Genomic DNA, 144,179 nt, shown 5'->3' with positions numbered 1-144,179 from the left:
TGCTTCACAAGTTGATGGATGTGCTGCCGAATGGTTTCTTCACACACTGAATTGTAGTCCCAGTTCCTCTTTGTACATGTGTTGGTATTCTGGCACGTGGTGTTTTCGGGTGTTTCGTCATCGTCCTTAAACTTGTTAAACCATCGCTGCAATGTCCGCGTCGTCACGACACCCTCACCAAAGGCCTGGCATATCTTCTGTCCCGCTACAGCGGCGTTTGACCTCCATTTGAACTCGTTCAGCATACATGCTCTTATGACGAACTGTGGCTGTCCCATGTTCCCTCTGTCTTTACGCAAGTTCACGGTGTGTCTGAATTGCCACAACCAGGTAGTATGTTGGATATACCCACACCAACAACTGACGTTCGCCTTATCTCCACGGTGTGAAGTCCAATTGAACACAGACCTCCACGAAAAGTAACAGAACTTTCTTGGTTACCTTTATAGTTATGCACAAAAGTATAGCGTTTGGTCCCGGGCAGTAGTTCTTGATTAAGCATAATAAAAACCATCTTGAATATAATTTAATAATAATAATAATAATAATAATAATAATAATAATAATAATAATAATAATAATAATAATAATAATAATAATAATAATAATAATAATAATAATAAGCTAAAATAATGTTTTTAGTTTTCCAGAAGGAAACCAAAATTTTCCTTTCTTTCAGGCCTCAAAAACAGTAGCAGCAACATATTTTTTTTTGGCTTTGTACATTGTAGCTGCCCCCCCCTCTAAAACGACGCCCCCCTACATAAACCTGCTGGCTACACCTACTGGCATGATTTTTGACAGGTATCTCTTTCATAAGGATTTATCACCTATTATCTTTCATAGGACGTGGGTGCATAGGTGGCCTCATTTCAAATTTCGTAAGAAGTATATCTATTCATCGTTAAAATTTGGAAATTGTCATTTAAAAAGAAAAATGGAAGGCAGTATAGGAACATATTATGTAAAGCTTATTTCATAAAATTTGAATTCATTTATTAGGGACGACCTGTCGGTCCTTGTTTCCGAGGCATGGCTGGAGGTAGGGAAAGGAGATGGATTTGTCGGCCATATAATAGAGTTCATACCCAGAGGAATGGAATGTATAATAAATGCATAGGGTCTATGGGTCTTCGACATAATATTAATGCCCCACCACAACTTCCAAAACAGCTCTTTTTAGGGCCACCAAAAAATTTTAAGGAATTGTTTCCGGTAGCAAAAACTCCTTGTATAACATTTTTGTGCAAATCTACTAATAAGGAAAAGTCACAATTGGATTTAATCTCAAAACCTGATGATTGGGAATCGCGCGTTTTATCAATAAACTAACACGAACGCTCTTTCAAACCCACTCTGAAGAAACGTGACTTTTCAAAATGTAACCTATTCAACCACCCCTAGTCCTTATAAAAGATATGTCACAAAATCTAAGGTTGTAAATGTTTAATGATATAGAATTACATATGTTTCAGTTTCTCGTGTAGTTTGAGAAATGCTAATAATTTCAAAAGATTAGATAAAAGCGCTTTACTCAAATTATAAAATAAATAGAGAATTTTACTCTGCATGGCTATGATTATGCATTAGACAAATAAAGTCCATATATAATAATATGCAACTTCAGCAACGAATTGAATAAACACCAGATGTAAATGTCTTATATTTACCGATTATAATACCATCTTTCCGTGCTGTAAATCCCGCGCTGTAATGATAATATTGAGAAATAACTTCCGCACAACAAAAATCTTCAGACAAATACATAGTACACACACTAAAATGTGTGTTGTAATTACACATTTTACTTAATTTGTGTTTAGGAGCCGCGGTGGCTCAGTGGTAGAGCGTTCACCTCTGGTGTTTGGGGTCGTGGGTTCGATCCCAGCCCCCGCCAAGTGAACTTTGTGGTGGTTTTTCTCGGGGTTCTCCCACTTTCTTCATTTCATTCATTTCTCATCTTCACTGTCTCCTTTAGCCTAACCGGCATAACCGTGGGACGTAAAACTCAAAGATTTCATTTCATTTTTTAATTTGTATTTAACATTCACACAATATACCGACGTTCTGTCAATACCTACCACATCTCGGATGTTACATTTTAAACATAGTTACTTCTATTCTCTGATTTATTTTATAGTAATTATTTTATATAATTATTGGTGCTTTGTGGAATATACCATTACAAACCAAAAAGTTTGTACTAAATGCGAATCAAACCCATGATTTTACAATTAGAAGTCTCGCTCTCTACCAGTGAGCTAACATGAACACCCTACCGAATTCTCTCTGAAAAACTATTACTGAGTTTCCAAGACAATGACATTCATATCCGTTGCAAATGCTATTTCTCTACTTTGTCTTGTTTATTCTACTATGGATGCGAGAATTTAAATCTACAAATTATTTATCACAAATCTACACACAAATCTTATCATAACTCTACAAGAAATATTAATCTATAAAAGGAATATAAATCTATAAATCTACAAAATCACTTTAAAAAATCAAGTTTTAGTCGGTTAAATTGAATACCTTTTATGAGCTGTATGTTTATGTTTAATGTTACTGACATGTGATGTTTCGCGAAATAGCAGAATTTGTTGTTACGAAGAATACAATGATGAGTTACGTCAGTTTATTAATTGAATCTTACTACAGTATATAAGCACTTTTTTTCATAACTGTCGACTAATACTGTTAAAGTGTGTATGTTTTCTTTTTTAAAGTTCAGCATATTTATGTTTTTAAAAACTGAATCTTGATGGAAATGATATTGTCATCGGTAAGAAATGAAATCAAAAGACATTTTCATAATACATACTGATAAGTAGAATATTTCTGAACGTAATGATGTAATAAAGATTGTCTACGTTTGAAAATAATAAAAAGATTCAATGTTTTATTATGAATCACTTTTGATATTTTGATTTTGAATGTCCCAATTAATCTATTAAGCATATTTTTAGAAAAGGTATTGACGTTTATGCTCGTATGAATGTGATCATAACCAATTAAACATATTTATGAAAATATCTTCAAAATTAGTATATATATTCAAAATTAGTAAATATATTCAAAATTAGTAAAAACAATTAGTAAAATGATGTCATTGGTCTACATAGAAACAACATGATAGGCCAGTAATTTTGAGAAAAGATTTATTACAATCAAATGAAACCAATTCATCATGAACGTATGGTCTTTTGATATTGTGTAATATTAATGAATGACGCCATGGCAGCTATTAAACAATCAAATGCCTTGATATAGATCATTTAAGTTAGTGTTCAATGAAGAAATTTTCACGATGTTATTTCACGTTGAATATTTCTCAATCTGGGCCAATATTGAGTAATATTTGTAAGCTTTGTTCTCATTGGCTGATCATATCATTTGATAGCTTATTTGATTTCCGATTGGTCTAAGTCTGATAATTGTTTGAAATCAATTTTTAAATTCTACACCAGTAATAGGCATTGTAATTACTGCTTGTATTTTATCAGCATTTTCCCTATCTTTTTTCAAATATACGACTTCTCGGAATTCAATTTCATGATTTCAAGGTGTCTATTTTTTTTTCAATAATGAAATTTTCCTTTAACCCTTTTAAATTTTGGGTTTTTTAGGTAATTTTTAGGCTTTCAGTCAAGCAGTTACAGTACAGGATTATGGTCCGTACCTCGTTTTTTTTTTTTTTTTTTAATGAAGGAGAGTTTCCAACTGCATCAGTCAAATTTCCCTATTACGTAGCGAATGCTAAAAATCCGCTCAAAGTGGGGAAAAGGAATTTTTTGAAAAAATCCTCTTTTATCGCGAATTTCTCCGCTCAGGTATATGACACGCACATGCGAACGATACCAAAAGAAACTTTGCTTCATTGTAAAAATAATGAGGAACGAAGAATGTACGGGGGAAAATATTCTTGACGCTATAGTCGATTTACAAATTTTCCCTCGATAACACATTTTCAGTCAATTTCTATCCAATCCGCTTCAGCATAAAGACTAATCATTGTAGGAACATGAATCGTACCTCGTCTTGTTCGGCATGAATCGGCCTTTCGAACGGTATAACTTGCATATCCGTATCGTGCACCTAAGGGGACAAAATTCCCACAAAAGTGAAATTTTTGTAAAAAAAAAAAAAAAATCCTTTTTCCAATTTTGGGCCTCTCTGTGCGCCCCGGGTGGTAACACTCAGCGCCCAAAATATTTCGAAATATACTACATAGTGTATGTAATAACTGTACGGAATACCAATCTCATACCTTGAAAACTAAGTGCGAGAAAAAATATTGACCCATGTTTAGCCACGTTCTCCTTACATGAATAAAACGTAAAAGCCTCCCTTTTTTTCAACAAAAAAGGCCTGTGGAAGCTTTTTTTTATGCATTCTACGTTACTATAGCGCGTCTCACTCTTAGATTGCAGTACAGAGTAAATGGAGCGCGCTGTTGCCACATTTCTTCCGCCGTATGTTTTCTTCTGAAGAAAGAACAAGAAAGACTGAAAGAGTGCCTGACTCTGTAAATAAAACCTTTCTCAAATTCATATATTTTCATCGCTTTTGCCATTACATTTGCGCAAATTCATTTGGAACGTTGAATTGGAGGGTACGAAACAACAGTCTAATAATTGTGTGTTAAGTAGGGGGTTTCCTTTTATGATGGTTTAAAAATCGTTGCAATAAAAGTTTAATGGGAGCAATACGAAATCGAGAGAATATATGAAACGAATAGAAAACACGATTGAAATAAATAGCAGGCTAAACTGTTTCACACAGAAATTTCCTGTAGCGATTGTGCGGCAAGCTAAGATATAGCAATGGGTAAGATACTGCTACTGAACCTGGATAAGAGTGTTGGAGTAGCGGTGATCGTAATATGTGACGAGAAAATATGACGTACGAAAACGCTCATTTGTCTGTGTACGCAAAATATCCGCAAACCTAATTTCGTTTGTTAAACAAAAGTTGCATTGTAAAGTATATTGTGAAGATGGCTGCTCCCCACTTCCGATGGTATAGATCTGATTTTCCCCGCGGAACAATAGTATGATATTTAACAAATACCAGGAGGTCTAAATGAAACATCGTACTATAATAGAAATTATAAATGCATTTGTGAATATTAACGAAAGATTTGTAAATTTAAAATTAAAAAAAAAGAAGAAAAGAACGCAAGGTAAATACCTTTTAATCACTTCCGCTGCTTCCGCTTATAGGTGAAATCCCTTCCATATATTCAGTCTGTAGGAGAAAACCCGAACAGCATATGTGGAATAAACCCGAAATGTAAACGTGAAATAAGAGCAAGGATTGGAATAGCGAAAGAAGCCTTTAGAAGGAAAGAAAGTCTGTTTTGTGCGACTTTGAATAAAGAGTTGAGAAAAAGACTCATAAAATGTTTCGTGTGGAGTATTGTACTGTAAGTGTCAGAAACATGGTCATTATTCAAAAAATGATTTAAAACGACTGGAAGCTTTCTCAATGTGAGTGTGGAGAAGAATGGAGAAAATTAGCTGGGTCAAACGAAAAACGAATAAAAGAGTATTAGAAATGGTGGGGGTCAAAAGAACAATTTTAGATATAATTAAGAAAAGGAAGAGAAACTGATTGGGACATTGGCTAAGAAGAAACTGTATCATGAGGATCATGCTAGAGGGTATGATGACAGGTAAAAGAGGGAGGGGACAAAGGAAACTACAATTACTGGACGATATCAAAATAGAAAAATCACACGTGATGACGAAGAGGTTAACGTAAGATGCTTCTCAGTGGCAGCAAGTGACCTGCCACCTATGATGATGATCATGATGATGATGACAAAATGTAATGGTGAATAGACACTGAACCTCCCTGGTTTCTATACTCATTTCTGACACCTCAGATACACAATGTCAGTCTGGAAACAGAAGAAGAATGAAAAGAAACCCTGTTATATCTGTTCTTAACAAGCGCACAAGTTGTGACTTTAAATCACGTAGAGTGACAGCCAACAAGGTACAGATCGTTGGACGAGGAAACAAAACCAAACAGAATTATCAAACCATCCGAAATTCATTTTGTTTCTTTCATGCTTCCTAAAGAAACATCGGGAAAAGAACAAAGAGCCTTTTCATTCTGCTTTGTGAGCTCATGAAGTTATTTGTTGTTAATGTTTTTCTCATCTTTATCTGCGTATTCAAAGTAAATAAAGAAGTGGATTTACAAACGAAACCAACTTTTATTATCAAAATTGTCAGCATTCGAAACAACATTACGGACCATGTGCGAACTGTAAATGAATCAATTACAAAAACAAATAACTTTTTATCACCAGGAGTGAGGAGTTTTATTATTAACAGATATTGGTCTGCTTTTTCCCTTCCATAGATACTGATCTCCTGAAGAAACAGTTTGTTTTGTTTGAGTACCAACTGCATTTTTGTGATTTATGTTATTGCTAACTGAATTACTATCCTGATTCAAGTCTTTATTGTACTTACTATTCATCCGCGGTTGAAATTTGTCTTTCTTGGAAGAGAGAAAATACGCACTATACGGTCCCGATGTCTGAATGTCAGTCTTTCTTATATATATTCCGTGTGTAACTCAAGGGAAAGGAACGAAGTAAGTGGAATGTAAGATTGAGTGGAGTTGACGCCATGTTTCTCGTATGTGTGGTCCAGGATTCGATTTTGCGATCATGCTTCCGTTAAGCAATAGATTCGTTCTCGCATAGCATCAAGTGTGAATACTCATCGGTATAGTACAACACTTTACATCAGTAACTTTAAAACAAACATTAAAAGGAAAATAGTATTGGCAAGATTTGTCACTGCCTTTCTTCTGGTCAGATGCGCGCGCTTTGGAAAGTTGACTCTTAACACTAAAAGTCATAAAACCTAAATAAAGAAAGATATCGACCTGCAATTTATTTTAAAAATAACTTCAATCCTTTCTCAATATTTTTCTAGCTTTGCACCCCCATTTAAGCTGAAAAATAAAAAAAAATTCACACTAGTCAACTTTTTAGATATTGCATTGCAATAGTATATTAACTTTCTCTTATATTTTATTTTTTATTTTGAAATTCAAGAAACTTCTTTGAATGCCAACTTTTACAACATTGGCACCAAATATGGTGTTCATAGCTGTATAAGTTTCAACGTTGTATCTCTTATGGTTCCGAACTTATGACGTGATATGTTTAACGCGACGTTAGAATTTGCCATTAGCAATATTTCACTATTTCAATTTATTTCAATACTTGAAAATTCTTCTTGATATAAAAAAAAAAATTGATAGAGAATACAATGTTCTACAAAAATCTATCCATATCTAGTAAATAAAACAATTTCTAAAATTCCGGCTAAGTTTGGCAACAATGGGCATAAGGAAAGCATTGCCATTTACTCCTGTACTGCAATCTAAGGGTGAGACGCTCTATAGCAGAGAGAAAAAGTATTTGTGTTTTTAGTCACGCTTCTATCCCCTCCCCATCCACTTTCTTATCATTGTTTACAAGAAGTTAAAATACGAACGATATGGCAACTGCGCATCCAATATCAATGACATCTATTTTTAGACTTGTCTGAGCCTATACGAGTTTCATTGCTGTCCAGTGTCCTTTGATGATACAGCGTAGTTGACTGGGTGAAGTTGTTAGGAGTGTAGTGTCTAGAATTTTTTTCCGTGTCGTTCGCGAAATAACAGTGTTTGCACTTTTGTATAATAAGCAGGAAATGTGTGTTTATTGGTTCGAGTTATAGGTAGTATTTTTCGAAACTTAGCACGGCTCTTTCCAGCTCTCAGATAGTGAACTTCTTGAGGAATATGACACCGATGACGAGGAAATGGAAAGTGAGTTTGATCTGGAGAATGAGGAGGATTTTGAAGAGAGAATTGAGGGGGAATGGGGTGATGATTTTTTGAATGAGAATGAGGCAGACGGAGAGGATTTAGATGCTGGAAATACTGCTTTGCATGTCTCTGAAAGAGAGAACGATGATTCTTCTGACGACGATGTTGCTCAACCTTGCACCAGCAGCGCCCTTCCGCGTAAAAGGCAAAAGGACTGGTTGAAAGTTGATGAACATAGTGGACAGAATGTTGTTACTCCTCAGGTTCCCTCGTTTACTGAAAACCCGGGGATGACGAATCGGTCTCTCTCTCATGGAGATGTACGGCCGCTTGGTTTGTTTTTCCTGTTTTTTACTACGGAAGTTCTCAGACTGGTAGTGCAACAAAGTAATTTGTATATGGACCAGTTCTTCCAAAAGGCTGGAAACCGTGCAAGGTCGTCACATGAACAACCTTTCTCGATGGAGGAGTTCTGTGTTTTTCTCTGTGTATGTCTAACAATGGGCTTGAATCGTCGTAATAAATTGATAAACTATCTTGGAAGACAAAGGGATTTGATTACACTCCATGGTATGGCAATACCATGTTTGTAAACAGATTCCTTTATATTCTGAGAAGCCTACAGTTTGAGGATAACACGCAGAGTCTGGATCGTAATTCTCCAACATACGACCGCTTGTGGAAATTCAGACGCTTCTTTGACGAGATAAATGGCAATTTCTCGAAAGAATACAACCGAACACAGCCCAGATAGCACGAATACTTGCGGCAAATTTTTGCTTCGTTTAGTGGAGCAAACAATCTGAAAGTTTGCGAAGGCAACATTTCTTAATATTTATTAAAAACTTTCATTATGATCTGCAAATTTTCGCTGATTTATAAAAATAAATTCACCACTGCAATTAATTTGCATCTTTTTTGAAAATATAGCGTCGAAAGTTTGCCGTCGCAAACAGTTTGCAACTCTGTAAAAAAATTGTTTCGAAAAACTTGCTGAAAGCAAATATGTGATGATATTACCGAGTGCGCGCGCATGGTACCCAGAATTCACTGCGCTACATCAACTGTGACAAAACAAGCGGGAAGCGAGAATCGAGAAAAACCAATACATCAGAGGACTCCAGAATAAACTCACTGGTCTCTTATCAAATGTTTTTATTGACCCAGGCAGCCTGACGTTATTTTGTGAATGTGTGTGAGAGTAAGTACAGGGACATGATCGTTGAGTAAGTAGATAAATTGCTATATCCTTTGTCTGTGCGTTTATCGTTCGCAAGTTTCTTATCTTTGGCAAGTAGCTAAAGATGTTTAATGCTTGCCACTAAGAAAAGACGGATCCACATTATAAAAATGTTGATGTTTCATAAAGTTAGGTTTCACTTTATAAATTTGCAGCAAACATGATCTTGTGATCATGAAAACACTTTCTGTAATGTTGCTGCAAACCTTTTAATATTTTCACCAAATTCATCAGCTCATTTTCGGAAATTTTGTCAAAGAAAATTTGCACAAAATATTTGCAGCAAAGTCCTGGTAAACTTTCTTGCTGTGCAGTCGCAAACATTTCGTTTGTATTGGCAGATGTTTTCATTTTCTGAGGCAACTTTGCTGCAAACTCAGCCAGCGTCAACTTCGTTATTTGCATTGAACTTTCGGCAAATTTTCTCATTTGAAAAGGCAAGTTTATTGGTTTCTCATTTTGCAAACATTTTAATTTGCCTTTGCAAATTTTTAAACATTTTGAAAAAGTTTTCTGTGCTATCTGGGAGTGTGTATCTATCGATGAGGTTATTGTTTTGTTCAAAGGAAGAGTCTCTTTCGAACAGTATATACCTACCAAGCATAAGCGTTTTGGAATAAAAATAATTCAAATCACTGATGCTGTAGGTTATACCTACAAAATGGAGGTTTATCTTGGTAAATTACGAGATGTGACTCTGAAAGAACACTATGTCACCCACGACCTAGTTGTGAGGATGGCAGAAGAGCTGAAATATGTTGGCTATAATATGTATATGGACAACTTTTTTCAGTTCTCCTGTCTTGTATGAAGAACTTGAGTCAGTGGGAATTCGAGCATGCGGCACCGTTAACCCTAGAAGGAAAGGGATGCCACCTTTTTTGGTCCAAAGCAATTAAAACTCAAGAAAGGTGACATTGTCTCTTTCCAGATAGGCGAACTGGCTGCTGTATGTTGGAGGGACAAGAGAGAGGGTACATGTAGTCGAACATACATGTTCCTCCTATCACTGGGAATTACCGTAATCAGAGTGGCAACTGCCCCAAACCTGACATAGTCGCAGACTATAATCTGTGTATGGGGTCCGTTGACAAATCTGATCAGATGTCAACGACATTTGGTATGAAGAGGAGAACGGCAAAATAGACGACCAAGCTCTTCTTCCATTTGGTCGACATAGCAGTTGTCAATTCTTACGTCATGAACGACGCGTTGAAAGAAAAGGTCAAGTTCCATGATGAGTTTCGAAGAATTCTGCTGTATCAGTTGGTGGAATTCGGAAAGGCTGGTATGGTTGGTCCATCGTGGGCTCATGGCGCTCCTACATCTGGGAGTAATTTCCCAGAGGCTGCAGAGCATGCGCCTGTGAAAACTAAAGAGCAAAGAAGGTGCAAACCCTGATATAAGACAAAGCAGAAAGACATACCATATTTGCTTGGAGTGCAAAGTCTACTGTTGCGTGTCAGAAGATGGAGCATGCTGGAAGGACTTGCATCGATCTCCATAAGTACGTACAATTTGCTGTTTCATCTAATGTTATAATTCTGATATGCATGATTTTTTTTAAAAAAAAAAAGATTTTTTTTTCACAGAGAATTTCTACCTAGATTTCGGCGGGTTTTTTTCATGCTATAGGGGAACATGCGTATTGTTGAGACATGGGTCAATATTTTCTCTCGCCCTTAGTTTTCAAGGTATGAGATTGGTATTCCGTACAGTTATTACATACACTATGTAGTATATTTCGAAATATTTTGGGCGCTGAGTGTTACCACCCGGGGCGCACAGAGGGGCCCAAAATTGAAAAAAAAGTATTTTTTTTTTCAAAAAGATCGCTTTTGGGAAGATTTTGTCCCCTCAGGTGCACGATACGGATATGCAAGCTATACTGTTCGGAAGGCCGATTCATGCCAAAGAAAACAAGATATGATTCGTGTTGCTACGACAATTAGGAATGTGTTAGGAAATTTTTATCTAGAATTCGGCGTTTTTTTCATGCTATAGGGGAACATGCGTATTATTGAGACATGGGTCAATATTTTCTCTCGCCCTTAGTTTTCAAGATATGAGATTGGTATTTCGTATAGTTATTGCATACACTATGTAGTATATTTCGAAATATTTTGGGCGCTGAGCGTTACCACCCGGGGTGCACAGAGGGGCCCAAAATTTGAAAAAAGGATTTTTTTTTTTTTACAAAAATTTCCCTTTTGGGGGAATTTTGTCCCCTTAGGTGCACGATAGGGATATGCAAGTTATACCGTTCAAAAGGCCGATTCATGCCGAAGAGAACGAGGTACGATTCATGATTTTAGGATAAATAGTGATAATATAGTGATAATACTGTAGATACTTTACTAAACTAATTGACTAAAAATGTGTAAATAAAGTAAGAATTCAAACATTGGAAAATTTCCTGGCACGTTTCTATTTACTCTAGGATCATGATTTGTATCTCGCTTTGTTCCAAATAAGAGTAGGTTTCCAACGGTACCACTTCTAATATGTCTATATGTCCCTGAGGGGAGAAATTTTCTCCTGAAAAATCCTTTTTTTCGATTTTGGCGGGATTTTTCCACTTCTGGTACATAATAGGGAATTTGAGTGCTACATTTGGAAACTCTGCTTTATAACGAAAAAAACGAGGTACAAACTATGATTCTAAGATTAATGCGTGACGATTTTTTTTAAAGCTCTAAAATTTACCCTTTTTAAAAAGCCGCCTTCGTTGTTTGTGACGTCACTGCCCCCAGGCATCGCACAGTGACTGCAAAATGCCCATAAAACATGTTCTTTGATGCTTCCATACTTGAATAAATGCAAAAAACCCAGTGTGAAAAGCTTAGCTAGAGATTTATAAAGCAAATTCCGAAGGTCGACGCCCCGCGCCATGGCCTGTATACATGCCAGAAAATTTAAAAGGGTTAAAACTACGTCTAAAGCCTGTCTCACACGGATCTGAACTAAGGCCTCAACCTAGGCTACAACTTAACAGTGTTGCTTAACTCAAACTTCCATGCAATTTCTTTTATCCTGAGGTGATGTAGGGGTCTCAGACGATCCTTAAAACTATAGGTAGGTTTTACCAGCAGAGTCTCTCGTGGTCGCTGTATTAAAACAGACGAAAAACGTGTCACGCACAGGGCAATCAACTGTCGTAATCGTAAATATTATTGTTTTTCTAATTCTCAATATACGTTCATCCGAAGAGGATGAAATAGCCATAGCAGCGATATCTGCTCTGTTACTGACACAAAATCCGTCCTCCCCATAAAAAACGAGAGAGAAAGAGAGAGAGAGAGAAAGAGTAAAGAGGAGCTGATGCACCAGGGAGTAAATTCTTCACCGCAATAATGCACAGGAAAGCACCGTATTTTCAATGGTGAACAATGAACTACTTACAGAAGATCCTCGTTCCTACAAAAAAAAAAAAAAAAAAAAAAAATCTACAGAATGGATTATTCAGAATTCCATACGCTATTGAAATTAGTAACTCCGAAAATTCAGCAGCGAGATACGAACACCGGGGGGTCTGTATCAGGTGAAAAATGGTCTGTAGATCCTTGGATCCACCAGATTGTAGAACTGAAAATCTAATGACTTGTCCAAATATGTAAATGAGGGCAGTTATCGGGAGCGGAAAGCTAAAATAAAGAAGAAAGAACAATTTTCTAGTATAGGTACTTAGTGCATCCGCTCAGCCCAGTACCCACAAAAATGTCCACATAGCCCATAAAGTAAACTTATACCCGCCGGACGTTCTTTAGGGGCCGTGACTTCTTCTTCTAATTACTTCCTTCTTTCTTTCCCCTGTTCCTTTCCCGGGTTTTATGTTCGCCAAGGAACGTCATCTCTCAGTCACGTGAAGAGCTGATATAGCCAAACCTTCAGAAGGGCCTATAAAAATTCAAATCCTATCCCATCCACAAAGTCGATGGTCTAATTACTAGTTGGCGAGCCTTAGCAACGATTTTTCAGTGCACAATTATTATTAATCGAGTTGAAATTTTGGTCCACGTGATATTTGTGTTTGGGCTCTTTTATCGTTCCTTTACCAACACAACAAAAACACTGATTAAATTCTCGAAAGGAGCATTCAGTTTAGGGCTATGCATTAACAATCGCCTGGACTCCTTAACCACCCAGATCACATAACGTTCACTTAGCCCTTGTAGGAAAGAATGCCGACCTCTATGACATTGAAATAAAAGAATTAACTTTGCGTTACTAAATCGTTTGCTGTTTATGTAGGGAATCAAGGAAGTACATATGTTACACATATGTTCCTTACTTTATATCTGACCGAAAAAGAACTCTTTTTGACACATCATCAACAAAGAAGGTTTCGAAAAATACAAGTCTTCCGTGGCCATTTCCAACACAGTTAAAAATATGTATATAAAATGGTAAAAATTGTAGTTACAAACAACCATTTTTATGTAAGTAGTGAAATTTTTATTATTTTATTTGTCCTTATCTGTGATTTAAGTACGGTAGTGGAAAATTTCTGCGCCATACCAAAATCCAGCACAAAACTGGCACTGGATTAATTAATCTGAAAGATGTAAACCAAGATGTTTCTCGTAGATGGAAATTTTACCCTCACAAAACTGTTTACAGCTGTTTATTATTATTATTATTATTATTATTATTATTATTATTATTATTATTATTATTATTATTTTGAAGAGGGGGAATGGGGTGATGATTTTTTGAATGAGAATGAGGCAGACGGAGAGGATTTAGATGCTGGAAATACTGCTTTGCATGTCTCTGAAAGAGAGAACGATGATTCTTCTGACGACGATGTTGCTCAACCTTGCACTAGCAGCGCCCTTCCGCGTAAAAGGCAAAAGGACTGGTTGAAAGTTGATGAACATAGTCGACAGAATGTTGTTACTCCTCAGGTTCCCTCGTTTACTGAAAACCCGGGGATGACGAATCGGTCTCTCTCTCATGGAGATGTACGGCCGCTTGGTTTGTTTTTCCTGTTTTTTTACTACGGAAGTTCTCAGACTGGTAGTGCAACAAAGTAATTTGTATATGGACCAGTTCTTCCAAAAGGCTGGAAACCGTGCAAGGTCGTCACATGAACAACCTTTCTCGATGGAGGAGTTCTGTGTTTTTCTCTGTGTATGTCTAACAATGGGCTTGAATCGTCGTAATAAATTGATAGACTATCTTGGAAGACAAAGGGATTTGATTACACTCCATGGTATGGCAATACCATGTTTGTAAACAGATTCCTTTATATTCTGAGAAGCCTACAGTTTGAGGATAACACGCAGAGCCTGGATCGTAATTCTCCAACATACGACCGCTTGTGAAAATTCAGACGCTTCTTTGACGAGATAAATGACAATTTCTCGAAAGAATACAACCCAACACAGTGTGTATCTATCGATGAGGTTATTATTTTGTTCAAAGGAAGAGTCTCTTTCGAACAGTATATACCTACCAAGCATAAGCGTTTTGGAATAAAAATAATTCAAATCACTGATGCTGTAGGTTATACCTACAAAATGGAGGTTTATCTTGGTAAATTACGAGATGTGACTCTGAAAGAACACTATGTCACTCACGACCTAGTTGTGAGGATGGCAGAAGAGCTGAAATATGTTGGCTATAATATGTATATGGACAACTTTTTTCAGTTCTCCTGCCTTGTATGAAGAACTTGAGTCAGTGGGAATTCGAGCATGCGGCACCGTTAACCCTAGAAGGAAAGGGATGCCACCTTTTTTGGTCCAAAGCAATTAAAACTCAAGAAAGGTGACATTGTCTCTTTCCAGATAGGCGAACTGGCTGCTGTATGTTGGAGGGACAAGAGAGAGGGTACATGTAGTCGAACATACATGTTCCTCCTATCACTGGGAATTACCGTAATCAGAGTGGCAACTGCCCCAAACCTGACATAGTCGCAGACTATAATCTGTGTATGGGGTCCGTTGACAAATCTGATCAGATGTCAACGACATTTGGTATGAAGAGGAGAACGGCAAAATAGACGACCAAGCTCTTCTTCCATTTGGTCGACATAGCAGTTGTCAATTCTTACGTCATGAACGACGCGTTGAAAGAAAAGGTCAAGTTCCATGATGAGTTTCGAAGAATTCTGCTGTATCAGTTGGTGGAATTCGGAAAGGCTGGTATGGTTGGTCCATCGTGGGCTCATGGCGCTCCTACATCTGGGAGTAATTTCCCAGAGGCTGCAGAGCATGCGCCTGTGAAAACTAAAGAGCAAAGAAGGTGCAAACCCTGATATAAGACAAAGCAGAAAGACATACCATATTTGCTTGGAGTGCAAAGTCTACTGTTGCGTGTCAGAAGATGGAGCATGCTGGAAGGACTTGCATCGATCTCCATAAGTACGTACAATTTGCTGTTTCATCTAATGTTATAATTCTGATATGCATGATTTTTTTTTAAAAAAAAGATTTTTTTTTCACAGAGAATTTCTACCTAGATTTCGGCGGGTTTTTTTCATGCTATAGGGGAACATGCGTATTGTTGAGACATGGGTCAATATTTTCTCTCGCCCTTAGTTTTCAAGGTATGAGATTGGTATTCCGTACAGTTATTACATACACTATGTAGTATATTTCGAAATATTTTGGGCGCTGAGTGTTACCACCCGGGGCGCACAGAGGGGCCCAAAATTGAAAAAAAAAGTATTTTTTTTCAAAAAGATCGCTTTTGGGAAGATTTTGTCCCCTCAGGTGCACGATACGGATATGCAAGCTATACTGTTCGGAAGGCCGATTCATGCCAAAGAAAACAAGATATGATTCGTGTTGCTACGACAATTAGGAATGTGTTAGGAAATTTTTATCTAGAATTCGGCGTTTTTTTCATGCTATAGGGGAACATGCGTATTATTGAGACATGGGTCAATATTTTCTCTCGCCCTTAGTTTTCAAGATATGAGATTGGTATTTCGTATAGTTATTGCATACACTATGTAGTATATTTCGAAATATTTTGGGCGCTGAGCGTTACCACCCGGGGTGCACAGAGGGGCCCAAAATTTGAAAAAAGGATTTTTTTTTTTACAAAAATTTCCCTTTTGGGGGAATTTTGTCCCCTTAGGTGCACGATAGGGATATGCAAGTTATACCGTTCAAAAGGCCGATTCATGCCGAAGAGAACGAGGTACGATTCATGATTTTAGGATAAATAGTGATAATATAGTGATAATACTGTAGATACTTTACTAAACTAATTGACTAAAAATGTGTAAATAAAGTAAGAATTCAAACATTGGAAAATTTCCTGGCACGTTTCTATTTACTCTAGGATCATGATTTGTATCTCGCTTTGTTCCAAATAAGAGTAGGTTTCCAACGGTACCACTTCTAATATGTCTATATGTCCCTGAGGGGAGAAATTTTCTCCTGAAAAATCCTTTTTTTCGATTTTGGCGGGATTTTTCCACTTCTGGTACATAATAGGGAATTTGAGTGCTACATTTGGAAACTCTGCTTTATAACGAAAAAAACGAGGTACAAACTATGATTCTAAGATTAATGCGTGACGATTTTTTTTAAAGCTCTAAAATTTACCCTTTTTAAAAAGCCGCCTTCGTTGTTTGTGACGTCACTGCCCCCAGGCATCGCACAGTGACTGCAAAATGCCCATAAAACATGTTCTTTGATGCTTCCATACTTGAATAAATGCAAAAAACCCAGTGTGAAAAGCTTAGCTAGAGATTTATAAAGCAAATTCCGAAGGTCGACGCCCCGCGCCATGGCCTGTATACATGCCAGAAAATTTAAAAGGGTTAAAACTACGTCTAAAGCCTGTCTCACACGGATCTGAACTAAGGCCTCAACCTAGGCTACAACTTAACAGTGTTGCTTAACTCAAACTTCCATGCAATTTCTTTTATCCTGAGGTGATGTAGGGGTCTCAGACGATCCTTAAAACTATAGGTAGGTTTTACCAGCAGAGTCTCTCGTGGTCGCTGTATTAAAACAGACGAAAAACGTGTCACGCACAGGGCAATCAACTGTCGTAATCGTAATATTATTGTTTTTCTAATTCTCAATATACGTTCATCCGAAGAGGATGAAATAGCCATAGCAGCGATATCTGCTCTGTTACTGACACAAAATCCGCCCTCCCCATAAAAAACGAGAGAGAAAGAGAGAGAGAGAGAAAGAGTAAAGAGGAGCTGATGCACCAGGGAGTAAATTCTTCACCGCAATAATGCACAGGAAAGCACCGTATTTTCAATGGTGAACAATGAACTACTTACAGAAGATCCACGTTCCTACAAAAAAAAAAAAAAAAAAAAAAAAAAAAAAATCTACAGAATGGATTATTCAGAATTCCATACGCTATTGAAATTAGTAACTCCGAAAATTCAGCAGCGAGATACGAACACCGGGAATCTGTATCAGGTGAAAAATGGTCTGTAGATCCTTGGATCCACCAGATTGTAGAACTGAAAATCTAATGACTTGTCCAAATATGTAAATGAGGGCAGTTATCGGGAGCGGAAAGCTAAAATAAAGAAGAAAGAACAATTTTCTAGTATAGGTACTTAGTGCATCCGCTCAGCCCAGTACCCACAAAAATGTCCACATAGCCCATAAAGTAAACTTATACCCGCCGGACGTTCTTTAGGGGCCGTGACTTCTTCTTCTAATTACTTCCTTCTTTCTTTCCCCTGTTCCTTTCCCGGGTTTTATGTTCGCCAAGGAACGTCATCTCTCAGTCACGTGAAGAGCTGATATAGCCAAACCTTCAGAAGGGCCTATAAAAATTCAAATCCTATCCCATCCACAAAGTCGATGGTCTAATTACTAGTTGGCGAGCCTTAGCAACGATTTTTCAGTGCACAATTATTATTAATCGAGTTGAAATTTTGGTCCACGTGATATTTGTGTTTGGGCTCTTTTATCGTTCCTTTACCAACACAACAAAAACACTGATTAAATTCTCGAAAGGAGCATTCAGTTTAGGGCTATGCATTAACAATCGCCTGGACTCCTTAACCACCCAGATCACATAACGTTCACTTAGCCCTTGTAGGAAAGAATGCCGACCTCTCTGACATTGAAATAAAAGAATTAACTTTGCGTTACTAAATCGTTTGCTGTTTATGTAGGGAATCAAGGAAGTACATATGTTACACATATGTTCCTTACTTTATTCCTTACTTTATATCTGACCGAAAAAGAACTCTTTTTGACACATCATCAACAAAGAAGGTTTCGAAAAATACAAGTCTTCCGTGGCCATTTCCAACACAGTTAAAAATATGTATATAAAATGGTAAAAATTGTAGTTACAAACAACCATTTTTATGTAAGTAGTGAAATTTTTATTATTTTATTTGTCCTTATCTGTGATTTAAGTACGGTAGTGGAAAATTTCTGCGCCATACCAAAATCCAGCACAAAACTGGCACTGGATTAATTAATCTGAAAGATGTAAACCAAGATGTTTCTCGTAGATGGAAATTTTACCCTCACAAAACTGTTTACAGCTGTTTATTATTATTATTATTATTATTATTATTATTATTATTATTATTATTATTATTATTATTATTAATAATAATAATAATAATGTAGAACCAAATCCAATTGTAGTTACATTACGAACATATATTCGTATTATCTTACCTATGTTACATTCCCGCGTCTATTTTCACGACTAGTTGAAAATCATTTTGCTCCCCCCAGCTGAAAAATTCTTCCGACGCCACTGACCCTGTCTTACACCATTAATTAAAGTGCTACTATAGATACACAGAAAAAAGCCTTGACAGTGAGTAGTAGCAACGTCACTGCGAACTGTCAAAGATCTTCTCTTGCTAGCTCCCCTAGAGAACATTCAACGTAGCTGTCAAACACATGATCGACCCTTGCAGCTTGTGATGAAATAGATAATGTGTATGTAGCATAATGAAATCTTTGTTTTAAGTCCCACAGTCATACCGACTAGGCTAAAGGAGACGGTGATGATGAGAAATGATAAAATTGTAGAATTAAGAAAGTGGGAGGAAACGGGAGAACCTCGAGGAAACCCATGCACACGGTGTTTGTCAACCAAAAAGTTCACTTGACGGGATGAATATAGCATAAGCAATAGGTACATCTCCAATTATTTTCTTTTGTTCCCACCTTCCTCAAACAGTTCATTGTATCAATGAAAAAGAAGTGCTGTCATCGGGTTGGCAAATAACACTTTCGCATCTTCATTTAGCATGGAATCCAATTCCTGAATCAATGAACTTTGCTTTTACAAGAAGTCCGTGTTCATCAAATAGTGTACAAGAATCGGAAAGTTCATAGTGGAATAGCTGTTCAAGTACATCCTCTCGAAATTGAGCTATTTCAATGATCTTTTTATTGCAGCTTTTGATTTGATGTTGGTACATTTTTGTTTTTGTTGACTTGGTTAGTAATCATTTCTTTTCTGGAAGGAATGTTGAAATTTTTTTGTGGTGTATACTATCCCAGATGCAAGCATCCTTCTCAACATAACGTTTTAACCTTTACGCATCAGATATTTCTTCACCTATTGAGCAAATACTGAGAATTTGCTCCTTGGCTTCATCAGCCACCGCAACTTGGGTAACTAAATTATGAAGTGAAGTATTAGCATTACCAAAGCCTAAGAACGCAGTTTCGGGTATCGTGGTGGCCAAGGCTTAACAGACCATCTGCTTATCCACCGCTGGAGGAATGTTGTATCCAGAAACTCACAAACAATGTCAGAATAGCGTGAAGAAGCGCCGTCATGTTGAAAGATGACACCCTCTGGAAATTGTGGCATTGCATACAATTGCAACATGTCAAGGTAGTTGTTTGCCTCTCCGAAAAGAAAAATGAGCCTATTATTTTATCATGCATCAGACCACACCACATGTTCAATTTAGGTGTGTTACGTTCCTACTAAACGCAGGCACGAGGATTTTCAGCTGCCCATATCCGGACGTTGTGCTGGTGAACATATCCCAGACATGGGATGTCGCATAATCGCTAAACACAATCTTCTAAAAAAAAAAAAAATCGGTCATCATTTTCGATTTCATGAACCATATTTGAAAGAAACACAAATCGCCGGTTTAATAGCGTCCAATAGCTGCACTTTGTAACCCGAAAAACGTAGAAGTTTCTTTAACACCGTATGAACTGTAGTATTGCCTAGGTGTGAATGTCAAGCGCACGTACGCACACATTTTTAGATCTCCTGTATAGCCTCTACAGCCTCGTCACTTACCGATGGCCTACCAGAACGGGGTTTGCCCAACAAACTGACGGTGTCCTTCAACTTCTTACCCCACCGAGTAATGTTATTCCTATGTGGTGGCGCTTCATTGAATATGCGAGAATAAATGGCACGGAACACAAATTATAACAAAACCAATAATAATGTGTGTGGCTGTGGTGATACAATATTACGTGCATCAGAAAAGTGAGCCTGCTAATCAATTGTCAATCCAAGCAGTAAATTGTTTTTTTTTTTTTTTTTTTTTTTTTTTGAAACAAAAGCCGGGAAATTGAGTATCATTCGAAAAAGAGTATAGGCCCTATATGTATTAGATATTCAAATATCTTTATCTTCCTGCAATACAGGCATACAAATCATGTTGATGATTAGAGCAATGATACACTCCCAGCTCCTTGAGACGGAATAATGGAATCTTCCTTGATTTGTTAAAACATATCAATGACTCGTACATGGTAAGCCTACAGATTGGCGGTCCTCATTTTTTCCATATCTTAGTTGGATATTCTCTCTACGTGAACTGACACCTTCACATTTTGGAAGAAATAATACGAAACAATGTAAATCTTGTGAACATGTGTTCATGTATCCTACTAATCATAACTATTCTTTCAGGATAAGTTTAACTCAAATCACCTAAACCACAGTTCAATGCTGTTTTTTGCTCGATTTTTTTTATATTAGGTCTTTTTGTGGCAATGGTTTAACCGACTACCTTACATGTTTCCATCTTTCGATTTCTGATCCCACTGGTATCATCTTTATGCATCCTCCTTAGTTCCACGCTGTTGTTGTTTTGAATATTTGAAAACACGAAAGAACAACTTTTCTTCATTCTGAGAAATTTGATTTTAAACTTTGAAACTACAGCCTACTTAGTATACTGTAAGACAGGGTTACTTTACACAAGGACTAAGGAATTTTAGAGAAAATCGCATGTAACTTACAAACTTAATGATTTAGAACGCTGTATTTCAAACATATAATAGCTAGAAATATTCGGAGAACATTTGTGCAAGTGCATTAGTAAACATTCAGTATGACCATAGTTATTGAAATATAAACCTTGCTGCAAAATAACCCCATAGGTGGGGATACTTTGCACAACATACAAAAAAAAAAAAAAAAAGTTCAACATACGAACATAATGTGTCTGTGCAATGTTTTCCCTTCAGTATTTATACATTTCATTTCCTACACAAAACTGCATGCAGTCTACAAATATTGATATTAGAATGATGTACTGGTATCAGTACTTAGTATGAATTATCGATATTTGTATAGAAAATTATGTATTTTCTGGTACCGGCACAGGAATCACATTCTGATAGTTTAGCATATGCCCCACAAAAGTGCCAACTCAGGAACAGAAAAAATCTCCGTGAACTGATTTGCCTTGGTTGCTCTTTATGTTCGAGAATATCATCCCAAACATAATCAGCGGAATATTTACGGGATTTGGGACTTTCAGGCTGAAGCCCACCCAAATTGCATGATTTTTTTTTCCTTTTTAAAATCAAATGTTAGTCATTCCTATGTCTATATAAGCTTCAATTCCCCCTCCCCACAAAGTCTAGTGATTTCTAAAAAAAAAAAAAAAAAATTAAATTAAAAAAACATTTTCTGAGTGAAGCCTCTCTAAAACTAATTTCCTGGATCCGCCACTGTTTGTAATTTGTTTTCCAACAAGAAATACATTCCAGCATCTATCTAAGTAGGAAATTTACCTAAAATTAGAAGACAATAGTTACCAGCAGTAGTAATTTCCTATCTACGGGGTTACTTTGGACCGGTGCAAAGTAACCCCGATTAGAGGCTAAAACCGCCTTCTCTCAGTCTTATTTCTTTTATGACTTTAAAACGTTTCACATTTCAATTTCAACTATTGCATCAAAGTCCCATTGTACACAGTAGTATTCTACGAAACAGACTTAACTTCGACGGAAATTCTTGCACGTGATATCTTTCAAATTTTGTCGGCCTTTACAATGATTGCTTTCCATACCTCTATAACAACCGCCCCCCCCCCTTCCCGGGTAATTAGAATTGATGTTGACCGGCAACATTATAGCCAAAATATAGTTTGATGTTCTATCTTACGGTGGCAGTTGAAATTTCCTCTTTACAGTTCATGGTTTTACCGATAGAAGACTGTGCAACTCTTTTCATATTTTGTGCAAAGTAACCCCGTCTCACGGTATAGAAGGAACAAAAAACTATTGATTGTAAATAACGTATGCACTATTTGTCTATAATATTAAGATAGGATATTTTACTCCTCACCGTTCATACATTGATGTCCATAACTCAATGTTAACAAAAGACATTTCGCCTTTCTTCCCCGTAGTCTTCATTTAGTTCTCTCCGTATTGTTTCAGTATACACTGAGTTGAGGTCAGCAGCTACTCCGGTTTTCCTGGCACTTGATTGTTTCAGAGAAATTGATTCCAAACATGTAAGGTCATGACACTAAAGGTGGTCTCAATCACGACATAGTAGCACGCATAGTAGACAAAATCACCTGTTTATTTCTGAAAAGTAGCTAAATTATTACTAAGTAAAATTACTTAACATAATGTGGTAAAATGAATGTCTTTGCCTAACCAAAAACACGTTTTTCTTGACTATTCAAACAAAAGTTTCATTTTTCCTTTAATCTGTTGGGAGTGGGAACTGGTAAAAATTAAAGAGAAAAAAACACCAATGTTTGCATAGGTAATCTACAACTTTTGTTAGAAATACATAAACCATTTTCCTCTATTTGAAGTTTTTATAGTTAAACATTATGGATAATTTAAATATCGTCAGGTTCCATATACATTTACCTTTTAAATCTGTTCCTCTTCTACCACTCGGATGTCGAGGTTTTCCAGAGAGCTCGCCACTTGCAACTGTCCTGCACCAGATCCTTCACTCTTTTCCATGGAGTGTCGTGCCTCTTGGAAGTCTTTTCTATAGCCTTTTTCCAAGTTTATAATGGCCACCACCTTGGTTTTTTCTTCTCTAACCCTTCTGATTTTGCTCCCCACAATTGTTTGAGAGACCTTTTCTCTTTCATCTTGATGATATATCTAGCTGTCGAAGTTCAGCTTATTCAATATGCAACTGTTATTGATCTTTGCCTGATGGTTTGATTCCTAATTCTATCCTTCTTTTTTTCCCTTGCAACTCTTCTAAAAAAAATTCATTTCTACTGCCTGTAGCTTTTGTTTCTGTCTCTCACACCCATATGTAAATGTAGAGACGCATACTGATCGGTAAACTGCTATTTTTGTTTCCTTGCTTATTTCTTTCTTCCCTAAGAAACCTCTGTTAATGGCGCCATAGTCTGCTTGTATTTGTTATTCTGCAGTTCAGTTCTCCTTCTATCAGGGGCGGCTTGTCTATAAGCGCTGCAGAGCTGCAGAACTACTAGCTATTTTAGTGGAATAAATGTATTTTCAGTTTAGTTGAATTGTTTAATTTAATCAAGGTAATAACATGTAATGATGATATTTGGTTTAACAGGGACCTGAAATTGTACTTCTGGATATGCTACATAGCGTTCAATTACTGGAAACACCTTCTGAAGCTTACTAATATTGCAAGAGCTGTGCATGGATTGTCCTATGCTTTTTAGCATTGAGAGACCGAAATCTTTACCAGCCGCGCTATATTACGTTTTCCTTGTTCCTTTGATACGATTTACTAGAGCTGCACTTCCAGCAGCTCAGAACTCACGAATACTTCCGAACAAGCCGAAGACACACGAGGTGATGTACATGAGGCGCCGTTCTCTTGTTTTTTGGCGCTTTATAAATACAGTATTCCATGTTTGCGTTTGTGCAAATTTTCTGAACAAACACAATTTGTGTGACAATTTTAAGGAAACCATAAAACTTTTGGGAATTCTTTTAACTACCCCAATGACAATAGGTAAAACAGAACGTTACTTCTCTAACTTAAAAATAATTAAAATATTTTTGAGAAGCACAATATGCCAGGAAAGAGTCAATGCTTTAGTTGCCGTTATCAATTGAACGTGATCGCATATCCACCATACCGTATTTTAATGATAGAGTAATAGAACATTTTACACAGCAAAAGACACGTTAGATGGACTTCATTTACAAACGATAAAATAAGATATCTATAATGCAGTAATATTAATAAAATTTCTGCCTGTAGACATTACGTGAATCCGAAATTTTTATGGTATCTATCTGAAAATAGTATGTTTCTTACGATATGGATATTTTATTTTTAAAGTTTGTTACACGCAACAGTGGCGTATTTAGGAGGGAGCTATCGGGCTCAAGTTTCCCCGAAATTCATTAAAACTTGTAGGCATCCAAAAGAGGAAAACTTAAGTGCTTATTCATATGCTGTGTATAGCTCCTCCCGAAACAAAATCCTAAATGCGCCACTGGCACCCAATAATCAAAGCAATAGTGTTTTGGTTGCATGATACAGTAAAGTTGTATACGATAATTGTCATTTATAACGATTAGAGTGCTAAAAAATATGCTGGTTCGTATACATTTTATAATTGGAAACGGGTAGTTTAATATATATATACGCAGCACCACCTAAGATTATGGTATCGAGCCGCTACTGCCTTCTATCTTTCTCTGTTAATAGCAATCCCGATATATTTGAATTTGTCGACTTGTTCTAGCTCTTCTCTTCCTAGATATATTACGCACGGTTTATTTGTCCTGTTGATGCTCATTACTTTCGTTTTTTTCCTTGTTTATCTTCGTAATTCACTTATTCAGTTCTTTGTAAATTATATCCAAATTTCTTTGTAGATTAGCTTGTGTATTTGCAAAAATAAGTATATCGTCTGTATATAGCAGTTCTGATATTTTTATGGGTTTTAGGTTCTAGTTTCCTACTTGGACTTTCCTAGTTTTCAACATTTCTTTGATGATATCGCCCATTAAATTATGAAAAGATATAGCGATAGTATGTCTCCTTGTCTTACTCTTGCTTCTCTGAATCGCTTGTTACCTGTTCTTACGTAATACTTGCACTTCTTGTAAAAGCTTTGAATTGCTTTTATAAACTCTCCGTTTATCCTTTTTCTTCAGGGTTTTCCACAGTTCTTTCCAATGTTCTATATATATGGGTAGCAAAGTGGTTGACAGACTAACCTATTAAAGATACTAAGACCGGAAATAATTAAATATCTAACTCAATTTCTATTCGTCTCTCCGGAAGTTCACGTGGAATGCAAATTATTCCATAAGATGAATATTTTATAAGATGACAGCACACGCAAGAACACACAATATATACCTACCATAATTTCTCAAATTTTATGTCTTAACTAAAAACATCTCTTATTGATCATCTTTACTACAACAACAAACACCATGGATAATAATCTGTTGTTCATAAGCTGTTTTTAAATTGGCTTTGTGGAACGATATAGTGAAGAAGTTTATGCATTTTACTTATCGTTGGTTTTTGGAACAATGATTCAATGATAACTTTTGTTCTGAAACAGTAGTGTCTGAATGAACTATGGTCCTATGGAAAGTGTCTTGCGGAAACTATGCATCTTAAATAATAACTTCACAAGAATTTTAGGAAAAAATGGATCAAAAGGTTGCGATCTTGGCCAATAATTAGTTTTTGGATCAGGGGTCACAAAATTTTTCAACGGCCCCTAAATCGAGTTTTCGTATTTTCTAAGGAATAAGCACATCATACTGAGTTAAATGATAGTTTGGGTTTGGCTACACTATATGTAGTTCCCCACATATAAGGCCTACAAGAAATTTTTTGTTGCAATATATTGGATCTTTCTGGCCAATAATTAGTTCTCCAGATATAAGGCCTACACGAAATTTTTTGATTGAAATATGTTGGATCTTTTGACCCAAAAAGCAACGTTGCATTACACCAAGACATTTCTGATGTTATTAGCATTTCTATTACATGGATCTATTTCCAGTTCGAATGTTGGCCAGTTTTTATTTCCGACATTAATTTTTAGATACTTTACGTCATATCAGCAACTGCATTTCTAGAATTTATTATATACGCCTACTAAATTTATAGTAGGAGTTGACGTATAGTGGACCACCAAGCCCATTTGACGGCCTGGAATAACTTACGACTCCTGACACACTACTGAGCTATTATGCTTGGCGAGTTCACTAGCCTCCTTGATTACAGGGACTAGGTAAGAAACAAATAAACAATGAGATTTGTACTGTTTGTAGTTTATTTCAAAAGAAATACACTACTTAGGTTCAAACACAATATAGCTGAATCTTATTTTAACAATGCAAATGTAGTAGTATTTATTTTTCTGTAAAAATTAATTCAGAGTTACGGATAACAATAAAATGAACCTTGAGCAACAAATGATCTGACAATTGGACTTTTTCAGCCGTTTACTAACAAATTTTATGTTACTTTAACAGCAACAACATTATATATTTCAACAACACAAATAATAACGTCTCACGTACACAATCTCTTCTACATTCATACATCATACATTTCATAAATATATATGGTATATTTAAAATACCACACAAACGACAACACATCAATGTCTCCAAGGAAGAACATTAAATTTGTCAAAACCATAACTTGTCATATCTCTATCAACAACTATCGAATTGTAAAAGTTTGAAAAGCGTAAAATCTGCATTGTTAATGGATTAAAAACTCACACCGACGGAGTTCTCACGTCCTACATCTGCCTTTAATAGTGTCACATTCTAAAATTTCTGGCACAATAATAGCGAAGATTATGAAAAACTATGAGGAATAAAAATGCTAAATTTGATATTTTCCTCTGTGTATGTAACCAAGGAATGTACTGATATTTTATATCAAGCAGACGTGTATTTAGAACTATGGATCTATACGATGCTTTAATTTCTAACATTAAAGAGAATAAATCTTGCGCTTTTCAACACTTCAGTGTGAACATATCACTCATTCTTTCTGGATATGTGAACGTGCATATTGAAAGTTGATACTCACCTTTTTTCCAATTATTCTATCCCAGTATTTTGTACCTTCCTTCTCTCTGTAATGAACATTGCAGCGAAGGGTATCATTATAAGAAATATAACCTAAGCAAATAACGTTAACATTAGGACAAGATGATAAAACGTGGGAAGGATTGGTGGGTAAACAGAAGGAAAATACTGGACAGCAAATAGTAGGAAGGCATGTGTATAGTGTATGAATAGAGTGAATGGGTTCCGAGGAATGGCAAAGCCCAACTCTCTCATTTCTTAGTAGCATGTAAAAGACATTTAGAAGAACTCCACCTTCAAAACACTTCAGATGTAGGATTCATGTAGATGTCCATACATGATTCAAAAAATAAATAAATAAAAAACTCATTTATGAAACACTTTGTACATGGTTAGTGAAATAATGAACAATGTTTCTGTACTTACTGAAAGATATCAATGTTCAGCTATTACGGTAAGCATAGCTTTTATTTGGTAGAAACCAGGAGACAAATTCAGATAAAATTACTTACCTACTAGTCGAATGTAACTTGAATTAAACTTTCTTAATGTTACTTGTTACTTACAAATTTTATAGAACCTACATAATATTTTGTGGATTACATACAGAGATACCTCACAAATACACATCCGAGGAAGAATCAGGATTTATAATATTACAGAACTGAAGCAGATTAACAAGCAAATTTCATCAACTTTAAATAAACTATAAAAATCTTTCATTTATGTATGACTCAAAATATCGGTCTTCATCCGTAAACACCAAATAAAGTTTCACATTGCATACCAAACAGTTAAAATATATTTATTTAATTATAAAACACTTATTTCTTTCGTGTTTAGGAGATCTTACTAAGTTATGATAGACAAAAATTAGACATAACAGAAACGAGTAGCTAATTCTGTCACTACTCAGATGCTGATAATTTTTATTCAATGATACAAGCGTTCCTAAGATCTGTTTGAACTATTTTGCGACAGACCTCACCAGTTTTAAGAAAGTATTCCTTTTGGAGTAATGTTGTATTACCTAGCAAAATCATCCGCAGGTTACTACAGTGGTCAATATTTAATAGTATTTCCCTTACATCACCGACACTTAACTCGTGGAAGCGATTGATGACGTCTCTAAAGCTAAAAGGTCATATAGCAAATGTTGTGCCTTTATGTCATATGGCTCAAAGGTAACATGTATCAAGAAAATCATCATCTTTGCTCTCGGGCTGGGATTTTCCAAATTTGTACCATATAAACCTAAAAACTCGTGTCGTATACCGGATTTCATGCCTATGCATCCAGCGGTTAAAAGAAAGAGATATTTCTCGATTTCTCTTTCAAAAACTGGTGATTGGTTATGTGAGCCTGGAAGTGAGTTAGTCAACGAAGTATTAGGAATTGTTTCCGTGAAGCAGGGTTTCACAATCAAGAACCGAATGTTGAAGTCGTACAAGAATAATTTACGCTCACGTGGAACCTGATATCAAATACAACGCATATTTAGATGTCGACAGTGAAATTACTGTATGTGGAGAGCTGACAAGAGGAGATTATGCGCTCTACCACTGAACCACTATGCCTTCCAAAGATTTATTAAATGCCAATTAAATGTTGCTAGTAATATATTTCAAAAAATGATTGAAATAGAAGATTTTGCTGACAATGTAAAAGCACATATCAAAGCAAACGAAGATCACATATTTCTTTAAGTGATAAGATAATTAATATTGTTACTTATGTGCATGTGGATTTATGTGTAAATTTTGTGTATATGGAACTGCACTTAAGTGTGTTTTCCATGGTACGGGTAGCTTAATTTCTGTACGAGTAAATGTTTGCTTGTAGTATTGGACCACGCAAATAATATGACAAATGCACGAGTAACAAAAGAGTTTTCTATATATAAACAGTGACACTAGAGGAGAATTTACCCTTGTTCTTCAATCAATGCAGATTTTTCACTTCAACTTACTGCTGGCTTTGTTTACGACTACTGCCCATCAGTACAGCAAACAGTAAGTACATTACCAGACAATGAATTACTTGATAAATATTTTCAAACTTCACTATAATCATTAGACAATCTTCTCCGTCATTATGACGTCTTTTCCAGAATATTTTATCACACAAGAACCGTAAGTAACTACTTCCTAACAGCTATAACAAAGCTATTTTTAAAAGTTATTTTACTTCTAATGTTCAAATGCTCACTATTTGATAATAATAATAATAATAATAATAATAATAATAATAATAATAATAATAATAATAATAATAAAGGAAATGTATGTATAACAAAAGAAAGAAAACAACTGAATAAACGGAAAGCTCAAATAAAACTGAAGTTTAACTCTACGAGTATGAGCTGCGTACCAAAATTACATAGTTTTGTTTAGTTCAAAAACAATTAATGAAACAGAAGTACATGTGAATTATTTTATACTCTAAAGTATATTACAACTCCATGTCGGTAATTGCCAAATTTGAAAGTTTTAACTGGAATAATAGTAATTGTGTAGGTTCGTAGTTTTTTATTTATTTTTTATTATGAAGGCAAGCTACTTTTGATACTACTCTGAAATGAATGAATAATTTCATTATATCCCAACAAAGTGCTATGATAACGTTTTAGTCTGCATGTGATGTAAACGTTGTCGATATTAATCGTAAGTTAAATACTATGGACTAATGGTGCTATCTATTACTAATGACAGATGATTGTAAAACAGTGCCCTTGCTAACAATAACACTCGGAATCAACCGAAGATTTGACAAATTCTAGACATCTAACACCACAGAAAACATCGCTTGTGTTGAGGACCAGAAAGTGAACTGTTGAGGATATCTGTAACTTTGTATGTTAAATGGCACCGTCAAAAGAATTATAACATATCACTTGCAGATCAGTTTATTTCCTACTGGGTTCTTTTACAACTGGATTAAGAGGAAGAGGAATCCGTATGACAACTGTCAGTGGTCATCTGACAAGTAACTGTTTAACCACTGGACATTTATTCCAGTTTGTTATTACAATGACTGGCACAGTGTATGCATTTTCTTCTTTAATCCAGAAACAAAATGGCGATCCAAACAGTAAAATATATATATATTTTTTTCGCCTTCATGCAGGATTCTTTACCAGGTTTTTTCAGGTAAAAAAAAGTTCTCTATACCACCTTCTGGCTAAGCAATTCTTTCTTGCAGTGTAAGATCACCCAAATCTCTCACAATCAGGTTTTCCTCTCCATTGGCACATCATATTATCCTACCAATACGGAATTGTGATATATATTTTATACGGAGTAAGAACATCGAAATTCGTCTTCACTTACCCTGCACACTTAATTTTTCCAGTGACTTCTGGTCGATTTTGTAACTGAAGGACTCATTGTGCAACAGACGTTTCAGATCGGGAAGTACCACTGGGAGGCAATTTTGTCAGTGTAAACTTCTAAAAGTTCTCAGATCATTTGATAGATAAAAATGCTTGTAATGATGTGTAGAAAACGAGAATAACATTGAAAAGCGATAGAAGGATTCATTCGAAAACTAAAAATTGTAAAAGATATGGAAAAACGCAATGTGATAGTAAGGTTTATGACATTGGGAGGGAGGGATATAAAATGAGATCACGGAGGTTTAATAAGGTGCAATAGTTTAAGTTAATATCCCCCTTAACCCCTCTCCCCCCCAAAAAAAAAACGAACAAATATGATCAACGATCTGACAACAGTAATAAATAGGTGGCAAAGTTCATGAAATGTCATCTTTTTTTTCCGTATAAAGACACAATGACCATCAAATATACATAGTATTACACTTAGTTTTGAAACAAAAAATGGTAATTTTAAAGTGTATATTTTTGCATAATTTACCAATTTTCAGCTTTCAGCTCTTTTTTTCCGATTTTATTTGATTTTATTTTTATTTATTTATTTATTTTGTCGTTTCTCAGTTAAGGTGATTTTTTTCGTCATTTTTCCTAAGTTTCGGTAATTTTCATTATTTTTTTTCAATCTTTTAATTTTGGCAATATGCTCGAGATCTTGTACCGAGGTAAATACATTTTTTCATAAGATGACAATTTACAAGCAAAAGAAACAGGATCTGAATTACATACATTAGTCTTTGTTCCTATGTTGTACAGACAATGGTAATGTACAGCAACCATAAATAAGGAAGTGGAAAAAGTTGGAGTTTTCATTTTCATTAAATATTTCCAAAATTAATTTGTGTGTGTAATATTTTTAAAATCATTTCTGACGTTTAAATTTGTTACGATTTGTATTTTGGTGGAAAGAGACAGCATACTTTGAATTTTCCCCTCCTACGAATGTATTTCTGATTTTCACTTTCCGATTTTTTATATATATAATTTGTTAATTCTAAACAATAATTATACGATTTACTTGGACACATTAGTTCTTTATGTTTATAGTAACGCCCAGGATAGGGAAACACACAATGCTATATAGTAGGCGAAGTGCGGAAAAGAAGTGCATTTTACACTGAATAATTTGCTGTGCCTTAATCGTTAAATTTTATTTGGTTATTTTATTTAAAAACAAATTAACATATTTCAACTGAAGAAACTACATTTTTTTTTTTTTTTTTATCGTAGACGCGATGCCTATCATTTGGTATTTTTGTTGCACTCTTTTAAAGTTACAGGTACAAATTTAATCGAACTTTTCACAATTTTAACGTCATTTTTTCAGGTTTTCTAGGGCATTTTGCAGATCATATATCTGTATTTTTTTGGTCATGAACTTCCGCCTGCTAGTAAATAAACAAGAAACCTACTAAATCAATAAGCTTAGAAGCACTAACTAAATTTAACTACATTTTGCCTGAGATATCCGCACCTAATCCTTCGGAATGTGTTTGAATATAGGACTGTGAATATCTTACAGTGTGAATGTGTATGTATAATGTAAGAGGTTTGCAAATTCATACTTGACTTCGTTATACGTAGGTATATACGTCATCATCCAAATTCACCTCTGATGAACAAATTATTGATATGACGTTACGATTGCTAGTAACAACAACTATTATTATTATTATTATCGTTATTATTATTATTATTATTATTAAGTATTCTGCCTGTTGGCAGATCCTGAAACTAATAACTAATACCCTCTCCTTTCGTTAGGAGCTGGAAATGTTTCTTCCTCGTTTCACGATTTTCAGCTTCCTTCTTTAACTCCCAATATTTTCTTCTATTTTACACATCATTGATAAGTTCCGTTTTTTTTTTTCTTTCTTTCTTTTTTCCTACTCCTACCATCTTATTATTTACGGCAATACGAAGAACACAATTTCTTCGCAAGATGTGTCCAATTCAGCTGGCCTTTCTACGAAGGATGCTGGACAAGAGCGTTTCTTCTCTCCTTTTTGTTTCGAACATTTTCGTTTACTCTCTCTGTCCATTTTATCTTCTCCATTTTCCGCCAACACCACATTTTGAAGTTCTATAGCTTCCGTAATGTCCAAGTCTCTGTACCATAAAATCTCACGCTCCATATATAGCACCTGACCAGCTTCTTCCTTAGTCCACTGTTAAGCGTGCTAGTTAGGAGTGATCATTTCTTGTAGATCGCCTCTTATGTTACAGCAATTGTTGACCTGATTTTTTTTTTTTCGCTTTAATAAGCGTCTCTCGTTAAAATAGTTCCCAGGTATTTGCTATGATCGATCTCTTCAAGCTCTCTTTGTTTGTTGTGACAACTATGAGAACAATAAAATAATTAAACTGCGTGACTATGGAAACAGAGGTAAGAATGTGTATATTGTGGTAGATAAAATCAGAAGTCAAAAGTGAATAGTTTACATCTTTCGCTGCGGAATAAACCCTACAGTTAACAGAATAAAATTACATGAAAGTACAAAAACCAGAGAAATTCAACAATATACTAAAACTTGTTATCACAAAGTTTTAGTATATTGGGAGATAATGCGCTGGAGGGATGCTTCACTTTCTTTGAGGGAATCAAAATGTGATTAAAGAAGAAAATCTCTCCCATCCCCCCAGTAATTTACATCTTCGGAAAACGTCACATAATTTTGGAACGCAACCCATGTATCAAAATTAGTCACTTCGTTACAAGTCTCCACACTATTCTTATACATTGTAAAACCGAAAATACCTAACACTTTATCATCACGAAAATGCTATCTCAACCTATACATAGGTATGTTAGGTCTAAAGATATATTTCAAAATGCTACAAGTATCTTTCCTTAAGAAAAAAAAAAAAAAAGAAAAAGAAATGCGCATTATCATCGATTCATTAGTTTTTATTCTATAGACTACAGAACAACTATGCAATAAAAAAATTCATTAGAGAACTTCAATTATCTAAAAAAAAATTTAGACGTAACGAACTATAAGATTAGCTAAAAGGTCAAATGCAACTCGTTTAGGAAGTACATGTATAATCTTTGTTACCCAGCACCCGATATACTGTGATACGTATCCCTACTTGACCGATTACATATTAAGCATACCCCATACTACAACACGAAAATAATTATACTGCTTCGGGGAATTATTGCTCTTGCTTTGGGTTCAAGCATACTCTTTAAAATTGCACACTTCGAGTCCTATTGCTATCATTCTAGAACTACCAATCAGAATTTCAATTCAATTGCATTTAATCTAACGTCTACTAAAGCAAATGTATAACATTACGTCCAATATAATTACAGATTAGATAATCTCGATAATTATATTTAATTTAAATATATTCAATAATTTTAATCACCTGCGCCTACCAGCAAATAGTAAATTTATTGCCATTATTTCTGTAAACACTTGCTTTTTTAATTATGTGCAACATGTATAGAGGACCACTTTTGCAGTAGTTCCTTCGATGTCGATGATTATTATTTTAAAGTTTATTAAAGTAATTAAAGAAATATGATACTTTTTCGAGAAACACAATACTATTTACAATAGCACATAAAACCCTTAAAACCATCCTGCAGATTCCTTCTGTGTCCACAAAACAGAGAAGTGATGAACGTGGAAGGCAATGCAACTTTATGTATATCACTTTTCCTTTCTAGTTTCCCGATGTTGAGAAGTGACACTTATGTCTAAACATTCAATCCGTTCACATCTAAATTTCGCTTCGCATTCTTACATTTAATAATAATAAAACGACAAATGCCTGACTTTCAACTTGTGAATTTAACTTAAGCGTAACCTTTACTATTTTAGCATTACCACGTATCCTTCAATTCTAATGCAAACATTTTCTTAGTCAAGCTAGTATATGATTCTTGCCACTTCCAAATTCATTCACACATTAAGAAAGATGTTATGGGTGGATGAAATTTGTAGTCCGTTAAATTCTTTTCAGTATTTTTTTTTTTTTAAGTGGAATCGCGTACCTTCAATAATAAACTTCCTTTAAAAAAATCTTTTAATTAACGAATATATATTCTTTCCCCATTTTCTATTTCGGTAATTTTACGTTTACTTAATTATTCCTTATCTTGCTTATAGCATGTTTGTAATACATATAGATGATAACCATTTAATTTTCCTTATCCTTTACAGGAACTTAATTTTGTTATCTTGACCAATCTTATTTGCACAAAGCTTGTAGGATTTCCTAATCGCTTTAGTTTTTAATAGTGAGTTTGCCACCTAACATGTAAATAGATTTTCAGAAGCAGCCTTCCTATCAACTTTGGCATGAAATTAAAAATCGTACCAGTCAACTAAAGAAGTATAAGAAATTTCAATTGTCTTTGTCTTCTTTAAGCTGTGACAATAATGCTAGGGTAAAAATTTATTTAACTGGTCAAATAATACCGGATTATCTTTGCAATGGTAATATTTTGTGAATTTCACACTAAATGATTTAGAAATCTGTCTTGAAAGGATTTACATTTACAGCTTTCCGGGACCCCAAGACGATGAGATCCATTTGTTTGTTGATAAATTTCATTTTCAAATTGGAAGACATTACTTTTGTTATTTTTTCTTAATCCCAATGCCATCAAGTAATTTCTTCCTTTTTATTCATGAAGACTTCGTACTAAGAATAGACATAAATAGACGGACAAGAATATATTTGTAGCGTTGGAAGAATATAATTGATTGAGTGAAAAAGAAAGAAAAAAAAAAAAAAAAAGATTAGTACTAACAAATGTTTGCTTCAGTTGTACGTAATTCTAAATCTAGAATGAACAAAATTAAGATAATTGAATACCAGATTGAGTCAACTGCTTTGTGGACAGCAGGACGGATCTCAGGGAGGCTTTAAGGATTTTACTATTGTGCATAGTTTTATTTTACATCAACAAATACCTTATACCTTCCTTTGTTTTATTATTATTATTATTATTCTCTTTGAAAATGAAATGCTGAACTCAATGAAAACGGGTCGCACATAAGGTATCATGTTTCTTGCATTCAGGCTCCCCAGTGTAGTTAGAATTCAAAATGTGTCTAGATATAGATTTATACGCCTCACGTTTTGTCTCTTTAGGCAAATCAAAATTGGATTCCCACTGGCGATATAAGAACAGTTACTCGAAAGTCTCTTAGTGCTTTCACAGATTTTTATGTATTTAGTACTAGCTCAAGTAATATGTTTAAAGAAGACACTAACGTCTCAAAAATACATTTATTCTCTCAGTTCGCACGCAATGAACATATCTCGTATTAAGTGGAAAAAGTCACATTTTTGTCACAGATGAATCAATAATTGTCACTTCCGATGTCTGCTAACAAAAGTGCAAAGTTGGACTGTGACTGCTAGGCAGAGAAAACATTGGTAAATGTATGTTTCACATTTACTTTCATACAGAAAGTTTACTGACCTTGCTTACTTTTGTTCCATTTATTCTTAGATGTTGCTGGTATCGAAAATTTAAATAAAAATTACAATTTTCTTCGTCATTATAATGTCCATAGATCATTGAAAAACAATATTTGTGAGTTTCAAAGTATATTTCTTTGAAAGTTACCAGGAAAGATTAGGGCGGAAATATAAGCGAAAATATGTCATACTTGGGCCATGACACCAAGTACACCAGATGGTGAATACGAACACTTTTTTTTTTTCTATCTGTTTCTTTGTTTGAAGGACGAACTTTATATACTGTACAAACTGAAATTGGTAGCAAAACTACGAAATAATACAGATCACCGGACATAATAGTTTCAATGTGTATATATAAATAATACCAAAAAAATCATGTTTTCTATATATGACTGTAGAAAAAGAATTGCACACACTACGATCTCACTTTACACGTCTTATGTCTGCTTGAGATTAATACAAATGTTGAATTATTCTGGATCTTAGAATTCGACACGCTTTATGAAATAAAATACACTAAGGCGGGTAACAACAAATATGACTGTGTTTAATGGAAACTTAATATTTTTCTTTCGAATATTCTTTTCAGATGCACCAAAGTGAATTTTATCACTAACAGAAAAATCTATGCTATAGGCTTGGTTTTGGAATGCAAAAGGAACATATGCAAACACATTCATCTTCAGTAAATACACATACTTCTATATCTATTCCTGATTTGAAATCACTGCAGTTAATACTAAACTTCCTGTAACAATGCTGCTCATACCGAAATTATATAGATCGGTCTTAGTACATATATAATCCAAACACAATGTAATTTTATAATCACGATTAATACGATTTCCAACAACACTTCGGGAATACGAATACCAATGCGCTAAGAACAAAATGAGATTTCCAAACCTCCGGACAATTCGAGATAATGTACGTGTTATAGCGTGCTAATAGATATACATATAAACGAGTGTAAAATATTGATTGACATAAATACACAACCAGACGCCAGTAGTGTGATCGGGAAACTCTAACTAGATAATCAGGAATATCGGAAATCAAGCTCGAATCTGTTCTGTTCAATAACAGTGACCTTCTGCTACACACTACAAAGTATCTCCTGCGTAACACGTTGAGACACGATAAGATTTTAGGAACGAACGCGAATATGGAAGTATCATAGTAAAACACATCCCTGGTTTCTACAGTCTAATACCAGTAACCCACTCTTCCTTTACAAATGTGCTCTGCACGAACTGTAATCCTATGAAAACACATGTATTTCTGCTTTTTCTACCAGAAAAATATTCACACAAAAGCTGCATAGAATAGCGGATTATCTTTACAAAATAATCTATAACCATCAGGTAGGTTGAGACCTGAGAATACGTCATATAAGCAGTATTTATTTCTTTGTACACATTGATAGACTATCAACTCAGCAAGTAGTTAGTTATTCGATTCTACTCCAATTCAACAGTGCTATTTTCTGTTTTCCGATTATTCTTCCATACACTTGCAATTGTTTACAAAGAAATTATACATATATATTCACTATACCATAATAGGTTCGGAATAATTTCGCTCCAGTATTTATCTTCCAAATTTCTAGAGATAGCTTTCTTTCTGGCCATTATCATGCTCAACTTACACTCCGCGACAACAGTATTTTTTTACTTTTTATCAGAAATTGCAACTTTTATGTCTACTTCTTTGAGTATGACGTCCCATGTTTATGCTCCGAGGCTAAGGGAACAGTGATAATAAAAATTAAATGAAATCTTTGAGTTTTACGTCCCACGGTTATGCCAGTTAGGCTAAAGGAGACGGTGATGATGAGTAATGAATGAAATGGTGGAATGAAGAAAGGGGGAGGAAACGGGAGAACCCCGAGAAAACCCACGCACAGGGTGTTTGTCCACCACAAAGTTCACTTGGCGGGGGCTGGGATCGAACCCGGGACCCCAAGTACCAGAGGTGAACGCTCTACCACTGAGCCACCGCGGCCCCAACAGTGATGATGATAAAGAACTTATTACACTGAAGAAAGTGGGACGAAACGAGACAAAATTCACGTATACGGTATTTGTTCACATAAAGCTCACTGAGAATTGGGATCCAACAAGGATTCCACACATCAAAGCTAAGCGCTCCACAACTGGCCCACCGTAGCCCCTTAACAGTATTTATATTTAACTGTCTCTATATTAGACAAAGAGGAAAACTTACATTCTAATGTTTACTAGAATGTAAAATGATTCTTAATAACTAGAAAAACGAAACTAACAGTACACACATGTATCTTAATATTTAAATTCTCACAGAACAGAGTTCTTGATTAGTATGTACCGGAAAGGTTTCATATATTTTTACTGAACGGCAAGTCTTCTATTCGGATGACGTGACTGAAGAAAACTATACGGAAAACCTCCTTGATCCGAATTATTATTATTATTATTATTATTTTCGTACTAACAAGAAAGCACCGATGTTAAGTACTGAACAACGTAGTGATAGGTTTTTAAAAATTAACAAGGATGTTATAATATTATATGTTCCTTTTTCACTTCCTAGAGACATATATTATTCTTTTATTCTAAGAAGTGATTTCATTTCTTTATTAGTGCAGATCAATCATTCTATAGTTATTCTTATTCAATTACATGCTTCGATATTTCTCTAAGAAATATCACAACATAAACATGTAAGGTCATTAAGTACTGGTTTTACTGTAATTGCATGTACCCATTTTCTGTAATAGATCGTCACCAGATCTTACTCACCGAGCTCTTCATTTCAAAGATAAAACGATTATGCCCACGGGCTACTTATGTTCTAATTTCCAGCTATTATGCAAATAACTGAAATCATTTTTATTAACTGAAGACCACGCCTTACTTATTTCCTACCTTAAGGAAAAATTATGAAGTTTCCCTGGAAGCTTCTAGATTGATCTTCATAGTTTCAAGTTCAATTACATCAGTTCCGCTATAAGTAATGTTTACGCGTTCTTAATGCGACTATAATCGATCAATTCCTTCTGTAATAATGCTCAAAGATAATATGTTTTTGGCTCATACACAATAAAGCAGCCACTGGTACAGCCAGCACCAGTATGAATTATTTCATATCAAATATATAAATTCACACATCCTAAATATCTTTGGCTATCGTTGATTCATCGAACGCTTCTGGCTACTAAGGAGTAATGAGCATGAAATGACTAACTATACTCACATATTTGAAGATACGAGTACAATGAATTTCTAAATCTATTATCGATTTTACTAACACTGTCAAGATTTAATAACATCTTAACTAACACCACACACATATGACTAGCAATTTTAGGTACAATGTGCCCAAAGCTACGCACAAAGTACAGAGTAGAAAAAGGAAACCACACCGCTAATTTTCTCTACGTACACGATTCACGTAAACTGACAGAATCGCTTCGCTATATTTGTACATATTGACTCGAGCAATACATCCTACCCTCAAAATATCGGAATTTTCTTACAGATTTACAATGAACAAGAAGAAGCAAATTTTGAAAAGTAACCTAGTCATCGATCGTACAGCAGTAACATTTAACAAAATAAATGCATCCTTCAGTTCAAATAAAAAAAAGTACTAATTGCTACGTGTCTTAACTACACCAAAGACCATAGCTATATCATATGCTTCAAACTACTGGTATATGGCATTGACAGATCAAGTGATCAATTATTCCTGAGAAATTGTCTTCGATATAACTTGTTTTTAAATTAGATCTTATAACATTAATAAGGTGTCTACATTTGCCGGATTTCTCTCGAAAGTATATTTAGTTCGCTGCATTATTTTGTTTCATTTTCCGCAGAGTATATGAACTACAAAATAACATATGGTAGCTGCATTCTGACAACTGTACATTGCTTCAACCTATACATCCACATGAACTACAGGAATTTTTCGTAAGCACCTAAAAGAAAGAAAGAAAAATTATTATTATAATGTGTACTAAGATATGCGAAAACTTCAACTTAGTAATTATATTTATGGAGGTCGCAAACAGAGAGAAAGTAATGATACACTGAGGAGAACGTTACTTTGATAAAAGGTAAACTATTCAAACAACTAATTAACTCTTCTAAACTAACAGAAGACTTTGTTCCTTGTAATATGTTAAGAGTACGCAAAGAACAGTTTTAAATGCGTATTAAAATTATATTTCGAAACTAATTTACATATTTGAGAGAAAACTTAAAAGCAGTAGGAAGGGCTGACAATGAGGAAGCTAACACTGTAACGGATCAGTTTGATTCTCAAATCTACAGTTCCCAGATACACAAAACTGCAAAACAATTACAGTTTTTCGTGCAAAAATACAGCAGCATAGGTTCCAAGACAAAATTCATATTTGGTCTAGGAATTAATTCGTGCGGGTGGACAAGAGATGGCGCAACGAACGGAGCGTCCCACAGTTCCGTGTATCCACACATGTGTTGCAAACCCCTGTCATCGCGTATCGTTCGTAGTATAGGGCAGTGGATTAAAGCGTCAACAACACCAGTTTGTAGTTAAGTGAACATGGCGCAATTTGTGCCTGATAAAGTGTTTTTGCGGGGTGTCCTGCTGCATTACTTTAACATGCAGAAAAGTGCGACTGAAAGTCATCGTATTTTGGTGGAAGTGTATGGTGACCATGCTCTAGCTGAGCGAACGTGTCAGAAGTGGTTTGCACGGTTTAGAAGTGGTGATTTCGGCTTGGCAGACCAAGAGCGAGCTGGACAGCCAAAAAAATTTCAAGACGAAGAATTGACAGCATTGCTCGAGCAGGATTCGTGTCAAACGCAGGAACAACTTGCAGCAGCATTAGGCGTTGATCAAACAACAGTCTCCAAACGCTTGAAAGCCATGGGAATGATTCAAAAGATGTCACATTGGGTTCCACATGAATTGAAAGACAGAGACGTTGAAAGACGAAAAACCATTTGCGAATTGCTGCTTCAACGACAGAGCAGAAAGGGGTTTCTGCATCGAATTATTACGGGTGATGAGAAGTGGATCCATTACGAGAACCCTAAACGAAAAAAGGCCTGGGTGAAACCAGGTGAACCAGGTCCATCACAACCAAAACGAGATATTCACTGTGCAACGGTTATGCTGTGCATATGGTGGGATATGAAAGGTGTGGTGTACTATGAGCTGCTGCAACCGGGTGAAACTATGAATGGAGAACGTTATCGACGACAATTAATGCGTTTGAAGCAAGCTCTGGCCAGAACACGACCAGAATGGGAGAACAGACATGATAAACTTATTGTTCAACATGATAACGCTCGCCCACATGTCGCAAAACCGGTCAAAACCTATTTAGAAAATGTCGGATGGGAAGTTTTACCCCACCCGCCGTATTCACCAGACGTTGCTCCTTCGGACTACTACTTGTTCGATTGCATGAACAACGATTTGATTGGACAGCGGTTTACTTCTTCAGAAGATATCGAAACATGGGTCTCTGACTGGATCGCTTCCAAGGATGAGGACTTCTTTCGCCACGGAATCCGTACATTGCCTGACAGATGGGCGAAAGTGGTGGCTAGCGATGGACAATATTTTTCTTAAGGTATTTATCTATTTTGTGTTTGTACTACAGCTTCAATGTGTGCGTACCAACCGCACGAATTAATTCCTAGACCAAATAGTAGAATTAGAAAAGATCGTATATTAAATTATTTTATTATACGTAGAATGATCAGGCTTCATTATTATCACCATTAAATCCGCTACTGATTATTTGTATAAAATGGTATTCAAGTCTGTATCCGGAAGATTATTGCTAAAGCATTGCACAGCTACAGTATCACAAAAATGTGGAAGTACGCTCTGACAGATATACTGACAAACGTACGCTCTGACGAATATATTGAAAAACATAACATAACTTAATTATGTGCTAGAAGCTAGAGTAGGCCTACTAATCTCTAAGAAATGAAACACGGATGATTAAAAAGAAATGACATAGAGAAGAAAAAAAATGTCGATAGCTCAGAAGTTAAAATAAAGTTAAATATCCTCTACAATTGCCCCCAAATACTACGTACTGTATGTTTACTTTAATTCATAAAACATGTGCTCCATCCATCATGATGGTGAATTCCAGAGCGAAATATGGTATTTAGGTCATAAGATCTTATTTAACTTTAGAGTATACTATAAGAAAGCTATTTAAACAGAAAAATCATGAAAATGAAAAAAGACAAAATTTCCAAAATTCTCGTTTTTTTTTTCTGAAAAAAGTCGGCTTTTTATGTGCAAAAAACCATCCATTCAAAAAACCGACTTTTTTGCATCTCTAATTGCCATTGGGCATTTTAAAGTTGTCGCAAAGAAGAACCACTACAGATTTTTAATTATTGCATTCTACCTTACATGGCAAACTGAATTTGTTATCTATAATAACTTTCTGTTTTTAGGCATTATACAAGGACTCTGAGGATATTTCTAACTACCGCCTACCTACAAAAATTTCCTACATATAGATGTTTATCAAGTGGAATGATTTGGCTAATGTTGCTGATGTATTTCTAGAGAACTCTTGATTTAATTCAGAAGCAAGTCTATCTATACTTTATGACAGGCTGGGGGTCTTTTTTTATTTTTTTTTTTTAAATATGATTTGTATGTCTAATTTATGTTTTACCTTCTTTGGTATGTCGTTCAATGTACACTTTATATGATTGGAATAATGTTTGTTTATAATCTGATACAATTTTGTGCATTGGAAATTGTAAATTTTCCATATTGTTCGTAATTTCTTGATGCAAACAATAAAAATACATTATTATTATTATTATTATTATTATTATTAGTCAAAAGCAAAAACTTCAGAAATTTCGTATGCAGAGTTTGAAACACAAGAAATACTCAACTTAGAAAATTGATTTTTTAAATTTTATTTTAACAAGACCATTGTGGATATTAATATATGGAAAATGATGTCAAAGAGCTAAAAACTGTTCTACCAAATTTAAGTTACCGGGTAAAATTTTTAAGTATTTCTTCTATGCATATAGATCAATATTGAAAATGGCATATGAATAGCAAGGGGACACCGTAGCCTAGTGGTTAGAGCGTTGGACTCATGTCAGCATGGTCCCAGGTTCGATTTCCGGTCGGTGCTTCCCCAATCTTCGGCATCCATCCAGTGTCATGAGGAAAAACTCACATGGATGAAAGATGTGACAGCCACTAAGTGTAGAAAGCTCCCGATACGCCGGTTAGCGATAGGACGACGCGTTCCTCGCTAGGTTGGACGTAGTTCCACCAATCGCTAACAGATGGCGTGGAGAGGCTCAGACCCATAGATCGGGCCGTTACGCCAAGTGGTTTGATTTTATATGAATAGCAAATGTTTTATTATGAACATTTCCACCACACGTGGACGTAAAACATCAACATAAGATTTATTTTTCTTGTGTAGACCATGTATTAGGATACTTACCTAGTTTCGTCACGCATAAAATGGACATCCGTGGAATTGTTGTAAGTAAATGTTTCCCGGCGAAGGTTCTGTAGGAGGAGGAGGATTCGGAGGTAGTTCGGTAATCAACGGAATCCTCTTTTTCTTAACTCCTATATGCTTTGCGGCCTCTCTCAATCGCTGACAAAATTTTGGAAGGCCTAGAAACCAATAAATTGAGAAAATTATTTAATTGTTTATGCCAAAATAAGTTCTCTATCTTCAAAAGATTTGTGGAAGAAATAAGGATCAATTTTAATAACTTCACAAATTTCTCAACAATGTAGACCTATGGACAATGTGTTACTCCAAGAATTATTGAATTTCTTGTTTTTGATAAGTAAAGACACTTTTAAATATTCAGAGTAAAAAGAGTGTAAAAATGACTCGGGAATCAAACCGAGTCTCTGGCTTACCTTGCTAGTGTGCTAACCACTACGCTACGAGCCCTCTCAGAAGATGCACCTGCCTCAAGAATGAATCTTGCTGTTCAAAGAGGGCTGGGTAGCATAGTGGCTAGCACACTGACACGGAGGCTCATTCCTAACGGGTTTGCATCAACGCAATGCAAAATTTGCGTTATAGTTTGCAATATTCTCGTTGCAGTTATAAATTACTTATTGTATTATTTGTGTTGCTTCCAATACGTTAATTTTGTGAAGACTGTTATGGAATGACGGACCTACCCCAGTTCGATTGCTGGTTCACTTTTTCTCTATTTCAATACTACTTTAACTCGATCTGTGGTTAATGAAAGTCAAATCTCATTTTCCCATATATTGAGAACACTTGTTAAATGTAGAAAAAACAACATTATTTCCTACATTAAATGTAGGAAAACAAGTGTGACTCTGCCATTGACTCCAACACAATCAAGTAATGTTTTGATTTTCTTTCAGCTTTACATATCATGTGTATACTCTACATAGATTAATCAAGAAGAGTTTCTACGTTAAATCAAAACCGATTCTCCGCACCGGAAGCAAGCTCACAGAGTCAGTCAGCTCACAGAGGCCTTACAATCGGGCAAGACTGGTAACAAAACAATAATGTAAGTCAGAATTAATATGTTCACTTTTGATTTGCGATAAGTATTTACGATACGGAGATAGCAGTTATCTGTGCTGAACTATTAATCGAAAGGAGATGGTATACAGGGAACTCTACTATGTTATTGACATGTTATACCAATTGCATTTATTTTTAATTTTATTCGTATATCTAACTTCTGGTAAAATAAATAAATAAATAACGGACATTTTTAAACACTAAATCCCCTACAGATGTTTATTTTCTCCTATACATATCTAATTCAACATCTAAAGTATGAGCATTGAGTACCTCAACAACCAAACACAATAGTTGTATGTTGAGGTACCGTTCATGTGCTCTAAATAACCTAACATCAATTTGAAATGCACCATCAATCAGAGTAAGAATCTGTAACTGATCTGGGGAAGGACTGGGTAGCACAATATTTAGGATATTGGCGCTATAAGACGGAGACATATTGCCTTATCTGCGATAAGCAAACACTAATAAACAGCTAAAGCTTTACAAATACTTTTACATGGTGATCACTATATACACTAACTCTCAACTTCGAGATGCCAATATAAAGACAATCTAAGACGCTACTATTTACACGCACTATATACAATTTTAAATATTTCACTTCACTTCAGCTGCTTTGTTTTTTTCTAACCAACAGAGAAATTGCTTCAACTTGAAGCATATGTACAAATCTGAAAAACTGCGCAACCTATACAATTGTATCATATCAACTAGATGTAAGCACCTATCGTTGCCGGGTCTTAACTCAGAACCTGGACGATAATAATAATAATAATAATAATAATAATAATAATAATAATAAAAAAAACCCTACTTGTTCCATTTTTCGGATATTTAATGTATGCTGTTATATAAGTCCGCATAACCAATATTTAATGTTGGTTGCATAAATGTAAGGCGTTCGTAGAAACCACGAGAACCGTGCGTACATTTTGACCCCTCTGACCCGAAAATCGACAAAACAGTTTCGTACGCTAATACATCTAATGAAGAGCTAATTGCGTACAAAATTTGTTAGCTGTAGGTGACTCCTTCCTATTTGAAAGGCTGATGACAGACAAACACACATACACATTATTTTACTATTATTAAAGATTGGCAAACTCGAATTAAACTTTATACTTGGGTCACGTCCAGTAAAAATCTGCCCTGTGTTTGACGTAACGTAAGTAGGCGAGGAACATAGTATTTTGGAAATTCAAATCAAGTCAGCTGGCTGCTTTCCTAGTCGTTTAGGGACAAGGAGTCGAATTCACACCGAAAAATGTACAACTGAAAAACATGGTATATAAAATTTATGGAGGAAACTTCAAAACGTTGAAAATGACTTATTGTGCGACATTTTAAGGACGTGAAATATCTAAAATGACTACATACAACGTTCTCTATATTTTGAGGATAATGCATCAGGACAAACGAGAGAAAGTTCACGAAGAAAAGCGATCAAATTAAGCCAACGACATTTGAGTGTAACAATGTTAAGTGCAATTTGAGAACGATGCTCCAATTTACATACACGTGGAGATCAAAATGTTTGGTGAATCCAAAAGTTATACACACACAAAACGATTCATGGGAATAAAAACACCAAGTTTTGGAAGAAAGAAAAAAATCCAAAATGTACACAACAGCAGATGTCAGCTGCACAAATTTGATGTGGTCATCATTACACGAAATTCTCCAAACAACCCCGAAAACACGGGGTAGCGTTGGTTTTTGCTTCAGATACACTAGCATAACTCCAAGCGATTAAAATAAATAAATAAATAAATAAAATGAAGTTCGAAGCAAAAATATTGGTTTGGGTTGCTATTGGTCCAGAAGGAATATCCAGTGTACTGATTCGGAAATCTGGTTTTGTCACCAATACCCACACGTACTTAAAGGATTATGTTCAGGTTAGATTAATTCCTTGTATATAAAAGCACTATTTGAATTACGATTATGCATTCTGGCTGGATTTCGCTACTTCACAATGCAAAGATCGAACTTGAACACTTGTATTACCAAAAGAAGGAGAAAGAAGACAATTCTCCAACGTCCACGAAGCCAGGCCGAACGAAAATTTTTGGGCTAGATTAAAACAAAGAATCTACGCTAATAACTGGATAGCATATACTACAGACCAACTCATCACACATCTCAAGTATTGCCTCAAGAAAGTTCCACCTGACGATGTACAGAGCTTAGCAGCAAACGCTATTTGCCGACTCGATCGTATTCGCCGTCAAGGAGTTTTTAAATTTGCATAATATGTTGTAAGCTTCTTTGCATATTACATACTTCGTTTCTGTTTTCGTTTGTGTAACTTTCAATAAATTAACTTTCGTCGAGTTTGTTAATAAGGTCAATTTTTAGTGGACACGCCTTAAATATTAAAGCATACGCTTCCCTCTTTAAAAGAATAATAAAAAAATATCGATTATTATTCAAGTTGACAACAAACCTGCAAACATATACCTGTTAATCAATTCAATGTTATCTATCGAGCTCCTAAGACTTTGCACGTAAAATATAATTACAGGACACAGCATACAACAGGCGTACTTACCACTCATGGCAACCCATCCCGAAACAGATGATGGAATTGACATTCCGGGATTATCAAAGTAAGTCAACACAAACTCAATTCCAGGCTGAAAAACAAAGAGAAAAACTCGATGGAACAATGATTTCCAATTAAACATTTTATTTAAACTTAAAAAAGTGTTTTCCTTGATGCCACACAGAATTTAAGAAATTTCAATAATTTTGACTTCCTCAATTATGAAATTCTTGAGGGTAACCCGCCATCTCTTTAGTTTTAGAAGTGTCACCTTGAGAACTTGACTGATTTTCTGCCATTTCGCTTACGTATCAATCGATTTTGATGAAAAGCTACAGAAGGCTGTTTCATTCTTATGGTAGCAATTAGCAGTCGCCACCAGAGGCGCTAGTTTCGCGTCAGCAACGTGACGCATGCAGTGTGGAGTAACCAGACACTTGTGTACAAGCCGTGCAGAGGAGAGACGTGTGTGAGCAGAATGCCGCCGAAAATCGACCCTTTTTGGGTGGGCTACAAAGTAGCACTTTCTGATATAGGCTACAGCTATAGCCGAATAAGAACAGTGCAAGAAAGGTTTCACAGTGTCTGATAAGGGAATTAATACAGCCATCCATCGCAATGCAAACCCAGAGCAAACTATTGCCATGCGTCGTCAAAAGGGGCAAAAGAAGCAGCCGTCTCCACAACGCAGTCAAGACGTCATTGCCAACGTCCGCCGGTTTGTGACCCAGGATAATCCACCCACCCAACATGCCATAGCGAAGCGTGTTGGACGGTCAACTGCAACTGTACACCGAATCATACGCGACAATTTGGGACTCAGAAGTGCACACAAGCGGCGGGTCCATGTTCTGAAGCCAACGCACATCGCAGAACGGCGGGTGGCATGCAAAAGGCTGTATGAAGGTTACCTGGCAGGTGACAAATGGCGCTATGTGATCACCTTAGATGGAGCATGGGTCTATTTGACAGGATCCCAGCAGATGCGTGCAATTTACTACCGCCGCAGTGATGGAATCGATCTTGCGAAGTGGGAAAACCTGCAAGGAGAGTTTTCCAAAGGGATTTATGGTAGCGACGGGTTTCTGTGCAAAAGGAAAGCTTCCAATACACCGGGTGTCATCAAATGTCAAGGTAAATGCAGCGTATTATATCGAGCATGTACTGGAACCCATCTATCGCCAACATGCCCCGGCTTTGTATGGCAATGACACTGACAGAGTGTTCACCCACCACGACAAGGCCAGCAGCCATACTGCCAAACCAACGGTGGCCTACATTACACGTATGAAACAGGAGACAGGTGTAAAGGCTATCCCATTTCGAGACATCCCCGTCAAGTCACCAGATGCATACCCTATGGACTTCTGTGCTTTTGGCTTCCTCAAACGGAACATCAATAAGCGTCGTCCGACCACACTTGGTGGCCTTTGGAAAGTGTGCAAGGAGGAGTGGGCGAAATTGGATCAGACAGTGCTCAATAGAGGTCTCCTTCAGTGGAAACTACGATTTCGTGCAATCGTTCACCAACGGGGCTCTTACATCGAACATGATCGCTGGTGGAAACGGGGTTTTACGCCCTAGGGCACGGGTCTGTACTTCACTACCATAAGGCTGAAACAGCCTTCTGTATATACAAGTTTACAGAATTTAAAGAAATATATTATTATAATCGTGTTATAACAGAAAGGACGATCAAACCAATGGTATCACATATGCACGGCAAATAAATGCTACACTAATATTTTAAACGTCAGAACTATGAATATTCATTAAAGCTATTTCATTGATCATGGGTGCCCACAAAGTTGGTTGGCTGGTTGGACTGAATTGGAGTTTAGTATCCCTTTCAACACCGAGGTTATAGACATGGATCTACAATTTACATGAGTACATGACGAATAAAGGCATGGAGCAAACTCTGAGTTGGCTAGAAATCTGCTAAAAGCAATCCACGTTCTGCAAAACCAGCAATAGCAGAACAGCGCGGAATGTTGAACATGAACCGACTGCATATATCAATAAGGATCGGCGAATAACAGCCAGAACCAGATGAGTTCATAATTTCAAGAACCAAAGTGTGAAATGTTGACGGAAGATCTTCGCACAAAACATGTCGCAGTGAAATTCTTTCGCGGATACTGCAGCGAGAGCAAAAGGAACATCGTGCTGCAGTTTTTAATGAACTGGTTCAGACGTTTACTTAATTAATCACGATGAAATGTGGCTTTACGGCTACAATCCTAAAAGAAAGGCTCACTCGTTCCAATGGAAGTGTTCTCATTCACCAGGTCTGAAAAATGTGCGAAGAACTTGAAATTCACATGCATGTTCTTTTTGACTAGAAAGGCCTTGTTCATTATGAGCACGCTACTCCAGGTCAAACAATTACTAAGGCATCAATATTCTTCGCCGATTTCGAAACACAATACGACGGAAACGGTCGCAGCTTTGAGCAACTAATAATTAGCAATTTTATTACGAAAATGCACCAGCCCATTTATTACATCTCGTGCAGAGGTTTTTGGTGAAACATCATATCGCGCAGGTAACTCAGTTATCATCTGTGTGCTTGGATGTTATATGTATCTAAGAACTTTTTTGACATAAAACTTTTTTAAAAAATTAAAATTTCAACCCCTTGAAACTTTGTTCTTACTTGTTGGAAATAGTCAAATCATGAACATAGTATCCAACACTATGGTACGAGGCACACTAAAGCACTTCCGATATAAATTGTCACATCCGTCTCTCTTGCGTAGTATTATTGTGATCTCCAAAATTTGGATGTTTACGAATGTTCGTGATACTGTACCGTTGTTAGATTGTAACACTGAATGATAAATGTGGTATTGTAAGTTTTCGTTTAATACGTAATTTGACATATGTAATAACATGACGCAGCGTCACTTGAATCAAACAATGCCCCCTTGTCAATATTTGTATGTTACAAAATTTCTTCGATTTTTATCAATTACATTAAAAGTTCGTTTCAATATAAATTGTTCATCCTATATATCGAGACATACTTTTATTTATCTTAATGAATTTTAATGGAGTATACACTATTATTGTAGTGCGTACGTTGTAACACTTATTTTACATATGGCTTCTAGTTGGTTCTTCAGTTATCAATACTTACACACAAACGTATGCTAGGCCACACAACAAATTTCGATTCACTCATAAATCGACGTGTACGATGAATATGGCTTGTTACTAATTCGATCCTTTTAAGTGCATTTTTTTTTTAAAGTGATCATATGATTATTACCAAACGCTCGCGCTACAGACCGAGTTTTCTTACTTTCCAACTATTACGGAAGCAGCTGGTATATCAATCTAATTGGACAACATACACAGCAAAAAAGATTTCGCACTTTGAAAGAGTAAAGATGAAGTTATGGTCAACTGTGATAGATTGTGCATTTTTTGAGGAAGTGACAAAATTTGCTCCGCAAGTTTCATCAAGACTACAATTCGCTTTACATTCAGACTTTGAGAATTAGCTTTTAAATGATAATTGTCGTTTCAATGGATAAGATGAAAAAGATGCATTTTTTATATGTTGCTCCCTTTAACCCAGCCTTCGAAACCTGTATTTTTGAAATAGCTGTTCTAAATGAAAACATTTAACTACATTATTCTGACGGTCTATCGTCAGTTTATGTACTACTTTCTTCATGAAATATGCAGAATATTACCTGTCACGAAGTTTCCACAAAAGAGTCCTAAAGTTATTTATACAAAATATTAACTCTTAAATTAGAAGATATCTGCAATCAGATTTCAAAATTTTCGGCAACAAAATATTATATTTCTAGCAATTAAAAGGTAACTTAACATTTTCACACTCTTAGCTTCGGACTAGAATTAAATCATTATCTAATTTGGAGAACAAGCGTCATAACAAGACATATCAACTGAATATTTTACCTGATTAAATTCCACGAACGGCTTAACAATCATATAGGACCAGTAGTCTTTCACTCGATGATTTTCTGGTTTCTCTGGGACACATGGGTGTTCCACACCCTCATTAACAATTGCTATCACTTTCCTTTTCTGATCAACAAGATAGCGACGATTGAATACATAATCTCTGTTTGCAAACATGTGCTGAAAAAAAATAACAAGTGCTCTTACTCATACACAGTATTACGGACTAACTACCTATGTACTGTATTACAGGTTAATTTCCATCTAATACCAGAACGAGATTTTAAAAAAAAATATCTTTCAGCATAATATAGCATTCTATTTAGTAACTAGCAGAAGTGCTAGTTCTTCGCACGAAAAGAATAAAATTTACGGAACATATTTCGAAAATATACAGTACCGCTCAAAAGTTTTCGAACACTCCGGATTTCTGTAAGCATCCCTACTGTGATCCTACTATTTTGGCACGAGAACTTTACCGCTGGCATGCGATGTACTCCTACCTATAGCATCAAATTTGACGACAGTTGAATCGAGGTCTGAGAGGTACTGCAGATGATAGGTCAAATCATAATAATTAAAATTGAAACCAAAAAAGACAATATGATATAGTTATTGGATAGTATAAACAAAAGTGTAGAAGGTGAGGCAGAATATTAGTTTGGAAAGTGTAGACGTAAAGGGTCACTGTAGCGACAAAAATTTGAAAGAGAAAGTAGCTTTCCAAATTTTGCAGTTCCTTATAGCTTGTTGATATAGCTAACTTTTAAAACGCCAAAAATACCATACTTTGAAAAGTGCTTACGATGATTTCGTATGCTCCATTGTAGCTCGTTGAAACAGCAACGACGAGCATTACATACAAACTTCGACTGAGTGAAAATTGCGCAGAGAAGGATGTATATTGACGGTCGTAAACAATTTTCAAAAAATGGCGTTTTAAGCTTTTTTAAAGCCGGAATATCTATAAGGCACAGACAACTACAAAATCTGAAAACTACTTTCCCTTTCAAATTGGCCTTCTATGACTACACTTTCCAAACAAACTAATATCTTGATTCACCTTATACACTTTTGTTTATACTATGCAATATATCAACTTGTCTTTTTTGGTTTCAATTTTAAAAATTATAAACGACTTATCATCTACAGTATCTCTCAGACTTCAATTCAACTGTCGACAAATTATATGCTTTAGGCAGTACATCTGATGCAAGGCGATAAAGTTCTCCTGCCAAAATAATAGGATCACAGTAAATGCTCTCAAAAATTCGGAGTGTGAGAAAACTTTTGAGCGGTAGTATATATATAATTTTTTTCTCATGATATTTGATGGTGTAAGTTGGATTTCACTTCAGTTACGTAAACCTTCACATAATCACTCCTAAGTAATTTTTCGAGTCCAAGTCAAATCACTTTATCGTGCCCTAAAGCAGCAGACTTCCAACTGTTGAAAGATCACATACTGGAAAGGAACAGAACATCCAAAAAGTTTCAGGAACGCTTATTTAATACAATCTGTTTATTAGCTTCAACGATCTGAACCGTAGCGCTAACTTGTGGTTACTATCCTTAGGCTACGTTTTCATATTATCACTTACAAAATATTAGGAATCATTTGAATTAAAATGACTTCAATACAGAAGAGAAGGTTTTGTTGACTTCATTTTCGTACAATATCCTACTTTTATTGTTGTTCAATTTCTATTTGCTAGTTGAGTTCATTTTGAGTTTAACGTCCTGTTCAGCAGCTAAGCTGTATGAGACGTGGACCTATATATATATATATATTATATGCCAAGTTTTATGTTTCATATCCCAAATTCAATGACTCGTCACATACTACTATTCTTGAAAAAAAACTTGAACTAGCCCTAGCTTACCACCACGTTATTTCCAAAAAAGTACTTACTTATCCATTGCTTCTGAACAAAAGTAGTATTCTGTCCGAATTTCGTTTCTTGCTATAGTAGTTTGACCTGGGCATTGATAAGTGAGTCATTTTACAGTTTTATATATTAGATTGTACTAAATTTGCGTAGAAATACTCCTGCCCATTTCACTAATGTAACTACTTATAATTCCGGTAAATGGAAGATCAGAAAGGTTCAAATATTGTGGCATATGTTCCTATAGTCACACTAGGTGAAATCTGTTAAGCATACTTCGATTTTCCTCCTCCCTGCTTTTCCTTGGATAAGCTCTTTGAAAGATCTCAGGTTTGAAGAGAAACTGACACCTTTTAAATACGCACATTAATACATAAAAAGTTTAACTCTATCGTGTTATAAAGAAGGTAGGAAGATATATCGAAATATACTGAGAAAATTAGATAGATAACATACGTACAGGCCATGCCATTTCCCAATATATAATGTCGCTGTTGGATGCTGGATGAGATTCCACAATGCATAAATCAACTGCTGTGTCATCCCATTCCTTCCGGTAATCAATATCTATTTGTACTTGCAGAAAATCTTCCGCAGTTACTTCTTCATATTTTCCGTACACTAAAAAAGAAACCCAAAAATATCTGAAAATGTAATAATTACTGATAGATACTATAGGGGACAGATACTATAGGTTTCCAGTTATTTCAGAGGTGAGAATCCCCGTTAATTTTAAAGGCAATGTACGTACCCCATACCTTTGGATGTTGATATCTGCGTAGCAATAGTAGCAACATTAACAACAATTAAATTACAAAACTTCGTTTATGTTCTAAGCACACAATGTCCAAAATATATACATATAGACAGCCCTGGCCACGGCGAGCAGATAGTGGAAACTCTCCTCGTGAACGCTCACGAGCATTCTACGAGCAAATACCATTGTTCGTGCTTCGTGAATCTTCGGGTTTTGTCCTTAGAGGAGCGGAAGTGTTGTCAACCTTGGCGGTAATCACTAGCTTACCAAATAAAAAAAAAGTATGTATGGTAACTGATTGCCATTTAGTGTATAGTGTTTTTTACAATGTGGTAACCGTTAACTATAGACAACACAAACTGGTAACAGCAATCAAATGATAAACTATGTACGTTCCTTTTCTTCTTTTTTCTTTCCTTTTGTTAGAGAAGGATGTGGTGGAACCAAACCATCGCTTACATTTATAAAAATTTGCCAGTTTGCCCAATGGAAAACCAGTTTTCAATATATATAAATAATATATTATCAAGTTCTTAATCCGAGTGTGGGTATGTTGTTTCGCTTTATAGGAAAAGAGATAATCTGTTGATACGAAAAAAAAATACTGTAGCACTTGTTTGTAATTATCTAAGTATTATCTCCAGAAAATTAGCTTATGCATGTATGTGTGTACGAATAGGCTTAGCATGGGGTTGGTTGTGGAGATTAGAAGCCACTATTACACTATCAATAGGAAGAATAGTATTTCTTACTCCACTTTTAAAGTGGGGCCGCGGTGGCTCAGTGGTAGAACGTTCATATCTGGTGCTTGGGGTCCCGGGTTCGATCCCAGCCCCCGCCAAGTGAACTTTGCGGTGGACAAACACCGTGTGCGTGGGTTTTCTCGGGGTTCTCCCATTTCCTCCCACTTTCTTCATTCTATCATTTCATTCATTACTCATTATCACCGTCTCCTTTAGCCTAACCGGTATAACCGTGGGACGTAAAACCCAAAGATTTCATTTCATTTTTTCCACTTTTAATGTTACTTTGATCGCAAAGAATCAAACAAAATATTAAGAGAGCCGAAGAGATTTTCCATTTTTAAGAGTGACCATTAGTGGGTACCATTAGTTTTTTTTTTTTAAACAAGGAGTGTCTTTTTAATAAGGAAAAATATATTGTCCCTGGCTGGTTGCTTGCCGGTAGCTTGTTAAAAGTGAAAAAGAATGTTAAATCATATCAACGACTGAAGCTACACGCTTGTCTTTCTTCGATAGTTACTGACTGGTTTTGAAAGTCACGATGTTGTAGGCCTACTGTAACAGCGTAAACTTGGAAGGGAACGTTCCAACTGAATGATACGAACAATTATTCCCAATGTCTTGAACATGAAACGTGGATTGCACGGATAACGTTTAAAGTGGGCTGGACTGCACTGGAATTTCCTTCCGGCAAATTAGTGTTTGGTCGGAACTCAGTTCTTCTGTGTAATTGTCTCTTAAAACCATTTGAACATTTCTTTTAGATAATAATATCTAACTAACTCTATGGTCTATGGAACCCGAAGGTTCAATGCGGCGTTTACAACATATTTCCACTAACTTCTGTCCTTAGCCAACTGGATCCAGTTTCTACTCTGTACTCTTATTTCTGCAAGATCCATCTTAATATTGTCTTCCCATCTACGTCTAGGTCTTCCTAGTGGTCTTCTTCCAATTGGGTTTTCAGTTAAAATTATGAAAGCGTTTCTAATTTCTTCAATTCTGGCTACACGGAATGGCCACCTGAGCCTTCTACACTTAATGACTCTAACAATGTTAAGTGAGCGGTATAAACTATGCAATTCCTCATTATGAATTTCCTCCAATCCCCATTTTCATCCGTCTTTGGTCCGAATAATAATAATAATAATAATAATAATAATAATAATAATAATAATAATAATAATAATAATAATAATAATAATAATAATAATAATAATACTACTACTACTACTACTACTACTACTACTACTACTACTACTACTACTACTACTACTACTACTACTACTACTACTACTACTACTACTACTACTACTACTACTACTACTACTACTACTACTACTACTACTACTACTACTACTACTACTACTACTACTACTACTACTACTACTACTACTACTACTACTACTACTACTACTACTACTACTACTTATTATTATTATTATTATTATTATTATTATTATTATTATTATTATTATTATTATTATTATTATTATTATTATCAACCTCCCGTCGTTCTGCTATCAATCTAGCAACGAAAGGCGTTCACAACTTAGCAAACGTGAAGCGAGTGACAAGTTACAGACCGAGTGCTAATGTAATACAATGTCACGAATTATGTAAGCAAGCTAAAAAAAGGCCTGAAACAATTCGTTTCCGATTTTTGCAGTCGTTTTTACGTCTGTAAGCTGACATGTTTAATATTAGTTTCTTTCTTTCTTTCTTTCTTTTTCATTTGTTAGTTACTTCAACGCTAACTGTAACCTCTATCATGCGTCTTCCTCGATCAAAAAACGTACCAATTTTATTTCCTGCAGTGTTTTCGCGTCACTGCTTTCGAAATGGGGAGGGGGAGAGCACACCTACACATTTCACGCTTGCGTCTGCTCAATGCTTCAACATCGTGCGAATTTGTGACCAGGCTTGGCCGTAGGTTTTTTACCATCATGTGTGGTTGGCAACACTTATCGGATGCAGTGGAAGGGGCGGAGCTACCAACACCTGTGCTCACCTCTTCATATCTCCGCTCGTTGTCGCTCACACTTCGGCTCCGGGAGCCAATTCATGGGCAGGCCTGCATATAGAGAATCTACAGGATTATTTATATTTGTATAAATTATGAAATGTAAATAACAACACGGATCATCTAAATGTATTCCGCAAACCACACCAATTAGGAAGTGCCATCGTATTAGTGTCAGCGAACATTGAAACAGTCTGAACGAATTTTCAAAAAATCTTATTCGAAAATATAGTTTAGAAATGTAACACTTAATAAAATATTTTAAAATTTTATTTAAAGAAAAAAGGTAAATAGACAAGAAACTTTCATATATATTTTACGTTCACGTTATCCATCTATCGATCCGACCCAGTTCAAACGTCGCAGTGGCTGCGATGTTACGATAACTAGATAATCTATATTATAAAATTGAAAGTGACTATGTTTGTGACTCTTAATCTCTTGAACCGCCCGACCGATCTCGATCAAATTCTAGACGTAGATGCTGTTCTGGACTGGGAGTGCTTTTAGCTATTCATTTTGACGGTAAAACTTAGGGGAGGGGGAGGAAGACGAATTATAAAATAAATAGAACATCATTACTCTTGAACTAAAATCCAATCTCGATCAAATTTTCAACATAGATGACGTTCGTGCCTGGAGCGCTTTTATCATTTCAGTTTGACGGAGCAATGTAGGGGAGGGAGAGGAGGGGGAGATATACTAAAATCAATATATATAAAAATAAAAGTGACTATGTTCGTGAGTTAATAACGATTGAACCACCCGAAAGATCTCGATCAAAGTTTCAACATAGATTAAGTTCGGGCCTGGGATGTTTTCGTCCTTTCACTTTTACGGTGCAACATAGGGGAGGGGGAGATAAAAAATAAAAATAAAAGTGACTATCATTGTAACTTCATCACACTTAAACCACCCGACCGATCTTAACCAAATTTTCAACGTAGATGAGGTTTGGACCTGGGGTGGTTTTTATCATATCACTTTTACGTAGATCTTAGGGGAGGGGGAGGGAGAGGAGAGATCTATAAAAATAAATAAAACTTAATGACTCTTGAACCACCCGACCGATCTCGATCAAATTTTCAACATAGATGAGGTTCGGGCCTGGAAAGTTTTTTATTTTTATTTTCACTTTGCCGGTAGAACCTCGAGGAGAGGGAGATGGATATATATATATATATATATATATATATATATATATATATATATATATATATCGCGTCCTTGGAGCGCAAAGGTACTATGTCCAATTTTAGAAATTTTACAGGAGAGCAGAAATCATGCACACAGAATATAGGAGGATATATGGGATAGGACAATATTTCATCAATTATTTCTTCTAAATAATAACGATTTCGTGTGCTTTCTTATCGCCATGTGAAAGAACTCATCATGCGCCATCTATAAGTATAAAAATCTCAATTTCGAAAAAAGTTGGACATGGAACCTTTGCGCTCTAAGGACGCGATATATATATATATATATATATATATATATATATATATATATATATATATATATGTGTGTGTGTGTGTGTGTGTAAAAATAAAAATGACTGTTTTTGTGACTTCATCACTCTTGAACCACCCAACCGATCTCGATGAAATTTTCAACATAAATGAGTTTCGGGCCTGGGATGGTATTTATCTATTCACTTTGACGATAGAAGTTAGGGGAAGGGGAGGGAGGAGTTAAAAATAAATAAAACAATAACTCGTGAACCAAACGATCAATCTAGATCAGATTTTTAACATAGATTAGGTTCGGGCTTGAGATATTTTTATCATTTCACTTTGACGGTAGAATTTAGGGAAGGGGGATAGGAGAGGGAGATATATAAAAATAAAACTTAATAACTCTTGAACCACCGGACCGATCTCGGTCAAATTTACAACCTAGACGAAGTTTAAGCCTGAGATGGTTTTGGTTATATCACTTTGACGGTGTGACCTAAAGGTGGGGGAGGGGAGAGACGTTTAAAAATGATCGAAAATGACCGATATTAGTGTCGAATCCATAGTTTTCCGGGTCGCTGAGATGAACAGTGACACTTCTGATATCGTTTAAATCCAAATTCAGCCCCTCAACTTGGGGGAAGGGGAGATATATAAAAATGATCGAAGTGACCAATATCAGTGTCGAATTCATAGTTTCAGGATCGCTGACAAGGGATATATGCGAATCGTGACAGCTGACTAATTCTGGGTTGCTAATCATCGTGGTGATAGTTAGTCGGTGCGGAAATGCCTTGTTTATCTTCTACGAATAATACATATACCAAGCAGTGACTGAGTGAGACTGTGCCAAGTTACACCCCGAAAACACCGGAAAATGGCGGAAAATGAACAATGTGTGCAGGTAACCTGATATATACGGGAGGGAGATAGGTGACCAACATCACGGCAGTAGTGTCACACAAGCAGTGTTGCCATCCCTATAGTTTTTCAAATAGAAGCTATATCATTCAATGATATTAAAATAATTGACATAAAATTTGAAAGAAAATAAGCAAAAGCTGGGTTATCAGTATTGTCAAATAAGGGAGAAATAATGCTCTGAAGTTGAGAAATTATGGGTCCGTACAGAGAAACGAACAAATGTACAAAAACAAGACTCCAGAACGAACAAATACACAATAGGGAGTAAACTAAAGCAGGCACGGTATCCAGTGACTAACGAGCTTGATACAGGATTCACTCAAAAATGGCACATGTTAGAGTAGCCGTAGAAAGAAGCCCCATGTGACATAATACGGAAACGTGAAGAACAAGTCTTCCTGTAGCGCAGCAATTCCAATTGCGTTTCTGTGGAATCGGTATCTCAAACAGTTCCCGAGAGCTATAAAACAGTCTTGGGGTTGCAACACTGAATAAATCCTGCATGTCTTCCAAACCACAGAAACGACGTTGTGGCGCCTGGAAACAGTACAGAAAAGCTGTGGCACGAAAGGTAACAAATCTGTGACAAGAAAGTATGTCAGAATCGATTCGCAAAGATTAATGACCTGTGATAGTTGTCAGCCGAGAGTATAGGAAACGTTAGCATGAGGAACAACGATTACGATAAAACACACTACATTCAGGTTACCAGTAATATACATGCGCAAATATTTTAACATTATACACCAACACCTACAACAGAAAAGCCATATATAGTGTGGCAAAATGCGTGCATTTCTCGTCCTAGCCGAACATTCGATATTACATATCAAAACAGTTAGTCAATGGATGCTATGCATGCTGTGGTTTACTCCCTACCGAACATTTGTTCCTTCTGAAGATTTGTTGTTGTTGTTCTACATTTGTTCGTTTCATTGGACGGACCTCATAATTTCTCAACTTTAGAGCTTCATATCTCCCTTATTTGGCAACACTGATAACCCAGCTTTTGCTTATTTTCTTTCACGTTTTATGCCAGTTGTTTTAATGTCCTAAAACGGTATACGTTCTATTTGAAAAACTATAACTTTGTGTTGGGACTGCTTGTGTGACACTACTGCCGTGATGTTGGTTACGTGTCCCCCTCCCGTAAATATCAGGTTACCTGTACACATTGTTCATTTTCTGCCTTTTTCCGGTGTTTTCGAGGGTGTAACTCGGCACAGTCTCACCCGGTCACTGCTTGGTATATGTATTATTCGTAGAAGATAAACAAGGCACTTCCACACCGAGTGACTATCACCACGATGATTAGCGACCCATAATTAGTCAGGATAACAATTTTCATAAATATCCAACTGTCACGATTCGCATACGTCCCTTGAGAGATGAACAATGATATTTTCGATGCTGTGCCCCGCAATATGGGGAGGAGAGGGGGATATATAAAAATCAGCGAAACTCGCCGATATTAAAAAGCGCTTTAGTAACAGTAAAAAGTGACAGACTTAACTGGACATATTACTACTTTTTTTTTTTAATTTAACCCATTGAAGCGGGTAATTGATGCTAGTAAGACAATATTATTAAGAAGCGTAATAAGCAAAATACAAACGTTACATGATATCTGTCTATCCGTCAACTTTGTTATTCAATCATAGATAACTCACGTAACATTACCCAATTAAAAATATATGGTTACTACAACACACTGGTATATACAAAATAAAAATAACAAACAGGTTCTTATTTGAAAGTTATAGACAAAAGCACACTTCGTGTAAACACTAACGAGAATCACTTTGTCGTCCAAACGAAGAAAGCAAAAGAAGATTGGCGATGAAGGGCGCCAATCAACCGTGTTTTGTTTAATGAAATGAAATCTTTCAGTTTTAAGTCCGATGATTATGCCGTGAAGGTGATGGTGATGATGAGAATGAACGAAACGGTGGAATATAAAATGTGGGAGGAAATGGGAAAATCCCGAGAAAACACATGTACACGACATCTGTCCACCACAAAGCTTGCTTGGCGCGAGCTGGGATCGATTTAGGGATCCCATGCATCTGAGGTGAACGCTCCACGCCTCCTGTGTTATGTTAAAAACATGGCTGATACTAACATCGCTAGCATCCGCTTTTAATCAACTTGAAGAAAAGGAAGAGGTTTCAATCCGACTCGTGCATATTATTATTAGCATTATAATTACACTAGTTAACAAATTTAAACTTTTTGTTTGTTACATGAGAAAAATAACCTGATCTTAAAGGAACTTTTTGCGCTGAATTCGAATATGCACTCGGTTTCTCTCCATCACGTACAATTTTCCCGTAACAGAGGGATTTTCGGAAAATTCCCTCAAAAATTTCCCTTTTTCAGATATTTTATTCCCCTAGCTTCTGTCCCCTTACATATAGTAACATAGAAATTATACCTAAGTATACCTTGATTTTTATTTAATAAACCCTAAAAGTTTCGTAAAAATCGCTTTGTTCTTTCTAGAGAAATAAATATATTTGTATGTATATTGTGTGCACTGTTTATTGCACCTGATAGTAATGCTTTCAGATCTCCTGAGTTGGGGTAAAAACGATTTGCTTTATTACTACAAACACAGACATAAAAATGAATATTTACAATAGTCAACAACACACTTGTATTGCTCTCTGTAAATTAGAAACGTGTATAAAAATAGAATGTACTTCCAACGTATATTTTTTTTAAACGTACAGTATATGTATATCTTAATACATATATATACAATTCTCCAAGTTCTCCATATATATACAAGGCTCCAGCAGTGGAACTTATTGGATGCAGAAACGAACATATCAGTGTACAGGAAAAGGCATGTTCAATTTTCAAGCTATTTCTCAATGCAAGATAATGTGTGCGTATGTACGGATATAAATGGGATGATGGCAGAGCTAGGAATTCCTTACGTTCCAGAAGAATGGAGGTTATTTATCGACGCGTCAAAGGTCAGCCTTAAAGCTGTCCTTTTACATAATGGAAATAAAAAACCTTCTATACCACTTGCGCACTCAGTGAAGATTAAGGAATCCTATGACACCATGCCAACTTTGCTAAATCTTATAAATTACAAGGACCATTGTTGGCAAATATGTTGTGATCTCAAGGTAGTTGGTATTTTACTAGGACTGCAGTGCGGTTACACGAAGTACCAATGTTTTTTATGTTTATGGGATAGCCGAGGTGATGACAAACATTATGAAGTGAAGGAATGGGAACCTAGAGTGAATTACGTACCTGGAGAATGCAACGTCAAATACGCTCCTTTGGTAGATCCTAATAAGATATTACTACCGCCACTTCATATCAAGTTAGGACTTATGAAAAACTTTGTCAAAGCCATGGACACATCTGGTGAAGGTTTCAAGTATTTGCGAGATAAGTTCCCTAACCTGAGTGATGCTAAGATTTCAGCGGGAGTGTTTATTGGTCCCCAAATTAGGAAATTAATGCTTGATGATAGCTTTGACAGCAAGTTAAACAGTGCTGAGCTAGCTGCCTGGACAGCATTTAAGTGTGTTGTGCGCAACTTTCTGGGCAATAACAAAGCTGAGAGTTACACAGAAATCGTACAGGACATGATACAGAAATACAAAGAGTTGGGTTGTAGGATGTCTTTAAAAATCCACTTTTTGCACTCCCACCTCAGCTTCTTTCCTTCTAACCTAGGTGCTCTCAGCGACGAACAGGGGGAAAGATTCCACCAAGATATAATGGCAATGGAGAAAAGGTACCAGGGACGATGGGATCCTTTATGATGGGGGACTATTGTTGGGGTCTTGTTAGAGAATGCAACATTTCTTACAAAAGAAGGAAGTAGTGTACGTTTTTGTAACCCAATTGAAGTTTCATATATTGTGATAGTTTTGATTGTCTTTTCATGACCTTTTGGTACATTTGTATTATTGTTTATTGTAAATTGTCACACTTGTAAATTATATTGTATTATATTTTATATATGTGTTTGTGGTAATAAAGCAAAACGTTTTACCTCAACTTAAGAGATCTGAAAGCATTACTATAAGGTGCAATAAACAGTGCACACAATATACATACAAATATATTTATTTCTCTAGAAAGAACAAAGCGATTTTTACGAAACTTTTAGGGTTTATTAAATATAAATCAAGGTATACTTAGGTATAATTTCTATGTTACTATATGTAAGGGGACAGAAGCTAGGGGAATAAAATATCTGAAAAAGGGAAATTTTTGAGGGAATTTTCCGAAAATCCCTCTGTTACGGGAAAATTGTACGTGATGGAGAGAAACCGAGTGCATATTCGAATTCAGCGCAAAAAGTTCCTTTAAGAACAGGTATTTCCTTTTATGTAACAAAACCTTTGTTAACTAGTGTTATTACTAACAACCAATGTTAATTCACTACCGGATGAAGTCTCACCAATTCTTCTTCACAACACTACTTTGGATAATTCCTTTCCACGTTACTACGCAGTGCTTATCAATTTAGACCAACTACCTCATAAGAGAACGTTTCTTATCTCTTGGTATTCAATCAAGAATTGCCTTTGTCCATCGGTCATAAATTCTTCTTGGAATATGTCCAGATCATTGACACTTCAGTGCCTTTATTTTTATAACATTATCAGTCACTTCTATCATCTTTGTTTCACGTGATTCTTTTTCTATATTTGCGGGTGTTTCATAACGTACATCTCTCCGTGTTTCGTTGTTATGAATCACCTGCAAAGATAATCTGCAGATGATGAATGTCTGATTTTGTTAGTATACACGTGTCCGATCTATATATCAAAACTGGTAGAATACATTCTTTGAAAATGTTACGCTTTTGACATATTAGCACTTGACTTCAATGTGAAGCTATCTCTTTCAAATGCACTCCAGTCTGACTTAATAAGTCTGTTAATTTCTCTTTCATATTGCCATCCAGACGTAGGTATTCACTTCTTCTTAGTTCCATATTTTCAACTTTAATCTTTATCTTCCCTGCGAAGTCGTTGACGATCACTTTAATCATTTCCAAATTCACGTTCAACCCGATTTCTTTGGTCTTCAAATTAAGTTCTTCTATCATCCTGCAGATCTGTGTTGTTGTTTGCGAACAGAATGGTGTCTCCAGCAAAACAAAGATGGGTCAGATATTTCCCACTTATATTTATTCTTTTATTCTTCTAGTTGAGGGATGGACACGTACATTTAAGTATGTTTGCAGGAAATGGTATCAAAATGTTATACTCTCTTCTCTATTCTCGCAGTTATTGTACAGACACACAGTTGGAAAACATTGCACTGGCTTGTTCATGGATATTATATATAACTTTTATATAAGTGTCTCTGACACTTGACTTGAAAGTCTTAATAACTACAGACGTTTTCACCGAATCGAAACTTTCGCGTAATCAATGAGAGCAGCGTAAGGGTAATTTCACTTGTTTGGTCTTTCTATCAGTTCTCTCACTACTTAAATTTCTTGGGTGGCGGGGTGTGGGGGTGTTTCCACGAAGGACCGAAATGGCGAACTCATGTTTCACCCATAGTGACAAATCTCCGCAAAAACATTATTTTGTCAGCCTTGATTATCCGGCTTGTTCCACGTATCCTCGCTTGGTCTACCGTCAGCATTCTTGGGACCCACCGTGCAGAGACCTTTCTCATTAATAAATGTTTATGAATAACTGAATACACACTGCCAGTTGGCATGCCACATGTCTCTGCTGTTTGACGAACAGTCACTTGCTGGTCTCTGCATTTTTGTCATCATTTCTGGCGCCATGATAGTTGCAGAGGTGTCCCCACTATACTCATCTTCAAAAATCTGTCTACCACATTTAAATTAACGGCACCGTAGTTCTACTAGGTTATATGAGGGGCTAGAATCTTCAAGAGTTTCCACAACATTAGCATTGATGTCTTTATGTGTTGAATGTTTTTTCATGAAACTATTTTACCACTGTTCGAAGCTTTTTATTTTTAATTAGGCTACAGTTCTTAGTATTTAACAATCTGTAAAGAAAACAAAAATGGTTGCAAATTCTTCGAACTTCGTGGGCATTAACTTAAAGGATGCATTATGTTATCCCTACAATTACAAGAATCTGCCATAACTAGAAGGGGGCCAGGGCTGGAACATGATGATCCACCCTCATATTCTAAGCATGTTCATGCATGACTCCGACGTAAGTGCACTGATTTTGATGATTCTTTCTTTGTTTGAGAGAGAATGCTGCGCGGTTTTCTCGAGTGAATCTCATTAGGATCTTTGGACCCAGACCACGAAAATTCTCAACAGCTGACAGTGCTAACACAGTAATTATGATTACTTTCTTGTTTTAAAGTTTATTTCCGCGGTGGTCCTACTTAAATTTCATCTGGATATAATGGCAGGATTTGGAGATAAACCATGATACCCCTGAACGACTGATGATGTTAATACCGTAATTCAGTTTGATGTGGAAAAAAATGCTAACGCATGTTACGTAGGTCGACTATTTTACAGGAAGTTGGTTGCTTGTTGAAGTTAGCGTCCTTTTTCTAGCACATAGGCTATATGAGACGTGGATCTACCATTTAAAGTGAAATCCGAACCAACGTAGTGTGTTCAAATCAGGGTTGGCTGGTTTAAACCCTTTTTTTTTTTAACCAACTGGTTTAAACAAACAAAACAAAAAACAAAAAAAAAAAAAAAAAAAAAAAACCCGAAAAATGTTCGTAAAAGTGTAAGTGTTCGTAAAATATTGATGAACACACATTTGTGGGTTATCACGTTTCACTCCCGTATATTATTCGTATTATATTCAGATCTAAATTCCCCATTCATTACTCAAAGAGATTATACTACAAAAGTAACTATTTTTTGTTTCTGAATGTTTCGTTTGTGATTTTTTTTTTTTTTTTTTTTTTTTTTTTTACAGTTTATTATTATTGTTATGCAACTGCAATCAAAGAAAAATTCTAAATGTTGTTTCGTTTTAATAATGTTTACTATTGATAAAATACAGCGAAACCTTCCTCTTTTTTTTTTTTGGGGGGGGGGGGAGGTCATACAAACCCTACGAGAGTCATTTATTGAAATCAGAAGTATCTTTTGCATCTATTTATGTATATATGGGTCAGAGCCAAAGTGGACTCAAATAATTTGTATTTTTATCCATTTTTCTTACTGATATGCAAATTAAGTAGTCGTATCTCTTTAACTTGGACTAATAAAAGTCATAGTACACAAACTCGGACTATATTAGTTCTTTTGTACTCTGCAGTATTTTCAAATTGTCTATATGTAACTCTGTATAATGGTTTCACTTGTGCAACTGTTTATCTTTTTGTCCTTCTGAAATGATTCTTGACAATTATATTAACAAGTACGTAAAAATTAGTATAACGTATTTTTATCAGGAGTCCTTCATGAGTGAGTCGGCAGACGTATCGCATTTGTGGCAATTAGTCCCGGTTTTGAGTTCAAATGGAGGACAATTTCTCTCGGATGTAAGCCGAGAAGCGCCTTGGATTCCGCTTTAAGCTTATGTGACCCCTTTCAGCATAACCCGGTTGTTGCATAATAACACCAAGGCAAAACAAACTTATTTCTGTTCATATGTGATATAAATATATGCATCAAATTATTTTTTTTTTTTAGAAAAAAACCTGGTTTAAACCCAAAACTGTTTTTTTTTCCCAATAAAAACCATGGTTTTTGCCAACCCTGGTTCAAATTTTTCAAGGCTCTCCCACCGGAAATCAAACCCTAATGCATCAAAGGCGTGCCTAGCCACTAGAGCGTCTGGGATAGCTAGAGGAAGTTAGTATTCTATATTTATAATTTAGGTACTACCTGAACTACAAGGACGAATAAAACTAAAAGAAATATTAACAGACTCTTTTTTTCTATAAAAAAAAAAAAAAAAAAGCGCTAGAAGCAACAAAAGAGTCTGTTTTTCAGCAGCCAAAGTTAAGTCAGAATTTTGTTTAAAATATATGTAAGATTTTTTCTGTAAAAATAAACATTAGAAGTGGACATAAAAATTTTACATTTTGTGACAGTATTATATTCCATACGTACCTTTGTATGCATACATTCCCTTCAAAGTATCATGTTCTCGTCTCCAGATCAAAATATCTTGCCTCTCTAAAAATGGGCACCATCCATCACCATCATCTAAGATACAATCAATGTACATCACAAAATTATACAACTGTTATATAGTCACCATTTAACGAAAATGAGATTAATAAATACAATAAGCTGACACCATGATCAACCACCAGTTATTGCTTTTGTTATCAAGTTCAAACACAAGGATTTACAACGGAATCTTTATGGCTGAAATTAATAATGAACAGTTACTCTAAACAGTTACCCTTCTTAAAATATTTATTTACAGTAATTATAGTTTCCTCCACCTTTCGTTTTCCAATCAATGAAACTTGAATACCAACGCGTTTACAAAGAACTTCTGCAGTATACAATTCGTTCAATTCTTCAACCACTATCAACAGTAGTACTAAACGAGTTGTAAGCACAACAACTGCGACATACTAGGCAATCCTCAACCTACCAGAAAACTTAGTCAATGATAGTTATGCTCACGCTTAGGGAATCAAAAAGAGGATGGAGAGTAAGAACTAATCAATATCCCAAATTTACATCATTAATGCCTTCCATTTCAACTCAGGCAAAAAAATAAATAAATAAATAAATAAATAAAATAAAATAAATAAATAAATAATAAATAAATAAATTAATTTGTATCATCACTAACTCAGATATTGTTGAAACTTTTTTTTATAGCAACTAGACATGTTTTTAAGAGAGAGAGATTTTTTTATTTTGTCGAAAAAAATTTTCCGCCAAGTAATGGGCCATCAAAGACGAGGAGTACAATTTATAAATTGTAGACGACATGGAAAATGGTCAACTTCGGAGCCCCACCATTCAGCTATGGAGACAGGTAGAGTTATAATTCTTGTTGTGGTATGTACATAGGGATATAAATAAACTATATTTTATTATAGTTTGGTTTGCACATGCGTATCTTTTTGTACATACATTAATAAATGAACGTCAGTTTATCTGAAAAGTCGAAGTTTGCGAATTTTTTTTCGACCACATCCGGTTCGAATTTTAAAATTCTGTTTTCACGGTTGGTAAGACCTAGTTACCCGCTTTCCGAAAAAAAATTGTATCGCTTCTGTGTGCAACCGTTATGTCGCAAAAAATTCCAGAAATTGTAAAATTTTCAAAAATCGCCATTTTTGGGCGCCATTCTCTCGAAAACACCATATTTTAAAATTCTGAAATTTTGTCAGATGGTTCAATTTTACATGAATAATAAACACACTAACTACCATTCTCGACCAACGCATCATGAATTAACTACAGCCTTTTGAAATTAGCGAAGTTTCGTTAACTTTGATGTCAGTTAGCAACACTGGAAACAAGAAAAATGCAATGATTTGATGATGTTTGTGGTTCACATTCATTAAATGAAGAATAAAAGGTTTTCCTGACTTTCTTTTTAATCAAAAAGGCTCTCTGAAATAGTAAAATGATCCCTCCCCCTTCTCCTCCGTTTTTTTTATTCTGAAGTAATCTGAGATGGAAATTACGATTACGAAACACACAAATTTCAAGTTCACTTACTTAAAATGGTCTTCGGAAACAAAATTTCAGTGTTTTTTTTTTTTTTTTCACATGGACCAATCATTTGCTTGCTTGGTGTCTTCTTCGCTAATAGTATGTAACCCTGCAGATGCTCCAATAGGTGTTGATGCACTCAGAACTCGTCCTGGGATGGATCCAGGAGGACGATCGCACCCCCCGCAGAAAAAGAAACTTTCTTATTTTATATATAAACTATGGCTATGGCTATAGGCTATGAATACATGAGCCGAATCGTGTGTTTTGTCTTCGCTTATTACAACAAAACTATCAGCTGTTTCATAACTCTGGATAACTCTGAATTTCCGGTGATAACTCTGAATTTCACTTTGCAGAGTAACAGTCCAGTTTTCAACGAAGTCCACATAAAGTAAAATAGAATTTATATCTTGAAATTTTATACAATGCTTTTCGGTAGGAATTAATTCTCTTTGGATTTTCTTGATATGGTCATGAATTACAATTCTTAAAGTTAAAACAGCAATGTACGATACGAAAACAGAAAGTGGCACAGTTTTTTTAACGAGATCATTGTTTTTCCATATGGCATACGTAACACTTTCATTTTAATCAGGATCAATAATTAAAGACCCCACACTTATTCCGTCCACTCCAGAACATTCACCACATTCTTGAAGAAGACAGCTGTCATTTTCTACGTATCATACTACTGAAGGAAATAGATCACTCATGACAGCTTTAATACAGGCTGCACCTTTGATTTGTTTTAACGCAGTAGCAGCTAGCTTAAAATTTGGACAATACACACACATTTCCCTCACAGGTTGCGGACTGACCCACTTTAGTCGAATACTATAAAATTCCGAGTGACCCATTCTTATGCTGGAATTGTTCTGTTTAAAAAGTCTGTAAATTTCTTTGATGGAACGCGTAAGGAAACGTTTCGATTTTTTAAAACTTTTGTCCTTTTTCGATCACTGTAATGACATCGCACTTAATTGAGACTTTGTCTGGAGCATTCCAAATCATCACTGAGCTAATAGTTTAGGCTTTTTATAGATCATCAGAATTTATTGGATGGCCATTTCAAGTAAATTTAAAATTTGTGTGTTTCGTAACCGTAATTTCCATCTCAGATTACTTTGGTTTGAGAAAACGGAAGAGAAGGGGGAAGGGTTATTTTACTATTTCAGAGAGCCTTTTTGATCAAAATAATAATAATAAAAAAAAACATGTCAAGAAAACCTTTTATTCTTCATTTAATGAATGTGAACCACAAACATAATCAAATCATTGCACTTTTATTGTTTCCAGTGTTGCTAACTGTGACATCAAAGTTAACGAAACTTCGCTAACTTCAAAAGGCTGTAGTTAATTCATGATGCGTTGGTCGAGAATGGTATTTGGTGTGTTTATTATTCATGTAAAGTTGAACCATCTGACAAAATTTCAGAATTTTAAAATATGGTGTCTTCGAAGAAATGGCGCCCAAAAATGGCGATTTTTGAAAATTTTACAATTTCTCAAATTTTTTGCGACAAAACGGTTGCACACAGAAGCGATATTTTTTTTTTTTTTTTTTTTTTCCTTTCGGAAAGCGAATAACTAGGTCTTACTAACCGTGAAAACAGAATTTTAAAATTCGAACCGGAAGTGGTCAAAAAAATTCGCAAATTTCGACTTTTCAGATTAACTGACGTTCATTTATTAATGTATGTACAAAAAGATACGCATGCGCAAACCAAACTATAATAAAATATAGTTTATTTATATTCTTATGTACATACCATAACAAGAATTATAACTCTACCTGTCTCCACAGCTGAGTAATAGGGCTCCGAAGTTGACCATTTTCCATGTCTTCTACAATTCATAAATTGTACTCCTCGTCTTTGATGGCCCATTACTTGGCGGAAATTTTTTTTGGACAAAACAAAAAATATGGGTCTCTTAAAAAAATGTCTAGTTGCTATAAAAAAAAGTTTCAACAATATCTAAGATGGTGATGGTACATGGTCTGCCTGAACTGAAGTGGAAGGCACCTATTGGCAAATTCAAACATTAAGAAAATTAAAAATTGCACAGAGAAACAGTAGCAGTAGACTACAAATATACACCACTCCATCTAAGCTAGATAGAGGAATAAATAGTAACAAGCATTAAAAAGAAGGCAACCAAGAACATGTAGACGGAGATACGACATTCAGATGGTTGAAACTGGGGGACTTTTATCCCAAAACAGACGGCTTTACGCAAAGATTGATTAACTAGGGTTGAATGGCGATATCAGCACCTATGCTAGTTGCCCCATCACGAAAAACGCTATGATGTACAGTAAGGGACACTTCTGGATGGTATACTTTTGCCGTAAATTTCCATATGGATCCAGAAGTGTCCCTTACTGTATGATCATGTAAACATGTACTTCATAGAAAGACCGTTAACATGAAAACGATGATCAAGATATGATATCTGCAACTGAGAAAAGAAAAAGAAAATCTCGATGAAATCCTATTTATAAACCAAAAACATCTGTCTGTAAGTAATGCTAATATGTACACTGCAAAACATTTAAAAGAGTTAGGGGTTGTAATAAACATCTAGGTGAAAATATTTATAAATATTCTTAATTCTTATTATAAATATGAGACGCCTCAGTCAGTTACGCTAATAGTTGCGCCGCCTCTCACCTCACAAGAGATGTCGCCAGCGTGCAGGCAACTTGCAGAACGAAGTCTCGAAGAAATCTCAAACCACACTGCTATTTCTACTTCAACCTCGCGAATAAAAGCAAGAATTCGGTCATTTAAAATAGCGTTATCATCCTAAAACTGGCAATATTTTGGACTTTTTATAAGAGTGTGCAGAATACTCGGCAGGATAATAAGATTTTCACGATGCGTATGTTGACGTCACGCACTAAATAGCAATGTCAGATGAGAATGTCCGATTCGCAAGCGCGCCGAATTACTTCAACTCTTCGACTAGCACACAACATCTGTTAATTGTCCATAGATTTTATAGAATGGATCTATTTTTGTTTGTCTAATCCAATCCGCTTGCCAGTGTGAATGAATCTGTTGGACAAAATAGATACAGAAATCAGAACATGAGACAGATTATCTGCCAGCACAGTGTCCTTGGCTGCTGTGTCGGCATAATAGTTTCTCCGAATGCCAACATGTTCCTGCACCTAGCAAAGAATAACACAACCCTGTTGCTGCAGCTAATAGTAACTTACAGATTACCACATAAATTCGTCCGCAATGATATTCTTTTATGCACGAACATATCATAGGCGAGTAGGCCCAAGACGCGCTGCATATCGGTCATAAATTTCACCACAAATGAAAGTTAATACTACACCAACAAGAGTTGAATAATTTTAGAAAAGTCTTTCACGTCGATAGCTGCACATCGACAGCTACGGTGGTGCGTTTATTTCAGTATAATGGCTGGCAACAGATCTAATGCAGAAAGTATTAATAGCTAGCTTAATGCCCAGATGATGTACAGTATCTGGCAGATTCAGCAGAGTAAATGAGTAAATCAGTAGGTAATACAACCACAATCTCATTTGGACCGACTTAGCTATGGTATAATTGTAACAGAACAATATGATTAGCATCTAGGGTCGATGGGAAAGGACACGAAACAAATTAAGAAGTCGGAGACAAGAGTGCTTAAGATCATCAACATGGTATTCAAGTTCAAAGATCAAATCCTGAAATCGAACGTGTGAACAAACGAGAGACAAGTGTGATTGAAATACTGTGCCGGATCAAGATGGTAAGTTCGTGGCGGCAAAAGTGTAAACACCCACTTACTCAGAGACAACCGAAAACCTATCTATCTCGATCAGCGAACAAGACCATTTAATATCATCTGAAACTTTAGTGTAAATGCGCAGGTAAAGGAGGTGACAATAAATAACATGATCGTCAACATACAATACAACAAACATGAGCCTGAATCTGCGACAGAACACTGTTGACGTTGACAGTACAATGTTGCACTAAAAATACTGCCTTGAGGGATGCACTACAGGAATCCTATAGCAAACGTTCTGAAGATAGAATCCGTAGGTACTCTAAAATATTGTTGATCCAAAAAATTCTTTTATGAATTGTGTCATGTAACTACGAAGTCACTAGTCATAAAGATGTTTTAATGTACTATAACGCCAAGTAATAGTGTCATAAGCCTTCTCCCAATAGAAATATATTGCAACTAGGTGCTCGCGATAGAAGAAAGTTTCTTAAATTCAGATTTCGAGATGAGCAAGGTTGTTAACACTAGGCTCATGTTTATCATATGCGCACAGAGCTCACAGATGCAATTCGTGAAACTAATAGATCCATAAATCTTTGCAATCGTTGCGGATTCAGAGTCGAACTCGAGAGCTGTGAATGTTTTAATATTCTGCATCAGGAGTTCTGTTTTAAGAGGTGCTCTTGACAGAATAGTATGCACAGTCAGAGATAGAAGAAAAATGTAGGATTAACGTGTCTGTTATTTCTTTGAGATTTACTAATAAGATTACACAACATTACTCCAACAGTCCAATAGGAAGATTATCTATCAGCAGTACGCAAGGATGGATATACGTCCATCATAGTATGAGGAACAGTCATTGATCATCCTTTACCTACATACCAACCAACCTCCCGCAAATGCTGCAACAGTATTAGCAACTGAGAGGGCAGGCAAAGAACACAATGAATGAATGCTAAATGAAGATGATGTCTCAGCACCATTTCTTTAACTCCAATGAGGATCCGTTGCCTGAAGGGGCTTCATGCAAGAAATACAGAACTACATAATAAATGCAAAACATTGCAAAATACTCATCCTAACAACAGAGCAACGCAAGATGCCAAACACAGAAGATGTCATATATATATAATACTCACAAGTGGATCCACAAAGATGACACAAAACAATATAAAGAGATAGGACGAAGTGCAAACAACACCAATCTCGAATACGAATGGAACATAAAATAATACCACAACAAGTAGAATACTGCAGTAGAATATCAATCGGAAGCCTTATTAGAAACAGACAAACATAAACATTACTAATATAAAACAATACTAACTGGCAAAGAAGTAGTTCATAACAGGCATACATTACAGTAATAAGCAAAGAAACCAAAGAAGTGAAAATAATACTAATAGTAATATCGGATACTGAAGTAGCTCAAGAGACGTGAAAAACGACGTTTGAAACAACTGGAACTAAAGAAAAAACATATAAAGAAAATACAGAAAACGCAAAACGACAGATGGAGAATAGTAAGAAACTACTTGCAATTCCGAGTAAGAGGGGAAAAAAATAAAGAGCAACAGTAATATACTTGGAATATATTACTATATCATCTGCACAGAACAGAAGTGGAGAAAAAGATACGTTCATGTATTCATATTAATCTTTAAAAAAACAAGTGTCTAACCTGACATTCAGAAACAACAGCTAAAATTAAGCTCAATTTTTTGAACATGTACCCCAATTATTTATAGTTTTTAACAATATCATATAAATGTATCTTATATACGAATCACGAATTAGAGGACAGTGTAAATTTAAAAATTAACAACAACCCGGAAAGATTTTATTACATTTTTTCAAAAAGTTTATTTTATGTATCAATATAACCCCATACTAATATATTTAATCTTTAGCTTTATTAAAGAAGATAATCACTGCCAACTGTGCACGAAGAAATGTTGTTTCACTGCAAAACGTGAATTTTGTGCTGAAAAGACTATTTAACTGCTAACATATACAGTTATAATACGCAAAATACAGGAGGATCTTAGAAAGGTTGATAATAATCTTAACTGGATTTGGTTGGATTAGCATAGAGTATTCATTATCCAGATTTCATTTTTGCGGCGATAAATCTTTGGAACTGTTTTATGTATAGGAAGAGTGATTTAAGTTACAGTGAGCATAGATAATCTATAACACTTTTCAAAACTCTTTTCTGATACTTAGCTCATACAGGAAATTCAAGTAAACTTTATACCAGCTTATATGCTTGTCGAAGGAAATTATACCATACGGAGTTTTCAAATTGAAGTTCACGAGATCTAAAATCTACACCACAAGATCTCAAAACCAACAATAACATTTTATGAGTGTGGTTTAAGTCGAGAATAACAATGACTGACTTAATCCATGTGGATAATATAGCTTCATATATTTTATTTGTCATTGAAGGCTGAATGTGACGCCGACCGAGATTTCTGATTACTTAGAAGTCTATTTACAAATTATAAATAAGTCCTTCTGGATCAAAACAGAATAATCTAGTATTAAAACCTTAAATATAATTTCACGAACGTTTCCACCCCGTGCTGAAAGACAATAAACGCAAGCAAATTATACAAGAATTAGTGAAATGAAAAATTAAAAGAAAACGCGATAATCCCCAGATAACCTACTGACGATGCTACCACCAATTCTTCACGGTCTGAGATCGAACCACAACCCTTCGGAACAGAAATGAACCCTGTACTTTTGAGCCTGATTTCTATATTCTAATTTATTTCGTAACTTACAGGTATATACATAACCATCTTCGCTAAGATGACTTACCAGCCGATATCTTCGTTGAATTATTTGAACACCTACAATACTGTTGGCCGGGCAGTTCCTTATCAATAACCATGCGACAGCGACAAGAGTTGCAAGTTATGCTGCCTTCTAGTTTGTGTACAAATTCCAATTCATCCATATGTCTGCAAAGATATAAAACACGAGTCAAACAATTAAAATCACTTATTAAACCAGAATGTGTTCCTGTTAATTTCGAAATAACTTATAAAGATTTCATTATTTGACCGATTTATGAATGCGAATAATCAACACCGATTTTTTATATACAAAAGTTATGGAAAAAAGTACATAATTAATATTAGTAAGCTAGAAATGAATATCATATAATTATTGATGTAAAATATCGCATGTCAAAAGCGCATTTTTTTAAAATCAAACAAGAAATTTCTGTTACAGCTAGCGACATGTTATATTTAAATTTTAATGCAACAGTAATTCAAAAACAAATCAATAAGCAACCTATATTATGAATGGAAGTATCTAAAGAGTACTTTTCGCTCTCCTGAAAAATTGCCTTTCTTTTCTTAAACAATATTTTGCACGAAACACAAATTTAGGACAACTAAAAGAAACAAAAAATAGAAAGTTAATGGAATCTTAATCAAGAACCACAATTAAAAAAAAAAAAAAAAAAAAAGTAGTAGTAAATCGTTTAAACTTATTATGAGGTTTGGGTGTCCTTATAACCAGTAAGCTATGATTTATTTTTCTGCTTTATTTCCTAATGCAAAGTTTTATAAGCAATACTAACTAATGCATCTATATGGTTGAGTAAATAAAATATAAACATAACTTCCCTAAAGCTTTAGAACTGATTCTCTTTTAATACGTTGAACACTACTTTGGAGTCTCGTATAAGGCCCTGAACAGGTTATAGTCAAAACATTTAATTCTGGATGAAATAAAGAGATTGAAAAAAATAATTAAATATTGAGTTTAATCCTGCAATTCCACTCGCTGAATTAATACAGACACAGATAAGCACTAATTAATTTGACAAGTTTTTCAGTTTTTCGAGCATTCCGAGAGGAGGGCAGATATTTTGGAAGGATGTATATCGGAGATTTATTTTCAGCAAAAAGAAAAATACTGGTCTAATAACTTTGTATGTAGTTTCTCATTTTAAAAAATAAACTAAATCTGAGACAGTCGTGTGGACCACCCTGAACGATTTGAAATGGAATCACTCAGAAGAGGAAAAGGAGATAGAAAACCCAGATCATCATCTTCAAGAAACCTTTGTTGTGGTCATTTACAAGCTTCTTTCCGAATTGAAAAAGAGGATCACAGTCTACAGTGAATTTCTCAGCAGATTTTCCTTCTTAACAAATCTATGCAACTTGAGTGCTGGAGAAATCATCACAGGGGCGACTTTTCTGCAGGAAGTGTATGCAGATGATATTGAAGAATCTTTAGTTTGCCGTTGAGTGCCTTCATTACTATGTGCTGAAGAAATGTCACTATCGTAACTTAACCGATTTCTCATATCGAAAAATCATCAAGACTTATATCCTAACATAAGTATTTGCGTTAAGGTGGGGGGCGCGGTGGCTCAGTGGTAGATCGTTCACCTCCGGTGCTTGGGGTCCCTGGTTCGATCCCAGCTCGCGCCGTGTGGACTTTGTGGTGGACAAACACCGTACTCGTGGGTTTTCTCGGAGTTCTCCCGTTTCCTCCCACTTTCTTCATTTCACCATTTCACTCATTTCTCCTTATCACCGTCTCCTTTACCCTAATCGGCATAATCATGGGACGTTAAACTTAAAGATTTCATTTCATTTCTTTTTCTTTTTTTTCTTTTTCTTTTTTTTTTTTTTTTTTTTTTTTTGCGTCAAAGTGGTTTTATGTACACTAGCAACTAACTGTGCGGCAGAAAGATCATTTTTCACACAGTCAAGAATCAAAAACTATGAGAGATTTACTTTTTCTCAAAAGAGATTGGTTGATCTAGCCGTTTTAGCCATCGAAAATGACTTGACTGTTAAACTTGATTTTGATGATGATATTAATTGTTTTGCTAATATCAAAGCAAGAGTACACGGTTTTGATACACAAAAATTTCAGGAACGTCATTTTGTTAATTTATAGGTAAAATAATATAATTCTTTATCTCAATTCGGGCAGAGCATGTACCATCGCCATCTCAGATATTGTTGAAACTTTTTTTTTATAGCAACTAGACATGTTTTTAAGAGACCTTTTTTTTTGTTTGTTTGTTTTGTCGAAAAAAATTTTCCCGCCAAGTAATGGGCCATCAAAGACGGGGAGTACAATTTATGAAGTGTAGGAGACATGGAAAATGGTCAACTTCGGAGCCCCACCATTCAGCTATGGAGACAGGTAGAGTTATAATTCTTGTTGTGGTATATACAGAAGGATATAAATAAACTATACTTTATTATAGTTTGGTTTGGGCATGCGCATCTTTTTGCACATAAATTAACACATGAACGTCAGTTTATCTGAAAAGACGAAGTTTGCGAATTTTTTTTCGAGCACTTCCGGTTCGAGTTTTAAAATTCTGTTTTCACGGTTGGTAAGACCCAGTTACCTGCTTTCCGAAAAAAAAAAATATATATATATCGCTTCTGTGTGCAACTGTTTTGTCGCAAAAAATTTGAGAAATTGTAAAATTTTCAAAAATCGCCATTTTTGGGCGCCATTTTCTCGAAAACACCATATTTTAAAATTCTGAAATTTTGTCAGATGGTTCAACTTTACATGAATAATAAACACACCAAATACCACTCTCGACCAATGCTTAACTCAGCCTTTCGAAGTTAGCGAAGTTTCGTTAACTTTGATGTCACAGTTAGCAACACTGGAAACAATAAAAGTGCAATGATTTGATGATGTTTGTGGTTCACATTCATTAAATGAAGAATAAAAGGTTCTCTTGACATGTTTTTTTATTATTATTATTATTATTATTTTGATCAAAAAGGCTCTCTGAAATAGTAAAATGACCCTTCCCCCTTCTCCTCCGTTTTCTCAAACCAAAGTAATCTGAGATGGAAATTACGATTACGAAACACATAAATTTTAAGTTTACTTAAAACGACCATCCATTAAATCCTGAACTATTACCTCAGTGATGATTTGGAATGCTCCAGGCAAAGTCTCAATTAAGTGCGATGTCATTAAAGTGATCAAAAAAGGACACAAAAAAAAAAAAAAATCTTACGGGTTCCATCAAAGAAATTTACGGACTTTTTAAACAGCATCAAAGAAATTTACGGACTTTTTAAACAGAACAATCCCAACATAAGAATGGGTCAGTCCGCAACCTGCGAGGGAAGTTTGTGTGTGTGTGTGTGTATTGTGCAAATTTTAAGTTAGCTGGTAATGCGTTGCAACAAATCAAAGGTGCAACTTGTATTGAAGCTGTCATGACTGACCTATTTCCTTTAGTAGTATGATCCGTAGAAAATGACAGCTGTCTTCTTCAAGAACAAGATGAATGTCCTGGAGTGGAAGGAATAAGTGTGGAGTCTTTAATTATTGATCCTGATGAAAATGAAAGTGTTACGTATGCCATATGGGAAAACAATGATCTCGTTAAAAAAACTGTGCCACTTTCTGTTTTCGTATCGTATATTGCTGGTTTAACTGTAAGAATTGTAATTCATGACTACATCAAGAAAATCCAAAGAGAATTAATTGCTAGCAAAAAGCAACGTATAAAATTTCAAGATATAAATTCTATTTTACTTCATGTGAACTTCGTTGAAAACTGGACTGTTATTCTGCAAAGTGAAATTCAGAGTTATCACCGGAATATGAAACAACTAACAGTTTTGTTGTAATAAGCGACGACAAAACATACGATTAGGCTCATGTACTCATAGCCATGGACAAGATTCTAAAAATACTCGAAGAAAAGCGAAAATATAGGTTATAGAAAAAGGTTCGAATACGTGAAAATAAGTGTCTACAATTCCCCAAACCGTGTCAATGATTTCTGATGGTGCTGCATCCCACTTTAAAAATCGCTTTCAGATGTTCGAGATGCAGACATGTCCGATAAAGCAGTGGTATTGCAGTGAAACCGGCCATGCAAGGGTCTCTGCGACGGTACTGGGGGTTGTAAAGAATGTGGCAACGCGGCATAACCTTAGGCAAAAACAGATACACAGTATTAAAACCGCAGAAGAATTCATGAGTATAGTGCAAGTACAAACTCTGAGTATTACTGTTGTTTTGTTGCCGGAACTGAATTCGACAACTTCCGGAAGAAAAAAAAAAAAAAAAAAGCAAGAAAGGGAAAGTATGGGACCGGTAACTGTTATTCAACGAAATCACCTTTGGCTTTCGGAAAATGGCAAAGTTTTTATGGCAGTAACGGGTCACCATAAACTAACTTGATGCTTCCCCGAAAATCAAGCTTCTGCAATTCAAACTGTAGATTTAAGAAGTCTGCAGAAAGGAACTTTTGTTACATACATATGCGCAAAGCCGCCGATTTCTCTGTAAATTTGGGGGGAGGGGGTCTTCAGATGCAGAAGGTATAAATATGAGGATTTTAAGACAAACTGCATTCAAATTATGCTAAATATTGTATATTCATAAAGACAAAAGGGGGCCCGGGTCCCCCCAGGATTGGCGCCTTTGCATATACGTATGATAACCAGTGGTGCATAGCAAAATTATCAATCAATCATGAATTACATAAAGTTGATGTGCTGCTTATGCTTCCACATGGACCTTCAGCAGGGTACAGGTTTACAGAAAAGCATAAGAGAAGGGAAAATAAGTGTTTTGTGATTTATCGACAATGTGCTACGCAGGGGCGGATCCAGGGCGGACTTCTGGGGGGAGGAGGTGTAATACTGCTACTTAGAGATACTTTTAAGAGCTCCAAATTCTGGGATGGGTTTTATTTATATATAAAATAAAAGTTTCTTCTTCTGGGAGGGCGATCGCTTCCCTGGATCCACCTCCGGACGAGTTGTGAATGTACCAACACCTATTAGACCATCTGCACGGTTACATGCTATTAGCGAAGAAGGCAGCAAGCAAGCAAACGATTGGTCCAAGTGAAAAAAAAAAAAAAAAATCAGTGAAACTTTGTTTCCGAATACCATTTTAAGAAAGTTTAAAATCAGTGAAAGAAAATTTGTGTGTTTTGTAATCGTAATTTCCATCTCAGATTACTTAAGTTTTAAAAAAAAACCGCAGGAGAAGGGGGAAAAGCTCATTTTACTATTTCAGAGAGCCTTTTTGATCAAAATAATAATAAAAAAAAAAACAGTCAGGAAAACCTTTTATTCTTAATTTAATTAATGTGAACCACAAACATCAACAACTCATTGCACTTTTATTGTTTTCAGTGTTGCTAACTGAGACATCAAAACTAGTGAAACTTAGCTAATTTCAAAAGGCTGTAGTTAATTCATGAAGCATTGGCCGAGAGTGGTACTTGGTGTGTTTATTATTCATGTAAAGTTGAACCATCTGACAAAATTTCAGAATTTTAAAATATGGTGTTTTCGAGAGAATGGCGCCCAAAAATGGCGATTTTTGAAAATTTTACAATTTCTCGAATTTTTTGCAACAAAACAGTTGCACACAGAAGCGATATATTTTTTTTTTTTTTTTTCGGAAAGCGGGTAACTGGGTCTTACCAACCGTGAAAACAGAATTTTAAGTTGAAATGGAAGGCACCTAAAAAGATTGTTTTATATTTTGCCATCTTTTACACCATATAATGTTGAATAGGTTAGGCAGAAGCAAGGTAAGTTTTAATGAATCTACTCCAAATGCTGACTAGATAAAAAATTAAAATATATTACATAAAATGATTAATAAGAAATAAGAACAGTAATAATTAGTAATATACTACGGCCGCTATGTCTCTGGCTCTGACAGTTCTGCACGTGAACAAAACAATGTTGCCAATTTGTCCTTTACACACTATTTTGTTTGGCTTCGGTTCTGAAGAACTAGCCATTGGCACCAAATAATAACAACACTCCTTAACAGCACACCCAAACACACACAAAGAAAAGAAAAAAAGTTGCAATTACCAAACACGATCTCAAAGCACTTTTCACTGAACTATGCACAAACAAAAGGAAGAATACGGAGCGGCAACAACGTCTGGTTTCCATGCCAGCGCGGTGAGAGCTCGGCCACTCATTGGACCTTATGGGGGTGTGTTAATGTAGTATCAACCCTCGCTTTCTTTTTCGCATAGCTGTCAGAGCCAGAGATACAGCGGCCGTACTTTAGTAATAATTATAATTTAGTAGCAAACGTAAAAGTAATATTTTAAGAAGTTAGGGGTGGCAATTTCGCTAGAGCCCATGGGCGCAAAACATGGAAATCCGCTCTGGGTCCCATAGTATTGGAGCTATGGACCTTTAAATTTCAGTTTTTCATGTTTTCGGCAGCCTATAACTCCGAAAGAAACTATTTGCGCACCCAGGTTGGTGTATACTTTTGGTCTTATCTTGATGTCAGGAATCATCTCCCAAAAATTTGTCGGTGTTGTTTTGAAACACTATGTATAATATCATTCAGATCTGTTATGGGGAGGAATATTTTTTATGGGGTTTCCTACCAGAGATATATACCTGTGCAGTACGCGCTTTGCCACTTTTCTGAATTTGTAATAATTTCCATAAAAAAAAAAAAGAGAGACAAGTCTACTGGTTGAACTCGTCACTCGTCAGACTTCTTTATCCAGAAAAGCTCATCTGCGTTCTTGCAAAAACTGTCTGCTCAACTCGAACTTTTAAGGTCAATGATCTACTTTTTCAAATCTACTTTTCACCCTGTTATATACTTCATGGGCGATAATAACTAATACATAGTCTTGTAGCTTACAATTTGCTGACCATTTTAGTTTTTGTTCCACATCGATAGAACAACTAGGGGCTGAGATAAGACTAATTCAGATTCGATAACCCTTTACAACATCACTAAATGGTTCACCTTCGAAAACAATTACGGCTGTCACTCGAAACTTGAAGTCATTAAATTAAAATAATGGTTGTTTTGAACTTACAACATGGTAAGACAACTGCACATCAAAACTCATTCTTAAAAAGTTGTCAAGCAACGATTTAGTCCTGGAAAACTTGACATGGATTTACCCCTGATCAAAAGTGGCCGGTATTAGAAACCATAGAAATATTAGTTTTAATTTCGAGGCGCGGTGCTAGTACACAATTCGGAACCATACAATTGAAAAGGTTTCCAAAAGAAACACGTATTGTTATTTTAAAAGAAAATTTTCTAAGTAATCAAAATATGTGGCGATCTTGATTCTGAGGTCCGGAATCAGGTAGAAATACATGAACGAAAGTGAAAGGTTCTACGCACGGATTCTTCTATAAGAGAATAATTATGATGTGATGTGAATTGAAGCATAGAGAAAGTATAAGATGATAAGTAAACGTGAAAGCAGTATGTTAAATAGTGATGAGCAAGTATGAAAATGTCCCACAGGTATGAATGTAGCGTCTAACTGATGAAGCAAAACCATGAAAGTGTGCGAGAGATAATGGACCTCAAAGTGCGTACATCTCGAAAGTACTAAAATACATTTCGAATTTCCTTTTGTTATACTGTTCATCGAGCAGTACTGGGTAATGGTGGAACTGTTAGATATCATGTTCAATATCAAAAGAAGCCGAAACAGAAGGTAGAACAGGAACTGGTACAAGAATAAAAACTCTTAGGATTTGATAAAGCACTAAACCTTCAATTTATCTTATATTTAGGTTGTGAAAGGAATAAGCGATATAGAGATCAGTTGTTTTTCGAAGTATAAAGTAAGTAAGTAAAAAGTGAGATCAACAACGTCTTAAAGGTTATTTCCAGTCACCAAGTGACTCTATGAACAACGTGTAATGTCTTCTCCCGCTACATCCTCGCTCCGCCCGGTGCCTGCGGCGCAAGGCAGCGCTATTATAGGGCGACTTCTAACCCGTGAGGTCGACATACGAATAACACAGGTAAAAAGTCATCTCGTAGGCAGTCACGCAGAGAATTGTACCTCCGTGGCTAAACGGTTAGCGTATGCGCCTTTGACGGGAGCTCATGTGGTGCAGATTTCACATTAATCAGTAGGTTCACGTCTCATATAGCCTCGCTACTGAACAGGGACGTTAAACTCAAAATGAACTCAGCTCAATTCTGAGAATTGTATTTTTTCATAGATTATATCTGTATTTGTACCGTACTTATAATGGTTAAGCCTTCCCAAAATAAATTTAAACATTCAGGAGTCCAACTCCTCCCATAAGAAACAATTTTCAAAGATAATAAGAATACGTTTTCTGAAAAAAGAAGTAAATATCGTACTGGTCTACTTTTGGCACACCACTAGAAAGAATTGTTGAAAAATCATAGGTTTCCACTGGGCGACATGAAAATATCTCACCTAGCGTAAATAAAATTCAAAGAGGCCACCAGAAGTAACTGTTGAAAATTCACACTTCTTTTACGATTTGTGTATGAATACGGCGTCGGAATGTGTGGCATAAAAACTACTGTGCAACAAACACAAACCAACCTGTGCCAGATGGCGACTAAAAAGCAAGAATGCTACCCAACCGAGTTACGACAGTGCGAATTTGGTGAGCCCCCGCGGTAGCGAAAAGAAATGGGTTTTGGCAATGATACAAATTTCAAAAACACTTGTCATGCTTTCATACTAGTAGCTCTCTACTTGTACACAGAAAATACAGGTTTTGAACACTATGCAGACATATACCGCCGGTGGAAAACAGCATCCAAGAGAGTCGTCTTTCATATGCACTCACTTATTTTATCCGTCGTAAAGAGGTTGTAATCGTCTCACAGTAGTAACCTTACACTTGTAAAACTAAAATATAGCTGTATTACTTTGTATTTAGTTATTCTATCGCCTGCAGAAACTTGTTTCTTATAAACATGTCTTTTCATGCAAAGTAGAGATGCAAAAAAGCCGGCTTTTTCGAATCGATGGTTTTTTCCCCATAAAAACCCGTCTTTTTTGAAAAAATAAACGAGAATTTTGAAAATTTTGACTTTTTTTCATTTTCATGATTTTTCTATCTAAATAGCTTTCTTATAGTATATTCTATAATTAGATAATAATTTCAAGACCTAAATGCCATATTTCGCTCTGAAATTCACCATCAAGATGGATGGAGCACATGTTTTACGAATTAAAGCTAACATGAAGAATGTAGTATTTGAGGGCAATTTTAGAGGCTATTTAACTTTATTTTAACTTTTGAGTTACCGACATTTTTTTTCTTCTCTAGATCATTTTAGTTTGTCATCCGTGTATCATTTCTAAGAGTTGAGTACTCCAGCTTCTAGCGCAAAAGTTAAAGTTACGTTTTTCTATATATCCGTCAAAGCGTACGTTTTTCAATATATCTGTCAAACCGTACTTCACATTTCTGTTATACTGTAGCTGTGGAATGATTTAGCAATAATTTTCCGGATACAACCTTAAATACCAATTTATACAAATAATCAGTAGCGGATTTAGAAAAGTATTTTGGGAGGGGTTTTTCTTACTAATGTTTAGTTTTTGTAAACATTCGTAATTTTTATTTGACGGGAGCTTAAAGTTTGAGTAAAGGCATAACTAACAGATATTTCGTTTGTTTCAGACATTCCGTAACTTTGGGGAACAAGCTTCAGTCCGAAAGACTTCAGTACCTTCGCAAAACCGTCAGTAATTAGTAATAATAACGATTTAAAAACAATAAGAAAGGAAATCGGCCAACTCACAGTACACGCACTATTTCTATATTCACAGATGGAATGAAGAAAAGCTTTGTCAGAATGGTCGAATGCTGGGTTGAATCCCGGACTTCCTGATAGAAGCGCAAAAGCTAACCACTCAGTAATGTTTCCTGTGGAGTTGTATTTAGCTTAAATATATTCCGTAGTTTTTTTTTTTTTTTATTGTACAGGGGGAGTTCCGTAATGATATGTTGAATCCCTCTTGTTAAAAATTCAGAAAACTTGAGGATTGGGTAAACCGTGATGGTGGTTATATAAAACTTAACTGCAGAATTTCAAGAATATACAGAACCAAAAGCTCTAGATGTGCAAACTTTAAGTGTATCATATAAATCTAAGTATTTCTCTTATGTTTTAATTTTATTTTTGTTTCAAAAAGAGGGTATGGAATATTTTGAAATAAAAATACTACATACAATTTTGCTAGTTATAGGTGTATTTTTTTAAAAAAGAAATGTTTACTTTTAGGGTTGGATGGTTTACACCAGGTTTTTTTTTTTTTAAATAGCTGGTTTAAATCCAAAAAATAAAAAGAACGAAAATTGCGAATCGTGTGAACTTCATGGTGACCTTTCCACATACCAAACCATCTGCATTAGTTTTATTTCCTTTTCACCTTTTAATCAAGGTGTCCCATGTTCAATTCTCGGTCGAACCACAACCCTTCTTTCATGTGTAAACCAAGTAGCGGTTCAGATGACACTTTAAGCGAAAGTCCTCTTGATAACCTCGGTATTACATAAGGATGTTAAGCCTAAACATAAGAAACGAAACTAAATTGTATATTTCTGCATGCCTGAATGCCTGCTCTTTTATAAAGAAGCCAAGGTTGCTTAAATATATTGATAGAAGTTGGCAAAATTTATCGATTGCCTACGTAGCTTCCAACATTAGCTTGGATTGGACTTTCATTTATATCTACATACTAAATTTGTAAATTAATACCTCAGTTTTAGCGTACTGATTATGATACGTTGACCTTTAAATTTTACATGCAAAGCAATAACAGGATTTTCCCGTTATTGTTTTACATTTAAAGTAATGACGGCGAAGCAGAAAAAACCGAGTTTTTTTTTCCCAAAAAAGATGTTTTTTTCCGAGCCCTTCCATCTCTAATGCAAAGAATTGAATTTTACTTGTGAATCTTCCAAGATGTGATGCGCCAAAACTACATCAGCACCGTAAATATATATTAAATTTATGAATGGCTCCGAATTGTAAATTTACACCCAAAGCGCAATAGAAAGTATAATAGCAACAAAAGACGGTTTAACTCGAGCACACGGTTCTACCACAGAAAATTTACAGGTAACATACGAAGTGAAACATTTCCGTGAAGGAATGACAGTATGAATATAAGTAATTACTATTAGTGCACAGCACACTGAAATTGAATTTAAGAAGTAGTGAACGAGAAGTATAGTAAAAGTATTTTATGTGCAAGTGTGCTCTTCCATTATCCTCATTCATGGGTACATCCCCGTCTCTGACGCGCCTGCTCTGTACGAAAGGAACCATCCTGCCCTCTGCTACGTTCCTACTTTGACTCGGTTAGATAGCATTCGTGCTTTTTACTGGCCACCTAGCACAAGTTAGTTCGTGTTTTATGCACTTATGCCATACGTCAACAGCGTTTATATAGAGCCCTACTGAAGTCGATCTGGGTTATAGTTAAGGAGCCGTACTTCCCATTTAGGGAAGGACGAGAAACGCCATACTTTCAGGAATTATTCATTGACTATCTAGGATGTTAAAAAGTAGGTAATAGACTGAGTTCTTGCCCTTGTACTTAGGGTGTTTAGGTAGTGCAACAGTAAGATGTATCCTCGTGCCTCCAGCTAGGCATTGATAAGTAGGGCCGCTTTAGAAGGGTATAGTAGAGCTGGGTATAGCAGAACACAGTAGATAGGGGGTGCAGTTTTACAGATACAGATTCTAAAAAGTATCCTCGTGTACGGGAAATCAGAAGTAGCTGTTCTTAACTATTACCTCGATCTGCAAGTAGTAATTGAGCTCCTGTGTTAGCGCATGCTCTGGTAAAAGAATACAAAGCTCTAACTTGAAAATGTAAGAAATGGTCAAAATTTGGTAGAATCGTCTGCTCGAGTAATGCTCAAAAGAAGAAGAAAAAAGTGAAATACATAGGTCCTTCCCACCTGATCAGTTTCTCATCTGGAATTTTTCCTTTTTCCCAGTTGTACACAGACACACCACACGCACTTAATAAAAACTCTTTCCCCCTCCTTGACAACTGTTGTCTCATTCTTTTCACTATTTCCTTCAGTGCTGTTTCGTCCCAAAGTTTTGTATACAAGCTAAACATTTGCTGTCCTCTGCGAATCTTCTGAGCAACTACACATTCACACTGCTGAGTACAAAGCCTTACTATATTTACAGAATGATCTTTGAGTATAGCTGGAACTTTTATAAACCCCCTTTTCATACAACGAAATAATGTATACCAGAAAGTGTTCGCACCGGTATAACCAGAGCTTTTCGTGTCACCTACGTGAATATTGTGGAGGTTTCTCTTAGATATGTTATGAAAACTAATCGAACGTGAACAATGTTTAAAACTTAACCAGTACTGGCTTCTGACGAGTTTTGCCATTGTGAATGGAAAGAGTTCACTACTTCTTATAGGTTGCACCTGCCATTGACACTGTAACAGCGTCCTTCCCAAGTTATTTTGATACATTTTGGATTGCTACCTTGCAACTATACTTAAAAGTTCCTAACATACATCCAACAGTAAAATTTATATCAATCATGGGAACCGCTGAAACACACTAATTAACACTTTTGAATAAGTCATCTCCACTTCACATTCTTCCACACGTTACTTCCCAACCATGTTTACGGACGGTTTCACCTTCACCTTCCTTTTCAAGATTCGAGTCGAGCTTCTCAAACGCTATTCGAACAACGATTTCAAAATTTTATTTTCAACGTCTTCTTCTTCTTCTTTGAATGAACGATATTTTTGGCAAATATGAGATATATTTGACAAATCTTGCATACGAGATATAAGTGGCGTATTTAGGGGAGTGTATATCAGTCTCAAGCCTTCAATAAAATAAATTTGTTATATGCTCAACTTCATTCAAATTTGTCAGCACAGAGAAAGAAAACTATAATTGCTTATTTACGTGTTGTGCATAGCCCACCCCGAAACAAAATCCTATATACGACACTGCAAGATATACAATAGTTAGGATAACTACACATACAGTACTGTTTTTCAAGTAACTGTCCTGCGTGTTGCGAAGGCGCCTAGAAAATTGAGAAATGTTCTTTTTTAAGATGTCATGCGAAATGTCCTGAGTTAATTTATTTGCAATATCTTGATCTTTCATTGTTTATTCAAATTTTGAATCACATGTACTATTTCCCTGAATGATGAATCGCTGTGTTTCTTAACATTCCTTAAAAGACTAGGGTTGAAGAATAATGAACAAACTATTGTTTTACAATACATTGTTTTTACTGAGAAGAGCTTGTTGAGATATCGGTAATGTAGGAAAGGTATCTTTTTCAACTTACGACAGTAATGCTAACCAAGTTAGAAGTTATGGATTCCCTACATGGTAGAAATTCCCTTGTACCGGTCAAAATTTTCTCTCATTCCTTAAAATAATACCACCCTCCGAAAATCGATTTTTTTTTTTTAAAAATAGCCTTTAACCCAACACGAACTTTCACTGTACGTTCATAAAAATAAACCACTTTGCCATTCATCAAAGCATTTGGAGTTATGTTGAATATTCAATTCCTTCAATACTTTTGTACAGTACTTTTTTGATTAATTTAAGGTTAACGTTAAATGAAATAAAATATGCGTATTGCCTAAGCAGTAAACTATTCATATACTATTATATTTGTATCCTCAGAATCTGGTCACCCTAACATTAGTGCCTAATTAATTCTAAATTTTATAAACATTAGTAAGATAGTTTCTTTTTTAAAATGCAAATATTATATAACAGATTCTATATCCAACTACTATTTGTTCCAGAAAAAGTTAATTATTTAAAAAAGATTAAGTTTAACATTATGTAACCATCCGTTTGCACATCCATTTTAGGCTCCATAAAGTTTCTTCAAGGTTGGTAATTTAACATAACGATAACACAGAAATAAACGGAAATAACAAGATATATATTTGTTATATATTGAGTAAATCCATTTGTAATGCTCCTTTCGGTATGGGCATTACAATCTTGTTAATATTCTGAAATACTTAATAAAGTTCATGTTAATTTTGTTGAAGATACCTTGTTTTCAATCTAGTTACAGAAGCTGCGTTAACGGGACTTGGAATATGGTATGGACCATAAAAGAAATGAAAATGGCTGATAGAAGAAGAAAAAGCACAATGTGGAAGTGTTGATTAAAGTGGAATTGATCTGTGTGGAAAAAAATGATTATGTTTTGAAGTTTATTTACCCAGTGTTATTAGAACAATAACAACAAACTTTATAATTACCATCAATACGATACCGTAAAACAAATCACAAGAACTGACAATTTGATATATCAAATTAAATAGGTTTGTTCGAACTGAGAAATCTGGAACTTTCCGGAAAAACGGGTGAGACGATTCCATATGTAATTTTCATTCTTCTTCCATTTTATTTTTGTGTATTATAGGAATTTCAGTTTGTTCGTTGATTGTTTTGTATTTTATTATTAATAATATTTGTGTTAGTGTATGAGTTTATGTTTGCAAGGTACATATTAAAAATGTATAGATACGGTATTAATCTATACATGTAAAGAATATGGATGAATCAAAGAAAGACACCAAAGAGGGGATTAAATTCTCAGAAAACATGGAAATTGAAAATAACAACACATTAAATATGGAATTCAACCTAGATAACAATGTAGAAATACTAATTTCAGACAATACAAATATAATGTCGACTTCAGCTAATAACAATCGTAAAGGTACTTACATTATCAACAACAACTCTTACCAGTTAGAAAAGGTAAAATATAAGTCTCATCATTTAGTACCGTATTACGTCTTTTTAAAATCTGCCAAAGAAGACATCGGGAAATAATATATAATGAGTATTAGCAGGAAATTGTTTCTAGCAGAGATACCAGGAATTGAGAAATTAGACAATATAGGTAGGAATCTTCTCAAAGTACAGTTCAGATCTGGGGAAGAGGCCAATAATTTTTTAGAACATGACATACTCAAACAAAACGATTGGGATGCTTATATACCATACTATGTTATTTACTCTACAGGAGTTATAAAGGGAGTAGATCCAAAAATAGAAATTAGTGACCTTCTCAATGATATCAAAAGTGATGTATCAGTAACTTCTGCACGCAGAATTTACAGGAGAAGAGATCAATCAGAATTACAACCGACCTCAACCATAATCCTTACATTTGATTCACAAACACTTCCTGCTGAAATCAAATGATACTATATCAAAAGAACAGTTTATACATACATACCGACAATCCGTAAGTGTATAAAAGGATGTAATTAATTTGGGCACAGGCGGGCCAGCTGTCGTCTCAAAAATCTACCTGTATTAAATGTGGAGGTAATCATTCACCAGAAACATGTACCAATCCCTTGCATTGTGTCGATTGTGGTAATGAACATGCAGAAAATAATTCTCAATGTCCAGAACGCATTCGTCAACAAAAAATAATGGAACTTATGGCCAGAGACAAATTATCTTTTAATGAAGCCAACTTAATTTTAGGCAAGAAAAACACTCACGAATCTAAAATATCACAACTAATAGGTAAAAATTTATCAAGAGTTAGCCAAGTACAATCAAATACTAATTTCACTTCGCCTACTAAAACTTATGCCTCAGCTGTATTGTTTGAGAATATGCCTCCTCTAGATACTCCTCATCTAGAGACTTTGGAAATTCCCCCGGAAAAAAGACGTAGTCAGAATGACAATACATTCAATAAATCAGACGCAAATTCATTTCCAAGATTATTCCTTACAGACTCTAATTCTCGTAAATATTCCCTGAAAAGTTCAGCACTTCAACCAAGTAACAGCAAAAATATATACTCATACCCAAAACTAGACACGGCTGGACCATTTCAGAATTCAAACAATACAAAAGAAGACAGTTATTTCAAACGGAAAACTATAGGACATCATAATACTCAAAAACAAAAACAAATATAAACAGAGAAAGACTTCTTTCAACCAGAATCAAATGAGAGGTCAATTCTTAGGTCAAATTATTCGTCCAATCAGATTCAATTAAATTAATTTAAATAATTTTCATCATCACAAAATAAAGTGTCGGATCAACGGTTACAGGAGCGAATCAATGCTAACAACAATAAGATCATGGAGGCCATTAAAAATGCTTATTGCCATTTTTTTGCAAATACTCTGGATAATAGTCCAAATCCTCAACTTGAAATTATTTTATCATATATTAAATCATGCCTACAATAGACTTTTCTACGGACAGTAACTCATATAAACGACACATCATTTTTCAGTGGAATATTCAGAGTATATATGGAAAATTATACTATTTACAGTTTTCAATTAATATTTTTCCCGGATATAATATTCCTTCAGGAAACATGGTTAAACTTTCGGATACCTTTAAAATTGAAAGATTATACTTGCATTAATCAACTTAGACATGATGGATATGGAGGCATTTCTATTTGTATTAAAAGAAATATTAAGTATCAATGCTTTTCGATAGATTTCAGTCATTTTCATCCTCACATTCAAACCTTAGGAATAAAAGTTCAGAACATTAAGATGCTTAATTTATATATACCTCCAAAAATTCAAACTAACCAAAAATTTTGGGATGAATTATTACATTCAAATCATAATATAGATTATATCATAGGAGATTATAATGCTAACTCAAAATTATGGGGTGCTAATAGAAATGACAAATCTGGAAATGAACTGCTAAAATCTTTAACTAATTCGAATTACATTTACCTCAATAATGAGTCACTTACTAGAATCAGCATAAATTCACACAGTGCACCGGATTTAAAACTAACTAACTAACTAACTCTATGGCCTATGGAACCCGGAGGTTCAGTGCCGCGTTCACAAAAGCTCTCCAGTGACTTCTATCCTTAGCTAATTGCATCCAGTTTCTACTTTGTATTCCTATCTCTGCGAGATCCATCTTAATATTGTCCTCCCATCAGCGCCTAGGTCTTCCTAATGGTCGTTTTCCTATGGGTCTACCAGTCAAGACTTTGAAAGCGTTTCTACTTTCTAACATTCTAGCTACATGACCTGCCCATCTAAGCCTCCTAGACTTGACGGCCCTAACAATGTTGGGGTCATTCCATGCCAAATCATCACAAAAAAGTGTACTTTTCAACCCGACCATCTCCGATTGGCATGAAAGTCGGTGAAAAGTGAAAATACATGAAGTTATACACACACGTAAAATTTTACCCCTCTCTGATGTGCGATGTACATACAGCAGTGTTGCCAACTTGAGAAAAATGCAAAATTTGACGTCGGGTGCTCTGCAAAAATAAATCATAACTTCGCTTCTAATTGAGGTAGAAACTTCATATTGGTCTTATTTTGAAGCTAAAGGGCCATAGTATCTATTAAAAATAGTTACAGCTCAAAATATTGAATTTTTGTTTTCAAGGTCAAAAGGCGTAACCTTTGACCTTGAATATCTCAGAAAATGTATCTTGATTTTCATTGTAGAAAAAATATAATTAACAGTAAAATACCATCTCTTTTTGGTATAAATTTCATTTTGGGAAGGCTATGGGAACAGGAGTAAAAACAAATAGAAAGTATGAGTGTAGCATTTTTTTGTTATGTTTTGGCATGTGAAATGACACAATAGTAAACTATAATTGCACCAAACACGCACAACACAAGTTCACATTCTCTCTTTATCATTCTCTAGGTGCACTGTTAGTCTGAGAAGCAAGCTCAGTCCTGCTCAATCTTCTGTGGAGGGCAAAAGTGATTAATAGACTAGTGCTTTCGTAAGGAGTGATAGTTTGAAAAAGTGCATGAAAATGGAGAAGAAGTACATACAGACCCAGTGCTGCAACCCATTTGATTTGAAAGGGCACAAGAGCAGTACAAAGCAATTATGGAAGGTGCTACCATGGATGATAGAAAAAATACCACATGTGACTAGTGAACAAATGATTTGTGACAACTGTAGGAAGAAAATTAAAAGAACTGATGAGGAAGAACCGAGCAGATCAGTTGATGAAGAAAGTGATATCGATGTGGACACACACAGGACTGAATCTGCTATGAGGTCATTAAATGAAAGTTTGAGTAGTGTCGGTGCATCACCCATCAAGAAGAAGAGAATGAAGGAAGAGTCATACTGCCAAAAAAAAAGCTACGAAAATTGCGAAAGTTGTAAAAGAGAAGATATTTCACATACCAGCTGAAGATCCCGTGCCTGATGACAACGGTTGTGATGCCGTGCTGCAACAACTAAAAGAAAAGTTCGAAGAAACCAGTGATAAGAGTGAGAAAGTGACAATTTTGACCATCCTTCCGAAAGAGTGGAGTATCAGAAAAATAGAGCATGAATTTCCTAGTGCAAGTAACTACATGATACGTAAAGCTAAGCAATTAGTAAAAGAACATGGGATTTTGTCTACACCAAATCCCAAACCAGGGAGGAGCTTGGATCCAGATGTTGCTGACACTGTGAAGAACTTCTACTGCAATGATGATGTCAGCAGAATTATGCCAGGTAAGAAAGACTTTGTGAGTCTTAGAATGGGTGGTACAAAAGAACACATACAAAAAAGGCTAATGCTAAACAACCTTGCAGAAGTGTATGTTCATTTCAAACAGTCGTATCCTGGTGTGAAGATTGGTTTTTCCAAATTTGCCTCTCTGCGGCCTAAACATTGTGTTCTTGTGGGAGCAAGTGGTACACACACTGTATGTGTGTGTGCTTTACATCAAAATGTTAAATTATTAATGGAAGGGTGTAAATTAGACAAGCTGATGGAAGACCATGATATTAATTTATCCACGTACCACCACTATTTGGCAAATATGATGTGCAATCCAACCAAAATACAGTGTTGGTTCCAGCAATGCAGTGAATGTGTAGGATCCAATAACGTAAAGACAATATTGGAAAACGTACTAGAAGAAATGCCATTGAAACTGTTACCTGCAAGCAGTGGATTACATCACAAATATGCACACTTGAGACATTTGTCAAGACCACGGACGAACTCATAGATTTATTTATTTCTAAGTTGATACAATTACAAACACACTCTTTCATTGCAGCACAGCAATCATCATACTTGAAAAGCCTAAAAAATAACATACAGGTAGGTGAAATTATTGTGTTGTGTGATTTTGCAGAAAATTACTCGTTCATACTACAAGACGAGGTGCAGGGTTTCCACTGGAACAATGCCCAAGCAACAATACATCCATTTGCCATTTACTACAGAGAAATACCTGCAGGAAAATTGGCATGTACAAATTTAGTAGTTATTTCAGATTGTTTGCAACACACTACAATAGCTGTACATACGTTTCAAAAGCATCTCATTCAATTTCTAAAACAGAATATTCAACATATAACTAAGATATATTATTTCTCAGATGGGTGTGCAGGCCAATACAAAAACAGAAAAAACTTTTCAAACCTGGTACACCACAAATTTGACTTTGGGATTCCAGCGGAGTGGCACTTCTTTGCCACATCGCATGGTAAGAATTCATGTGACGGACTAGGTGGAACTGTCAAGAGACTAGCCGCTAGGGCAAGTTTGAAACGTATCTATACTGATCAAATTATGACTCCAAGACAACTGTTTGAGTGGACAAAATACAATATCAAGAATATGAACTTTGTATATGTGTGTCAAAATGAAATCCTGGAAAATGGGCGGATGCTTCACAGTCGACATGAAGAAGCAAGACCAATACCTGGAACTCAAGCATTTCATGCTTTCATCCCAGGAACAAGGAATGAATTAGTAATAAAGAGGTTTTCAACAGACACGACCAGTACTGTGCAGGAAACAAATAGCCCACATGAAACATTGCCGTTGGAGGAAATTAAAGGTTTTGTGACTTGTATCTATAATGATGCCTGGTGGTTAGGTTGTGTCATGAATGTAGATGTAACTTCACAAGAAGTTTTGATCAATTTCCTACATCCCAAAGAGCCATCACCATCATATGTGTATCCTCCCCATCCAGACATATTGAACATTCCAAGTGAACAAGTTCTCATTAAGGTTGATCCACGTACTGCAACTGGACGAACTTACACATTAACTGCTGTGGACACTCAAAGTTCAGAAGAAGCACTACAGAGGAGGAGGCACTAACTTGTTTTTTGCTGATAAGTTTCATTGCGTGGTGTATACAGCATTACATTTCATCCTTCTATTAGGTACGTTCCATACATAAATGTTAAGGTATTCAATTTATTCTGCAGTATTATGTTTTCAGGAATTTTTTTACTCCTGTTCCCATAGCCTTCCCAAAATCAAATTTATACCAAAAAGAGATGGTATTTTACTGTTAATTATATTTTTTCTACAATGAAAATCAAGATACATTTTCTGAGATATTCAAGGTCAAAGGTTACGCCTTTTGACCTTGAATACAAAAATTCAATATTTTGAGCTGTAACTATTTTTAGTAGATACTATGGCCCTTTAGCTTCAAAATAAGACCAATATGAAGTTTCTACCTCAATTAGAAGCGAAGTTATGATTTAATTTTGCAGAGCACCCGAGGTCAAATTTTGCACTTTTTCTCAAGTTGGCAACACTGCTGTATGGACATCGTACATAAGTGAGGGATAAAATTTTACGTGTGTGTATAACTTCATGTATTTTCACTTTTCACCGACTTTCATGTAAATCGGAGATGGTCGGGTTGGAAGCTGTGATGATTTGGCATGGAATGACCCGTTGGGTAAACCGTATAAACTATGTAATTCCTCGTTATGAAGCTTCCGCCATTCCCCATTCTCGTTCCTCTTGGGTCCGAATATTCTTCTCAGGATCCTGTTCTCAAATACTTTCAGTCTATGTTCTTCCCTCAGAGTAAGCGACCATGTTTCACAACCATACAGAACAACAGGCATGATTATCGTTTTATATATTTACCGGATTTAACACTAACTAAATATGGAGCTCCTCCGTGGCTAAGCGGTTAGCATACGCGCCTTTGGCGTGGGAGGCCCGGGTTCGATTCCCGGCGGGGGCTCATGTGGTTCGGATTCCACGTTAATCAGTAGGTCCACGTCTCATATAGCCTCGCTGCTGAACGGGACGTAAAACTCAAAATCAACTCAACTCAACTAACTAAATATGTCTATTATATTGAAACAAATTGGTTTACTTACCATCATCCTTGCAACAGTGATCATTTACCGATCATATTTAAAACCCATTATATCAAAAATTTGGATTTCTCTCTACAACAAATTTCTAAAAATTGTAATTCTAAATTACAACACGTACAATCTAATTTTAATCCGAACGAGTATCAAGAATTAATGGAAAGAAAAATATCAAAATCATCATTACCGCAGGACATCTTCAATATAATAAAGAATTCATCAACGGAAATAAATAAACAAATGAAGAAAAATAATGATAATCCAGAACTATACAAAGCACATAATAAGAAAAAACCCATATGGTGGAACCAAATATGTCAGGAAACATGCAAATGCTTGTCATTTAGCTTATAAGAACTTCCTAAATAATAGGAATAAAACAACATTTATTATCAACAACAAAAGGCTCAGCTAAGGAAGATCATTAATCAAAATAAAAGATATTGTTGGCAATCTTTTTGTGAATCTCTGTCTGAACGTACTTCGACACATAAAATCTGGTCATTCTGGAGAAAATTTCAAAACTATCATTCAAAACAAGAATCATCATTACACTTACAAGACTTATACTAGCTAGAATTATATCACCAAAAGCTCACTTCATGTTCAGCAATTAACAATCGTCTTGGGTTAACAAAATTTTTATTTAGCAATAATTCCTCGGATTTAAATTCAGAATTTAACATGAAAGAATTACAACTAGTGCTTAATAATATCCATCGGAATACTACACCTGGTATTGATAGAATTGGGTATAAACACTACAAAACTTTGCCATTAAATTACTACTAAAATTCTATAACCAAATATGGAATACAGGTAACATACCACCTGAATGGAAAAAGGTATTAATTATACCTATTCCTAAATCACAAGCTTCTACATATATTTCAGATAATTTCGACCAATATCGCTATTTCCATGTGCTTATAAAATCTTTGAAAATTTAATTTTAAATAGATTGAATTGGTTTCTGGAATATCAAATTTTTCCGTATAATATAATTGGTTTTAGAAAGAATCATTCAACATATGATGCATTAGCCTTAATTACATCAGATATTTATAAAGCTTTCATTACCAGGAAGTCACTGTTAACAATATCATTTGATATAAAAGTAGCGTATGACGATGTCATTTTGGACATACTTATACAAAAAATGGCAAACTTCAAATTCCAGGAAAAATAATTCGTATAATTCATATTTCTCTCATTAATAGAAAAGTCTTCATCAAAGTTAATAATACATACTCGGAACCGAGAAAACCTCCCTAGGTTTATTACAAGGCAGTAAACTAAGTCCAGTTTTATTCAACATATATGTATTTGATTTAATAAAACATAATTGGAAGAATAGTAAAATACTATCATTTGGTGATGATGTAATTTTGTATACTCCTAATTCCTCAATAGATAATGGAATAAATATATTAGAATTCAAAATCAAATATTTGGTCTCATGGATGGAAAACAATGGTTTTGATCTCAACTGGAGTAAAACCAAATTTATCATTTTTACTAGAAGAAGACATAATTTACAAAAGGAATTATCATATAATAATGTAAAATTAAAGTCAGAATCTTATATCAAATATTTAGGCATATATTTAGACAGAAAACTAAATTGGAATCAACGTATTTTTCATTTAACAAGAAACATAGAAAAACAATCTCAATTATTCAGATGCCTTTCAGCGAAAAAATGAATTAACCCAATAACATTAATTACAATACTGAAACAAACTAGCCAAGCAAAACTTTTATATGGGAGCATTTTTCTCCATAACAACAATAAAATAAATAACAAAGTGGACCAAATTTTATATAATATAGCAAAAATCATATTCTCTCAATCCTCAAATTGCCCAAAATTAGCGATATTAAATGAATCCAAATGCACTGCCTTTCCAATAGAAACTTCCAAGACATCGGATAAATTTATTATAAAAAGCTTCAGCAAACCAAGATCATCTCTCATCGCAAATTTACAAAAAATAAATATGATACTAAGAAAAACTAACACGCCTTACAAGAATGATAAACCTTGGATTTTAATTTCATATATTAAATTACAAAAATATGGTCAAATAATTCATAAAATACCATCAATCCCATGTTATGCATGGCGATACTCAATAAATTCGGTACAAATCAAACCGATTACCGCCATACATTAATTTTAAAAATGTGGGCATACAAAATAATATTTATCAAAATATTTGGCAATACTATATAGATAAATATAGTCACGAACATACTCTAATTTTACAGATGCTTCAAAATTTGACAATACTAATGTAGGAGCAGCTATTTACGTAGAAGAAAGAGAAATTATTCAAAAATTTCAACTTCCAAAATACCTGACCATCTTTGATGGAGAGGCATTCGCCATAAGACAAGCACTATTATACATTAAAAAACCAAATATATAAAGCTATCATATGCACAGATTCTTTGAGTGTACTCAATGCTCTAGGTAATACTCACTGGAATATTAAAGTTTCATGGATTATCCTCAATATTAAATTTCTTTATTCTTCAATGACTAAAGAGAATTACTCAATACGTTTTTATTCATGAGATCACATGTAAATATAAATAACAGTGACATAATAGACCAAGCTGCAAAGAAATCATGTTCAGAAGAAACTAGAATATCATTAAAAATCAGTCCAAAAAATCTGATCCAGAATTAAAAAAACATTGTAGAAAACGAATTTCAAATTTATTAAAATCAACATACAAATATTCCAGGAAAATTTTATTGGAGCATATATTATAACAGAAACAAAAATTTCTATCAAATTCTACAATCATGGACTAGAAGAGAAGTTCTCCTATACTATAGATTATTATTTGGTACTGCTTTAACTCCATACAAATTATTGCAAATTAAAAAAAAGGAAACCTACCACTGTTGGTGTGACAAAGGCATTAGAACCGTTAATCATCTACTATTTGAATGTGAATTGTATCAAAATTTATGGAAAAATTTATATGAACTACTGGTCAAATCTCATTAAAATACTCCTATTTTATATAAATTTATATTGGCATCCCACAATTGGAATTCAATAAAACTGATTGTACAATTCTTGATAGAAACTGGTATCAACTTACAAAAAAATAAATCAAACCAAAATAAAAGGACTAACAAAAAACCCTTAAATTATCAATTTTACAATCATAAGAACTCATGGATCAATAATAATTAATTAAAACTATCATCATAATTCAAGAAGAAAATTTTCGATAAAGGATCAGTTATTTACCTCAATATTCACAAGACTTCAAAAAAAGAAAAAGACAATATATAATTATATAAAATAAAATATTAACTTCTATGAAGCTATATTATGATCAAGAAAAATGTAATCAGTATATCTGGAATAAAAAACCAAGTGAAAGTTGGACAAGGGCAATTTGAAAAAAAAAATAAATAAAAGCTTCTACTATCAATATAAACAATATAGCTTCAAATTATAACCATTCAAATATGCCAAAGAAGACATGGATTTGACAGACAATTACATAATTAACATTAGTAGCATACTGGCTTATAATAGCTGATGCTTTTTGTAAGAAACACAGATAACGGTGAAGAAGACAACACAAGACAAGGATCTTATAAAATCCTACTTTATTTTACTTCACAACAACTAATTATTAGTTGCACATGTGAAGAAAACACCTCCTAGAGTATTACGTCGTTCCTAAATATTTTGACTCCCTTCTGCTCAAAAATACAGAACGCGCTTATGTTGTGTGTTATGGTATACTAAAGAAATAACTATTCCCAAAGTTTCAGATCTTTTTATGCAGGCCCATGGGGATATAGGACAGTGAAACATGGCGAATTTGCATATTTCCCAACTTTACAATTGTTTTCAGGGCTTTTTGTTGCAGGTACAGGTCTGCAAATTTTTGTGTATTAATTTATGACCCCGAAACACACGCACACACAAATTCAGACCTCTACGTCAGTTGTTTCCTCTTCCCATACTTGTCTTCAATGTCCAAAAATGTCGCTACTGTAGGACCCCCTGATTTCACCCCTTTTAAGTGTTTTTGGGCAAGAATGTTAAGAGATCAAAGTTTTAGCTCTGCATAAGCTGGACATGCCTATCAAGTTTCAATTTGGTAGGACAAACACATGCTGAGATACCAAAAAGAACGAAGTCTCCTCAAATCGAGAAAACGCAAAATGGCGGCAGCCGCTGCGTTGCCATGCGATGTTGTAGAAAATAATTAATTGTTCTTTTGAAGTACTCTCAGTGGCGGCTAATGTTAGTGTTGCAGCGTTCCGTAACGCCCAAAGGTTTTCAAGAAAAAAATATTAGCAGTAGTAAGAAAGAAGTGAAGAATTTTACTTTCTATTACTCCTTAATATACCTTAAATAACATATTTTTTACTTCTATAACTGTAAAATCTATTAATCCGTTTTAGAAAGCAGAAAATAATCCGTCAGAGAATCTCTAATTTGTGTTGCGTTGCAGCGAGCACACAACGACCAGATTTCTACAACACGGAGATAGGAGCGAATGCTAAGTCGCTTTTCCCCTATCTCAGGAGTGCAGTGCTTGTGCAACGCGGGACGGTTTTCACTGAACGAGAAAACTTTTCGCGCTAAATAAGATTTCTGAATATTATTTCGCTCCCAATTAACAAGTGGCATTCATTTTTATTGATTTATAATTACATTTAAATTATGGAATTGTGCTGAAGCAAACCAATATAATAATACAAAATATTAAAAAAAAAAAAGTGATCACAGAATTACAAAATAAGAAAGAAAATATGTACTACTGCAGAAAACAAATGAAAGTAAACACGTATTTACAATCTAATTATTAGTTTATATAGGTAATGAAGACTTCTTGTACAGTAATTTGTAAATCAAATAATATTTCAGTATCATGTTTCAAAAATTATTAATATGATTCCTTCATTTCTAAAGACAGTGAAATTCGTTGAACAACAACCTGGGTGCTTTTTCTTCTAACAAGATTTGCAGAAATTCTAGTAACCCTTAGAACCTGAGTTAATGTAATGAAAAATCAAATTTCTACTTTCCCAAACATTATCCAAACAGACATTTATGCTAAAAATTGTAAAGCATATCCCCCACTGTCGATAGTATTTTAGTATATATGTATATCTTCTATAAAATAAATGTATTATATACTTTTGATAGCTTTCCATATAGGATCATGGTGGCTCAGTGGTAGTGCTTACGTTTGGCGCATGGGACTCCTAGTTCGATGCCCGGCCAAGTAAGTTTATAGTGGACAACATTGTGTCCGTGAGTTTTCTCAGGATACTCCCGTTTCCTGCCACATTCTCATTTCATCAATTATTCCATCGTCATTCACTTGCCTAAATCATCCGTTTCTCTTAGCCTAAATATCATAATATTGGGGTGTTAAACTGAAAAATTCCATATAAAACTGTGTAATGCATTGACCACAATGCATTTGGGACAAGTTAGCAATGCTGTTTGTTTTGACGTTCTCTGACTTTGGCTCCTATTACATGCTGATCCTACATTTGGCGGGTTCCAAAGTTTGCTTTCCAGAACGTATGACATCGATAAGCATTGTTTAGCCTCATGTGGATGGACTGTAGTTTTCCTTTCGCACACTCGGTGTGGTGTGTGTGTCTTTGTGTGTATGTATGAATGTGGCATTCGTGATTCATTTACCTCTCGAGTGTTTTTTGAATCAGGGGTTTTGGTTTTTAGTTATTAGATTTACAGTACTTGCGTTATGTGTGTTCTAATTCCGTGATTCTGAAAGAATTCTACCTCATGAATTCTGTTAATAATTCCAAAAAAAGTAATTTTACCAGTTTTCCGCTGAGGAAAAACTTCCAGTTACGGAACTTGGAAGGCCACTGCCAGACAGACATTGTGCAGAGCATCAAAACAGGCGAAAGTTAATTAAGGAAGGTGTTCAGAATATATATACAGAATACAATAATATATATATATAAAGAAATAGTATATATAAAGAATACAATTTTGTTTTCTGTGTCTGTTGTTTGGTGGTGAAGAATTGTGGACAAAATTAGGCAAAATAGATTTAAGCTAGTTATGCTCAAACATAAAGAACATAAAAAATACAAATCTTCGGCTTCACATTTGAGAAGTGTTTTAAAATTCACACTTTTTCGAAAAGTAAATATCGCTTTGCGGCTGGACAGTTCTTATAGAAGAAAACCTGAAGAGCACATAGAAAACGTCAGCCAGAAAAGATGCGTACTGAATATGATCATAAACTATTAATAAATTTTAGCTCAGAATTAAACGTTGCTTTGAGAAAACATTTAGAAAACTTACAGAGCTTAAAGGGACATCCAAAACGATTTAAAATGAGCTCCTACAGGTAATGCTTGAAGTTTGTCAGGAACAAATACCATACAAAATTAAAGAAGCTGATTTCCTGGCTATTATAGCCGATGAAACAAGTAATCTCAAGTATATTTCAAATGTACTTCATATTGATTCGATGTTATTGTTTTTCGGTACGTAGTTCAATGCAGAGATATCTTTTTATATATATAACACTAATCTCTGCCACGAACTGTTTTCAGTCTACGCTGTAGATAAATTTCGATCGCTGTCAGGGATGTGGGTTTGCTAGAATTAATTGTTCGGAATAATCAAGGAAAATCATTTAGTGAATCTACGAAGCTTATGAAATTGATACTAACTGTACCTATGATGTCAGCAGAAGGAGAAAGGTGTTTTTGCACATTAAATAGAATTAAAACATTTTAAAAGAATTCGATGTTTCATGAAAGGTTATCATTATTGGCATTCATCGAAAAAGACCAGATAATGGGAATAACAGACTTTAACAAGTTTATAATAGAAAAGTTGCTGCAATCAAAAGGAGGAGAATATATTTTCTATTGATATAAGTAATTGGATAAAACGTACTAATGTTTAGTTTTCTATTATATTATTTTCACATATCACATAGTATGTGCGTCTAAATTTATATTGATTAGTTAATGAATCCAGTTCCTATCTTCAGTCTCCGATCTTTTGTACTGCAACACCTGTGACCAGCATTCACCGACCGCCACTGAGTACTCTTATATCGACTCAACATTTCTGAACAAATTAGATTTTTTCATAAGGTTAAGCGGCAATTGTCTTTTCTCGTTCATTTAGCATGAATTGGCCTTATTATGTTATGTACAAATCAAAACTATGTTTGTTACGAAGTAGTGGAAAACAGATCGATCAGGGCCAGTATTGGCCAACATCAGACAACTCACAAGCCCCTGGGAAATTGACCACCGTACACCGTGAGCCCACGGTCTTTTACGACCTCCATTTTAGGGGTGAATTTATTCCCTTTTATGAGCACTTTTTAGGGGGTGTATTCGTTCTCTTTTACGAGCACATTTTAAGTGGTGAACTCGTTCCCTTTTATGAGCATATTTTCCAACCCCTATTTTAACATAGCAGAAATTACACTGAGATTATGAACACACAGCAAATACATAAGGCTACGTAACACACAGCAGAACAAATAACACATAAGAGTACGTAACATAACAAGGGTGTACTCGTTTCCAACCCCTATTTTACCATAGCAGAAATTACACTGAGACTATGAACACACAGCAGAACAGATAATACATAGCACAGCTAATAAAAGAACATGGCTTATTTTTCAACCCCTATTTTAACATAGCAGAAATTACACTGAGACTATGAACACACAGCAGAACAGATAATACATAGCACAGCTAATAAAAGAGCATGGCTTATTTTCCAACCCTTATTTTAACATAGCAGAAATTACACTGAGACTATGAACACATAGCAGAGCATAAGACTACGTAACACACAACAACCTCCATTTTAGGGGTGGACTCGTTTTCAACCCCTTAGCATAAGACTATGTAACACATAGTAGAGCAGATAATAAACACAACAACCTCCATTTTAGGGGGTGTATTCATTCCCTTTTATGAGCATATTTTCCAACCCCTATTTTAACATAGCGCATCAGACAGACTACGAAACATAGTGAAGATTAGATAACACATAAGAGTACATAACATAACAAGGGTGTATTCATTCTCTTTTATAACCACTTTTTAAGGGGTGGACTCGTTCCCTTTCAACCCTTATTTTAACATAGCAGAACTAGTAAAAGTGGGCCAACCTAGGACATAAGAGAACAACTCACAAGCCCCTGAGAAATTGAGCACCGTACACCGTGAGCCCACGGTCTTTTACGACCTCCATTTTAGGGGTGAATTTATTCCCTTTTATGACCACTTTTTAGGGGGTGTACTCGTTCTCTTTTATGACCATTTTTTGGGGGTGAACTCGTTCCCTTTTATGAGCATATTTTCCAACCCCTACGAACATATAACATAACAAGGGTGTACTCGTTCTCTTTTATGAGCATATTTTCCAACCCCTATTCTGAACATAGCAGATAACACATAGAAGAGCAGATAACACATAGCACTATTTTAACATAGCAGATAACAAATAAGAGTACGTAACATAACAAGGGTATACTCGTTCTCTTTCATGAGCATTTTTTCAACATAGCAGACAATGAACATAGCACATCAGACAGAGACTACGAAACATAACAGGGGTGTATTCATTCCCTACTACAAGTTCCAAAAATAATGACCATCGAGGTCAAAGGTCAACATACTTAAAACCTAATAACTCGAAAATGGATCCATATATTGAGGTGCTGTTTCCACATTTAGTAATTGGTCATCAAATACTACAAGTTCCAAAATAATGATCATCGAGGTCAAAGGTCAAAATACTTAAAACCTAATAACTCGAAAATGGATCCACATATTGAGGTGCTGTTTCCAAATCTAGTAATTGGTCATCATCCACTGCAAGTTTCAAAAATAATGACCATCGAGGTCAAAGGTCAAAGTACTTAAAACCTAATAACTTGAAAATGGATCCACATTTGAGGTGCTGTTTCCACATTTAGTAATTGGTCATCAACTACTGCAAGTTCCAAAAATACTGACCATCGAGGTCAAAGGTCAAAATACTTAAAACCTAATAACTCGGAAACGAAGCAACGTATTGAGGTGCTGTTTCCAAATCTAGTAATAGGTCATCAACTAGTACATGTTGAAAACAAGTACTGACCATCGAGGTCAAAAATCAATCTCTTAAATGGAGCAACGTATTGAGATGCTGTTTTCAAATTTAGTAATAGGTCATCAACTTCTACAAGTTTCAAAAAATAATGGTCATCGAGGTCAAAGGTCAATCTCGTAAATGAAACCACATATTGAGATAACGTTTCCTCATTTAGTAAATTTGTGTGATCTATTCAATTTTGTACAGAGCAGAAAAAAGTGAAGAAGGAATAAATTTAAGAGGCTTATTTACTTTTGTATTAATGAGAAAGAAATCAAAGGAACACAATTTTAACTAGCGCAGAATTTGTGTACCTTTTTGGGGTATTCAAATGGATTAACAAGAGAGAAAGCAAAGATATGCCATATTAACTAGCTGAGAATTATATGTCATCTTGTATTATTTAAGCAAAACGAAGAAAGCGAACATGGACCATTTTACTCAAATGGATGGAGTATTTATCTTTGTATAAACCAGAAAAAAAATGAAGAAGGTTCAATATTTCTGTACAATTTTGTACTACCCAAATAAACGAAATTTTATTTTTGTACCAATCACGAGAAAATCAGAGAAGGGTCATTTTATACCTCTTTGTGCTTTTCAAATAATAGAGGGAGGTGCCTTCCATTTCAATTCAGGCAGAGCATGTACCATCACCATCTCAGATATTGTTGAAACTTTTTTTTATAGCAACTAGACATGTTTTTAAGAGACCCATATTTTTTGTTTTGTCGAAAAAAATTTTCCCGCCAAGTAATGGGCCATCAAAGACGGGGAGTACAATTTATGAATTGTAGAAGACATGGAAAATGGTCAATTTCGGAGCCTCACCATTCGGCTATGGAGACAGGTAGAGTTATAATTCTTGTTGTGGTATGTACATAGGGATATAAATAAACTATATTTTATTATAGTTTGGTTTGCGCATGTATATCTTTTTGTACATAAATTAACAAATGAACGTCAATTTATCTGAAAAGTCGAAGTTTGCGAATTTTTTTCGAGCACTTCAGGTTCGAATTTTAAAATTCTGTTTTCACGGTTGGTAAGACCTAGTTACCCGCTTTCCGAAAAAAATTTTGTATCGCTTCTGTGGTCAACCGTTTTGTCGCAAAAAATTCGAGAAATTGTAAAATTTTCAAAAATCGCCATTTTTGGGCGCCATTTTCTCGAAAACACCATTTTTTAAAATTCTGAAATTTTGTCAGATGGTTCAACTTTACCTGAATAATAAACACACCAAATATCATTCTCGACCAATGCTTCATGGATTAACTGCAGCCTTTTAAAGTTAACGAAGTTTCGCTAATTTTGATGTCACAGTTAGCAACACTGGGAACAATGAAAGTGCAATAATTTGATGATGTTTGTGGTTCATATTCATTAAATGAAGAATAAAAGGTTTTCTTGGCTGTTTTTTTTTATTATTTTGAACAAAGAGGCTCTCTGAAATAGTAAAATGAGCCTCCCCCTACTTCTCCGTTTTCTTAAACTGAAGTAATCTGAGGCGGAAATTACGATTACGAAACACACAAATTTTAAGTTTACTTGAAATGGCCATCCAATGAATTCTGATGATCTATAAAAGGTCTAACCTATTACCTCAGTATGATTTGGAATGCTCCAGACAAAGTCTTAATTAAATGCGATGTCATTACAGTGATCGAAAAATGACAAAAAGTTAAAAAAAAATCGAAACTTTTTTTTACGCGTTCCAAAGAAATTTACTGAATTTTTAAACAGAACAATTCCAGCATAAAAATGGGTCACTCGGAATTTTATAGTATTCGACTAGTGCCAGTCCGCAACCTGAGAGGGAAGTGTGTGTGTGTGTGTGTGTGTGTGTGTATTGTGCAAATTTTAAGTTAGATGCTACTGCGTTGCTAGAAATCAAAGGTGCAACCTGTGTTGAAGCTGTCATGAGTGACCTATTTCCTTTAGTAGTATGATCCGTAGAAAATGACAGCTGTCTTCTTCAAGAATGTGGTGAATGTCCTGGAGTGGAAGAAATAAGTGTGGTGTCTTTAATTATTGATCCTGATGAAAATTAAAAGTGGTTACGTATGCCATATGGAAGAATAATGATCTCGTTAAAAAAAAAAAACTGCGCCACTTTCTGTTTTCGTATCGTACATTGCTGGTTTAACTGTAAGAATTGTAATTCATGACTACATCAAGAAAATCCAAAGAGAATCAATTGCTACCGAAAACAACCGTATAAAATTTCAAGATACAAATTCTAGTTTACTTCATGTGGACTTCGTTGAAAACTGGACTGTTATTCTGCAAAGTGAAATTCAGAGTTATCACCGAAATATGAAACAATTGACAGTTTTGTTGTAATAAACGACGATAAAACACACGATTCGGCTCATATACTCATAGTCATAGACAAGATTCTAAACATACTCGAAGAAAAGCGAAAATATATTTTATAGAAAAAGGTTTGAATACGTGAGAATAGGTATCTACAATTTCCCAAACCGTGTCAGTGATTTCTGATGGTGCTGCATCCCACTTTAAAAATCGCTTTCAGATGTTCGAGATGCAGACAGGTCCGATAAAGCAGTGTTTTTGCAGTGAAACCGGCCATGTAAGGGTCTCTTGGACGGTAGTGGGGAAGAGGGGGGGGCAAAGAATGTGGCAACGCACCATAGCCTTAGGCTAAAACAGATACGCAGTATTAAAACCGCAGAAGAAAAAAATGAAATGAAATCTTTAAGTTTTACGTTCCACGATTATGCCGGTTAGGCTAAAGGAGACGGTGATTATGAGAAATGAAAGAAATGGTGGAATGGTGGAGAAAACGGGATAATCCCAAAAAAACCCACGAGCACGGTGTTTGTCCACCACAAAGCCCACACGGCACGAGCTGGAATTGAACTAGGGACCCCAAGCACTGGAAGTGAACGTTCTACCACTGAGCCACCGCGTCCCCACTAAAACCGCAGGAGAATTCGTGAGTATAGTGCAAGTACAAACTCCGGGTATTACTCTCGTTTTGTTACCTGGAACTGAATTCGACAACTTCCGGAAGAAAAAAGGGAAAGTATGCGACCGGTAACTGGTATTCAACGAAGTTATCTTTGGCTTTTGGAAAATTGCGAAGTTTTTATGGCAGTAACGGGTTATCATGACTAACTTCATACTTCCCCCAAAATCGAACTTTTGCAATTCAAACTGTAGATTTAAGAAATCTGCAAAAAGGAACTTTTGTTATATACATATATGTATGATAACCAGTGGTGCGTAGCAGAAATATTATGAATTACGTGAAGTTGAAGTGCTGTTTATGCTTCCACATGAACCTTCAGCAGGGTACAGGTTTCCAGAAAAGCATAAGAGAAGTAAAAATAAGTGTTTTGTGACTATCGACAATGTGCTACGCAGGGGCGGATCCAGGACGGACTTCTGGGGGGGGGGATTGTAATACTGCTACTTAGAGCTACTTTTAAGAGCTCCAAACTCTGGGATGGGTTTTATTTATATATAAATAAGAAAGTTTCTTCTTCTGGGGGGAGGCGGCAATCGTCCCCCTAGATCCACTCCTGGATGAGTTATGAGTGAACCAACATCTATTGGAGCATCTGCACGGTTTTATGCTATTAGCAAAGAAGACAACAACCAAGCAAATGATTGGTCCATGTAAAAAAAAAATCAGTGAAACTTTGTTTCCGAAGACCATTTTAAGTAAGTGAACTTAAAATTTGTGTGTTTCGTAATCGTAATTTCCGCCTCAGATTACTTCAGTTTAAGAAAACGGAGAAGTAGGGGGAAGCTCATTTTACTATTTCAGAGAGCCTCTTTGTTCAAAATAATAAAAAAAACAGCCAAGAAAACCTTTTATTCTTCATTTAATGAATATGAACCACAAACATCATCAAATCATTGCACTTTCATTGTTCCCAGTGTTGCTAACTGTGACATCAAAATTAGCGAAACTTCGCTAACTTTAAAAGGCTGCAGTTAATCCATGAAGCATTGGTCGAGAATGATATTTGGTGTGTTTATTATTCAGGTAAAGTTGAACCATCTGACAAAATTTCAGAATTTTAAAAAATGGTGTTTTCGAGAAAATGGCGCCCAAAAATGGCGATTTTTGAAAATTTTACAATTTCTCGAATTTTTTGCGACAAAACGGTTGACCACAGAAGCGATACAAAATTTTTTTCGGAAAGCGGGTAACTAGGTCTTACCAACCGTGAAAACAGAATTTTAAAATTCGAACCTGAAGTGCTCGAAAAAAATTCGCAAACTTCGACTTTTCAGATAAATTGACGTTCATTTGTTAATTTATGTACAAAAAGATATGCATGCGCAAACCAAACTATAATAAAATATAGTTTATTTATATCCCTATGTACATACCACAACAAGAATTATAACTCTACCTGTCTCCATAGCCGAATGGTGAGGCTCCGAAATTGACCATTTTCCATGTCTTCTACAATTCATAAATTGTACTCCCCGTCTTTGATGGCCGATTACTTGGCGGGAAAATTTTTTTCGACAAAACAAAAATATGGGTCTCTTAAAAACATGTCTAGTTGCTATAAAAAAAGTTTCAACAATATCTGAGATGGTGATGGTACAATTTTATATTTTTTTGCCTGAGTTGAAATGGAAGGCACCGGGAACAAATTTCAGTGGTCTATTTTATTTTTGTACCAATCAGAAGAAAAGCAAAGATATGCCATTTTAACTATTTAAACAAACGAAAAGATAAATTTGAATGACCTATTCAATTTTGTACCAACGAGAAATGCCATTTTGTACTAATCAAATAAAAAAAACACGAAAAAGGATCATTTTAACTAACTCAGACTTTTATACCATTTTGTACTACTCCAATAAACGAAGGAATACCAACCAGAAAAAAAGAAGTGAAGATTAGGTGGATTATTTTCTTTTGTACCAACTAGAAAAGAGAAGAAGAGCCACTTCAACTATCTCATTAGGTACTGTTTAAACAAACGAAAATTGACCATTATGTAACTTTTGAACTACTAAAATGTTCTACTTTTGTATCAATCAGAAAAAAGAGAAAAAAGACCATTTTAACAAGCTGAAAATTTATATACATTTTGTACTAATCAAATATACGAAAGAATAAATTTAAGTGACCTATTCAATTTTGTACCAATGAGAAATGTCATTTTAACTGGCTCAGAATTTTACTATTCAAATAAGCAATGGAGTATTTAGTTTTATACTACCGAGAAAAACAAAGAAATTGTACCATTTTGGAGTATTCAAATAAACAAAGAACTTATAATTTGTGTCAACTCTAAAAAGGGTCATTTTGTATTATTTCAACAAACAAAAGGAAAAAGCAAAAAGGACCATTTTAAACTAGTCTAGTAAACGAAGGCATAAATATGAGTGAGCTATTTAATTTTGTAGCTGAGTATTTTCACGAAAGAACAAAATTGTACTAATCAGAAAAAGCGAAGAAGACCCATTTTAACTAACTGAGAATTTCCGTACCTTTTTGTACTATTTAAACAAACGATGAGATAAATTTGAGTGGCCTGTTTTTTGTACTAACCAGAAAAATCGAAGAAGGTACCTTTATACTAGCCCAATGAACGAAAGAACAAATTTGAGTGTTTTACTTTTTATACCAAACAAAGAAGAACCATTTTGTACTACTCAAATAAACGAAAGAAAAAGTGAAAAAAGACCAATTTAACTAGCTCAGAATTTATATACGTTTTGTTTAGGTGTCCTACTTTTTGTACCAGCGTGAAATGCCTTTTTAAGCAGCTCAGTAGTATTCAAATAAACAAAAAAACGAAGAAGGATCATTTTAACTAGCTCAGAATTTCTGTACTTTTGTGCCATTCAAACAAATGAAAAAACTAAATTTGGATGGAGTTTTATTTTTTTGTGCCAAGCAGAAAAAGGAAAGAATTTGTACTGACCAGAAAAGGCGAAGAAGGATCATTTTATAACTTTATGTGTTATTTAAATAAACGAAGGAATAAATTTGAGTGATCTATTCAATTTTATACCAATCAGAAGAAAAGCAAAGAAGGGCCATTTTAACTAGCTGAGTAGTTTTGTGCTACACAAATCAACAAATGAATAAATTTGAGTGACCTATTCAATTTGGTATCAACAAGAAATACCATTTTAAATAACTCAGCATTTTATACCCTTTTGTGCTATTTAAATAAACGAAGAAAGCGAAGGAGGTCCAATTTAGCTAACTCAGAATTTTATACCATTTTGTACTAATCAAATAAACGAAGGAATAAATTTTTGTGACCTATTCAGTTTTGAAAACAAGCAGGAAAAGAAAAGAATTAACATTTTGTACTAATCAAATAAACCAAGGAATAAATTTAGATGGCCTATTTAGTTTTGTACCAACCACGAAAAAAAAGCGAAGAAGTTCCATTTTAACTAACTCAAAGAAACGAAAGAATAAATTTTGAGTGGCTTAAGCAAAGAAGGTCAATTTGTACCTTTTGTGCTATTAAAACTGAGTGACCTATTCAATTTTATACCAAGTAGAAAAACTTTTGTTTGCAATTAAAAAAAACGGAGGTCTATTTTATGTACATTTTGTACTACTCAAATTCTACTTTCTGTACCAACCAGAGAAAAACAAAGAAATACCATATTCTGCTACTCAAACAAACGACGGAATAAGCTCAGAATTTCTATACCTTTTTGTGTTATTCAAATAAACGAAGGAATAAATTTGTGTGACCTATTCACTTTTACAGCAAGCCCCTTTTAGTTTTATACCAACCATGAAGGTCCATTATAACAAGCTCGGTATTTTTATCCTTGTGGTGCTACATTTTGTATATTTTTGTGTCATCCAGAGAACAATTGAAATTGACTCTCACTGACAATTCAGTTGCCAGAGTCCAATGTTTGTAATATTACAATACTACAAATTGATCCATTCAACAGTTCAAGTTCTTCTATTTTTACACAATCAAATGCATATGCTACAGTGGGCTCAGTGTTCATTTACAGAATTAAATAATTGTGTATCTTTCTCTAAAAACATTTCTACTATTTTGTTGATATAGTAATCACACTCTGTAATGTATTCATATACCAGATTAAATTTTTTCTCCAAAGTATAAGTGTTCTTAATATTACAACTTTTAAAATGCTTCTTTATATAAAGTTTATAGATTTTTTATCTCTTTTCACGTTTAATTAAGATCGTCCACACCTTTTGCAATAATTCGTAATCATGCTGCAGCAAACAGTTGTGATCTTTTTCATTTTCATTATGTTTAGAACATGCTTCACATAATAATACTGAATTTGGTGTATACTCATTAAATAATTGTATAACACATGTATCACTAATAGTTTCACTAGTACAGTCGCACTCATTAGCTTCCAGTTCAAAACAGGTAATATTTGAAACACTGTCATCATCACTTTCCGGGAGTATTTCATCATTATATCTATTATAGCGTCTAAAATAATACACTTCTTCTATTTCTTGTGTTGGATATATGATTCTCACTTTATCACGTAATTCATCTGGCAAATCGGGGTCAGACGGCTGGATTAACAGTATAGGTTTTTCGTTTTCACGCTGAATTTCTTTTTCTCTAGGTGAAACATAAACATTCTCCATGCTCTTCAGCAAAAACAAATCAAGTGTGATACATCTATTTATATACCTACAATAAAAGTATTCTATGCATTCTCCGTGTTTAATAACATGTTTCAAGGCAATACAACATCATGATGTATGTTCTATTATTTTCCAAATATACTCCATAAACTTATATTCCATTATAATAAAATACATAAATGCAAAAATATATATTTGTCTTTTTGAACTTAGACGAGGAAAGAAAGTTCTAAAAATAATTGAATCGTTGAGCAATAGGCAGTACCTTAGCAATACAAATGTTGGGTAACGCATTCGCAACGTTGCTTAAATATCTGCTTTTCTTACTTTGATATGATCTCTTCTGCTGTGATTCAAATTGGCCAAGCATGCTGTCACGATTGTCGTTCTTCATCAGTTTTCTTTAGTACGCTAATTGCTATGGAGTCTGCTCTACAGAATTAAGTTAAAATTCAATGTATAACGCAACTCTGGTTGGTTAAATCTTACGTTCAAATATGTACTTAATGACCGGAAAAATTGAGACTTCAGTGTAACACCACAAAGGTATAAAATTCTGAGCTGTTTTCTTCTGATTGTTACAAAAATGAAATAGAGTAATACAAAATGATATAAAAATACCGAGCTTGTTATAATGGACCTTCATGGTTGGTATAAAACTAAAAGGGGCTTGCTATAAAAGTGAATAGGTCACACAAATTTATTCCTCGTTTATTTGAATAACACAAAAAGGTATAGAAATTCTGAGCTTATTCCGTCGTTTGTTTGAGTAGCAGAATATGGTATTTCTTTGTTTTTCTCTGGTTGGTACAGAAAGTAGAATTTGAGTAGTACAAAATGTACATAAAATAGACCTCCGTTTTTTTAATTGCAAACAAAAGTTTTTCTACTTGGTATAAAATTGAATAGGTCACTCAGTTTTAATAGCACAAAAGGTACAAATTGACCTTCTTTGCTTAAGCCACTCAAAAATTTATTCTTTCGTTTCTTTGAGTTAGTTAAAATGGAACTTCTTCGCTTTTTTTTCGTGGTTGGTAAAAACTAAATAGGCCATCTAAATTTATTCCTTGGTTTATTTGATTAGTACAAAATGTTAATTCTTTTCTTTTCCTGCTTGTTTTCAAAACTGAATAGGTCACAAAAATTTATTCCTTCGTTTATTTGATTAGTACAAAATGGTATAAAATTCTGAGTTAGCTAAATTGGACCTCCTTCGCTTTCTTCGTTTATTTAAATAGCACAAAAAGGTATAAAATGCTGAGTTATTTAAAATGGTATTTCTTGTTGATACCAAATTGAATAGGTCACTCAAATTTATTCATTTGTTGATTTGTGTAGCACAAAACTACTCAGCTAGTTAAAATGGCCCTTCTTTGCTTTTCTTCTGATTGGTATAAAATTGAATAGATCACACAAATTTACTAAATGAGGAAACGTTATCTCAATATGTGGTTTCATTTACGAGATTGACCTTTGACCTCGATGGCCATTATTTTTTGAAACTTGTAGTAGTTGATGACCTATTACTAGATTTGAAAACAGCATCTCAATACGTTGCTCCATTTAAGAGATTGATTTTTGACCTCGATGGTCAGTACTTGTTTTCAACATGTACTAGTTGATGACCTATTACTAGATTTGGAAACAGCACCTCAATACGTTGCTTCGTTTCCGAGTTATTAGGTTTTAAGTATTTTGACCTTTGACCTCGATGGTCAGTATTTTTGGAACTTGCAGTAGTTGATGACCAATTACTAAATGTGGAAACAGCACCTCAAATGTGGATCCATTTTCAAGTTATTAGGTTTTAAGTACTTTGACCTTTGACCTCGATGGTCATTATTTTTGAAACTTGCAGTGGTTGATGACCAATTACTAGATTTGGAAACAGCACCTCAATATGTGGATCCATTTTCGAGTTATTAGGTTTTAAGTATTTTGACCTTTGACCTCGATGGTCATTATTTTTGGAACTTGTAGTAGTTGATGACCAATTGCTAAATGAGGAAACAGAACCTTAATATGTTGCTTTGTTTACGAGTGATTGGGTTTTAAGTGTCATACAAAGGGCGTATCCCACATAAACTATAAGACCCAGGTGGAAATAAATATGATATTTGTAATCAGCATGTCCGAAAACCTCTATATACCGAGTTTCACCCAAATCGGTTAAAATTGTCATAGAAAGGGCGTATGCCACATAAACTATAAGACCCAGGTAAAAATAAGTATGATATTCGTACTCAGCATGGTCGAAAACCCCCATATGCCGAGTTTCATCCAAATCGGTTCAAAGAGCGTATCGAATCGCTATGTTACATTGTCTTAAAATATCTTATGTAATTTCTGCTATGGTAAAATAGGGGTTGGAAAAGTAATCATAAAAGAGAACGAGTACACCCCTTAAAATGTATTCTCTGGTCTGCTGTGTGTTCATAGTCTCAGTGTAATTTCTGCTATGTTCAATTAGGGTGGAGAAAATGAATACACCCCATGTGCTATGTCCGCTATGTTTCGTAGTCTCTGTTATGGTAAAATAAGGGTTGGAAAATATGCTCATAAAAGAGAACGAGTACACCCCTAAAATGCTGTGTGTTCATAGTCTCAGTGTAATTTCTGCTATGTTAAAATAAGGGGTTGGAAAATAAGCCATGTTCTTTTATTAGCTGTGCTATGTATTATCTGTTCTGCTGTGTGTTCATAGTCTCAGTGTAATTTCTGCTATGTTAAAATAAGGGTTGAAAAATATGCTCATAAAAGGGAATGAATACACCCCTGTTATGTTTCGTAGTCTCTGTCTGATGTGCTATGTTCATTGTCTGCTATGTTGAAAAAATGCTCATGAAAGAGAACGAGTATACCCTTGTTATGTTACGTACTCTATTTTTGTTATCTGCTATGTTAAAATAGTGCTATATGTTATCTGCTCTTCTATGTGTTATCTGCTATGTTCAGAATAGGGGTTGGAAAATATGCTCATAAAAGAGAACGAGTACACCCTTGTTATGTTATATGTTCGTAGGGGTTGGAAAATATGCTCATAAAAGGGAACGAGTTCACCCCCTAAAAAGTGGTCATAAAAGAGAACGAGTACTCCCCCTAAAAAGTGGTCATAAAAGGGAATAAATTCACCCCTAAAATGGAGGTCGTAAAAGACCGTGGGCTCACGGTGTACGGTGCTCAATTTCTCAGGGAATGTGAGTTGTTCTCTTATGTCCTAGGTTGGCCCACTTTTACTAGTTCTGCTATGTTAAAATAAGGGTTGAAAGGGAACGAGTCCACCCCTTAAAAAGTGGTTATAAAAGAGAATGAATACACCCTTGTTATGTTATGTACTCTTATGTGTTATCTAATCTTCACTGTGTTTCGTAGTCTGTCTGATGCGCTATGTTAAAATTGGGGTTGGAAAATATGCTCATAAAAGGGAATGAATACACCCCCTAAAATGGAGGTTGTTGTGTTTATTATCTGCTCTACTATGTGTTACATAGTCTTATGCTAAGGGGTTGAAAACGAGTCCACCCCTAAAATGGAGGTTGTTGTGTGTTACGTAGTCTTATGCTCTGCTATGTGTTCATAGTCTCAGTGTAATTTCTGCTATGTTAAAATAAGGGTTGGAAAATAAGCCATGCTCTTTTATTAGCTGTGCTATGTATTATCTGTTCTGCTGTGTGTTCATAGTCTCAGTGTAATTTCTGCTATGTTAAAATAGGGGTTGAAAAATAAGCCATGTTCTTTTATTAGCTGTGCTATGTATTATCTGTTCTGCTGTGTGTTCATAGTCTCAGTGTAATTTCTGCTATGGTAAAATAGGGGTTGGAAACGAGTACACCCTTGTTATGTTACGTACTCTTATGTGTTATTTGTTCTGCTGTGTGTTACGTAGCCTTATGTATCTGCTGTGTGTTCATAATCTCAGTGTAATTTCTGCTATGTTAAAATAGGGGTTGGAAAATATGCTCATAAAAGGGAACGAGTTCACCACTTAAAATGTGCTCGTAAAAGAGAACGAATACACCCCCTAAAAAGTGCTCATAAAAGGGAATAAATTCACCCCTAAAATGGAGGTCGTAAAAGACCGTGGGCTCACGGTGTACGGTGGTCAATTTCCCAGGGGCTTGTGAGTTGTCTGATGTTGGCCAATACTGGCCCAGATCGATCCATTTTCCACTACTTTACGAAACAATAATGTTATCATATTTACCAGTTAACTAGAGGCTATATTAACGAATTATATACTAATTGTTATTATTTAACGAAAAATATATTAAAAGATTGACCGGAAACAGTATATTTGTGATTATTAGAGACCGTATGTTTAGGCATTAAAAACCTGGAAAATAGGCAGGCAAATAAAATTTAAAATTTAAAAATAGGCAGTAAAATGTAACTCGAAACAGTGAAGATAAATACTCAATACTATTAAAAAAATAATTCAAGTCATAGATCATGTTCAAAGAATATAGAAACATACCTGTTTGTTAATATCTTCTTTTACTATATATATATATATATATACATACATATATATATATATATATATATATATATATATATATATATATATATATATATATATATATATATATATATATATATATAAACGAAGCTTGACAAGTATTCCATTTATATTTGGTAAATACATTCTCTATAGCACTTTATCACTACACATAACCGTCCAAATTTTATACACTTATCAGTACACACAGCAGTCCAAAGCTCTACAGCACTTTATCAGTGCACATAGCAGTCCAAAGTTTTAGGACATCTTATCGCTACAAACACCACATATTTCTCGAAAGAGGTAGAATCCTTTTTTGAAATATTAAATAATGTACTTTTCCCCAATAAAGTTTTATTTTAAAGAAAATGCATAGAATAGGCAATATTAGGCCCTAAAGCAATTATCTAGGCAAGGATGGGCGAAATAAAATTGGCTTAGATTCAAACTATAACCCCGATATAAATTTTAAAACATTATTTTTCATCATATCTTTAATATTATGTCCCTAGTAATTATGTTGTTATCAGTGGTGAGGCTTGAAGGAAGAGAGGATAGACAGCTACTACCCGTTAAAATTTCGTGTGCATTAAGCTTAAGTCTTTCCCTAACTTAAAAATTCCTGTAATTTATTTTTCTTATTTTTAAAGTTGAAAATAGACCCTTATTTAAACCCTGCTTTCATGTTGATAGACAGATCGACCAGCGTCCAGCGGAACCGTGAACGTTGTCCCTGTGTTAGATCCATAATCCTTGCGGGGGCCACGGTGACTCAGTGGTAGAGCGTTCACCTCTGGTGCTTGGGGTCCCGGGTTCGATCCCAGCCCTCGCCAAGTAAACTTTGTGATGGACAAACACCGTGTGCGTGAGTTTCCTCGGGGTTCTCCCGTTTCCCCCACTTTCTTCATTCCACCATTTCATTCATTACTCATCATCCCCGTTTCCTTTAGCCTAACCGGCATAATCGTGGGACGTAAAACTCAAAGATTCCATTTCATTTCATGTGCATAATCCTTGCATCAAGCTATAGAAGCGTAGAGTACCAGCCAGCTCCGCGTGATTAAATGGCGACATTACATTTTATATCCCAGTTTGAATAGAAACGGAAGTGACGTTAGAGTATGACGTCATTATGGTAATAGAGCTTGTCTATCTCATCTATGCCCTCGGAAAGTATGCGAACTATACTTCGGCCTCATCCCCGCCAAACTCTGACGGAGGAAATCCTCCCTTTGCTTAGGGAAAAGAAGTGAATAACTTCAGCTGTGTTGCCAATTTGTCATTCAATCGTTTGGTCTTGACGAGTGAAGATCGTAGGCTACTTAGAATGGCTAACAAGATAGAGGACAGCGAAGTCCGTGAAATAAATCATTTTGGCAACGCTTCCGCATCTAACAATTGAAAGATCTTGGCCGCAACAACTTCTCCCTTGAGGGAGGCACGGGAAACAGTTTCACCGATCCCACGGTGTTCATCCAATACATGGCTGAAGTAACACTCTTATTAGCCACGTTCCGGTGACGTCACAAATTTTAAGTTCAACCTGCCACTATGCTTGTTCCTTTCGTTTCTGTGTTTAAAAAGAGAGGATGGAGATTATCAATATTATTACTTGTGAAATACAATGCATTATAATTCTTGATTTATGTTCACTTCTTACGTAGTACAAATATATTATCGTTAAATATGCCTTCGTCCAAATAAAAGTTTTGAAAAACGTACTACACATGAATGTTATTAATGCCTACAATTTAAACATTTTTAAACATTGTGATCACAATGAATACACTGGCTTTTGCAGAAATCGTGCACTTTGGAATGCAACACCTTTTGATTTCAAATTTTCATAAAATCCTACATAATGGCAAAATATCCTATAGCTTATTTTTTCTACGCCCCGTGGGTGTAAGGTTCCGCATATCTCCATAACATGCGATAACCAAGTGTGTAATACAAGTGCCAATAGTAAACAAAAACAAGGCAGGCGACGGACCCGAAAAGGATTCGCCTACATTCGCCAGCAGTCGGCAAGACGGACATCACCAAGAGCAGCCGACACTCCAGGATAAAAGAGAGAGGCACGCATCATCAAACATCAATCTACCCAGGTTGATCAAACCACCTAAACCCCTCTCACGACGCTTGGTCACCGAGAGATACCCATCCTTAAACCCTAAGCCGCACGGTCATTAGGTCCCTATCCCCTCTCACAACGCCCGGTCACCGAGAGAGACACATAAGCTTAGCCCCTCTCACGATGCCTGGTCACCGAGAGGAACCTCACCTGCAAAAGCTCTAAGACGCTTGATTATTGGGTTCCTTTCTTTACCTTACCCAAATTATTAGTGAAACTGCTTTTTGTATACCTTTTGTATTTGAGAAGACAATTTTATAATAAAAGGTGATGGGAAAGTCCAAATTCCCGTGTACAGTAATTACTCTACCTCTTTACACTGAAAGAATTTTACATGGTAGATGCGTCGACGTCTATTTACAGACATTAAAAGGACTTTCCTACGGGACGCTCTTTTTATTAACGGAAAAACTGACTTAGAAACTTCTAAAAATACAGTATTAGTGTTGGTGTTACTAAAGCAGGATTATACAAAGATAATATCCGTATTGTTATATTTACTCTCGTTACTCTTAGCGGTAAATTAATTCGTTTTAGGCTGGCAGAAATTTATGCCAACAACTAGATCTGGAAAAATACGTATAAAGGTGATAATAATATGGCAGAATCAGGCTCCCGTATACCTGTTAATATTCCTCATCTAACTAGATATTCTTGTCACAGTATAGACGACCCGAATCGATTTTTCATGTTATTTGATCATTTGGCTTTACTCCAGGCATGAACCCCCGAAAAAATTTTAAAAAAATTCTCCCGATGTATTTACAGGATGTAGCTCTCTATTTTGTTTTATAATTACAAAATCAAAATCAATTTGACATCCTAAATTACGATTTACTTAAAACCAAATTAATTTCTTTGTCTCGTCCAAATTTAGCAGCGTATAAGGCGGAATTAGAAATCTTCCAAATACAGCAAAACGAAAATGTGTCGGTCGATTCATATTTCTTAAAGAAATTAAAAGTCGTTATACAGCCAATGCCAGAGGCTTCGGAGGAACAGAAAATCCATTTTCTTTCATTAGGGTTACAAAGAAATTTAGTACAGAAGATGGCGTTGGAATCCTCTCAAACAGTCCAGCGGCTGCAGGATCGGCTTCATGAATTGGAAAAGGCTCACGACCTCAAGCAGAAGAGGAATTATGTGTAATTGTCACAGGCAATTCATTCTTTAATCGGTCAACCTAATCGCCCCTCAACATTTCCTTTGTACGTCTTTCGTAATCAACAGAATCATAATTCATTTTTGCTAAAATATGTTCAACAATCAAGTTCTACTGTGCATCACACCAAACCTGCTGCTTGCTATTCACAATCGTTACCTTCTGCACCTCCATCGCAGAATATTTCCCCTCCACAGTCAACCTCCATTCCACATGAACTTTCAAATCCGCACTTCCACCAAAGTCGAAACACGCCCTCACAACCCTCCACACGGATCTCAGTAAACTAACCAATCAAATGGCCGAATTATCACTAATAGTGGCACAGAACGCCATGAGAACTAATTCTAGACGTAATAACAGGGGAAGATATCGTCAAGGAAAAGGACAAAATGCGGGCGCAAATAATACCAACAAAGGGAATAATGCTGGTAGGAAAAATAAAAAAATTAAAAGGCGATAAATTATCTGTGTGTGCAATATGTTATAAGAAGAACCACGGTGCATCTACGTGTTGGAATAATCCAAAAAATCCAACCAGAGAAACGCATAGATGGGCTCCCAGGCCAAAGTCAAGCCTCGTGGGCCATTCCAGAAAAGTCGGCGCGGGCCACACAGAAACCACCACAATCAAAAAGTAATCACATTCAAAGAGAGCAGGCAACAGTGGACACTTTTAAGGAGACTGACGGCAATTTCTCACCCAGGCGACCTACAACGATCACCGAGAACATGTTAATCTGGTACCAGAAAATAATAAATTATTGCTTCATATTAGTGTAAATTCAAGCAGTCTACTAGTAATAAAAGGAGCTGGATCCAGTCTTAGTCTATGGTCTAGACAAGACGTACCCCGAAATTGCAAATTAATACCATTTCAGACTCGCATCAAAGTCATCGTTAACAAAGTTCTGACTTTGAAGGAAATAGCTCTAATTAGATTTAAAATTGCACTACAACTTTTTCACATTATTTTCGCATTATAGATGTGGGCTTCAGTCCGATTTTTGGGAACGACATTCTCACTATACTTTTTTCTCAAACAGACCTGGATAACAATTCCATATTATTATATAAAAAACCTAGGAACCTATTTCCTAAGAAAAAAAGAAACGGAAGAAATGTCACAAGAAACTACTCATTCTTTGCACTTGCAGAGAAATGTAAACGAAATCACAGCTAGTAAAATTACGATCCCAGCGAAATCACATTTCTACTTACCTATTTCAATTCCGAAGAATAATCATAACGCAGCATTTTCCATCATTACTCCACTGCAATCATTGTTAGAACGATATGGATTGGCGGCAATGACCATGAAAATACCGAGTAACGACCTTACGTTATTAATCTCAAATCCTACAGCATGCATAATAACTTTAAATAAAGGCACACCAGTGGCGTATACAGAGAAGGACGTGGAAGAATTTTCTTTCAAAATAGAAGACAAGAAAAAACATCAATTTAGAACACAAGAATAGATACAGGAAGATTAAAACAGACCGCTAAAATTTTCAACATTGACTTTTTAAATATAAATTCTGATTTACCGGAATACCAGCGAATAGCTGTAAGTAACTTTCTATACAAATACAGAGATGTTTTCATACAGTCCAGAGGATATAGGTTATTTTAGGTGATACGAGCACAAAATACGCATAGATAAAAGCGCGTCATTCCATCACCGCTCCCCACCTATTTCATTAGGTATAAGAGAATAAGTTGATAAGCAGATATAGCTGTTAGATGCCAAAATCATAACAAAGACACAAACGAGTAATTACTCTTCGCCTCTAATTGCGATTAAAAGCCAAACAGTTCAGAATTCAGACTTGTGTTGAATCTCCAGGCATGTAATAGGTACACCAAATATTTAAGCATACCATTCCAGTCTAGAGAAGACGTTTTGCAAGTTTTAAAAGGGAAAACCATAATTGCAACTTCGGACATTTCTCAATCGTACTTTCAAATCTTATTGCATCCAAAAAGCACTAAATACATGACTTTTGAGGTGAACCATACAAGCAAAAGCTATAAATTTCTTAGATGTGTAATGGGCCATTCCTCAAGTTCCCAATCTTTGACTATCGTAATTAAAATGCTATTAGACGGCTTACCAAAACGCATTACCAATTTTGTAGATGACATCGTGATTGGTTCATATACGTGGGAACAACATCTCTCAGATTTGGAGCTTTTATTCCAAAAATTACGGAAGGATGACTTTAGAGCCAATCCCAAGAAGACTCACTTGCTATATAGAGAACTAGTATTGGGATTCCTTGTGTCCGGAGAAAAGATAAGCATCTCACCGAAAATAGCAAATAAGATCAAGAATTTTAAGAAGCGGACCTCTAAACGAATACTTAAGAGCTTTATAGGACTTTGCTCTTATTTTCGGAGTCATATTAAGGAATTCACGAGCAAGGTAGAACCGTTTCAAGAGATCCCCACTAAAAATGTTAAATATAAATGGACCGAAAAACACGATGAATTATTTGAGAAGCTGAAAGAAGACATTTTGAATGCCCCATCTCTCTACCATTTCGACGAAAAGCTAGAGATAAGGCTCTATACAGATGCGAGCTCATATCATTTGGTAGGGTTATTGGCCTGTTATAACCCCAAAACTAACGAAGAAAGAATTGTCTCGTACTGCAGCCGTCGCCTTACAAAGACCGAAACTAAAAGTTCAGTCTGGCAAAAGAACTATACTGTATTATCTATGCTTTACACAAATCCAGATATTTCCTACTTAATCGTAAGTTTAAATTGTTTACAGACGCTAAATGTCTTTCATCTCTACAAACACGTCCGGACAAATTAGGAAAATACACACGTTATAGACTTTTCTTAGCCGACTATAATTTTGACATCTGTCATATTGAAGGAAAGAAGCATTCGGCCGATATCATCAGCCGCTTAGAATAAAATAGCAAGTATACTCCATAATCCAGGGACTCACGTCAGGCAACCGAGGATTTGCATGCATACAGATCCAATTCTCTAGAAGAACCCATTTTTCAAATACAACAACCAGGATCTATGAAGAACTTACGGGAAGAACAGCGCAAAGATGACACATACGCTGACATAATAACAGTTTTGGAAGGGAGAGAACCGGCAAAAAGTTCTACCATGAGAGCAGCTTAGTATTTTCGCTTAAAAGACAACCTACTGTATCGTATACAAAAACATCCAGAACTTGGATTAATTTATCTTTTGTGTATCCCGAATAATTCGGCAGGACATTGGTTCGAATCTATTCACAAAGGCCCGTCAGCGCTGCACTTCAGGTTTTCGAAGACATATAAGACCGTCCTCAATAAGTACTACATGCTAAGTATGAAATCATACAGGGAGTGTCAACTCCTAAAGAAACTTCCGAAGAAGCCACAAGCAGAACTTCATCACCCACCAGGCCTTATAGGAGAACGATGAATGTTTGACGGTTTAGGACCTTATCCACATGAAGAAGGGAAACGAAAATACGTTTTAGTTGCCATTGAAACAAGCACTAGTTATATAGTGACGAAAGCTGTTAATAGCATCACGGCAGATATAATTGCACAATTTTTAGTGGAAGAAATTATTTTAAAATTTGGCGACTTTCGTTTCCTTCATCTGGACGAACACCCAGTCCACAGAGCGAAGAAACTTCAAAAACTAACAGAAATATATAATTTTGAATTTAAGTTCTGGCCTGCTTTTAATTACCAGGCTATAGGATTAGTTGAGGTTATGAACAAAACTCTACAGAATTCTTTAAAATGTTTCGTCGAACAAAATCATGAAACATGGCCAAAGCTATTACCTCACATCACTTTTGGTTTAAACAGTTTCGTCCAGTTAGGAACGAAGAAATCAAGCTTCTTTGTAATGTACGGGTACGAACCTAGGAAAATCAGAGATTGCCAATTACAGACTATTCCTCAGCTGCAGCTGGAACGAGATCACTTGTAAAACTAAGAGAAAAAATACAACAAAATTTACTAAAGGCTAAAGAACAGCAAAATAAGTATTTAAAAGAAAATATAAGGAAGAAACTTTCCTCAATGGAGATACAGTATTAATTTACTTCCCCTTTCGAAAGGTCGGAGAGTCATCACAATGGACCGACTGGTACTGCGGGCCGGCCACAATACTTTCAAAGCTAAATAATAATCTCTACCGAGTTCGCGTGCCCGGCAATTTCAGGGAGACAGAACAGAATATTTCCATCGACAGAATTAAACCATATTATGACGCCGAAGAACATATACAGGGATAATGATGACGAACGCAACAGTTAGAAGAATAATAGAAGGGATAAGAAGAGAGGAAAACAAGAATAACATGATTCCAGCAGGTACGAACCAGCGACACGCGACGAGCACTCTTCATGTTTCACCGGCATAAAAAAAAATATATATGACACAGCAACAACAACACGGAATACCTGTAAACAAGATATGCAATATGACATGGCTATGCTTAAATTGATCAAATCTAGTACGTTTCTTAGTATTCACATTGCCACAAATCCCTTGCCTTTTTTCTTCTCTCTTACAATTCCTTACATCCCTGTATTCTGTCATTCGCACAGCCTTCATACGCACAATTTCCTTCAATGGACAAATTGCAAGCCAGCATTTTTCTTTCCGCGTCAAGCGAATGGACTTCACAAGGCCATCAACAACATTCTTTTCTCGCTCCTCCGCCGCGAATTATATGATTATCACTAACATAATAAACTATATATACACAGAGTGTTCAGAAATACAGGGTTTTCAGTTAACAAACTTTCTTCCGGCATCACTATATTTCTCTTGGTAGTGACTTGAACCATTATATAAGTGTTCTGTCATCCACTTTCTACGACTAATAAGAACTAGACCGATATTTGAAACTTCTCTATAATAGCACTATATGATGAGCGAACTTCACAAAATATAGTACGGACATTACTATCAGTGACCTAGTGAATAAATACTAACCATAACCACCCAGAGCTTTGACAGCCTCTCAATTGAGGCAGATGACGTAACATACGGATACTGCTTAGATTAGAGAACAAACTGTCAGTGCTGTAACTTCAACTTTAACTTTAAACTTTATTTGTGTGATAATGTCTTACACAATGTTATCTCAGTGACCACTGCTTTTAACTTCGATTTTGTGTTTAAATGATTTAGTGCATTTCCAGTGTATACTGCGACCAATATGCAGAGCCTACATAATGGCAAAAAATCCTATAGCTTATTTTTTCTACGCCCCGGGGGTGTAAGGTTCCGCATATCTCCATAACATGCGATAACCAAGTGTGTACTACACGTGCCAAATAGTAAACAAAAACAAGGCAGACGATGGACCCGAAGACGAGTCGCCCACATTCGCCAGCAGTCGGCAAGACGGACGTCACCAAGGGCAGCCGATACTCCAGGATAAAAGAGAGCGACACGCATCATCAAACATCAATCTACCCAGGTTGATCAAACCACCTAAACCCCTCTCACGACGCTTGGTCACCGAGAGATACCCATCCTCAAACCCTAAGACGCACGGTCATTAGGTCCCTATCCTCTCTCACAACGCCCGGTCACCGAGAGAGACACATAAGCTTAGCCCCTCTCACGACGCCTGGTCACCGAGAGGAACCTCACCTGCAAAAGCCCTAAGACGCTTGATTATTGGGTTCCTTTCTTTATCTTACCCAAATTATTAGTGAAAATTATAGGTTTTTGTATACTTTTTGTATTTCAGAAGACAATTTTATAATAAAGGGTGATGGAAAAGTCCAAATTCCCGCGTACAATAATTACTCTACCTCTTTAGACTGAAAGAATTTTACAATAGGGAAATGATTGATGTAGGATGAAAATTTGATCTTACACTTTATCTGTTGTCTTTCTTTTGTAAAAACAATCTAATTCTATCATTTATTTCTTAAAATATAGGTAGAAATATTTTACAATTACTTATCGTCTTTTCTGGCACAGAATAATACCTATTGAATACTACCAGTGGCGTATTTAGGGGGCTTCCGGGCTTAAGCTCCCCTGAAATCTTAGTATAGTAAAGTATATGAAATATCTTGCAGAATTTTCACATTTTCAGGCAAAGCCCACCCTAAAGTCAGCAATGCCCCCCGAAACAAAATCGTAAATACGCCACTGAATACTACATAGAGGTAGTAGTTTGTAGTATTGGACCCCTCATAACAAAAATTTCTGGGTGAGCGTCTGCTCTACTCCAAAGCAAACTGTATTGGAAAATGAATTTCCTGTTTTAGTTTTACGTCGTAATGCCGTTGCGGAAAAGTATTGTGGGTTCCATTCCCGGCGGGAGCTCACGGGGTTTGGATTTCATGTTAATCAGTAGGTCCCGTCACATATAGCCTCGCTTCCTAAGCGGACGTTAAACTCAAAATCAACTCAACAGAAAGCTATCGCTTGCGTAAGAATGCTCAGAAAATACTATTTGACTTTTAACAACCCTATCAATCTACCTACAAGGATATTACAAGATAAATTGAAGGACAACGGAACTCACTAATAAACTAAATATATACGTAGATGGAGGGCAGTGGCGGATTTAGATATTTTGTGGTCTAGGCAACTTATAGTCCAAAGCCCCTCGCCCGTCACTACACCACACCTTGATACACTATCCACTAATGAAATTTTCCAAATATTGATTTTTTCTTTTGCGGTTTTTCTGAGCCCAGCGGTTCTAGACAGTTTCCCTAGTCGGTAATACCACGCAGATGACAGGGAATAATGGGAACACTTGTTCATGCTGGGGTCCTGCAAATGGGTTTGTTATAGAACTTGACCATATATGTTTTAAAAATTAAAGAGCAGTGCCCTGAAGTGTGGGACCCTGGGCAGTTGCCCGGATCGCCATATGTAAAGGCAGTCGCTGATGATCTCTGTACATTCGTACTTTTATGTTTTGAGTTATATATATATATATATATATATATATATATATATATATATATATATATATATATATATATATATATATATATATATATGTGTGTGTGTGTGTGTGTGTGTGTGTAGTGGCGGATCCAGGATATGATCAAGGGAGAAGCTAAACCATAGTTTGCCGCTTTATCCAGTGTAAAGCAGGATTGAAGCCCACTTTTCCACTGTATACCAGATCGTCCTTATAGCCCCCTTGGATCCGCGCCTGTATATATATATATATATATATATATATATATATATATATATATATATATATATATATATATATATACTCTTTTTTTAAATATAAAATATAAAATTTCGTAATTAGTTGATTTTAATATATGTGGTAGACCTATGTTATTCCTCCAAAATCTAGATTTCCCGAATGATATCACATTTGCGAAAAATAAGGTGAATCATTATCCAACTCTCTGTATTAATTATCATAGAGGATATACACGCACAATGCACATATATCACGATACCCTTCACCACTGACTGTTTTGTATATGGTAATCCCAGGAACTCCAAACTTAATACTATAAGGTCTGCTATACAGGATAGATCTTATGAAATCTCTTACGATTTTTCCTAGAGTCAAAGTCTCAACGTGTATGGCATCAGATCGCATGTTACTTCCTATGTTCTGAACGATCCTCTGAAATTTCTCTTGTTTAGAGCACGCTCTATTTCGGAAAGAAACTTCGTAAGATTTCGATTTAAGCGACTTTAGGTGAGAGAAAAAAAAAATGTTTTTTCCCGCCAGCCGCATGTGGGTGAAAGAGCAAAAATACTCCACAAAATGGAGAGTAGTGCAGGGACTGATGAGGCATGTTTTGCTATTGTACTGTATGTTCTGATTTTTATGCTTTGTTGAGAGGTGTGCAATTTAACAATATAGCGCCTGGTATCAATGGATGTGCAGTGTAGTTATGTGTATGGCACAAAAGAGTACGTTTTCCTACGAGACATGTCGTAACATTTTTCCTCGAATAAATCCTAAGATATTCCCTAGGACTTATCTCATAGTGTATAGTTAGCATAAATAGACGGAAGTAAAAATATATATTAGAAATAACTCCATTCAGAAACGGTTTGCGTTAACGAAGTACAAAGTTTACGTTTTAGTCCGCGCTTCCATTGCTTCCGAATGCAAACGCGAATGTGAAATGCGAATTCATGTGCCTCTACTACATCCGAAGTTTTGCGAATGCGAATCAAGTTGCAATGACTCTTTCAAGGCTTCAATATGAAATATTTTGGCTTGAAAATTCGTACCTTAAAGTCTTGATAGCGTAAATAATAATAATAATAATAATAATAATAATAATAATAATAATAATAATAATAATAATAATAATAATAATAATAATAATAATAATAATAATAATAATAATAATAATATCTATTAATTTCCATTGTGTGCAAAATAGTGTGAATGTCGCTCCCGTTATTATTATGCTTCCGTGGTAACAGCTCCTATTTTCACTTTATAATAAATTAACTAAATAAAATTAGAGATTACAGAATCAACCTTCTTTCTAAGAAAATTTTCTCCACGACTAAAAGAAACCCATTTGTGCTATTTCAAACACATGTGTCAATAAAAATTGAATAAGAAGTTGAGGTTCCTCTATTAATTAAATCTTCATATTTTAAAGACAAAACAAAGAAAAAATATACATACCTTCCACTCCAAGTTCTTTGCTTACATCTGCCTATAATTTGTTCACGGTGTGTCGGGTGTGATAATATGGATGAGCTTGGTACCACAATGCAACTTTATCAAAAACACAATTTATTAAATCTTCAACATCTATTTCCATCTGTATTTTTATTTTATTTTTTATCTCCGCACCCCGCAGCGTCGTCTGCTTTCACGCAAAACAAACTTTCTTCTCTCACGCAGCACTCAATTCCTCTGCAGAAGACTCTCTGTCCCACGAATTCGGACAAACAATCCCAGCACGTTGGAATTGTTCGCATTCATATCTTTTCGTCGGTTTTCGCAATTCGCAAATCGGAACTAGTCGAGGTACTCCAATTTATTTACATGTGCTGGAAAATTCGCAGTCGGAAGCAATGGAGGCGCGGCGTTAGTTTGCAGTGGCGTAACAAACGGACCCACAATTATGGAACCCACAACAAAAAAGGGACTCATTTAAATTTCGAAGGTTAACTTTGTGGTACGTGAGGTCCCTGGTTTGTCTCCCGGCAAAGTAAGCTTATGGTGGACATCGTGCTGGTGGGTTTTCTCGGGGTACTCCCGCTTCCTCTCACATTCTCATTCCAATTATTTAATCATCATTCACTTGCTTTAATCATCGTCCTCCTTAGCTAAATGGGAATAATAGTGGGACGTTGAACTCACAGATTTCATTTCGTTAACTCTATGCCGTTACGGTGTTAAAATCAATTTTTTAGGTTTCGTATGAATTCGCACTTTTTTCTTAATATTGTTCTGTAATCTAATATTTTCAGATTAGTGATAAAAGTCATTTAATTTAAGGGGAAACGCTGTATAGAGACTGAAATAATAAACGAAAAGAATTCGGCAATCACCTGTACACAAATTCCTAGCGTTGACTTGGCATGATACAAAATAACTTTATCGAAGAAAATATTTTGATTCGTATTCTAACGGGGGAAGCAGGGTATTTCAAACGGGAAGAATAAGTTTAAAATTTATGTGAAAAAACAAACAAAAAAACATAGTGCCTTATGCAGAGTCGTTTTGAAGCATGATTAGCATCATACTAAAGGGCTGACTAGTGCTGGAATCACGTTAGTCGAACTCTTTAGTGTGGTACTAATCACGCATCAGAACGATTCAGAACGAAGGCCCATAGTGTCTCATGAGTTCCTTACGGTACTAAGATGAAACTTGGTATATAAACTTATTTACAAAAGCAAGTTGACATACACATTTGACTTACAATTCAGAAGAAACTATTGAGGGATAAGACACTCCTAGGAGATGGGGTCGCAAGGGGTGGAATGTAAAAATAGTCTGAAAACTTATAATAATGTCGGATTCATAGTTTTTGGGGCAGCTGAGATGAATAGTCACTTTCCGATGCAGTGATAAAAAGTCCAAACTTAGTCCCCATGGGGTTAAGGTTCTGTAAAGTAGTGAAAGATAAAATGACCAATATAATGAATATTATGTAGACTCTATAGTACTCGGGGTCGCCAAGGTAGTTGGCGACACTCTTGACGACATTTAAACCGGAGTTTAGTAAAGAACGCACATGGCAGGGACCTAGGAATCGATAGGACACGCCAAATGCGTTGCTCATCATCATTTATTTAACTATGTGCTTTATTTCCCAACGGAAGCAACGCCGAAGACTTAGTTTGTCACTATAAATTCTACTCAGTTCTTTATTCCCGACAGGGGCGTCACAGGCGTTAGGAATCATTCCCAGACAGCACAATGCACGTACAGTACCCGTATAATACATGTACAATTGCGCGGATAAAACATGTGCATCATCTGTATAAATGCAAACCTGTACATGTGATGCACATATCACTCACAGGTCCTATTCAACATCTTTACGTGCTGCACAAGTGATTTACACGTAGTACGTATTCGATTTACATATAGTGCACAGGTGATTTACATGTAGAACAGACGTGATTTAGACGTAGCATACAGGTGATTTACATGTAGGACACAGGTGATTTGCTCGTAGTGCAGAGACGATGTAAAAGCATATTGGAGATGCAACGAAAAAAGTCTACATATTCGGTGTCTTACACAGTAACACCATCTATAGCACCAGCTTAGCTTAGCTTAACTTAGCTTGAAAGTGTGGTTTTGTGTCGAGTATCGGACAAAAGTCCCTGACTCGATGACAGCTATAGAAAAGAAATTGAATAAACCTTTGGGGGGTGAGTTAGAATATGAGATACGACGACGTCATGTGACCTTCAGCTGCAACTGTCGCAGTGAGGGAGAGAGTGTGGGTAAAGAGTTATGCTACAACCGTGGCGTCCTGTAAGTTCGTCGGTGTGTATGCGCTGTGCCAATGGCTGCTATAGCGGGGTTGACGTGGCGGGGGAGGTTGGCCCAAAAACGAGTATGGTGTTGATGTAACACGTCCCGCATAGGATATATGTTTAAGTCCTCTAAAAGTTGACGATTACGCGTATATCGGTTATGGCCTGTTATGATACGAGCTGCCCTGGTTTGCACACTCTCGACCGTGCGCAAGTGACTGAGTGCCGCATGTTGCCATGCTGGACATGCGTAGGTGATTGTGGACAAAATTACCATTTTAAAGATGTGGAGTCTTGTTTCATGACTTAAGGCACTGCAACGCAGAATAGTATAGAGGGCAGACAATTTTCGAAGGGCTCGGTGTTTAATGTCCTTGATATGAAGACCAAAAGTAAGGCCTCGATCTAAGATAACTCCCAAGTATTTAGCATGCAGACGGTGTGGAACTTCAATGTTGTCATAGTATAAACGATGGATGGCTCGGCTGCGTCTTTTGCTATAACAGACTGCAACGCTCTTATCCGCGTTGATTCTTAGGCGCCAGATGGTAGCTCAACGTCGAAAGACATTGAGTTGGCGCTGCATGTAGTGGTAGGAAAGACGAAGATAACTGCTGTTCGTGAAGAAAGCAGTGTCGTCGGCGTATGTTGTAGGAAAACAGTGTGGCACAATGGGTAAGTCTGCGGTGTATAAGGTGTAAAGCAGAGGCGAAAGAACCGCGCCTTGAGGCACACCAGCTTGAATTGGTTTGGGAGCAGACTTGGCCTGTCCCACAGAGACATGGAAAAAGCGATGAAAGAGGTATGAAGTGAGGAGTTTGAGATAAGGTAAAGAGAAGCCTTGTAAGCAAAGTTTATAAATGAGGCCTGGTAACCACACTTTATCAAACGCCTTCGAGATATCAAGGTATACACCCACAACATATTGTCGTCGATTAAAAGAGGTAGTCAGGTGGTCGACTACCCTCACTAATTGGCTTGTTGTGCTGTGGTTAGCACGAAAACCAAAATGATGGTGGCGGAGTATATCTAACGTGGTGACGTGCTCGTGAAGTCGGGCGAGAAGCACTCGTTCGAAAAGTTTGCTCACATGAGATAACAGGCTAATAGGTCTATAGTTTTCTGGGAGAGTCGGATTTTTACCTGGTTTAGGGAGAAGAATGACTTTCGCTTCTTTCCAAGCACGGGGAAAGTAACAAACCTGAAGAATGCCTGTAAATAAAGCAGCAAGATAAAGGAGTAGCTTCCGTGTCCCATGTTTCAGTAGTTGCGGGCGGATCTGATCAACTCCAGGCGCTTTGTTGTTGGGCAAGTGACAAATTTGACGCTCAACTTCCCTTGGTGCTACGACCTCAGGCAGGGGAAGTATTGGTTGAAAATGGAGCATGCGCATAGTGGCCCGAATGTCCTGCCGAATGTGAGGAACGACAGGAGTCGCATTAGGTGTAAACTGGCGCTCTAGAGATGCAGCAAATAAGTTTGCTTGCCCTTGGTCGTCATGTATGACCCCATGCGGACCTTGCAGTATTTGAGTTTGACGAGAAGTCTCTCGGCGCTGGAAAAGGCGGGAATACTGCCAAATTATAGTGTCATTAAGTGTGACCCCACGAAAAAGTGTCTCCCAGTACTGCTTGGTTTGTCGTCTAGTGATGGTCTTCATTTTGCGGCTTAAGGTGTTCCATAGCGTTTTTATAGAGTGGATGTCTGGTGCGCTGCCAAGTACTTCGAGCCCAGCGTTTGAGATGGATATAAAGACGAAGTAATGGAGAGTCACAGTGTGGATCGGACTGCGAGTCAGGAATTATTGATGTGCTGAGGGAGTCAGCCGTACGTCGAGCAAGTGTGAGATGGGCGACCGCCTGATCAATTTCCGTAGGAGAATTTGGACGAGCGGCTATGTCGAGCAAAGAGTTTAATTCCTGCTTATAGACATCCCAGTTCGTAGTTCGGGAGATATGAGCGGGTGCAGGACGGGAGATATGACGATGCGAAATTTTGAAAAGGACCGGGTCATGATCTGAGTCCACTGCTGAGATCACGTAAGGACGTGTAGCTAAGATGGTATATTTGCTTAGAACTATGTCCAGCATATCCGGTTCTCCGCCTGCTTTAGGATGGTGAGTTGGATCAAGTGGCCCATAGGCGATGAATGGAGATGTGTGCAGATACCGGTGTAATATTCGTCCGTTTTCGTTGGAACATCTGGAGTGTCATTCCCCATGTTTTGCATTGAAGTCCCCTGCCAATATGATTTTGGGGCCCAAAGTCGAGATGGCGTCGAAATCATTGGGGTCTATGTCATGTGCTGGAGAACGGTAGCCCGTGACCAATATGAGAGGAATCCCGGGGAGGAAGACTTCTATAGCAAGGGCTTCTAGTGTGTGTAACGGGGATAAAAGGAGTTGTCTAGCCTTGAAACTTCGTTTCAGGGCAATCAGTAATCCTCCTTTTCGTCGTTGAACTCGATCGAGGCGAAATAATTGGTAGTTGGACAGTCTCCAGTGTGTAACCTGGGCAGGGCAGTGAAGTGAGCTTCCTGTATAAGTATGATATCTACCTGATGTTCAGCTAGAAAACGAATTAGGAGACGCTTCTGGTCGGTAAGACCATCTGCATTCCAGGTTACAACAGTTATAGTGTGATGAATGTGTGGTTGGTTAGAAGCAGCCATCAGCAATCATGTCAGCAAATGTCTCTATGACGACAGCAGCCTTGGACGCAGGATCCGTGACTTCCCGAAGTCTAGTAAATCCTTTCTTGAGATGAGAGAGAATGCGGCCAAAGTTGAAGGTTTTGATGTAAGTGAGGAGTGAATGGAGATTAAAGTCATTGGCGGATGGTGCAGACGCACAATTTTGTGTGCTGGACGTAGAGGGAGCATCCTGATTTGGTGGTGGAGGACGGTCGCTGCGAGGTGCCTTATTATCCAATGAAGTTGATACATTAGGACCGGAGCTACGGCCAGAAGGAGTTGATTTCTTGAGAGCATATGAGTAGGAGCGAAAGACGGGACAACCGCGATAATTCGCTGGATGGTCCCCTCCGCAGTTTGCACAGGTTGCTGGCGTGGATGCATCTGGTTTGGCACAGGCTTTCGTAAAATGACTGCCCACATTTGACACACTTAGGTTGAGCTTTGCAAGTGTCTTGTGAATGACCAAGGCGTTGGCAGCGGTAACACTGCAGAACACTCGGCGGCCGATACGGCTCAAATGTAACTTTATAATGAAGCAATGCTATGTTGTAGATCTCCTGTATGTTTGGAGTTTTCTCGAGGGAAATGAGAAAAAGGGGCATGAGAACCCTATCTCCACCAGTGGGACCCCGACGAGACATTTGATGAATCATGAGTGGCTCAAAGCCTAAGGTGATTAATTCAGACTGAAGATCAACGACGTCTGTATCAATGGGTAATTTGCGAACGACAACCTTTAGGGATCGGTCACTTTTGGCGATGCCAGTAGCGTAATCAGTTTTCGTCTGTTCACAGTAGTTTTTTATAGTTGTGAAGTCGTCCCTAGAAGATACCTGAATCACGATACGTTCTTTGTTATGCCGAACCTGAAGCGATTCTCTGAGGGTCTTGGAAAGACTTTTGGTAAAGTTGTAAGTTTTTTTTTGGATGCCCTAAATGTAAATAGGAGGTGGTTTAATCTCTTTGGTGGATTTGAGTCGTGGCTCTATCACAGGAGACCCGTCAGCTGTGAGAGTGGAGAGAGGCTCAAATCTGTTGCTCATTGGTAAAGCAGGGAAGTCTGATGAATGTTGTTGGCTCAGTGTGGACTCCAAGGACGAGCGACGTCGCTTGGGTGTAGTAACCAGGGTAAACTCTATGGCATTGTCGTCCTGCGGTGGAGCAAGGGATGGAACGTCAGTCGCTGACCGGTTAGTCGAGGATGATCGTGGCTTGGCAGTAGCGCCGGAGGTGGTGGGCCGCCCCAGTGGGACAAGAAAGTCTTCAGGCCGGTATTGAGATCTGCTGACCATCTTCGTTGGTATCTTAGTTTTCTTTTTCGAGATGACTGGGTTGGACGTAGCCATCATAGGAGCTGAGATGATGAGTGAAGATGATATGCCAAAAATATAAGCTACCCTCCGAAAAGGAGAGTAACATAATAAATCGTTTAACCAAGAGAAACAGCAAGGTCGTCAACGGGTAATATCAATGTGCTGCGCCAACCTCCGTGGAGGTGTAAAAATAATTCGACGGTTGTTTCCTTCACCTCGATGAGGTAAGTAATCCAACCGTATAAGATGTTCGCGACTAAATTCAACCAATGGGGATGGAACGCCTAAATGACTCGCTTATTTTTCTCCGCCAGCTACGGATACCCTATTTTTAACCTGGTTAGAGCTCCAGGTGGCCAGTTCTATAGCACCAAAATTTTTTTAATTAGCTAGCTATGGTGTAGCTAGCACCCATTGCGAGGGCTACACCTCTATTTGGGAAAGAGATTTAACATTATTATGGCGAAAAAAAATTTCTGTTGGGCAAAGAGACATTTATGAACTGTGTTAAACCGCCATAAGTTTTATTTATTTATTTATTTATTTATTTATTTATTTATTTATTTATTTATTTATATATTTTTGTTATACGTGAAGAGGTCATGTTTGTGACAAGCGGGTTTACTGTGTATGATGTGAAGGTGAGATATGGGCCGGTACGTGTGATGTGCTGAGGATACTGATGATGTTATAGTCCGGATGATTTGGAGGTACGGTATATTTATATAATGCGAAAAGCAGGGAGAGAGGTGTAGACGTGTGGAGATGGCTGTGAGTGTAGGGAGCGTCGCTGTAAACGGTTTCAAAAAATAAAGCGTGTTCGCTGTCATACCGTTGAGTTATATATTTAATACGAAGAGCTTCAATATGATAAAGAAGGTGAGGAAATGTGATGCGGTCGTACAATTCACGGGTTGGACTTGGTAATTTAATGCGGTAGGCTAGGCGGAGAGCATGTCGTTCCATTATTAACAGCTTTTCGTAATGTTTTGCGCTCGCTGATATCCATGAGGTAAAACCATATGTAAGTACGGGACGGAGGAAGACCTTGTAGGTGTTGATGAGCGTAGAAGAATGGAGACCCCACGTTGTACCTGTGAGACATTTAAGTAAATTTAATCTATTTTTGGCTTTGCTTACAACGGTAGCGAGATGTGGACGCCATGTAAGATGATGATCAAATGTTATACCCACGTATTTCACTGTCTTTGAGTGCTGTATGGCAGCATCGTTGACGGTAAGGGCAAGGCGAGCTGGGTTTCGATGAACTCGTGATCGACGTTTTGGTGGAATAAAGACTATGGCCTGAGTTTTGGTAGCGTTTATTGTTAAGCGCCACGTCCGACACCAATCGCTAAAGCGACGGATAGCTTCATTCATCGCAGTGTTTATTTGAGAGATAGTTTTTGTTAACGCCAGGAAAGCCGTGTCATCGGCGTACTGAAAAGTATGAATGTTTTGCGGTAAGGACGGCATGTCAGCGACATAAAGCAGATATAGCAGTGGGGACAAGGCAGAGCCTTGCGGAACGCTGCTATGAAGAAAAACAGGATAAGAGACACTGTCATTGATGTAGATGTAAGCCAGGCGGTTTGAAAGAAAATTAAAGATGAAGCGGATGTACGTGATAGGAAGAGGGAAAGACAGAAGCTTGAATAAAAGTCCCAGGTGCCATACTTTATCAAATGCCTTTTCGAGATCGAGAGCACCATTTTTTTTAGTGCTAGCCAAAGGCTAGCTTCCTTTTAGAGGGCTACACCCTCTCTTAGGTGACAGAAGTGAAGGAATGGTTATCGATATAGGAGTAAGGCATAGGTGGGCTGAGGGTTTTTTTATTAATTCATTTATTTTATTTTATTTCAGAACGAGGACATTATGATCTTTTCGATCATAATCATATGGGAATGGTAGGAATATTTGAAAAACATAAGAACATAACAACAATAACATAATATAAATATAAGTGTACACAAAAAAATAAGGAAATGATAAAGCAAAATATAAGCACAAGAGTTTCAAGGAGATTGATGATATAAATAGATAAAGAATGGAGTTACAATACATATATATGGTTATTGAGTAGGTGATCTTGGAATGGTAGACTGCCAAACGAGATTCAATGAACAATGAGAGTGAGAGATGGGGCGATGTGCTTTACACGAGACAACACAGGGTACATTAGTAAAACAAATGCGTGTTATCTTCTGCCTAGGGGCTGCTCTAGGCTAATGAAGACATGGGGAGCCCTGTTAGAAACAAAAGGTGTTACTGTGCAGAGAAGGATGGAAAGATATGTGGTAGATGAGCATGAAGTTGGTAGTCTTCGAGCAGAAACAAATCCGGATGGTCAGGTGGCAGAGTATAGCAGTATAAGGTGAAAAGCAGACATAGTGGGGAATAAGCGTAGCGAGGGCGGACAGGATGGAGTTCATGATAGCGCATAGTATCCATGAGTAAAGGATGTTGAGTACTATATCGCGCTGTGATGAATTTCTGCCTAAGAGATTCGATATGGTGAGTAATGCTTGGAAAGGTGATAAGGTCATAGAGTGTTCGGGTCGGACTGGGGAGTTGTATGCGGTGAGCGATTCGGAATGCATGTCGTTCTAGTATGCGAAGTTTTTCATAAAAGATGGGCGGAGCGGAAAGCCAGGACGGGAAACCGTACGTAAGGACGGGGCGCATAAATGCCTTGTACGTATTGAGAACTGTAGCTGGTTTGAGGCCCCAGGTAGTGCCAGTAAGACGCTTGAGGAGGTTTAAGCGTTGGTAGGCTTTGGCAGCGACTTTCTGAAGATATGGTTTCCATGTGAGATGCTGGTCATAGATGATGCCAAGATAGGTAACAGTGCGAGTAGGAACTATGGAAGTATCATGGATGTGGAGGGAGAGCAACGACGGGTTTCGGTGGACTTTGGAGCGTTTGCGTGGCGGAATGAAAGTGATGGCTTGTGTTTTGGTTGGATTTATAGAGATACTCCACTTAGTGCACCAGCGAGTAAAACGATTAATAGCCTCTTGCAGGTCCTGATTAATCTGGCGAATAGTCTTTCCTAAGGCCAGCAAAGCAGTATCATCAGCGTATTGAAAAAGATATATGTCAGGAGGAAGCGGAGGAAAATCTGCTACAAAAAGGATGTACAAAAGCGGTGAGAGAGCTGAGCCCTGAGGTACTCCCGACAAAAGAAAAATGGGATGAGACAACTGACCGTTAATATAGACGCAAGAGAGGCGACCAACCAGAAAGTGATAGATTAAACGGATATAGGCAACGGGAAATTTGAGCTGAATGAGCTTGTGAAGAAGTGCCAGGTGCCAAACTTTGTCAAAAGCTTTTTCGAGGTCAAATAACAGAAGGCAAGAGGGTTTGACGGAATTATAATGTGAGGTGATGAGACTGGTGAGGCGAAGAAGCTGATCGTTAATTGAATATGAAGGGCGGAATCCTGCTTGGTGAATGGGAAGAAGATGTTTAGTTTCGAGATATGGATGTAATCTTTTAACGAGGATGCGCTCCAGGATTTTACTAAAAGTGGATGTCAACTGAATAGGGCGGTAAGATGAGGTAGCAGTAGGAGGCTTGTTAGGCTTCAGAAACATGAGTGTTTTGGAAGTTTTCCAATCTGTCGGAAAAAAGCCGGTTCGAAGGATGAATGTGTAGATGAGTGCAAGCAGATTGAGAAACAATAATGGACCTTCTTTAATGTGGCGATATGTAATATTATCAAAGCCTGGGGCGGAATTTCGTTTGCGATTTACAACAGTCATTATTTCATCAGTAGTAACAGATATGGTAAGAGGATGATGTGGAAGTGAATGAGTGACGTCGGGCTGTAAGTGAGGAGATGCGAGATTTAGGCGATCTGTTGGATGTGGAGTGGAGGGTGCTGCAGGTGTAAAGATATCTTGCAAGTAGTCTGCAAAGGCGTTAGCTTTCTCCAGATCTGTTTGGAGTGGTACATTATTATGAAGAAGAGGGTAAGAAGGCTTAGAGTATTTGCCACAGAGAGCATGGAATCGTTTCCAGTATTTGGTTGGATGGCTGGTTTCGTTGAGGTCATTGCAGGTCTTAGCCCAATTCCGCAGTTTGTACGCTTTGATGGAATTGCGAACAGTGCGTTGTAGTTTAGTGTGATGATGGAGGGTTTCAGGGTTCCTAGTACGGAGGTAATCACGGTATAGCTGACGGGAGCGACGGATCATGGATAAATATTGAGGTGGAAGATGTGGTTTATAGGGAGTAGAGTAGGTAGTTGGAATATACAGTTCGGAGGCATGGCTAAGAGTCGAGTTTATGGTAGAGAGGCTGTCGTATAGTTGCTCTTCGGTAGCAGGTGGTGTGTGATGATGTAAAGACTGAGAAATGTAGTCACGGTATTTTTGCCAATCAGCTTTATCGTATCGAAGTGTTGGCCGTGGGGGTGGTAGATTAGCAGATTTAGTGGCCTGGGTATGACGATACGTCAGCTTAAGAGGTGCGTGATCGCTGCCAAGTAGTGCTAGAACGTCAACAGTGCAATGGGAAGCAAGAGTATTGGATGGGATGACTATATCGGGAGTTGTCTGAGAAATAGGGCGAGATGGGGATTAGGGATGGCCAGACGGATCCGGATCTCGGATATCCGGATCCTAAAATATCCGGATCCGGATCCTATAAGATCCGGATCTCGGATCCGGATCCGAAATTTCGGATCTTGGATCCGGATCCGGAATTTCGAATCTTGGATCCGGATATCCGGTTCCTGGATTCGGGTCCGAAATTTCGGATCTTGGATCCGGATATCCGGTTCCTGGATCCGGATCCGGATCCGATGTTTCGGATCTTGGATCCGGATCCGGAATTTCGGATCTTGGATCCGGATCCGAAGTTTTGTATCTTGAATCCGGATCCGGAATTTTGGATCTTGGATCCGGATCCGAAGTTTCGAATATTGGATCCGGATATTCGGTTCCTCTATCCACACCCGAAATTTCGAAGTTCAGATTCGGACTCCTGATTTGAATATTTTAGGCCTTAGATTGAGACCCAGAACTAAAATATCCATATGTATAAAATTGACTAGGTGAATTTTATCTAACTCAGTGGGAAGACAATTCAATTTAAATGACAAAAGATTACATGAAAATCTCATTTTCACATTTTTCGGGGTTAGACCACTGTTGCGCACACCCCATCATTTAGTCTTTAGTATATCTTTAAACGTACTACAAGTATGCCACTTTCATCTCAAGTCAGTAATTGTATAGATCTGCCTTTTGTTATATATTAATCGAGTTAGGATTAAAACTCGATTGTTTGTGAGACCTATGATAATATTTTCAGAATGAGTTATAACGTTGAAAAACTGCATAGTAATGCTGCATATTTTCTTTGTGCCACATTGGAATTTAATGTAGTCTATCTTATACAGTCGGCTCTTATGATTAATTCAATGATCTGAACTCCTGCAGCATTACGCTAAAATCATGGATGTCTTTGAATTTTCGTCATTATTTCTATTTCTTATTACGAGCAAAATAAATATCATAAGCGGCATTTTACATAATACATATAGACGCAGTTCAGTCAGTTGATTGCTTAAAGTTTATAGCAAAGCTATTACATTTCTAAGACACTGGCGGCTTTAGGACAAAATCCATGGCTTTCCCATAAAATCTTAAATCTCTCTATATAAAAAGGGCAAAGTCCTGAGTGAGTGAGTGACAGATCACCGTACAGGCCAAATCGCTTAAGCTACAAACGTGAAATTTGGACAGTTTATAGGCTTTGTGACGTAGGATGCTACTAAGGAAGGACTTTGGGAAATTCGACGAGGAAGGGGGAAAATGGGGTGGAAAATAATGATGATTTTTGACGTTAGATACTTCAAATTTGGTATTTGGGTTTCTCATTGAAAATAATTTGATACTTGTTAAAGTGCTTTTTGATATTTAAATTAGAAGGGGCAGGGAAGATGTAGAAAGTAAAAGAACGGGTGGTAATTGCAATTAGTATAATAATATGCCTATATCTTGGAAACTTAAAGGGTTAGAAACATGGAATATGGTGTTTGGACTTCTCACTTAAAATAATTAGATACGTATTTCAACGTTTTTTTGATATGTGGCCCAGAAGGGAAGAAAAAGGGCGAGAAGAATATTAAGTGGAGATTAGAATTATTGTATTAATATGTTCAATCATTGAAGGTTAGAGACTTGAAATTTGGTATTTGCATTTCTCATTGAAAATAATTTGACATGTGTTTCAGTGTTTTTTGACGTTTTAGTAAAAAGGAAAAGAGATGGAAGGGAAAGAGGGTGGGGATTGTAATTATTATAATAACACGTCGATATCTGGGAACCTCTGAAGGTTAGGAGCTTAGAATTTGGTATTTGGACTTTACGTTTGAAATAATTAGGTATGTACTTAAGCGTTTTTTGATGTATGTCTTAGAGGGGAAGAAAAGGGGCGGGGAGAAAAGACTTTTATATCTCGGAATCCTGGAATGTTAGATTAATGAAACTTGTTATTTGAACAAAAATTCGTTATGAAATGAAATCTTTGAGTTTTACGTCCCACGTTTATGCCGGTTAGGCTAAAGGAGACGGTGATTATGAGAAATAAATGAAATGAAGAAAGTGGGAGGAAACGGGAAAACCCCGAGAAAACCCACGAGCACGATGTTTGTCCACCACAAAGTCCACACGGCGCGAGCTAGGATCGAACCAGGGACCTCAAGCACCGGAGGTGAATGCTCTACCACTGAGCCCCCCTTAAAAATTCGTTATGTTTGCAGGCGTATGATGTGCGAGGCCGTAGACCGAGCAAATGTGTGGGCTGGGGGGAAAGCCCCCATGTACTCGCACTGAAATTCGGTATGTCTCGGGATACCGGAATGTTATTACATACAATTTGATATTTGAACTGAGATTCGGTATGGTTGTAGGTTTACGAGGTACGAGGTCATAGGCCGATCAAATGAGATATCAGAGGGTCTAAGGGCAAATCCCCAGACATTTCTTTTTAGATTGATTATGATTAGAGGCTTTAGTGGTGCGAGGCCCTAGTAACGGGGGTCTAGTGGCGAAGCCCCCAACTAGTCGAGGTCTATTAAGTACATAAATGTATTTGCGTAATGACTGGTAATTGCATGTATGCCTGTGGACAAAATTGCATAAGTAGCCACGAGAAATGACAATCATTTAAGATAAAAATTTTTAAAAGCTACCAAAATGTACTCTTGAATGAGTTGTATATTATGTTTGCGCAGGGCCGAATCCAGAACGGACTCCTGGAGGGGGCGGATGGATTCTTAGGGGGCGGTTGGGGATGCTAGCAGTGAAAAATTACTTAGATGATCTGAAATTGCCACAAATTACTACTAAAGTACACTGTTAATGGTGGCGCTGGGTAGAGGCGAACGACTTTTCGCCCTCCCCCTGCATCCGCCTATGTGTTTACATGAATGATATAGCTCCTTATACAACCTGTGCAGAGTTAATAGTAGTGGATTACTAATTACAAAGATACGTGTTACTGCTCGAGGCTCCATATGGTATTTTGTATACACATACAGTACATTAATACATTGATTTTGATACATTAGTTGCCATTTAGAACTTCATCTCTACTACAATTCTTAATTCTAACTGGAGTGGTACGGTCACAGAGAAACGTATTTTTAAAGAAAGAAAAAAATCTCATCAAGAGCAAGAAAAGGAAGTTGCTCCTTAATTTGATTTGATCTATATTTTATGGGCTGTTCTATTAGCAATGGCCTAGCCCATCACGACTAGGAAATGGCCTCATTCAGTGACCACAATAACTCAGAAAGAATTAGAAAAGTAAGCAGCCTGAGTCTAATGAAGAAGCTTGGGCTTGAGACTAAGGTTTCATCCCAGCATTTGACTAGTGTTACAGAAAACAAAGGACAAATTTCCATCAGGACGACCGCTTTAAAAAGATTTACTACCTTTTCGGTCAAGTATTTCTACTAGAATCGAATCTGACAATGAGATTGCTCTCACCTAAGTCGACAGTTTTACTCAATCAAATTTGGAGTAATTGTGACATTAAGGCACGAAAACCAAATATCAACAGAATGAAGAGAACGCAAGGCTGTCACACGATCAGATACCAAAAGTGTCTTAAAATCTTATTTTAAGCATAGGAATGAAAATCACTTTGTCAATAATTTCGAAAATTTTGCTGATTCGGAACACCCGAATTTTCTGACACGGAGTTTCGAATCCGGATCCAAGATCCGGTTTTTCAGGTCTGGAT

At 36.1% G+C, this 144,179-nt stretch overlaps 1 protein-coding gene across 3 annotated transcripts; it reads right to left on the bottom strand.

The window, feature by feature from the left end:
- Nucleotides 1–26,525: 26,525 nt before the first annotated feature.
- On the bottom strand, nucleotides 26,526–87,908 carry LOC145692290 (stAR-related lipid transfer protein 7, mitochondrial). 3 transcript variants are annotated; one of them, XM_081767589.1, is made up of 8 exons: nucleotides 87,168–87,908; nucleotides 75,241–75,383; nucleotides 67,078–67,173; nucleotides 53,563–53,723; nucleotides 51,211–51,393; nucleotides 47,281–47,365; nucleotides 43,638–43,816; nucleotides 29,837–40,112 (listed from the first exon to the last, which is right to left on the bottom strand). In XM_081767589.1, the coding sequence occupies exons 1-7, from the start codon at nucleotides 87,707–87,709 to the stop codon at nucleotides 43,647–43,649; spliced, it is 1,380 nt and encodes a 459-aa protein (XP_081623715.1). In that variant the 5' UTR covers nucleotides 87,710–87,908; the 3' UTR covers nucleotides 29,837–40,112; nucleotides 43,638–43,646. The 3 variants fall into 3 exon arrangements, with proteins under 3 accessions (XP_081623716.1, XP_081623715.1, XP_081623718.1); XM_081767592.1 differs by having other exon boundaries at nucleotides 87,723–87,908; XM_081767590.1 differs by lacking the exon at nucleotides 67,078–67,173 and having other exon boundaries at nucleotides 26,526–40,112.
- Nucleotides 87,909–144,179: the final 56,271 nt, after the last annotated feature.

Source organism: Thermobia domestica, chromosome 1 (genome assembly GCF_964235325.1).
Source record: "Thermobia domestica chromosome 1, izTheDome1.hap1.1, whole genome shotgun sequence".
NCBI classification, from domain to species: domain Eukaryota; kingdom Metazoa; phylum Arthropoda; class Insecta; order Zygentoma; family Lepismatidae; genus Thermobia; species Thermobia domestica.
Note: the sequence above shows the minus strand (reverse complement) of the source record. Positions and strands in the feature narration are given on the sequence as shown.

What these genes read in the sequence shown, in the direction of transcription:
- LOC145692290 (XM_081767589.1), bottom strand. Translation starts at nt 87,709, where the DNA reads ATGTATCAAAATAACTTGGGAAGGACGCTGTTACAGTGTCAATGGCAG. An exon ending in CCAGATGAGAAACTGATCAG is followed by an intron (nt 75,384 to 87,167) that starts GTGGGAAGGACC and finishes ATATCTTTGCAG; the next exon opens with ACATATGGATGAATTGGAAT. An exon ending in GGGATGGGTTGCCATGAGTG is followed by an intron (nt 43,817 to 47,280) that starts GTAAGTACGCCT and finishes ATTGGTTTCTAG; the next exon opens with GCCTTCCAAAATTTTGTCAG.